Below are 144179 nucleotides of genomic sequence, written 5' to 3' on the forward strand. Positions count from 1 at the left end.
ATGCCATGTGGGGCCACCCAAGATGGGCGGGGCATGGTGGAGAGGTCTGACAAAATGTGGTCTGCTGGAGAAGGGAGTGGCAAACCATCTCAGTATTCTTGCCTTGAGAAACGCATGAACAGTATGAAAAGGCAAAATGATACGATACTGAAAGAGGAACTCCCCAGGTTCATAGGTGCCCAATATGCTACTGGAGATCAGTGCAGAAATAACTCCAGAAAGAATGAAGGGATGGAACCAAAGCAAAAACAATACCCAGTTGCGGATGTGACTGGTGATAGAAGCAAGGTCCGATGCTGTAAAGAGCAATACTGCATAGGAACCTGGAATATTAGATCCATGAATCAAGGCAAATTGGAAGTGGTCAAACTGGAGATAGCAAGAGTGAACATCGACATTCTAGGAATCAGCGAACTAAAATGGACTGGAATGGGTGAATTTAACTCAGATGACCATTACATCTACTACTGTGGGCAGGAATCCCTCAGAAGAAATGGAGTAGCCATCATGGTCAACAAAAGAGTCTGAAATGCAGTACTTGGATACAATCTCAAAAAAAGACAGAATGATCTCTGTTCATTTTCAAGGAAAATCATTCAATATCACAGCAATCCAAGCCTATGTCCCAACCAGTAACATTGAAGAAACTGAAGTTGAACGGTTTTATGAAGTCCTACAAGACCTTTTAGAACTAAACCCTCCAAAAAAATATCCTTTTTATTATAGGGGACTGGAATGCAAAAGTAGGAAGTCAAGAAACACTTGGAGTAACAGGCAAATTTGGCCTTGGAATACAAAATGAAGCAGGGCAAAGGCTATTAGAGTTTTGCCAAGAGAACGCACTGGTCATAGCAAACACCCCTTTCCAACAACACAAGAGAAGACTCTACACACGGACATCACCAGATGGTCAACACCAAAATCAGATTGATTATATTTTTTGCAGCCAAAGATGGAGAAGCTGTATACAGTCAACAAAAACAAGACCAGGAGCTGACTGTGGCTCAGATCATGAACTCCTTATTGCCAAATTCAGACTCAAATTGAAGAAAGTAGGGAAAACCACCAGACCATTCAGGTATGACCTAAATCAAATCCCTTATGATTATACGGTGGAAGTGAGAAATAGATTTAAGGGACTAGATCTGACAGATAGAGTGCCTGATGAACTATGGACGGAGGTTCGTAACATTGTACAGGAGACAGGGATCAAGACCATCCCCATGGAAAAGAAATGCAAAGAAGCAAAATGGCTGTCTGAGGAGGGCTTACAAATAGCTCTGAAAAGAGAAGTGAAAAGCAAAAGAGAAAAGGAAAGATATAAGCATCTGAATGCAGAGTTCCAAAAAATAGCAAGAAGAGATAAGAAAGACTTGCTCAGCGATCAATGCAAAGAAATAGAGGAAAACAACTGAATGGGAAAGACTAGAGATTTCCTCAAGAAAATTAGAGATACCAAGGGAACATATCATGCAAGGATGGGCTCGATAAAGGACAGACATGGTATGGACCTAACAGAAGCAGAAGATATTAAGAAGAGGTGGCAAGAATACGCAGAAGAACTGTGCAAAAGAAATCTTCATGACCAAGACAATCACGATGGTGTGATCACTCACCTAGAGCTAGACACCCTGGAATGTGAAGTCAAGTGAGCCTTAGAAAGCATCGCTACAAACAAAGCTAGTGGAGGTGATGGAATTCCAGTTGAGCTATTCCAAATCCTGAAACATGATGCTGTGAAAGTGCTGCACTCAATATGCCAGCAAATTTGGAAAACTCAGCAGTGGCCACAGGACTGGAAAAGGTCAGTTTTCATTCCAATCCCAAAGAAAAGCAATGCCAAAGGATGCTCAAACTACCGCACGATTGCACTCATCTCACATGCTAGTAAAGTAATGCTCAAAATTCTCCAAGCCAGGCTTCAGCAATACGTGAACCATGAACTTCCTGATGTTCCAGCTGGTTTTAGAAAAGGAAGGGAACCAGAGATCAAATGCCAACATTTGCTGGATCATTGAAAAAGCAAGAGAGTTCCAGGAAAATATCTATTTCTGCTTTATTGACTATGCCAAACCCTTTGCCTCTGTGTATCACCAGAAACTGTTGAAAATTCTGAAAGAGACTGGAATACCAGACCACCTGACCTGCCTCTTGAGAAACCTATATGCAGGTCAGGAAGCAATGGTTAGAACTGGACATGGAACAACAGAATGGTTCCAAATAGGAAAAGGAGTATGTCAAGGCTGTATATTGTCACCCTGCTTATTTAACTTATATGCAGGGTACATCATGAGAAACGCTGGGCTGGAAGAAGCACAAGCTGGAATCAAGATTGCTGGGAGAAATATCAATCACCTCAGATATGCAGATGACACCACCCTTATGGCAGAAAGTGAAGAGGAGCTAAAAAGCCTCTTGATGAAAGTGAAAGAGGAGAGTGAAAATGTTGGCTTAAAGCTCAACATTCAGAAAACAAAGATCATGGCATCTGGTCCCATCACTTCATGGGAAATAGATGGCGAAACAGTGGAAACAGTGTCAGACTTTATATTTTTCAGCTCCAAAATCACTGCAGATTGTTATTGCAGCCATGAAATCAAAAGATGCTTACTCCTTGGAAGGAAAGTTATGATCAACCTAGATAGCATGTCGAAAAGCAGAGACATTACTTGGCCAAGAAAGATCCATCTAGTCAAGGCTATGGTTTTTCCAGTGGTTATGTATGGATGTGAGAGTTGGACTGTGAAGAAGGCTGAATGCCGAAGAATTGATGCTCTTGAACTGTGGTGTTTGAGAAGACTTTTGAGAATCCCTTGGACTGCAAGGAGATCCAACCAGTCCATTCTAAAGGAGATCAGTCCTGCGTGTTCATTGGAAGGACTCATGCTAAAATTGAAACTCCAATGCTTTGGCCACCTCATGAGAAGAGTTGACTCATTGGAAAAGACTCTGATGCTGGGAGGGATTGAGGGCAGGAGGAAAAGGGGACAACAGAGGATGAAATGGCTGGATGGCATCACCGACTCGATGGACATGAATCTGAGTGAACTCCGGGAGATGGTGATGGACAGGGAGGCTTGGCGTGCTGGGATTCACAGGGTCACAAAGAGTCGGACACGACTGAGTGACTGAACTAAACTGAACTGAATACTGACTTTTAAAATAAGCTCTAAAGGTTCCAAGACAATCATTAAGAATAGTATTTTTAGGCCTAGACTATAACAATAACTATGTTTAAGGCTTTGGTTTCAAATGCAAGCACCCCTGAAAGTGGAATAATATTCATCCTGAGGCACATGGTGCCTCATGCGAGGCATTTGGTTGGAAGTAGAAGAAGGCCAGGTACATTTTACAATTTCAACTAATAACGTCTATGTATATTACATACCAAGCTATTTGAATTCAAAACTTAATAGGGAACCATCCCTACTCTCCAAGTTAGATGTCAAAAAAAGACAGAGCTACAAATAAAGTATAGCACTGTATTGTGCAAGCATTATTAACAGACCAACATGGAAACTACAGCGGAAAAACCACAAGTGTAGGACCAAAACTCTAGCACAAATTCACAAAGGAATCAACGTATATGTTGGGATATGAAAAATGAGTAGAAACAAGCCTGGAACATGTGATTTGAAGAAGGTTACTCCTGACAGAGGAAAGAAGAAACCCAAACATTCTACGTGTGCTTTCTTTGTCTTGGAATGAGGTGATGAACAGTCAAACTGGAAATTTCTGCTGGGTTCATAGTTTATGACAAATCTAATGTGAATATAGGATTGCTTAGCATCTAATAGTAGGCAACTTATATTAAAGCAAGGAAAAGAAAGCACAGCAGTTAAAGTATAGGAAAACAATGAATTCTTTGCTGTGAATCTTAGGAATGGTCACTGATATTGAAAATCTGCATTCGACTATAGCATGTATACTATATACATTTAATTGTTATAGCAAAAAATGCTTGAGAGGCATATGATGGGACCTTAGTTCTTAGACAGAACAAGTAATCACAGGCAGGAGGTTATAGCTGTAAGGATTAAAGAAACACAGTTTTTTCTAGTGTTGCTCACCCTCTACCTTCTCCAGCAGAATCACAGTATGTGAAAAGATGAGTCCATAAAGAAGTAATATAGCAAATAAGTATGGATCAAGCTTTAATTTTCATATACTAATAAGTTTAGATTGTTGATCTTTTATCCTGAACAGAAAAAAAGTGAATTTAAAGAGCACTGCTTTTGCTTAAAATAAAAACATGAATAATAGCTTTAAATCATAGGAATTGTTCTCCTACTGAATGTCATCAGTTTAAAAATATGGCCTCTCAAGGACATTGGGGGGGGGGGGAAAGAAACAGTAAAGCAATTAATTCGGCTTTCTTCTCATTAAGTTCTCATAATTACATTTTCGGAATTAAGTGCATTTATGTGAGGGTCATACAGTTTTATTTGGATAGTAAAAGTGACTTTGTTCTGTCTTTAAAAAATGGACTCTTCGTATAGAACATTAAACTCAAATAAAAGTTTCCCTTAAAATGATTAAGGAAAATACAGTTCCTAATACTGCATATTTTAATGATTTGTGAACTCTTAGTATTTTCTAATATACTAAATTTCATTTACATTTACAAGATTATAAATATAAGTAAATCTGGTGATTTTTTTTTCTTCCTGTTGAGCAATCTGGAATTCAGGAGAATGTTTGAAATAAATGAAGCTTTTGTCATATGGTTAATTTAATGAGACTGATATTTTTTGAGTGTGAATGAAGAAAAAGTCAATTATTTGAATACTTAACATTTAACAAGATTTTGCCTTTTATTGGAAAGTATTACGTGGTGAGGGAGGGCATTAAAGACGCCATCTGAGTTTTGAAACAAGTGTAATATAAATGAGCAAGATTAAAAACCTAGATAAATAATGCAAAAGAGAGATGGAAATGCCCTCTCTATTTGTACTGAAACTGATGGTTAATAAATTTGGATTAAATCTGAGAAAAATGTGGTCTTCAGTACAAAAGTGCAGAATATGACCTCCTTATATTCATAGCAGGGAGCAACGTGTGTGGGAGGAAAGGGGCAAGGAGTCATATATGGTGACTCTTCTCACAGATCGGAGGAAATAGCAGGTGTGGAAAAACAGACCTCACACCCCTGCAAATGTGATGCCCTTAAAATGAGGACCTTTGCAAAGAGAACATCCAAAACAGGACTAAAATCCATAGAAAATAAATTGTGTTTACCTTGGTCAATATGTTATAGTTTGCAAAAATGGCAACTCCATTCAAGATTTTTGACACTGCTCTATACTGAGAAATAGTAAAAGTATTTTTAGTAGGTTTCCTGCCTTCCATTGTATATGCTCCACAATCTGCTGTCACACACAAACACATAAGTTATAGTTCTAAAATGCCCCTTGGCCATTTCAGTTAAATAGCTCACTGGTCTCCCCAAGATAAAACCAAAATTCTCCAACAGAAAATATGAAGTGTTCATAATTTGGTAGATTACTGTTTCCATGCACTGCTTCTTAAGTTTTTCTCTATATATTTTAAGTTCTAGTCTTACTGGACTTCTTTCATTTTTGAAAATTGTCATGGCCTTTACAGATTTCGAGCATTCAGGTATGCTATCCCTTGGAAATAGAATGGTGTTCTGTGATTTCGATATTTGGCTACACTCTGTTTATTCTTCTTTCCAAGTTTCAGTTCAGTTCAGTTGCTCAGTCGTGTCCGACTCTTTGTGACCCCATGAGCCGCAGCACATCAGGCCTCCCTGTCCATCACCAACTTCCAGAGTTTACCCAAACCCATGTCCATTGAGTCAGTGATGCCATCCAACCATCTCATCCTCCATCGTCACCTTCTCCTCCTGCCCTCAACCTTTCCCAGCATCAGGGTCTTTTCAAATGAGTCAGTTCTTCCCATCAGGTGGCTAAAGTATTGGAATTTCAGCTTCAACATCAGTCCTTCCAGTGAAGATCCAGGACTGATCTCCTTTAGGATGGACTGGTTGGATTTCCTTGCAGTCCAAGGGACTCTCAAGAGTCTTCTCCAACACCACAGTTCAAAAGCATCAATTCTTCAGCGCTCAAGACATCAATTTTCTTTTGAAACAAGATACTAAGATATCTACATATCTTAATATGTCAATATATATATATAATACATTTCTTTTGAAATAAGTAAGATATATATATCTTATATATATAACTACAAGTAAGGTTCATATATCTTGCATGTTATATAAGATATATATATATATATATATATATATATATATATATATATATATATATAGTCTTTCCTGATAGCTCAATTGATAAAGAATCCACATGCAGTGCAGGAGACCCCGGTTGATTCCTGGGTCAGGAAGATCCACTGGAGAAAGGATAGGCTACCCACCCCAGTATTCTTGGGCTTCCCTTTTGACTCAGCTGATAAAGAATCTGCCTGCAATGCCAGAAACCTGAGTTCAATTGCTGGGTTGGGAAGGTCCCATGGAGAAGGAAAAGGCTACCCACTCCCAGTATTCTGGCTTAGAGAATTCCATAGACTACATAGTCCATGGGGTTGCAAAGAGTTGGACATGACTGAGCAACTTTCACTTATATATATATAAAGAGGGGCAGGGAAAAAAGTATTCTTCCCTCCCCTAGTATATTCTTTTTCTGCCCTCAACTATCCTTCTCTGACACTTAATATCCCCATTACTAGCTTGTGTGTCATCCTGTACAATAATGCTTGTTTACTCACATCTTCTGCTAAATACTTTACAGTCTTCAGCAAAGTGTCTGAAATATATTAAGATCTAACAGTAAGTTTGGAATGAGTGAGAGACTGAGGGAATGTGTACATAAATAAATGAGGGAAGGAAGACTTGCATGTTATTGCAGCAGAAAGTTGATTTCATAATTTAACTAGAATAGCATTTTCCAAAACACTTAGCTTTTATATGTTATGAACAGAGGCATCCATGAATAAAGTAAGTATTTGGAGACCTGATGGATTGGAGAAAGCTAAAAATTTGGCATCAGACCTGTCCAGAGAAATGGGACAATGTTGTATGAGGCATACTCACCACTGGGTTTTCCAAAGAACATTCATATCACCGATGCTGTCTAGAGGATTTCCCCACACACACCTTTATTAGTCCATCAAAACAGTGAATTTCTATCTGGGGGCACAGTTAATAATTTCACAAGATAAAAGGTTTTGTCATATTATGCTATTATCAAAAAGAAAGAGGACAAAGTACAATGGTAATAAAGCAAGGAAATATAGAGTAAAAGCACAAAGAAGTATAATAAAAAGAGGATTAGATTCATCTATATGAATCCAAAATCATCTGCCCTGTGCTGATCTGTGCATTATGCCAGCTGGAATTTCCAGACAAATTGCTCCATCTTTCACAGATTAAACTAATGCTCCTGACTGAATGAATGCAGTTTATTGCCAGGGCATATGATGTAGAAATACTTAGACTATGGAAATAAAACAGATGGCTTGGCAAATTAATCCATAAGCAGCATGCCATAAGGTTAGTCAATGACAGTGACAGAAAAGTGTGGTCGTTGATAACGATAATCATAGGAAATGTGAAGGTGAAAAAGATCATGAAAAGGGGATGGGGAAGCCTCTCTAACTTTTCTTATAAAATTACCTATAATGTCCATTCTCTATGTACTTTTTTAGAGTGACTGAGAGAGAAGAACTTTACTATTCATTAAAAAACATGTGATAACTGGGCTGTATGAAACTTCGTGAAAATAGAGTCTTCTCATTGCCCCATACACCTAACCAGGGTTTAGAACAAAGGGTCATTGGTAGAATCAAAGCTAATGTATTATTTCCATTATAAATATTAGAGTAACTTTATGTAGAATTATGTATAATTTAAAATTGTTACTTGTAATCCATCCATGGCTATTATTCCCCAAATTCCATTATCTGTGTGATTAGAAATCTTCTTTAAAAATTAAAACATAAAAAACACAGAAATAATTAATACATGAACACAATCATAGTTAACTTTTTCTAAAAATGTTATCTTTGCTCATAAACGTGATCATTCAATATACACTATGCAACCTGAGGTTCTCATCTAATGATGTGAGAAAAAGATGAAAAGTACAAAAACATTTTTAAGTAAGTATGCTGAAACAAGTTTGAGTGAGATATTTTCTATTTTATCAGTGAAATGTGAAGTGAATTCACATCCTGGGTATAAGAAGAAAAGTAATAGCTTTGAATATTTAAAAAAATCTTATTTGTAGAGCAAAATAATTCCTTGGTTTTTTTTGCAAAGGAAAGATTTCTCCAATAAGGCAAAACTCCAACATGCATGACTATTGCCTGATGCTATATGCACAGTGCTTAGTACCTGACACAGGCGTTTGCCTAGATAGAGCACTGCACCAGTTTTTGATGCAGACAAGCCCACCCCAAGAACACAAAACAAGCAAACAAACAACAACAACAACAACAAAAAAAACATTTATAACTGCTCACTAGGCCAGAAATTCTTCTCATCTAGGCCAGCTTGTCTGGGCCTGGCTCTTTCACACTAGCTCACACAATGTTGAATGACTGCTCCATGGCAGTTAAATGAAGAGATGACTTGACCACTTATGTCCTATTACCTTTTAGGCTAGTTCTGGCCTGTTTGTGAGGAGTTCTCTATAGCAGCAAGAGAGCAAGACCCAATGCCCAAGTGTTTTTTATCTTCTGCTTGAATCGTGTTTGCTAAAGGCCTATGGTCAATTTTAAATTCATGATTCTAATTCTCTCTAAAGAATTAGATCTAAGTTACTTTAACTATGAAGAGACCACCTTACTACACACCGATATTGCCTTAAATAAATACATTTCTTGGTTGTTTTTTTTTTAAGCAGTCTAAATACAAACTCGAGATCTAAAATACTGACCCAATATACATAAGCACTTCCTTGAAAATTATCTCTGATTGACATTATTTTCAATGTACACCCTTCGTGATTATTTTTAGGGAAATTGATGATTAGAAACTGCCAGATTCCAATTCCAAGTAGTAAATGGGTAAGGGATATTTCAGAGAGATCAGAATTGGTAGATGCTTTATTTTGATTACTTGTATTTCATGGGAGTATCAAATGTTAAATTGATATAAGAAAACGTGACATTTATGACATTTTTGGACTGTATACTTCTTTGCAATAATACACATGAATTTCACTTGATCACGTTAAACAGATCTAAATCACTAAACCAAAAAACAAAAACATTTCTTTGTCTCAGTTAATACTGCTTTTGTGCTAGAGCCACGCAATATTCATGAAACACTTATCACATCTACACACAATAATTTTCAACTTAAAAGTGATTGGGTGGTAGATGAAAAATGTAATGCAGCCCACAATAACAAAATACTACTGATGAATTAAGGGACATAAGCATTTCAAGCTATAACTGGGGAAAACTGGCAGATTTTAAAACATAAAAATTACATTTTCTGAATAAAGGGAAACCATTAATTCAAAATCCAAATATAAATCAGGAGGTTATTTGAAATAAAAAGAAACACATGATGTAAAAACCTGTTAACATAAGTAACAACCTGTTAACATATGTAACAACCTGTTAACATATGTAACATAAAGAAAACTGCTGTACATTGATATATTTTCTGTCTTCTGACAGATTTAATTCAGAATTTAAAAAATGCAAATGTCTTTATCTAGATATGCTTCAAATAAAAATTAATTTCTATCATCCTGAAGAAACTTTGATCACATGTAAATTTTTATACAAGAGAATTATATTCAAGCACTTTTTTCCTTGAAAAGTTGTTTCATACCATTCCTTATGCTAACTTCCATCCACAAATATAAAGTGAAGTAGATACAATGTGTCTAAAATAGGTTTTCTAGAGGAGAATTATTGGCCTTGAATAATTTTTTCAGTTGTGTCTTAATAAATAAAATGGAAGCTGATATTAACACAATCCAGGTGTGAAATAAAATACATCTTTTATGGTAAGGTAAGAAATATAAAAATAAAAATTCTCTGCCCTTTGACCTCCTTCTCCCCTCTTCTGTGCATTGTATCTGCATTATATATCAACCAGACCTCTGCATTGGCAGCAACACCTGTTCAACCATAGAAAGCAACATTCCTCTAGCAACCACAAAACAGCTCCTTCCAAGATAACATTCCTTCTTAATCCTGCAAGGGGTCATGATGACCTACCACTTTGTACTTGCAGATCTGGATTGTGTAAACCCTAATAAACAATTTAATTCATATCCTTCTGTTTCAAAAAAATTATATAACTGTCCTTTGACTTCCAACTGGTGGAACAGTTCTCTGAGCTTTCTAAGATGCTGTTCCTAAGTTATAATCCTCAATTTGGTTCAACTAAAATTTTCCATTTCTTTCTTAGATCTACTAATTAATTTTTCATTGAAATAGGAAAGCAGATCTAGCAAATACTTGATATTTATAGTTCATTTCCTTTAATATGATAGAATTATGAAAAATATGTGTAATTTTTTTAAACTAGATAGATATCATGGGGATATTGTCATCCACAAAAAATCTCTTTTCTTTCAGAATTATTCTGAAACTTAGTTGGGGGCGTTCTGTGGAGATGGTGAAATCAAGGAATGTGAACAGTACAATCTGTGTTCCACTGTTTCATGTTGATCTCAGCCTATCCATAATCAGTGTTATGGCTGGACCAGACCTTGGATTTCTTGAGACTGTAAGATGCCCTTCAGCAGTTACCATCTGGAAATTTTGAAAAGCAAAGATTTATTACTCTCAGGACAGGGCATGTTGCCAAAACTTGGCCTTCATTCACCAATATTGAATAGAAAAGGGGAATAGAAAGTGGAGACAGAGTTTTCGGTGAAATAGAAAAAAGAGTAGTTTTTATTCCTTTGTCAGACAAAGAGAACCACAGTGGGCTAGTGCCCTCAAGACCATGTGACCCACACCAGAGGGGGCGTGTTAGTCGCTCAGTCATGTCCAACTGTTTGTGACCTCATGGACTATAGCCTGCCAGGCTCCTCTGTCCATGTAATTCTGTAGTTAAGAATACCGGAGTGGGTAGCCATTCCCTTCTCCAGGAGATCTTTCCAACTGAGAGATCGAACCTGGGAATCCTGAATTGCAGGCAGATTCTCTACCATCTGAGCCACCAGGAAAGGGTAGTGAGGGGCTTTATTTTGTTCAAGGAGCAGGGTGTGATCAGCTCTTGGACAATTCTTGGATTGGTTGGCATCCAGGTGAAGTTTCAAGCATCATCAATTTTCTGGTTTCAACCAGTTTAGCGTCTATGTTTTCATGGTCAGAGTTTTTATCTGGAAGGAATCTACTTCCTGTGAAAACAACTTAGGGATATGTATTGGGCCTACTATATATATATATAAATAAATCTCTATCTTTAACTATCTATATATGTTGGGCCTTTGATGATTCTGCTATGTGGCAGAATTATAATCTAACTCGTTACCAGTTCTTTAGTCCAACAACTATTCTTTGTTTCTACATCTTCACATTTTCCAATTAACTCTTTAGTCATCATTTTATTTCAAAAGACCAGGACACAAGGACTTGCACATGGCTTTATGGCACCTATGGCAACACAATGAGGTTTCTAGGGTGGGGGAGAGAGAAGGATAAAGAGCACTCAGACCTGGAGATCTTGCTTTCATTGAGGTTCAAGGTAGGGTCGAGGGCTTTGCGGGCTCACTCTTTGTTAGTGAAATTAAATCACCACGAGAGTGGGGAATTTAAAGAGCTGGGAAGAGAATAAACAAGTGGCCCAAATGGACAGCTAGGTAAGTCAGCCAGGATTTCTAAAACAAAGGAGCCTGGCTCTGGATCTAGTCTGTGGTTGGCAAGGTGTTCCCTGGAGTTTGAAGGAATGCCTCTTTGAAATGGATGTTTCAGTAATCAGAGCTGAAGCCAGATATTTGCTTTACAAAAAAGAAAAATAATTGTCAGGGCTGGCACCCACTGGAGTTGAAACTTTGCAGTTAATGGCAGTTTAGCAAATTAATCTTGTAGTCTAATCAGAATAATTACCAATTTTTTTACAGAAAATATACAAAAGCTTTGCGACTGCAGAAATGCCCCACATGACTTATTTTGGATACGCTCTTTTTGTTAGAGCTGCCTAAATACTGCTAAAAAGCTGTACTAAATAAACTATTAAAACAACAGAAACGACTAATGAGGACAATGCTGATAAATCAGACCCTTGGGTTGAAAGGAATTAGACATTGTTTATATCATTGTTGAAAAAAGGAGACACTTATAGATCTATTCTTTTTAGACATTAGCTTCAAAGCAATGTTTACCTCATAAAACAAATGTTTTGTGTCTGCTGATAAGTAATTCACTCATAAACACATATACTTTGCATGCATAATTATCACAGAGTTTTCTGTCCCACTTGTAAAATGACCATGTGAATGAAAATTCAAGACTTGATGAAAGCTACATTTCCTAATGTTAACTAAATTAGCTTTAACCTTGACTTTCCAAAGTCCATGAAACTTTGTGACAAGGCTATACCTTCAGAATAAAAGATGCCATTCCCTATCTGTCTTTCATCATACTTCAGACTACTTAAAACTTAAAGATGGCCTTGAGGGTCTTATATAAATGGAAGAAGAAATACATAGGTACATCTATAATTACTCTCTTATCTCACAAATTGTCTTTCAAAATCTAATATGATAAAGCCCTGAAGGTTTTCGAAAATATGCTGAGTGCATGTTCCAAGATTGAAAAGATTTGGATGTGATTATTGTTTCTCTGACCTTTTCTAATGAAAATGTGTATGTAACTCTAGGAAATAAATCATATAGTATAAAAATGGTAATATGAGGAGAAGATGAAAAGAAAGAAGGCTAAAGATTCAAAATCAAGTCAGAATATTATCTTCAAAGTCTGCAAAAAGCAGTCCATATTGATATTTTAGGAAGAAATGACCGTTAACTCTAAATATAGAAATTTCAAACTCTTAGATATTTTACAAGTAATTGGGCCTGGTATTATTAAGAATTTATATCTAGATGGTCAGCTTCTTTTAGTGGTTGGAGATGAACTGAGATAATGCCACTTCAAACTCTTGGCAATATTAATGCTACCCCAAGGGCCCTAGATTTTCTAATATGGGCTCTTGTGTTCAAAAATGCAATAACTAAGGTGACCCTTAATGAATAAAAAAGGGTGAGTGATGAAAGCAGGGGTGAGTGGTGATGCCATGTAATCAGACAAAGTAGATTAAATAGGCAAGGGGTGGACTGGTGGCAGTTTTATCTCCATTTGGGTATCTAATTGGTGGCATAAGCAACTTAAAGGAAGCTCCTTCAGAATGGCACAGTTCCATATACAAATTATACTCCAGAGTTTTTCATACCCTCTTCAACTATTTCCTACCTTATCTATTGTCTTGACTATTCTGACATACTTGCCTATGTGTCTGCCTACCATCAGGGGAAGATTACTTGCTATTTTTGAGAAATAATTTAGCCATATATCAAAAAGTCAAGTCGTATAAGATTCAGAATAATGGTCAGTAAATCTAAACTTTCTAAATTATAGAAAATTACAATGGTTGCCCACTTCTTAGCATTTATATACTTGATTATTAAACAATCTATGTTTTAGGTAAACAAAAATATATTGATATTTTTTTGAAATCAAGAATATTATTCCAGGTTATAGTAATTTCTCACAGTAGCAATTAATTCTGCCCAGCACTGTCTTTAATCAGAAATTAAATTATTTTGTTAAGAATCACTTTGTAATCATTAATCACAAGGTGCAGAAATAAGGTTAAGCAATAACTCCTGATCTTTAGTGATTTTTGCCACCACAAAAACAATTCATGAATGAACAGTTGGAATGATTCTTGAATTAATGTGGTGTTATGAGTGATACAGTCAGAAACACAAACATTAATGGTTTCAGCTCTTTGGTTTTTCATTGTCTACACCACATCTTACAGGTTGCAGCTGTTGAGAAGAGTTGGAAACCTTGAATTGGAAGCATATGTATCCATCCATCCGATATGATGGAATACTGTTTGAAAACTATTTAATGGTATCCTTCTTTCTTAACTACCAACATTTTACACACTATGCTTACAAACTCACAAACACATGTGTGAATACTTATACATGCAAATGTGTATGTACGCATACACAAACACATACCTGTATAGCCTTTCATATTTGTTGGTACTCTTGAATTTCTTCCCACTGGAGAAGCTTCTAGTTTCTATACATTGATTTATGAAAGAACTATTTTAACAAAAGTACAGCAGAAGAGTTTTGAATTTGGGGTCATGAGTAAAATAAAATTTAGCATAGATGGAGAAGCCTGGTAGGCTGAAGTCCAGGGGGTCACTAAGAGTTGGACATGACTGAGCGACTTCACTTTCACTTTTCACTTTCATACATTGGAGAAGAAAATGGCAACCCACTCCAGAGTTCTTGCCTGGAGAATCCCAGGGACGGGGGAGCCTGACGGGCTGCTATCTATGGGGTCGCAGAGTCGGACACGACTGAAGTGACTTAGCAACAGCAGCAACAGAGAAAAACATAGAAGGGAATCTATAAGTTATTATTCCAACTAATAAAAAGAAACAAACAAACAAGTAATTGAAGTCCTAGACTATAGGTGTGTGCATGCTCAGTCATGTCCGACTCCTTGTGACCCCAAGGTTTCTAGCCCACCAGGCTCCTCTGTCCATGGGATTTCCTAGGCAAGAATAAGGGAGTGGGTTGCCATTTCCTCCTCCAGGGATCTTCCTGATCCAGGGATCAAATGTGGTTTTCTTGGGTCTCCTGTACTGGCAGGTAGATTCTTTACCACTGATCCCACCTGGGAATCCCTTGACTAGGTGGGAGACAAGTAAAAAGAAACATGGAGTGAATAAATGCTAACAAGTTCCTGAAAAGGGACACTGTTTCCCAAACTGCCTCTACTCTCCCATATCGCTCTTCATCCTGACTCAAGCTTGGAGGAAAGCAGTGATAGAAACCACTTGCTTTTGAAACCCAAGGACAGGAGACCTTTGCTTTCTCTCTTGATTAAACCCTGGGAAGGAGTGAAGACCTCATGGTGAGAATAGCTGCATGACTGGTTTGATCTCTCTGAGATTCCGCTACGGCCCCAGCAAGGTGTGGAAAAAGTAGAATTATTTCTGTGTATTCAAAAGCAGCATGAAAATGGTGAAGGACCATCAGAATACTAGGTGACAAGGCAATAAAATAGATCCTAGCTATCTAGGAGAACATGAGAAATACTGAAATAGGCTGCTTCCTCAAATCACTCAACCACATGCTAGGCTTGACATCTTCATGACAGGAATATAACATCAGCAGATATCAGTGGACAATGCATTGCATTATTTAATCATTACAGAAACATTAACAAAATTTACAGATGGCACAGCTAGAATTCAAACTTAGAAATCTCTAATCATCATTATCCAATGATGTCTTAATTATACTATTTGAACTCTAACTCAGTTCTATTTATCAACTGAATACATGAATGAAGGATTGTAATTTAATGAATTTATCTATAAGAGCAAAGATACTAAATTAAAGATTAAAGATAGTAATTGAAGATTATGAAGCAACTTCAACTCACTTTGCAAGTGATTTGATAGAAATTTGATTTTGATTGGCATACAATAGTCTAGTCCTTATTTAAATTTCTGTCAGGTAAATGTTGCTTTTAGACTATATCATGAGGTATGTACTTTATCCAATCTAGTTCAAGGATATGTGTCTGGGAAATTATGGCCATATTCTGGCACCCATGGCTCTATCAAATTTTCATTTTATGTTAAAGTTAGTAATGCATACAGCCAATTAGTTTCCAAATTGAACTATTCTTAAAATCTTTCTATAATATAACCAAGTTTAACTCCATATCTGCAAGTCAATTTCATCAGTGTTATATGCTTATTCCCTTGTAAAAGGAAAAATTACTCATGTTTTGAACTATGAGAGACTGGTAACAGGATTATTTATAATAAAGCCAGAAGCAATTGTCTCCATGGAATGAAGAGAGCACATATTTTTATCTCAGGGAGGCAAGCTATTTTGCTCTGATGAAACATCCATAATCATGTAATAAACAGCATGCCACTGACTGATGATTTAAGTGATTTCTAATACCTTTTTATATTTTTAATATTATTGTTTTTAAGATATTACTGCAAAAAGTTTAGATTTAACTGAAAATACTTACCTTTCCCAATATTCATTATAGGTCTATTTCTAAGATGCTCTTATTTTACCTCACAGGCATCCACTCTTTTTTCAGCAACACTTAATAATCAAACATTATTCCTAGCATACAGAAGTAAACACTGAAGCTCTAGAGTCTTTCTTTTAAAAAATAATGAAGGTTATCATTGATAATTTGTTGTCCCATAAATTTAAAAAGTGTCCTCATTCTATCTCAAATGATGAATAAAAATTTATACTATAGTTTTAAAACCAACTGTATGCTAATTAAGTTAACTTCACATCCATAAGAAAATTCCACTCAACTGAAATGAAAATTTCATCCATATAATGAACTATTATAACCTTAGAGAGTATACTTGATCTTCAAGTACTTACTCTTCTATTCTGCAAAATGTGGAATCATTTGGGACAATCAAAAATTTCTGTCTCACCTTCAGCCACTATGGGCTTCCCTGATAGCTCAGTTGATAAAGAATCTGCCTACAACACAGGATACCCTGGTTCAATTCCTGGGTTGGGAAGGTCTGCTGGAGAAGGGAAAGGCTACCCACTCCAGTATTCTGGCCTGGAGAATTCCATGGACTGTATAGTCCATGGGGTCACAAGAGTCGGACATGACTGAGCAACTTTCACAAGTCTAAGTCAGCCACTATATTTTTAAGCATGTAGGCTCATGGTCAAGAAGAAGATGCAGAAACAAGTTAGTTCCTGTTAAAGAGAAAAGCACAACAGCCATGCAAGAAGCATGAACTGACAAAGTGTGAAACACAACAGTGACAAAGATGAAGAGTTTTGACATAAATGACAGTCCATTTCTCACTAATGTCTGATGTCTCAGGCTCCAAATCATGAAAGTGACTGTAACATGAAGCATCCATAGGAGCTACCACCCAGAATGGCTATTGGCCAACAGAAGGATGGAGCAGAACAAGGTAACTCAAAGATGAAAGGATTAGTACCTATTACCAGCTGATTAATGACAGAGAAATACTATGTGCACTAAGCTTCCCCATTTTACTAAATAACACAAAAGTGACTTGTTATTTAATAGTTATATTTTAATTCTTGTCAAATGCATGTAATGATATTATTTGAATATCTGAGAATATTCATACAACAGAAATAGTTATCAATTCTATATACATGAGGGAGAAGAGGTAGTTTTACTTTGTAATTCATTCTATAAAATTACAAAGATTCATGTGATGAAGAGGACCTTACAATTCTCCTTCAGTTCAGTTCAGTCGCTCAATCATGTCCAACTCTTTGCGACCCCATGAATCATAGCACACCAGGCCTCCCTATTCATCACCAACTCCCGGAGTTCACTCAGACTCACGTCCATCGAGTCAGTGATGCCATCCAGCCATCTCATCCTCTGTCGTCCCCTTCTCCTCCTGCCCCCAATCCCTCCCAGCATCAGAGTCTTTTCCAATGAGTCAACTCTTCGCATGAGCTGGCCAAAGTACTGGAATTTCAGCTTCAGCATCATTCCTTCCAAAGAAATCCCAGGCCTGATCTCCTTTAGAATGGACTGGTTGGATCTCCTTGCAGTCCAAGGGACTCTCAAGAGTCTTCTCCAACACCACAGTTCAAAAGAATCAATTCTTCAGCACTCAGCCTTCTTCACAGTCCAACTCTCACATCCATACATGACCGAAGGAAAAACCATAGCCTTGACTAGACGGACCTTAGTTGGCAAAGTAATGTCTCTGCTATGGAATATACTATCTAGGTTGGTCATAACCTTTCTTCCATGGAGTAAGCGTCTTTTAGTTTCATGACTGTAGTCACCATCTGCAGTGATTTTACAGCCCTCCCCCAAAATAAAGTCTGACACTGTTTCCACTGTTTCCCCATCTATTTCCCATGCTGGACTAAAATATAGATAATCTTCTTCCTGACCACAGGACCCCAGCTTCTCTTTTCTTAGAACATTTACTTTAGAAAACTTACAGTTGTAAATTATTTCTCTCTCTCTCTCTGATATGTTTGTTTTTGTTTCTTTGAGATATATGAAAATCTTTTAAAAATGCTCTTGCCAGTTTTATGACCAGGAATGTCTTTTTCAAGGACCTAGGAGCAATTTCTTTGAAAGGTAATCATCAAGAAAGATTAAGATCTATATCGCCTACTCTCTGTTAAGGAATCTAATTTCAGGGGGTGCAAAGAAAAGAGAGAAAGGGGCAAAGAAAGAAAAGTGGCAAAGGAGCTGCTTGTTTTTTCCATAAACCTTAATCATAAAGATGAGATCTTTAGGCAACATGTAATTTAGCTCCTAATTTCTGTTTTTCTAAGTATACAAAAAACCTTACCTAACTTGATTCTTTGCCTGGATAAGAAGGAATAAGAATGAAGAATTGAGTAGTCAGAGGATGACTGACTCACTACCCCTGTGCGTGTTCAGTCACTTCAGTTGTGTCCGACTCTCTGTGACCCCATGGACTATAGCCTGCCAGGCTTCTCTGTCCATAGGGATTCTCAAGGCAAGAATACTGGGATGGGTTGCCATGCCCTCCTCCAGGGGATCTTCCAGACCCAGGGATCAAATCCAAGTCTCTTATGTCTCCTGCATTGGCAGTCAGCTTCTTTACCACTAGCACCACCTGGGAAGCCCCTTACTACCACTAGCTTCCCCTTAGTAAATTTTCAGGCAGACCACATGAGCAGGAGAACATCCAATTACAGTCAAACTGTGAGAGAAAGACAGCTTCCCATGACGCAATGGAAAAATGATGAAGAATCTGACCTCCTGCCTTAATAATCAACTGAGATTGTTTCCCCGTTAAAAATTGTCATGGTTGAGCAGAATCTTCGGAGTTGGTGTCAAATTAACAACAACAAAAAAAGCACAATGTGCGAATTACAAGTTGTTTTATTTGGGGCAAAACGAGGACTGCAGCCTGGGAGACAGTACCTCAGATAGCTCTGAAAAATTGATCCAGTGAGGCAGGGGGGAAGATCATATATATACATATATATATTTGCAGGAGTTTTCTGCTATTCACAGGGAGCAGTCATCACCAAGGATTTTAGTGCTTTCTAGATTTGAGGGGACACAGGAATCAGGCTTGTAAAAACAGCTCCTGAAAATATCTAACCATCTGGAGACCTGTTCTGCCAGCTTTTCCCAGAACAAGGAGTGTCTCATTTCTACTCTTCCCTCTCAACTTGTTTCAGGGGGTGTTGAAGATTAGCATCTGCAACAGCACCTGATTTAACTCTTGTAGCAGTAGATGGCAAGCGCCCAGGGCAAATGCCAATTTGTAGTTGACACTGGTCTTTGTTCATAAGTCCACCATCTCCCCAGATGGCTTGCTTTTCTGAATAAAGTAACCATCTTCTCTACCAAAGTTTACCCCTTGATTTATGGAGTATTGAGTGGTGAGCTGCCAAACCTGCATTTGGTTACACATGTATGCATCCATATTTTGCATCTTCACAATCAGAAATCTTTTGATTCTATTTGCAATGTACGAGTGAAAAGAAAGGATTTCTTTGGAAGAGAAAGATTTTTATCCACTAAACAGACTCAAGATCTACCCAGGAGTTTTCTGTTCATTTTTTTTTTTTTTCCTTATTTCTCTTGTTTGCTCTTTTGTTTCACTTGGTTGTCTTCTCTAATTTGGAATCCTAAAAGGGACCCAAACCCTCTTAACAAAGCTACAAACAGAAACTTGAGAACAGTTTGTTTGTTTTTAATAACGATTTTGGCACCAGTAGATGAGCTTTTATCATTTGTTTTTTGTAGTTATTTAATCATTTGCTTCATTGATGTTCCTTCCAGTTATTAGCATGCAAACACACAAAGCTGAGTAGGTGCTTTGTCTTTCTGCTCATAATTTCTTAGAGAGGGAGATCTAATTGAAATTTTATGCGTAAATGATCTTGGAGAGAGGGCAGTGGGCTTGAGGCAAGATCTTCATTCCCTGTCCTGGAATTGAACCTAGGTAGCCTGTATGAAGAGGAACTAAAAAGCCTATTGATGAAAGTGAAAGTGGAGAGTGAAAAAGTCGGCTTAAAGCTCAACATTCAGAAAATGAAGATCATGGCATCTGGTCCCATCACTTCATGGGAAATAGATGGGGAAACAGTGGAAACAGTGTCAGACTTCATTTTCTGGGGGCTCCAAAAGCACTGCAGATGGTGACTACAGTCATGAAATTAAAAGACGCTTACTCCATGGAAGAAAGGTTATGACCAACCTAGATAGTATATTCAAAAGCAGAGACACACACACACACACACACACACACACACACACACACACAAAGAGCAGAGACATTACTTTGCCAACAAAGGTTTGTCTAGTTAAGGCTATGGTTTTTCCTGTGGTCATGTATGGATGTGAGAGTTGGACTGTGAAGAAAGCTGAGTGCCGAAGAATTGATGCTTTTGAACTGTGGTGTTGGAGAGACTCTTGAGAGTCCCTTGGACTGCAAGGAGATCCAACCAGTCCATTCTGAAGGAGATCAGCCCTGGGATTCCTTTGGAGGGAATGATGCTAAAGCTGAAACTCCAGTACTTTGGCCACCTCATGCGAAGAGTAACTTATTGGAAAAGACTCTGATGCTGGGAGGGATTGGGGGCAGGAGGAGAAGGGGACGACAGAGGATGAGATGGCTGGATGGCATCACTGACTCAATGGACGCAGGTCTGGGTGAACTCCGGGAGTTGGTGATGGACAGGGAGGCCTGATGTGCTGTGTTTCATGGGGTCGCCAAGAGTTGGACACGACTGGGCGACTGAACTGAACTGAGCCTGTATGAAGTGAAGAAGAAAAGGCAACCCACTCCAGTATTCTTGCTTGGGAAATCCCATGGACAGAGGAGCCTGGTAGGTTGTAGTCCATGGGGTTGCAAGAGTCAAATATAACTTAGCAACTAAACAACCACCATTTTCAACCTATATGAAGACTAGGAATTCTAACCACTAGACCAACAAAAACTAGAGGTCAGAGGCAAATTTTCCCTGGTTCGTGCCTCTGTTTGAAAGCAGGATGTGTCAAGAAGCCAAAACTTGTAAAAGAAATTAAAGTGAAGTCGCTCAGTTGTGTCCGACTCTTTGCGACCCAATGGACTGTAGCCTACCAGGCTTCTCCCTCCATGGATTTCTCCAGGCAAGAGGACTGGAGTGGGTTGCCATTAGTGCAAAATTGATTGTTAGAGACACAACACAACAAATGGGAGAACACAGCGAGAAACAATTTTTTCAAGACAGAAGCCAGGCTGAGATACACATCTAGAAAAAAAGGGTGCGGGCGTCCTGCCTAGTGAGGAGGAGCACAGCAAAGAGGTGGTTAAATCATTTACATAGGATTGTTCTTCTGGCTCTTTATTTTGTTGTTGTTTAGTCACTAAGTTATGTCTGACTCTTTTGTGATCCCATGGACTTAGCCTACTATGGATTTCCCAGGCAAAAATACTGGAGTAGGTTGCCATTTCCTTCTTCAGGGCATCTTCCTGACCCAGAATGGAACCCGTTCTCTGCTTGGCAGGTGGATTCTTTACCACTGAGCCACCTGGGAAGTTGCTCTTTGTTTTGACCAATTATCTTTTCCCACACATAACCTTCCAGAAGACTCTTCCTGACTGGTGTGTGAAAATGTTTTTTTCCAAGATGGATTCCAACTCAGAGGCCTATCGGAGGCCTTGGCATCACTGATTTTGGGGTGGTGCCCCCTCCATTTTGACCCCCAAGGAGTCTTTCTGCATATGTACAGTGGCTCCCTTGCCCCAGCGATGGAAAATATGTGACCTCTTGTTCTTTTACTCAAACAGGGTTTAGTCCCTCTCTGCTCTGTCATAACTATTATCTTAAAGTGTCCAGAGGAAGTAGAGACTAGCTTTGCCCTATTCTTGTTATTATTTCCATCTTGAAGTACAAACAAGTGGCTAGTTGTAAATGCCTAACCTGGAGCCCCCTGGAGAAGGGCATGGCACCCCACTCCAGTATTCTTGCCTGGAAAATTCCATGGACTGGTGGCCTGCATTCTATAAGGTCACAGAGAGATGGATATGACTGAGCAAATAAGCACCACACAGCACAGCCCAACCTAGAGCTCATCTATCTTCTGCCTCACAGCTTGTTAATGGACCAGGACTATGCTGCCCCCAAATGTCAGCTGCCTGACCCTATGGCAATTCATACTGATTTAGGAAGAGGCAAAGTGACTGATATTTTTGATACAACCAGAAAATTAGATTTTAGATATATATATTAGAGTCTAAGCCTTACCTCTAGGGTTTATAGTCTGGACTATCACAATATACCATCAGTTGTCAAAATGGCAGGTAAACTTTCCTAGAAAAGTAATGAGCATTGCTATAGGGGATGTGGCAGGCATCAAAGAGGTGTACAAAATGAGAGTACTCCCCAGGTAGGCTTTGGGTGGAGAGTAAATAAATATTTAATTTGATAAATTATGGCACAATCACCATGACATTAATTCTAGGATAATAAACAAATCCGTTCCAAAACCATTGAAAAATAAAATATTGCCTGCCGTATTAGTAAACAAAAGCTGTCGCAGTATCGGCAATTGCACCCCCATTCCCACAATGGTGATCTCTGAGGTGACTCAGGAGGCAAAGGCTACCTGCCATCGAGCAGTCATCAGATGGCAGCCACTCTTTGAGGTGCAGCTTGAGGAAACTCTGGATGTGAAAACACAGGACCTTGGCCCCAGATAGCTGGCACATCATAATTTCAGTGAGCCCAGATTTTGGCAGCTTCCTATACAAAGAAAAGTGTTAAATCCCTTAACTTGAGATATGTGGTTATCTTTTTATTAACTGTATAGACCATGGGGTCTCAAAGAGTCAGACACAACTGAGCGACTTTCACTTTCACTTTTTATTAACAGTAATTATTTTCTGGTACCAGGTGTTGCTGCAAAAACTCCTTTATATCATGGTGTCCCCATTGCTCTTCAGAGCAGTTTTCTCAGGGTTACTTAAGATGCTGCCTCCTGGACTTGAAGTCCTAGGAATGTACACCAAATAAAACATCATTCTCAACTTTTAAGCTGTGATTTTTTTTTTTAATTCAACACTTAAACTACCGCACAATTGCAATCATCTCATACGCTAGTAAAGTAATGCTCAAAATTCTCCAAACCAGGCTTCAGCAATACGTGAACCATGAACTTGCAGATGTTCAAGCTGGTTTTAGAAAAGGCAAAAGAATCAGAGATCAAATTGCCAACATCTGCTGGATCATCAGTAAAGCAAGAGAGTTCCAGAAAAACATCTATTTCTGCTTTATTGACTATGCCAAAGCCTTTGACGGTGGATCACAGCAAACAGTGGAAGATTCTGAAAGAGATGGGAATACCAGACCACCTGACCTGCCTCTTGAGAAACCTATATGCAGGTCAGGAAGCAACAGTTAGAACTGGACATGGAAAAACAGACTGGTTCCAAATAGGAAAAGGAGTACATCAAGTCTGTATATTGTCACCCTGCTTATTTAACTTATATGCAGAGTACATCATGAGAAACGCTGGGCTGGAAGAAGTACAAGCTGGAATCAAGATTGCTGCGAGCAATATCAATAACCTCAGATATGCAGATGACACTGCCCTTATGGCAGAAAGTGAAAAAGAACTAAAAAGCCTCTTGATGAAAGTGAAAGAGGAGAGTGAAAAAGTTGGCTAAAGCTCAACATTCAGAAAACGAAGATTATGGCATCTGGTCCCATCACTTCATGGGAAATAGATGGAGAAACAGTGGAAACAGTGTCAGACTTTATTTTGGGGGGCTCCAAAATCACTGTAGATATTTATTTCAGCCATGAAATTAAAAGATGCTTACTTATTGGAAGAAAAGTTATGACCAGCCTAGACAGCATATTAAAAAGCAGAGATATTACTCTGCCAACAAAGGTCCATCTAGTCATGGCTATGGTTTTTCCAGTGGTTATGTATGGATATGAGAGTTGGACTGTAAAGAAAGCTGAGAGGGAGATCCAACCAGTCCATTCTAAAGGAGATCAGTCCTGGGTATTCATAGGAAGGACTGATGTTGAAGCTGAAACTCCAATATTTTGGCCACCTGATGAGAAGAGCTGACTCATTGGAAAAGACCGTGATGCTGGGAGGGATTTAGGACATGAGAAGGGGATGGCAGAGGATAAGATGGTTGGATGGCATCAGCGACTCAATGGACATGAATTTGGGTGAACTCCGGGAGTTGGTGATGGACAGGAGGCCTGGTGTGCTGCAGTTCATGGGGTCTCAAAGAGTCGGACATGACTGAGCAACTGAACTGAACTGAACTGAACTGAAAATGAGACAAAGTTCTACAGTCATCCTATTAATGCCAGCTATTTCAAAATGTTAAGAAAGACTCAAAGAATTAAATAATAGATTTTGATAGGAAAATCTATTTTGATAGCCACCTAATGTAAATCAGGTGTCTGAGTGGCAAAGAATCTACCTCCAAGCAAGAGATGTGAGTTCAATCCCTGGGTTGAGGAGATAGCCTGGAGAAGGAAATGGAAACCCACTCCCATATTCTTTCCTGGGAAATCCTAAGGAGAGAGGAGCCTGGCAGGCTGAAGTCCATGGGGTCACAATAGGGTCAGATGAGACGTAGCGACTGTACAACAAAGTAAATCTACCACCTCATGTGCATTCAATGGTGATTCCCTAATTGAAGGGTGAAAAGGGAAATGTCAGTGGGATCTGTGAAACAGATGAACACTTCTGGACTAACCAATCAAGAAGAATCGAAACACAAAGCCCATTCACTCAGAAAAAGAGTCTAATGAGGTTAAGGATTACAGAATCTCCTATGCAGATTCAGGTTATGTGGAACTTCTGCCTCAAAAATGAGAGAACTAAAACACACATTTAAAAAAAATGAAAAATTTTTGAGACCTAGCAATTACATCTTGTGGATTCCTTTTTACTTGTAAAAAAAGAAGCACAATAAAAGTATGAAAAAAATGCTCATTGTAGAATCATTTTTAATAAGTAAAAGCTTTAAATTACCTGAATGTTCAATAATAGAAGAATAATTATGTAAATAAAGGATTTAGTTATAATAAAATGAATACTAAGCAGATATTCAAAATCATGTTTAAAAAAATGACACAAAAATACTCATCATATAATTTTAGGGGACAAAAGCAGTGGGCAAAATGCAATTTATGCTGTTAGCATGAGTGTATGATATCATGTAAATATACATGTAGGCAACATTAAAATTTGTGTTAAAATAAAAATGTTACCCTCTTTGTGTTCACAGATTATATGTTTTTTCCCTCACATGTTTCCTCATGTTTGTAAACTCTTTGTACTAAGAAAATACTGCTTTTATTATTAAAAAGAAGAAATCTAAAAAAAAAATAACTACAAAGTGTCAAAGCTAAGATTTTGCTCTACTTGTAAAATTAAACTGTTAGTCTGTCACAGATTCATAGATGCTATAGGAAGACAGGATTTTGTGTCAGAAGCAAGGACCTTATTATGCCTGACACAGCGGGCAATGAGTTTCTCATTCACATTGAGTTTCTCGCCCCACCGTGTTCCACAGTAGTAAGGCAGAGAATGCTGTGTGTAGACAGGAGCCCACGGATTCAGTTTAGAAATATGGAAGCTTTGGAGCTTCTAGGAAATCATCTCAACCTTTGCCCTTTAGGGAGACAATATCATAACCTTCAGGAACAAATCTGCCCTCTGCCTCAGAGGGAGACACTATCTCTTATCTTCCAAAGCTGTTAGCTATGAAAACATCCTTCAAAAGATAGTTTGGAACATATGTAAAATATACTATATATAACAGCTTAATACTATATAATAGTTTAATACTATATATATAGAAAGAGAGAGAGAAAAGAGAAAGAGTAAATTTAAACTATGTCAGAACTACTGATGACAGATATTTTTAGGAACTAATAATATTGTCTCTGTGTTTAAATGCACAGTTTAGTAGATGTAATTAGATAAATATACCATTGAATATATATATATATATGTGTGTGTGTGTGTATATAATGTATATATATTACTATTATACATTTTATATATATAAATGTATAAATAAATACATACACATATATATTCCTCTAATATGTGCCTGTTAGCCTTTGCCTCCACTCCATAGCATGTAAAGGTAGCAATTTTCAAAATATTGATAATCAGTCTTATGAAATGATTTGATCATTTTACTTTGTTATATTAGGCTTTCAAAGTGATTTATTTGTAGTATCAAGTCAACTGTTACTTGATTGTGATTTGTTTTGTCTTTTAATGCTCTTGTCCATTGCTAAATAAAGCATTTATAAGTTTCCTAAAAAACATTTTCCTATAACAATATTTTAGTTTTCTGGCCCTTTGCAGAACCCATAGTCATCTTCAGAAGGACTCAGAAGTAGTTATATGTATGATTCAGAAACACTTCTAAAGGAGGTAGTTGGATAACCACAGGAGTCAAGTTCACCTTGAAATGGACTCTGGAGGAGTTATAACTCTCCGTCACAAAGAAAATAACACCAGGGCATCATTGCAGCTGCCCCCAAACTGTGTGATACACTTACAAGACACAGTGCCACATGGTGAGAATGGGAGCTTTCAGAACTGTGAGGGTTGCTGATAAAAGAAAGTTGATGGCGCTGGGGAAAGGATGTGTTTTCAAAGTAAGTAGACATGAGCAGTGCAAATTATACCTTAGAGGATCTAGAGTCCAAAAAGAGTCCTAACCTAACTGTAAGTAAGGAGACAGAAAGTAGTTTCAGCAGCTATTTTTAAACATATTTTTAGATTAATGTAAAAATCAGGAAACAACTGTTTGTTATAGTTAGCATTTCTGGAGTCCAGAAAGCAAAACTTCAATATTCTTTTATTTAGAAGACATCTTTCCAGCCCTCAAATTATGGTTGAGAATGTATTAGGAAACAAGTATATGATTCTTCTTCGAAATCATGTTTGCATTTGGTACTGCAAAAGTAAGACTTGTAGAGAGATAGATGAAACCACTGTAGTGCAGTGAATATGCTCTAACTTTAGCATGTGTGTGTGTTAAGTCACTGTAGCCCTGTCCCAACTCTTTGTGACACTATGGACTGTAGCTTGCCAGGCTCCTCTGTCCATGGGATTCTCCAGGCCAGAATAGTTGAGTGGATTGCCATGCCATCTTCCAGAGGATCTTCCCTCCAGACAATCTTTCTGACCCAGGGACCCACATGTCTTATGTTTCCTGCATTGACAGGCAGGTTCTTTACCATTAACGCCACCTAGGAAGCCTAAAGCATCTGCTGCAGTGTGGGAGGCCTGGGTTCGATTCCTGGGTCATGAAGACCCCTGGAGAAGGAAATGGCAACCTACTCCAGTATTCTTGCCTGGAGAATCCCATGGATGGAGGAGCCTGGTGGGCTATAGTCCACAGGGTCGCAAAGAGTCGGACACAACTGAGAGACTTCACTTTCACTTTCAGGAAGCCCAGATAATAGAGTATACATTTTCTATCTCAATATCCCCTCAGCTGTGTCAATCTTCAGACCTCTAAAAATGAGGCATCTGCACATTCCTTAGAATACTCTGTTTATTCTCTACATTATAATTGTTTATAAATATGCGTTCAGATAGTGGAATCAGTATAGACTTTTTTTTCCCCCTGAAATTGACCAGGGCAGTGCTTTGTATGAAATGTTCAATAAACAGTTATTCAGTGGATAAATGCTAAGCAAGCACTTATAGTTGGAAGGGAAAGGAAAAAGATTTAAGGTAAATGTCATAGGATCAATTTGGCTAGAAAATTCCCAATAAATCACAAATCATTTAGTCTTTACTTCCATGCTAATTTAATAGCATGCTTTACTCACACTGGAAACTTCCAAACTTGGCTGAAAATCTTGGGCAACTGAAACCATATATTTGAATAAGAAATCTTGTCACTTATTCAAATTGACCCATCTGTTTTATTTGATCATCTCTCTTTTGAAGTCAAAACAAAATATTATGTAAATATCTAAGCAGCTTTTAAAACAAACATGGGTGATTGCTTTCTAATGACATCTCAGTTACTAAATTTATGTTTATTAACATTTTAATATTATCAGAAATAGCTGTATTCTTTGGGAATATGAAACCATACTGTAAAGAATTTCAAATTACCAAATAAATGCTTACTATTTCCATTGCCATATGTTTATTCATTGACAATCTCATCAGTTCCTTCTTATTTTAAACTCAATGGCAGAAACTCAATTTTTAAAAAATTAAATTAAAAACATCACGAAATTCAAAGATATATAATCTTTTGGGAAGAAAGGCTAATTCCCACATCTTTCTTTCAGGAATTTTGTCATGCAACTTTTTTTCTCCATGGTTTTTTTTTAGTTTTTTCCTAAAAATAATCCTCTTTCTTAGAACAAATTTTCATTATGAAAACTCAACTATATTTACATAAAACTTTGTTTTTGCCAGTCACATGAAAATGGGATCTTTTTCTGCCTAAGTGTGCTTTAGGTACAACTGCTTGTTCTGAAAAGGAGCCACCGAGTGCAGTGAAGAACAGGGCAGGGTCAGTTGGAGGCTATAACTACAGAGAATCAGACAAAGTTCTTCAATCAGGATGAATCATAAAATACCAGACAAGAGTACAGAGTAATATTCAGAAGGCAGAATTTTGAACACAAGCCAATATGTCTCCAGGTAATTTATAAGCCTCTAGAATCTACAAATTCAGCCAAGGTCAAGGGGAAATAGTTGTCTACATTAACTGTGATTCTCTGGATGCAAGTAACTGAACCAATTTAATCAAGGGAAAACAAGAGAAATTGATTTTAAGGATACAGAGGCTGACTCTTGGTATTCAACAATAATATGCAATAAAATCTCAGCAAAGGACTGAAAATTAGAACTGGGAAGTTGCAGGAATCTTCTGGTCTGCCCCTGCCTCTCTCTGAAACATTTTCGAAGTTTCTTTCAGAATATGTATTCTCCTGTTCATCCTTTTATACAGAGTAGGTAAAAGACTACCCACCTTCCCTCAAGAAACTACACAAAACTAAATTAGAATTTCTTCATCCTAATTCCAGTTAGCCAAGAATGGTAATCTCATTACCATTAATGAGCCAGTTTAAGTCAGGTGTCAACACTAAGCTTATTCAACCATGCCTGATAGGAGACCAGTTAACGTAAGAAAATCGGAAGGTGGGGCATGCAAGTGGAAATGAAACTACTCAAGTGTTTACTCTGAAGTCTTAGAGTTCACATAAGTACATAATTCAGTGTGGAAGATATCATCAAACTATGTGGGTAGGAATAAAAGCTTCTGTTTGAAAATTTAGAAATGAACATAAGCATTAAAAAACAACCAATGACTGAGAAATTATTTTTTAGAAATTCTGAAACAAAAGTGCAAGCTTTGTATAAAATGAAGGTACAAGGTTGTTAATCGCATCTTGTTTACAAGAGCAAAAACAAGAAGAGCCAAACTGGGCTTTTAAAAATGGTGATATATTCAGAGAGTGCTGGGATTAAAATGATACTGAAAGCTCAATATAATGTGAGGATTATTAGTCATTTCAGTAAGAAAAATAAAGTAAGTTTAGAAAATATTTATAATGCCTTCCATGACCCCTGATTGAAAAATGTCTCATTTACGTCTCTGACTTAAAATGTCTCATATAAGTCATATCTGACTCTTTGTGACACCATGGGCTGCAGCATGCCAGGCCTCCCTGTCCCTCACCATCCCCTGAAGGTTGTCCAAGTTCATGTCCATTGCTTCTGTGATGCCATCCAGCCATCTCATCCTCTGAAACCTTCTTTTCCTTTTGCCTTCAATCTTTCCCAGCTACCAGGGACTTTTCCAATGAGTCAGCTGTTCACATCAAATTATCAAAATACCAGAGTTTCAGCTTTAGCAACAGTCCTTCCAATGAATATTCAGGGTTGATTTCTCTTAAGATTGGCTAGTTTTATTTCCTTGCTGTCCATGGAACTCTCAGGAGTCTTCTCTAGCACCACTGTTCAAGGGCATTTGGTGTTCCACCTTCTTTACAGTCCAGCTCTCACAACCACACATGATCACTGGGAAGACCATAACCTTGAATATATGGACTTTTGTTAGCAGAGTAATGTCTAAAGAAACTCTAAAAGTTCGATCTCTTGAATAATAAACCTGATTAATTAGTTTTTATTTTTTTATTGCAGGAAGGCCTAATACATACCGGAGCACTTCAAAACCATAAATCATATCCCTCATTTAGTCATTGATAGGCAGTTGTTTTAGGAAAAAGTTATATTTGCTTAAACTATATGTAAATTCCTTTGCTTTTTATGAATTAGCCATTGCGTATAAATCAGTTAGTCTGAAAGGTCCAAACTTTTTTCAGGTCAGTATATCTTTATGGCAAGAGTATGCAAACTAAATTTGATTCTAAAATTTTGAAATGCAAATTGACTTAAAGCATAAGCATTTTAGCAGTTCTGTGATCAAGAAAATGTTTCTTAGGACACAAAAACTAAAGTCAGAGAACTGAAGATTGTATGTTTATTGGGGAGGGTGAGCAGGATACTGAGGCAAAAGCAAGAACCTATGCAAAGTTCCAGAGAAATAAATATATAGAAATAAAATTGATGTTTAAACCCAAAGTATAACAAATCCATTATCTCATACCAATATAAATATTGATAGTGGCCACAGGACTGGAAAAGTTCAATTTTCATTCCAATTCCAGAGAAATGCAATGTCAAAGAATGCTCAAACTACAGCACAATTGCACTCATCTCACGCATTAGTAAAATAATGCTCAAAATTCTCCAAGCCAGGCTTCAGCAATGCGGGAACCGTGAACTTCCTGATGTTCAAGCTGGTTTTAGAAAAGGCAAAAGAATCAGAGATCAAATTGCCAACATCCACTGGATCATGGAAAAAGCAAGACAGCTCCAGAAAAACATTTATTTCTGCTTTATTGACTATGCCAAAGCCTTTGACTGTGTGGATCACAATAAAATGTGGAAAATTCTGAAAGAGATGGGAATACCAGACCACCTGACCTGCCTCTTGAGAAACCTATATGCAGGTCAGGAAGCAATAGTTAGAACTGGACATGGAACAACAGACTGGTTCCAAATAGGAAAAGGAGTACGTCAAGGCTATATACTGTCACCCTGCTTATTTAACTTATATGCAGAGTACTTCATGAGAAACGCTGCGCTGGATGAAGCACAAGCTGGAATCAAGATTGCTGGGAGAAATATCAATAACCTCAGATATGCAGATAACACCACTCTTATAGCAGAAAGTAAAGAAGAACTAAAGAGCCTCTTGATGAAAGTGAAAGAGGAGAGTGAAAAAGTTGGCTTAAAGTTCAACATTCAGGAAAGTAAGATCATGACATCTGGTCCCATCACTTCATGGCAAATAGATGGGGAAACAGTGGCTGACTTTATTTTTGGGGGGCTCCAAAATCACTGCAGATGGTGACTGCAGCCATGAAATTAAAAGACGCTTATTCCTTGGAAGGAAAGGTATGACTAACCTACACAGCATATTAAAAAGCAGAGACATTACTTTGCCAACAAAGGTCCATCTAGTCAAGGCTATGGTTTTTCCTGTTGTCTTGTATGGATGTGAGAGGTCCAACTGTGAAGAAAGTCCAATGTGAAGAAAGCTGAGCGCCAAAGAATTGATGCTTTTGAATTGTGTTGAAGAAGACACTTGAGAATCTCTTGGACTGCAAAGAGATCCATCCAGCACATCCTAAAGGAAATCAGTCCTGGGTGTTCATTGGAAGGACTGATATTGAAGCTGAAATTCCAATACTTTGGCCACCTGAGGTGAAGAGCCGACTCATTTGAAAATATCCTGATTTGGGAATGACGGAGGGCTGGAGGAGATGGGGATGACAGAGGATGAGATGGTTAGATGACATCATGGACTCAATGGACATGAGTTTGGGTAAACTCTGGGAGTTGGTGATGGACAGGGAGGCCTGGTGTGCTGCAGTTCATGGGGTTGCAAAGAGTAGAACACGACTGAGTGACTGAACTGAACTGAATATAAATAAAGGATTGAATGCATGAATAAATGAAAGAATGAGTGAAAAAAAAAGAAGAGACTAATCTATGTATATAAAAGGGAATCCTCCTACATTGTTGGTGGGAATGTGAATTTTTGTAGCCACTATGAAAACTGCAGGGAGGTTTCTCATAAAACTAAAAACAGTTTCCAGACAAAACTGGAATTCAAAAAAATGCATGCACCCGTATGTTCACAGTGGCACTCTCCATAATAGCCAATCATATAAATAACCAAAATGTCCATCAATAGATAAATGGATAAAGAAGATGTGGTACATATATACAATGGAATAGTACTTAGCCATAAAAAGAATGAAATAATGTCATCTGCAGCAACATAGATAGACCTAGTGATTATCACACTAAGTGAAGTAATTCAGAAAGATAAAGACAGACTATCCATCACTTGAGTGTGGGTTACCTCCTTCCAAAGACTACAGCAAGTAAATGAAAGAAAATCAAACTAGAGACTAACTTTCTTTAGTAAATAAACATGGCACACACCATCTCAAGTCAGGTGAACAAGATTAACGTCAGCAAGGATAAGTCATATTGATAGTATGTACACTAGATATGATATGAAGAAAATGGTACTTACCTGATAGTTTTGCTCCAAAACACCCAGAGCCTCAGATTAACAATCAGAAACAAGATAAAACAAACCCAGACTGACATTCCACAAAATATCTTAGTACTCCTCAGAACTTTCAAGGAAAGTCTGACAAACACTCTCAGTCAATAGGATTCTATAGAGAGACATGACTATTGAAGGAATATGAAATCTTGAATGGGATACTGAAAAAAGAAGAGTGGCATCAGAGAATAGCACGGGAAATCTAAAAACACAGATTTTTGTTGATGATAATGTGTCAATATCGGTTCATTAATTGTGACAAATATACCATACTAATGGATGACGTTAAATAATAGAGACTGTGTGTAGAGTATGAGAGAATTATTTCTACTTTTTTCATAAAGATTCTATAAATCTAAAAGAGTTCTAAAAATTTTAAATGTTATGTTAAAAATGGCTTTTAAGAAAAACTAAAAGAAGGAAAGTGTGGGACTGCTGCATATAAGACTGAAAAACTGCAACATAAACAGAAACGTTTATTCCAAAACTAGAAGACTCTTGAGAGTCCCTTGGACTGCAAGAACATCAAACCAGTCAATCTTAAAGGAAGTTAACCCTGAATATTCATTGGAAGTACTGATGCTGAAATTCCAATACTTTGGCCACCTGATGCAAACAGCTGACTCATTGGAAAAGACTCTGATGCTGGGAAAGATTGAGGGCAGGAGGAGAAGTGGACAGGAGAGGATGAATGGTTGAATGGCATCATTGACTTAATGGACATGAATTTGAGCAAACTCAGGGAGATAGTGAAGGACAGAGAAGCCTGGCATCGCAAAGAGTCAGACATGATCGAGCGATTGAACAACTAGCGTTACAGGCAGATTTTCAACTGCTTTGGCTGTTGGCACCCAAATCTCCACATAGTTCAACTGTATTTTGAAACTCTTGATTTATCTATATTTCCCTAGAGCTCTGTCAGTTGATGCTTTATGTTAACGAAATTTTGTAATGTGTGTTTATTTTTTCTATTTTTTAATTAAAGGATAATTGCTTTACAGAATTTTGTTGTTTTCTATCAAATCACAACATGAATCACTATAGGTATATATATATATATATATATCCCCTCTCCCTTGAGCCTCCCTCCCATCTCACTCCCCATCCCGCTCCTCTGTATTGATACAGAGCTCCTGTTTGAGTTTCCTGAGTCATAGAACAAATTCTATGATTTTGGCTCTCTCTTTTACATATGGTAATGTAAGTTTCCATGTTACTCTTTCCATACATCTCATCCTCTTCTCCCCTCTCCCATGTCCATAAGTCTATTCTCTATGTTGGCTTCTCCATTGCTGCCCTGTAAATAAATTCTTCAGTACCATTTTTCTAGATTCCATATATATGCATTAGAATATGATATTTATCTTTCTCTTTCTGATTCACTTCACTCTGTATAATAGGTTCTAGGTTCATCCACCACATTACAACTGACTCAAATGCATTCCTTTTTATGGCTGAGTAATTATCCCACTGTGTACATGTACCACAACTTCCTATCCATTCATCTGTTGATGGACATCTAAGTTGCTTCCATGTTCTAGCTATTGTAAATAGTGCTGCAGTGAACAGTGGGATACATATGTCTTTTTCAATTTTGGTTTCCTCAGGGCATATGCCTAAGAGTGGGATTGCTGTGCCATATGGCAGTTTTATTCCTAGTTTTTTTAAGGAATTTCCATATCGTCTTCCATAGTAGCTGTATCAATTTACATTCCCACCAACAGGACAAGAGTGTTCCCTTTTCTCCACACCCTCTCCAGCATTTGTTGTTTGTAGACGTTTTGATGGTCATCATTCTGACCAGTGTGAGGTGATATCTCATTGTAGTTTTGATTTGCATTTCTCTAATAATGAACAATGTTGAGTATGTGTTTGTTAGCCATCTGTATGTCTTCTTTGGGGAAATGTCTGTTTAGGTTTTTCTTTTTTTTCCCCAATTTTTGATTTTTTTTTCATTGAATTGTATGATGTTTTAAAAAGTTGTTTTATTAGCAACTTTCAAAGGGTTAATCTCCAAAATATACAAGCAGCTCATACAACTCAATGAAAAACAAAAAAAATCAAAAAGTGGGAAGAAGACCTAAAGAGATATTTCTCCAAAGAAGACATACAGATGGCTAAAAAACACATACTCTACCATTCTGAGGGTTGTCTTTTAACCTTGCTTATAGTTTCCTCTGCTGTGCAAAAGCTTTTAAATTTAATCAGGTCCCACTTGTTCACTTTTGTTTTTATTTCCATTACTCTAGGAGGTGGATCATAGAGGATCTTGCTTTGATTTATATCATAGAGTGTTCTGTCTATGTTTTCCTCTAAGAGTGTTGTAATTTCTGGTCTTAATGTCTTTGTGTCTTTAATCCATTTTTAGTTTATCTTTGTGTATGGTGTTAGGAAGTGTTCTCGTTTCATTCTTTTATATGTAGCTGTCCAGTTTTCACAGCACCATTTATAAAAGAGGCTGTCTTTGACCCATTGTATATTCTTGCCTCCTTTGTCAAAAATAAGATACCCATAGGTGCATGGGTTTATTTCTGGGCTTTTTAACTTGTTCCCTTGGTCTATATTTCTGTCTTTGTGCCAGTACCATACTGTCTTGATGACTGTAGCTTTGTAGTATAATCTGAAGTCAGGAAGGTTAATTCCTCCAACTCCATTCTTCTTGTTCAAGACTGCTTTAGGTATTTTGGTCTTTTGTGCTTCCATATGAATTGTGAAATTTTTTGTACTAGTTCTGTGAAAATTGCCATTGGTAATTTGATAGGGATTGCATTGAATCTGTGGATTGCATTTAGTAGTATACTCATTTTCACGATATTGATTCTTCCTACCCAGGAACATGGAATATCTCTCCATCTCTTTAAATCATTTTTGATTTCTTTCATTAGTGTCTTATAATTTTCTATGTACAATTCTTTTGTCTCCTTAGGTAACTTTATTCCTAGATATTTATTTTTTTTGTTTCAGTGGTGAATGGAATTGATTCCTTAATTTCCTTCTGAATTTTCATTGTTAGTATATAGAAATGCAAGTATTTTCTGTGTATTGATTTTGTATTCTGCAAATTTGCTAAAGTCACTGATTAGCTGTAGTGATTATTTGAAACTATCTTTAGAGTTTTCTATATACAATATCATGCCATCTACAAACAGTGAGACGTTTACTTCTTCTTTTCCAATCTGGATTCCTTTTATTTCTTTTTCTTCTATATATATTTCATAGACACAGAGTCCTTAGTTGATCATATGGATTTAATCTGCAGCTTGTTCAGCTGGTGGGAGGGTTTTGGGTCTTCTTCCTTAGCCACACTGCCCCTGGGTTTCAATTGTGGTTTTATTTCCACCTCTGCATGTGTGTCATCCACTGGGGTTTGCTCCTGAGGTTGCCCTAGAGGACTTGGGTTTGCCCCTGTGAGGGCCAGCTGTGGAGGTCATGCAGCTGCTGGATTACATGGGTTGTGGCAGCTCCAGGTACTCAAGGGAGTTGGTAGATAGGGCGGCAGGAAATATAGTGCTCTAGAAGGATATGGCAACCAGTATTGACCAATATGTTCCAGTGTTCTTGCCTTAAGAATCCCCCTTCCCTGACAGAAGCCTGGCAAGCCACAGTCTACAGGGTCGCAAAGAGTCGGACACTACCAAAGCGACCCTTTGCACGTAGACGCAAGACATGTTTTTGCCTGTGGCAGCTCTGCCCCAGTGAGAGTTGAGTGTGAAGGTGGTGCAGCTGCTTGGCTTGCAGGGACCCCGGTGGCACCAAGTGTGCAGGGACATGTACTGCCTCTGCCTCAGGAGTTATGGCCTTATCAGAGTCTTTTTTTGAGCATCTCATAGATGGCAATCAGAAGGCCTCTTTGGCCAGTCTTTCTCTATAGCTCAACCCGCTCAGGCACTTAGAGGGCTCCCTTGCCTGGGGTCCTTCTCTGTTGTTCAGTGCAGCAGGCACAAAGAAGGGCCCCCCTGGCTGGGGTCCTACTCCGTAGAATCAGCACATCAAGCACCTAAAGGGGAACCCTGGGTGGGCTCCTTCTCTGTAGTGCAACGCATCAGGTGTTTGATGGGCCAGGCTATCTCTTGTTCAGCTGCCAATGATGGTGTGTGGGGAGAGAGAGGCTAAGGTGATGGCTCCATCCCCTATGTGGGGCTCAGCAGTATCACCTTGCTTCCATGGCTGCCCAGCTTTCCTCCACAGGCTTTTCCCACCACAATCTCCTCCCTCACATCCTCTCAGTCCACCTCTCCATAGTCAAAAGCAGCCCTTGCCCTGGGATTGCTCCACAATCCCTAAACTCCAGCTCCCAGTGTCTGCACCTTTCAGCGGACCTGCACCCCTATTCGGGATATGTAAGACTGTGGCAAGGACTGTCTGATTCTCATCCCCTTTAGGCTGCCACAGATCAGCTGTTTCACTCTCAGCCTCAAATGCTTCTCCTCTGACTCAGACAATTGCCCTGATGCGGGCATCAGACCCCTTCTTCAGTTCCCCCACCCCAGAGGACAGTCCAGTCTTACTAACACTCCTGTTTTTCCCCCTAGTTCCTTCTTCCTACGGAGTTTTGCGTGGCTCTATATGTTCTTTTTCATTGGGCAGGTACTCCTTTATGCTCTCAGCTGGTGTTCTGAATGCACTTCTGTGTCTGAAGGTGTATTCCTAGTATCCGTGGAGAGAGATACACTCCATGTTCACCTACTCCTTCACCATCTTGTTCTGTCTGTAATGTGCATTTATTTTTATAATGACTTTATATGCCTGTTCAGTTGTTTATTTAGCTTCATTTTCTTTCACTGATTTTCCCTTTTTATCTAAATGTGATAATATTACATGGTACAATTAGAAACACCACTGCATTTTGTTTCATATTTTCCCAAGGCAAGAATACTGGAGTATTTCCTTCTCCAGGGAATCTTCTCCACCCAGGGATAGAACCCAGGTATCTTATGTCTACCTGCATTGGCAGCTAGGTTCTTTACCACTAGCCCACCTGGGAAGCCCTCATATTTTCTACCTTTATCCAATTTCCAAATTTTCAGTTTTTCTCAAATTTTGTTCTGTGAATATATTTTTTCATATTTGGACAACATATTGTTGAATCTTTTAAAATTAATTAGAGAGTGTTTGCTCTTGAATTCATGAACTTGCCTCTTCTAACTTTACCGTAAGTACAGGTATATTGAGACTCTTTTTTTTTTAATTTTTTATTTTTTTTAAATTTTAAAATCTTTAATTCTTACATGCGTTCCTATTTTTGATCATTATTTTTTCTTCCATTTCTTTTCTTGCTTTTTCCCCTTGCCTATTGATTAACTCTAGTTTTTTTTTTCCTGTTTTAAGATCCATATTATTTATTATCTATTATTTTCTGAAATTAATATTTATAGTCATTTTACCCACTTATCTGTTTATACTTGTGAATATCTGCATTGTTACTATTATTTAGCCTCTAAGTTATGTCCAACTTTTGTGACTCCATGCACTGCAGCCTACCAAGCTCTTCTGTCATGTGATTTCCAGGCAAGAACATCAGAGTGAGTTGCCATATTCTCCTCCATGGGATCTTCCTTGATCAGGGATTCAACCTTTGTCTCCTGCATGGGCAGGCAAATTCTTTACCACTGAGCCACCAGGGAAGCCTGTCTGTATTGTGTAACCATATATTTACTAGAATACATTCTAATTTAACTTCTAGCTATCATACTGAAATAGTGTTCATTTTATTTTCTGAATCATTACGGATATATTTCCTGTTTTGAAATAAGAGCCTTTTGGACAATAATAAATTTCATAAGTTATTTGATCACCTTTTAGTCCCTTATGTCTTTTCACACTTTCCAAATTTAATTATTTGCTTTAAAAACTTCATTCCAGAGTATTTGCAAAGTGGATTTCTGTATTTATTACATTCTCACATTTAAACAAAAAATTTGTCAGCTATAAAATTACAGGTTAAAAATCCTTTTTCATCTACCTATTAACAAGAGCAGGCTACAGTAAGTTTTTACAATAAACTAGCCTGAATATCACAGTAAAGTTTATTTGTTGGTCATGTCATAGTCTGAGGCAGATCAGGCTGCACGCCCAAAAATCCCTTCCACACAGTGACTCAAGGAGCCAGGACAGAGAAAAGAGAAATCTTTACTTTCTACTGAAGTATTCCCCAAGTCTAGAAGAGTTCCAAGCACTTAGTGAGCACTCAATGGATACTTGTTACATTAACTAGTGAATAAAAAGTAAAGGAAACTATAGATAGAAAATAGAAAAAAAAAAAAAGTAGTGTTTTGAGTAGTACTGAGGGAGTTAATATTTGTAAAATAATAGGTGGTATGTTTAATGTGTCAGCATATGCTAAGAGAAATCACTGGGGGACTTTCTTCTAATTTAGAACACAATTACTTTGCATCTTCTACTGAGTGTGAAAAGATGCCTAGACATGTCACCATGGTAGTGGTTTTCTTAACAATGTGAGAACACTTCTTAAAATTCTAGTTCATTGTTAGATGTGAAAAGTCGGAGAATATAAAACATATAAGTCTTGCTGCTGCTGCTGCTGCAGCTGCTGAGTTGCATCAGTCATGTCCGACTCTGTGCGACCCCATAGAGGTCAGTCTATTAAGCTCCTCTGTCCCTGGGATTCTCCAGGCAAGAACACTGGAGTGGGTTGCCATTTCCTTCTCCAAGGCATGAAAGTGAAAAGTGAAAGTGAAGTTGCTCAGTTGTGTCCGACTCTTAGCGACCCCATGGACTGTAGCCTACATGGCTCCTCCATCCATGGGATTTGCCAGGCAAGAGTACTGGAGTGGGATGTCATTGCCTTCTCCATAGAAATGTACTGCTGCTGCTGCTGCTGCTAAGTCACTTCAGTCGTGTCTGACTCTGTGCAACCCCATAGACGGCAGCCCACCAGGCTCCTCTGTCCCTGGGATTCTCCAGGCAAGGACACTGGAGTGGGTTGCCATTTCCTTCTCCAATGTATGAAAGTGAAAAGTGAAAGTGAAGTCGTTTAGTCATGTCTGACTCTTCACGACCCCATGGACTGCAGCCTACCAGGCTCCTCCGTCCATGGGATTTGCCAGGCAAGAGTGCTGGAGTGGGATGCCATTGCCTTCTCCGAGAAATATACTACTTAATAAGAAATCAGAATCTTAACTATCATACCTTTTATTTTATTTTCATGGCTACACATTAGAAAGCTCAAAATGTGGGTTTAAGCAAAAAATATATATATAGTTACATTTTCAAAGAACTTTAAGAGAATTATTTCCATTGCACTACCTATTAATAAGTGAATAGTCTATCAATAAATCATTGCCTAAGGAAGCACTGGAACACGCTATAGAGGCAACTTTGCTCTTTTATGCTTCTGACCATAATCCCCAAATTGCTGCTCCTTTAGCAAGGTCTGACATTTCATATATCATTAATTCTTTTTTCTATTTTGCTTAATCTTACCACCCTCAGTAATTTGTCAGATCTTTTGAATTCAGACACACATGGTTGTATGTTAAAGGGACTGAAACATATCAGGAATCTAATTTTTCCTGACAATTACATTATGTCACCTCAAGCATTGGTATATTTTACATTTCCATGTTTCTTCCTGATTTGATTGACATTCAACATACTAAATTGCCTTAGCTCTTGAATATATTTTCTTGATTATAGCCCCAAGAACTCTACCCCCTGATACATGCATATGTTCTGATTTTCAGAAGCAAATATTCTCATAATTAAAGAAAGCCTCTCTGTTATCCTTACTTAGCAGTGCCAAGCAATGGCTTTTAATTTGGGATTGGAGCCTTAAAACTTATTGGCTTATGAATACTATAATTCAATTTGATGCTTGGAGTAACAAAATTTTCCAATTCTTTAGCATTTAGCTTTTAGTTTAGGTAAAATCTCATAGTATTTATTGTCTATTCTACAAGAATTACTGACTTGAAGTCTTATTTTTAAATGGATATCTGAAAAAAAATCTAATTAATATACTAATTTCACCTAGCCACATTCCAAGCCTACACCATAAGTTATTTTCCTGAAGATAGCAAAGCGATAAGGACACTTCATTAAAATTTTCTTTAAATATGCGAAAATAAGACTGTTGCCTTTCACCTTGGTAGGGGAGCAAAACATGCTATTTGCAAATGCTTCTTTGGTATGTGGATTATTTTGAGCCGAAGATAATCAAGGACCAAAAAGACTCTTAGGAAGAAATTTTGACCTTCCCTTTAACTGCCTAAAATAATTTAGATAGAGGATTTATTTCCTTAATAGAGCTATCACCAGAGATATCTGCAAAGAATACTGAATGAGTATGATTAAGAAATTTCAGAGGGCCTAGTAAAGAGTCCCCTTTGTGTCTCATTGTGCCCACAGGGCACTGCCAATATTGGCTTACAACACATTCACTCTTCCATCTCCATGCAAATTGCCTTCCTCCCCTTTTAAGTCCCAAACCACAACCAGAAGCCCTCTTTTGTCTTCAGCTGAAGATGGTATTTAAGGTGAGGGCTTTGGCCTCTTTGGTGACTTACTCAGCCTTCCTGGGTCTCTCTCATGTATATAAGTTATTACCCATTTTTTTGATTTTCTCCTATTAACCTGTCTCATATAAATTCAATTTTTAAACCAGCCATAAGAAGCTAGAAAAGGGTCTAGGAATTTTCTTTTTTCCTCTGGGACACATTGACACAATAAAAAGGATGTTTTAACAAGAACAGGGATTTAAAGAATTTGAATGAAAAAATAAATTGCTCATGGTATCGGTACTAGCTTCCTAGGTCTGCCATATAAAATTACCCTAGACTAAGTGGCTGAGAACAGCAGAAATTTATTCTCTCACAGTTCCAGAAGCCAGAAGTAGAAAAATCAAAGTTTCTTCAAGGCTTTGCCTCCTCTGTATGCTCTAGGGAAGAATCTTGCCTCATCTCTTCTTAACTCCTGGCAGCTTCCAAGAACTGCATCACATCAACCCCTGTCTCTCTCTTCACGAGGTCTTCTGTCTAAGTCTCCATCTCTGATTCTCTGTCTCTTTTTCCTTACAAACATACCATCATGGATTTAGGGCCCACCCTAACATAATAAGGGTTTCTCTGGTGGCTCAGAAGGTAAAAAAAAATCTGTCTGCAATGCAGGAAGTCCAGGTTTGATCCTTGGGTTGAGAAGATCCCCTGGAGTAGGGAATGGCTACCCACTCCAGTATTCTTTCCTGGAGAATTCCACAGACAGAGGAGGCTGGCAGGTTATAGTCCATGAAGTCACAAAGAATCAGACACAACTGAGTGACTAACATTTTCACTTTCACTAAAATACCAACAAAGCAAGAAGGCAAACACCTTTGGTTCAAATATAATCATATGCTGAGGTTCTGGGTAGACATGAATTTTGAAAAGCACTACTCTGATTGATCTCAGGGGGCCTTGGTCTGCAGCGGTTTGAAGCAGGGCTTTGGTTCCTGGTCAGAGATTGAGGTCGGGTCATGGCAGTGAGAGACTGAATCTTAGCCACTAGACCAGTGGTTTGTGACAAGGCCTTGGCCCTTGGGTTTTGCAGAAATGAATTCCCACAAAGATGGAAAGTAGTAAACAAGTAAAGTGTGTATTAGTAGGTGGAAAAGGAGTACAGTATGTGTAAAAGGACACAGGGGTGGACTCAGAGAAAGCTGCACCCTCATGGTAGTTGATATCAGTTATATGGGGTATTTCTCCCTGATTTCCTTTGGGCGATCATTTTGACTTGCCTGGTTCTGAGTCCATATTTGATATATCTTAGGATCCTCTTATGTACACATGTACATCTCTTAACCAAGATGGATTCCACTCAAGAGGCGTATGGATAGACTTTTTACCACCAACGAGCTTTCTAGTTGGGAAGATTTCCTTGACTTCAAGAATGAGAAATATGTGGTCTCTTATCTTTCATCTGGAGCTCCCTTGTAGCTCACTTGGTAAAGAATCTGCCTGCAATGCATCTGGGCAGGGCTCAGCCTCCTCTCTAGATTGTCCTGCTACTGATATTTTGCAGTTTCTATCCACAAGGAAAGAACTCAAATGCTTTCCTTGGTGGGCCTGGGGAGGTCCATCTACCTCCTACCTCAAAAACTTTGTAATCTCCATTTATAAAGTAGAAGGCTCTACAAGAAAACGCTTCAAACAACTGACTCTCAAAGATGAATCATTTTTAAAGCTAAGATTAACTCAATCATCAAATTTTCATTAAATCCTAGTTAATACTACCACACTTGCTACAACCAAACGCATCCACACTACCAACAGCAGCACATAAGGGACACCCCAGTACTGTATATGCTCTGGCTGGGACCACCCCTTCTTTGGTGTTGGCACTGCTAGCTTAATCATTGCAAATCTGTCATTTATAAGGCTAATTATATATAAAAAAAGAATCTATAATTAGAGCTGGTTGCCAGCTCATTTCTAACAGAATATTCAGCACAAATCCCATCTGTTTTTTATGCCTATTTATTAATAACCTCACTCATTTGTAAGTAGGATGATCTTATAATTGAGCTTCCAAATCAGGATACTTCAGAAAGTGCAGGGAAACACTATTAGAAATTACACTGAAATAACAAACATGAAAGAAAATAGGCATTCAATTCACTCTCCCAATAATTGCCCCTTATCAGCCAAGTCTTTCTAGAACTCTAGCCACTAGACTAAATATATGTGCAACTCCACTCTTATCATTTTCTGCTGTAATTGCTCCAGTGTATATGGGCCATCACTAGTGAAGTGGATTATAATCCCAAACTCCCTCTGAGTGTTCCCTTCACCATCATGTTCAATATGAAACCTGGCAGCAAACCCCTCCCATGTGAATTATCCTCATATTTTTCCAACTAAGCAGCCAGAGGTTGAAATAAGTGTCTTCCTTGTCTTTCAAAATGTCATTTGCTCAAAATACCATTTCTTTCAGAAAAGGCATAACTGACATAATATCACTGAGACACTCAATACTTCTGGGGTTATCCAGTGACCTCCAAATCATCCCCCTTTCTTTCTTGGAAATTTTATTATTCAACTCACTATTCTTTCTCTCCAGTACTATTTTCATTGTGATTTTAGTGACTAATGATTCCAACTGTATTACCCACCAAACATCCTAGTTGTTCAGCTCCTTTGGTTCATCACTTCTAACAATATTTACCTCCATCTTTCATCAACCACCCATTCCCATGTAAGACAGCACTCTTCCTCAGAAAAATCTCAGTTTTAAGCACTCACTCTCAAGCATCATCTCCTGTTTCTCTAGGGTGTTGTTTAGTTTTCTCCCTGTTCCTCCCACATCATCAATGCATCCACTTTTACTGGAATATTCTTATTACCATATAAACACTGCTGCAATATTTTTCATCTAAAGGAGAAACATGCTCTTAATTCCCACACCCCTTCTCTAGCTCCTATCTCTTTATCTAGTTCACTTCGTAGCAAAACCCTTGGTAAACGTTGTCTACAATCCCTGAACAACCGCCCTCTATGGTCAATTGCATTATGCTTTCATCCCAATAAAATTCACTAAAGTGGGAGGAGGAGGATCTCTTGACATTCTAGCCAAGTTTTCATCTTGTTAATATTTTTGGACTTCTCATGAGTGCTGACACAATGAATTCTTCCCTTCTTCTAGAAATACCTACTTCACTTGGCATTCTAGACATTACATTCTCCTATCTGTCTTCTTGCTTCACTGTCAGCTTCTCAGTATCTTTTGTGAATTATCAACACTAAGTTGCAACAAGACTACTATTGCCTTCCTTCCTCTTCACTCTCTCTACTCACTCCCTGAGCCATCTCTTTCATTACCCCAGTTTTATGTTTCTCATATATGCTATTGATTATTACGCTTATTTTCCTCCAACCTGGATAACACTGCTGAGGGTTCCAGACTCAGATCATCAACTTTTGGAAGCCCTGATATACATCCTAAGTTGAACACAGCCTGAAAAACTCCTGTAGACATCTTCAAACATTTTTCCATTCTTCATCAATCTTCTATTAATCAATAATATCACCATCATTCACCTAGTTCTTCAGTCCAAATATTTAAGAATCATTGTTGCAGTTTTGCTTTCCTTCTCATGTCACATCCAATTTATTAAAATGAGCTTACTTTAGAGATATTGTGCGTTTGGTTCCAGACCATAACAATAAAGACAATATCACAATAAAGTGGCCACACAAATTTTTTTGTTTCCCAATGCATAGAAGAGTTAAATTTATACTATATTGTAGTTTATGAAGTGTGCCACAGCATCATGTCTGAAAAGTAATGTGCATACTTTAAAAAAGACTAGCTGGAAAAAACTCACCATCATCTGAGCCTTCAGTGAGTCATAATAATAACCTCAAAGATTGCTGATCACAGAACATCATAGCAAATAACATAACAGGGAAAAATACAAAGACTGGGAGAATCACCAAAATATGACACAAAGTGAGCAAATTTGAGGAAATGATACCAGTGTACCTGCTCAAAACAAGCTGCCACCAACCTTCAGTTTGTTAAAAAAAAAAAAGTAATAAAACAAAGCATAATAAAGAGTGTATTTATTTTAGTATATGCAATACAATGTTTGTATTGTTGGATCTTATTTCAAAATATACTATCCATCAGACTACTACTTTCCATCTGTTACTACCCCAAAACTAAGATGTAGTCATTGTATTTGTAAAATACAAAGTCTCCTTAGGGGTCTTTCTTCCTCCACTACTCTTATCTGAAAACTATTTTCAGCACAGCATCCTCAGTAATTGTTTTCAAAAGTAAGCAGTATCTAATCCCTCCCCTGCTTCATCCTCTCTATCACACTTAGAAAATGTCAATTCTTTATTTTGGCACACCATGGCTGACTTGGTCTACCTGCTGCTTACTGCTCCAAACTCACTTCCTACAATGTCTTTTCTTTTCCACTTACTTCTCTTCAAACTGACTGTCTTTCTTGATGCTTCCTCAAATCCACTTAGCTTTTTCTATTTTAAAGTCTTTCCAAATTTTCCCCTCTCCTGGAATGTTCTTTCCCCAGAAATTCACAGAGTCCACACCCATGTCTTTCAAATCCTCTTAGCTCTATCCTCAATTCATGTTTCCTCCCTCCAATAAACTTTTGTAAAAGGTAAATTCAAGACTTTCATAGAGTTAGAACCTCAGCAAGAATAATATGTCAAAAGCTATATATAGTTCATTAACGAAGAGGGAAAATAGTAACATATTACAAGTAGTTCAAAGGAGAATTCAAAGACTCATACATATATTTATACAATAAGGAATTCTGAAGTGAATTTATAAGCAGATGCCAAATCAGTCTAGCCACAGGGCAAGGGTCAGTAACATCCCACCGTATACATTCTACTTGAAATTTTATGAATGCAATTTTTATTATTACCAGTTTTCTCCATTTTAGAGTTATAAATTAGCTCAAAGGCAATGAAAGGAAGAGATTCCTTGGAAGAGGAATTTTTCCACTTTACTGGAAATGTTTACTGACACTTACCATCTTTAATGTTTACTGACACTTACCATCTTCCTATATTCCATTACTTTTATTACTGAACTTATCACTCCCTTAAAATATTGTATACATGGTATACAATATGGTATACATTCACACTTTTATTGTCTATCATTCCTTTAGAAAATGATCTCCATAAGTGCACACATTTTTGAAAGTGCTTGGCAGAGAGGGATTGCTCATAATTTGTTGAAGGTTGAGGGAATGCATATATTTCATAAAGATCTTAAAAACTATCTGTTAATGGATATATATTTTTTAAAAAATTAAATCATGACTCTCATCAATATCAACCAAATACATGTCAAAGATTTTACTTAAATCTTTAGTTAGCCAGTGAGATATTAAAGCTTGTTCAAAGGGGAATTCAGAGTAACCACAAATACTTGGGAAATCAGGAAAGCTGAAATAAATTGGTTATGGATATAAAACTGGCTCCAGGGAACCCATCATACCTTAATTGGACACATTCATTTGCATTTCTATGAAAAACAAACATTGGTATCACTATCAATTTTCTACAAGTCTGGAGGGTTTTAAAATAGCTCAAATATAATAAAATATGCAGATAACCTGAAATACTAGATGAAACACCTAGAAATAATTCATCCCATTTCAAAACCTTTAGCAATCTTTTTCCAATATCATATGGACCATAAAAATATAAGATTACCATTAACATAAAAGTTATTCCCGGTTACAAAATATACCTAATCTCTGAATATACAAAATATTAGTCCTTAACCTTATATTTTGTATTTCCATTATTGCATATCAATTATCAGTCAAATAAAACCATGTGATAAGTGAAAACGTGCTCTTTTACCACTAATTTTGTATTTTTATATATGTTTTGCTAATTACCTTATCTGTTTTAGTTTGAGTGTTCTAGTTTGGATCTCTATGGAGAGTAGTGGGCTTTTTTTCCCTCTTTCTTAGTTATATTAAACTTTTTATTTAGTTTTACCTCTCTTGTATGGTAGAGTCTTGACTGCAAGGGATTGTGGAAAATAGTCCCAGATTTAGCATGAATCCATGCTCCTTCAATAATTCCAACTAAGAGTATAACACGTAGTGAGGAGACAGGATTCTGAAAGTGGTTCCCCTTATCTGTTTACATGAGCACCAGAATCTGAATTCTTATAAGAAAGTGGGAGCCATCTACTCCAAATATTTATGTGTAAGATAATACATAGGATGCTTGGTTAAACTTTCATGAATATGATAAACAATAAATTTATTATGCATTTAATTGTCCCTCCCAAGGAAAGGCAATGCCACCGAATGCTCAAACTATTGCACAATTGAACTCATCTCACACACTAGTAAAGCAATGCTCAAAATTCTCCAAGCCAAGCCTCAGCAATAAGTGAACTGTGAACTTCCAGATGTTCAAGCTGGATTTAGAAAAGGCAGAGGAATCAGAGATCAAATTGCCAACATCTGTTGGATCACTGAAAAAGCAAGAGAGTTCCAGAAAAATATCTACTCCTGCTTTCTTGATTATGCCAAAACCTTTGACTGCGTGGCTCACAACAAATTGGGAAATTCTTAAAGAAATGGGAATACCAGACCACCTGACCTGCCTCCTGAGATATCTGTACGCAGGTCAGGAAACAACAGGTAGAACTGGACATGGAAAAACAGACTGATTCCAAATAGGAAAAGGAGTACATCAAGGCTGTATATTGTCAGCCTGCTTGTTTAAATTATATGCAGAGTACATCATGAGAAATGCTGGACTGGATGAAGCACAGGCTAGCATCAAGATTGCTGGGAGAAATATCCTCAGATATGCAGATGACACAACCTTTATGGCAGAAAGGGAAGAACTAAAGACTCTCTTGATGATAGTGAAAGAGAAGAGTGAAAGTTGGCTTAAAACTCAGCATTCAGAAAACTAAGATCATGGCATCTGGTCCATCACTTCATGGCAAGTAGATGGGGAACAATGGAAACAGTGTCAGACTTTATTTTGGGGGACTCTAAAATCACTGCAGATGGTGACTGCCGCCATGAAATTAAAAGACGCTTGCTCCTTGGAAGAAAAGTTATGACCAATCTAGACAGCTTATTAAAAAGTAGAGACATTACTTTGCCAACAAAGGCCTGTCTTGTCAAAGCTATGGTTTTTCCAGTAGTCATGTATGGATGCGAAAGTTAAACTATAAAGAAAGCTGAGCACTGAAGAATTGATGCTTTTGAACTGTGGTGTTGGAGAAGACTTTTGAGAGTCCTTTGGACTGCAAGGAAATCCAACTAGTCCATCCTAAAGCATATCAGTTCTGAATATTCATTGGAAGGACTGATGCTGAAGCTGAAACTCCAATACTTTGGCCACCTGATGGAAAGAACTGACTCATTTGAAAAGACCCTGATGCTAGGAAAGATTGAAGGCGGAAGGAGAAGGGGAAGACAGAGGGATGGTACGGAGAGGGAGGAGGGAGGGGGGTTCAGGATGGGGAACATGTGTATACCTGTGGCGGATTCATGCTGATGTATGGCAAAACCAATACAATATTTTAAAGTAATTAACCTCCAATTAAAATAAATTTTAAAAAAGATATTTTGATGACATCACCGACTCAATGGATATGAATTTGAGTAAACTCCCGGAGTCGGTGAAGGACAGGGAGGCTTGGCGTGCTGAAGTCCATGGGGTTCCAAAGAATCAGACACAACTGAGCCACTGAACTGAGCTGAACTGAAAATTACCTATAAAAATTTCTTGTCAATTCTGCTCTTTCTCTCCGCTGTATTTTTCAACTGGTGATTACGTGGTCTTCTCTGGATACTAAACTTTTTTTTTTGGTAATATTATCTTAGCCTCATGTGCTCTGGCTGAGATGGAAGCATATTTGTCCTGTCCTTTCTTGCTGTAACTTAGACTTCATTTTTATATTGACACAAGGTAGAGCTTCTGATCACTGAATCTTTAAGATGCTTTGAATGGCTATTTGATGGTATAAGTCTGCCTCTTAATGTGGACACTGTAAAAGGGCTCTCTTCAGTGAATTCTATTCTCCAGTGAGGGCACCTCTGCTCTCTTAGCAAGTATCACAGAGCTAACAGGCTAAAATACTTTGAGAAAAGAATATTACCTGACAGGAGCCCAAAACTGAAATAGAGGTATGTGAGTTGTATCAAATCATATCCTTTATAACCTCATTAAACCTATCCCAACCAACATCAGTAGCTCAGAATACTACAAGTACAATATTTTACAATCTGTATAGTATAAGTTACACTGGGTCAGTTCAGTTCAGTTCAGTCACTCAGTCGTGTCCAACTCTTTGCAATCCCATGAACCGCAGCACACCAGGCCTTCCTGTCCATCACCAACTCTCAGAGTCCACCCAAACCCATGTCCATTGAGTCAGTGATGCCATCCAACCATCTCATCCTCTGTCATCCCCTTCTTCACCTGCTTCAATCTTTTCCAGCATCAGGGTCTTTTCAAATAAGTCATCTCTTTACATCAGGTGGCCAGATTATTGGAGTTTCAGCTTTAGCATCAGTCCTTCCAATGAACTCCCAAGACTGATATCCTTTAGAATGGACTGGTTGGATCTTCTTGCAGTCCAAGGGACTCTCAAGAGTCTTCTCCAACACCACAGTTCAAAAGCAGCAATTCTTTGGCACTAAGTATTGCTCATCAACACAATTTGCATACATAACACAAGATAGAACACACTCAATATATCCTGAAAATCTTTTCCCAGGACCACATGAATTTGTATAATATTTCAGCAATCTTTCTATATTATTTTAGCTTGCTTTTCACTTCTCTTAAATATTAGAAAGAATATCAATCAGAGACTTTCCTTGCCCTTGGATCTTTATAACATTGATTTTAACCAACAATATGACACAAAATTAAATTGTATTGCTAACATGTGCTATGATTAAATTATTATTAGACAGTAACTGATGAAAGCCAAGGGATTTCAGAGTATTTTAGTGTTGGAATATGATCTCTATAAACTAGTAACAAAACTGATGCTGGCCAGGGCTAGAAATACATCAAACCCAAGTACTGCTTTATATGTGTGTGTGTGTGTGTGTGTCTGTGTGTGTGTGTGTGTATTTGCTCATGTGTTCATGCTATTCTTTGTCTCTTCTTCTATCCTTTGATCTTTATTTAAAAAATGCATAACAATGGCAACACATTTACCTAAGTACATGTTGATTTAGTTTTATATTCTTTAATCAATACTACTTGGCATAATTATGTATCTGTACATAAGTTTATATGCATATAAATCTGTATGTAGATATTTAGATAGATATAGATATAATGATTTTATCAGAGTTTCTAAAGGTGGTTTTATAGTAATTTATCTAATACTCCTAGAATTACCTGGAGGATATTTAAACAAAAACATCAAATACTAAATGCACCAAAGAGCACTGATTTATATGCTATAATTCTCAGCATTTTAGCTTTTCTTCATTTTTCTACTGCCTTTCTATTGTCCTCCATGATAAATATAAATGTAACAGTAAGTAGGGGAAAGAATATCCTGTAATAGATACAAGATGTTCTGTAAATAACACTATGGTGATGAAACATCAATCCCTCCAGGAAGTCTTGACTGACATTCTTTCTGAGGTGACATGATAACTGTTTAATATATAATTGCTCACCTGTGGCCTTGTGACCTCAGGAGAGAAAGCTCTTTGGAGTGTAGCAACTGGGCTACTATATATGCTTCTATTTCCTAGCATGCTGCCTACACCAGATCTGGTACTCCATCTATATCCTCTGATAAAGAGGAAAAGACTATATAAACAAAGAGCTGAAAACAACTTTCCTAAAAAATTAGCCCTGCAATCAAAAAGAGAACACTGATTAGAATTGATGTTTATATCTCCATTGAAATATGTTGCCTCACAATCATTTCAACAAAGGTAGATTAAACATCAATTATTAAAATTAATATAAATGGACTAGGTACTATATAGGTGTAAGGGTCAAAGGTATTTTTCCTAAATCAGAATAAAATATGACATGTGTGCACACGTGCATGCTAAGTAGCTTCAGTCATGTCCGATTCTGCGCGACCTATGGATTGCAGCCTGTGAGGCTCTTCTGTCCATGAGATCCTCCAGGCAGGAATACTGGAGTGGGCTGCCATGCCCTCCTCCAGGGAATCTTCCCAACCCATTGGTCAGTGAAGTCTCCTATGTCTTCTGCATCACAGGCAGATTCTTTATCCCTAAGCCACTGGGCAAGCCCCAAAACATGACATATTCCATTAATTTTATAGAATGTGTTCTATGTAAGACCTACAGCTTATGGGAGAGATGAAGAACACTGATTACAACTAAAGGAAAAGGAAATAAGAGAAAGCATCTGAAAGGAGCAGAGCACACAAGTGAGTGTAAAACAATCAGTGCCCCATAGAAGTGGGCTTCCATGATGGCTCAGAGTGTACAAAGCCCGCCTGCTAAGAGGGAGACCTGGATTCTATCCCTAGGTTGGGAAGATCCCCTGGAGAAGGGAATGGCTACCCACTCCAGTATTCTGGCCTGGAGAATTGCATGGACAGAGGAGTATGGCAGGCGACAGCCCATGGGGTCACAAAGAGTTGGACACAACTGAGTGACTTTCACTTTCATTGCATAAGTGGAATTTGAAACAAAGTATTGCTTTTATTGATTGATCAGTATTAATTGACTCTTTCCTTGTCTCACTCTCTACTGAGTTCATTACCAAGGATACTGTTATCCTTGGTTATGATAACACACTGTTATGTGTTCTTACCTCAGAGAAGTTAATAATAAGAAGGTGGCAACAAATTGCAGTTCCAGGACTTGATGCAATAAATGTTTGAGGTAGGAAACAAAAGTATTTAATTTCTTGATTTGAGGTAGAAAAATTTATTTTCTAAGAAATAAAGTAGAAAGCTGGTGCTGCCAAGTCTCTGAATTATAGTATTCTGATCTCTGTTGTGACAATTTTTTACAAGGTACAGTTGAGCAAGTATCATGTACCTAAAATTATTCATCCATGTTTCTTTTGTCCTTTTACATCTAAGGGCTTCCCTGGTGCTCAGTGGTAAAGAATCTGCCTGCTAATCCAAGAGATACAAGAGATGTGGGTTTGATCCCTGGGTTGAAAAGATCCTTTGGAGAAGGGAATGGCAACCCACTCCAGTATTCTTATCTGGGAAATCCCATGGACAGAGGAGCCTGGTGGGCTACAGCCCATGGGATCGCAAAAGAGTCAGACAGGACTTAATGACTAAACAACAATGACACATACCTTTTGTATCTTAATATCTCTGTCTCAGTGTCTTCTTTTTGTGTGCATCTGTAAGTATGTCTGTGTGTTTACATACATGTAAAAGGTCATATACTATACTTAAATGAATGCGTGTGATGCCCAGGCACTCGGTTGTGTTCAGCTCTTTGCAATCCAGTGAGTGGGGATCTTCTGACTCAGGGATTGAACCTGTGTCTCTGGAGTCTCCTGGATTGGCAGATGATTTCTTTACCACTGTACCACCTGAGAAACTCATACAATATTTGAATATACATAAGTATTTATTGAATGGATAGTATATATTAGTCATTATATGAAATGAAATATAGTCTGGTTTCATAGCGCTTGGTCTCAGTATGGGGAGCTGAACACATTCAAAAGAATGAGAATGCGCCGTAAACAAGATTGATAGAGATTTATGTAACAATCTACAGAAGTCAGGGGAAGAAGTGCGGCAGGATATTTATTGAAGGGAAGCAAAGAAGACTTCACAGATATTAAAATACATGAATGCAGTCTCCAGGATAAAGAACACACAGGGCCCAAACAAAAAGAGGTAACATCAGGTAAGAGAGGAGCAGCTGCATGGAGAGGCCTGAGAATGAGACACTGTTTGGAAAACCACCTGCAGGCTGATATGACTAGCTATTCACAGACATATACAGATATTACTAAGATTTAAATAAATGCATGCATGTTTTTTCTCCCCATGTTTGGTATATATTCATCTCTACTTTTCCTCCAATAATTGTAAAGAAAAAAATGCTAAATTTTCAAGGACGTACATAAGAAACCTGGCTTCTACTTCCTCAAAGCAATAAAGCAACAGAGCAATGTAATTCAATCCAACAGTTTCAGGAGACTCTACTCCCTTTCATTACTCCATAAAACATTTTGCCTATTTGTGAGAAAGACATTTCACTTTCAATTGAGATTCCAAACTGCTCTCATAAAATATAGGTGCTTCATGCTTGAATTTTGTTTATTTATTTATCAATGATAGTCACAGTTGTCACTTTTTACTTGTCCTAGGAGTGGGCTATTTCCTCCGTCCTCCCTAAATTTAAAAAAAAAAAATCACAACCTAGAAATGAAAAAATCATGATTTACCAGTTTCAGCTTTAGTCCCTGAAGCATTTCATCATTTCTTTCTAAGCACCTTAAAAATATTTACATCTTCAATGATACCCAAGGTCATGTGAATCTCTGCAGTCTATCTTTGACGTTTTTTTTTTTTTTTTTTTTTTTGCTGGGTCTGACAGCAGAGAACATAGCACTGAAGCTCACACCTCACAAATGTAATTTGGAGTGTTAATTGGAAAGAACTGAGCTGACCCTGTGATTTCTGCTCTCTAAGAACAGGTGACAAAATGTCTCATCCTTCCTTCTGAAGTTGGTGGCCAGAAATGATGAGAATCAAAGGGGATCCGACTGGGGAGGAGAGAGATACAGAACATGGGAAATAGGAGAAGAGAAATGTAAAAGGAAATTTTTGTGTGGTAAAGAGAAGTGAAAACAAATTATATCACCACAGAAGTGATCTGAGAATGGTTTGGATTAATCCAATTTTCATTCAACATTTCTTTAAGACAGTTAAGAAAGAAACCCAGAAATTTTGTGACAGAAAAGTAAGGCAAAAAAAAAAAAAAAAAAAAGGACTTGTAACTTCTCAGTGGGAATAAAGTAGGGAATAAAGGAGGCATCTAATTTCTGATTTCAAAATATTTGGTCTGAAAATAATAGTTAACACTTATTAGTGAATACAATATCAGTTACTGGTCTAAGCACCTTGGAAATATTAACAACTTAAATCAAAACCCTATGAAGTAGATTACAAATATCCCACCCCCCCTTTACCCCCACCATTTTCTAGAAAAAAGAAACAAAAGCACAGATGGAGCAAGTACATTTAATTTCCTGTGGCCCCACAGGAATAAGTGGTAAAACCTGAAATCAATTGCAGTCAACTTGGCTTCAGTGGCTGCCTGAGATTGATTTCTCTGAAGAATCACTCCTACTTATATTCTTAGACAAGAACAGAAAGACTAGTTATGAAAAAAATATATTTTAAGGACTTTTCCTCTAGTAAAACTGGCAAGGAATTGGAATTGAGTAGTATGACAATATCAGCAATTTGAATACTGACTAAGCTTTTAACACTCTTAGACATAGTGGGGGTACAGAGGTTTTTCAAATAGACAAGTTGAGGATTTGAGTTCAGAAGACTGAAAATTACCTTTGATGCCTCCATGGTAAAATTTAGAATCGTAGCATAAATGCAAAGCATCTTCATATACCAGCTAATTGGATGATTACTCAAGCTGTTAATATTGTCATAAACTTCTAGGGTCCATAAACTCCATGAATCCTCATGACAAAAGTCCCTTGCAAGTAGATATCTAGTCTAGCCAGGATATCTTTGGTGATTGAGATTTATTATATCCCAAAGCAATACTTTCCAATTTTGGAAAAATTTGTCTCAAATTCTTTATTAATTTGAACTGAAATCAGTTAACCTGAAGCATTTCAATTGGCCTCATTTCTAAATCCCATGAACGATTCTTCCAGGAGAATCAACACATTCACCTTATCATTGTAATAGAAATACTGGATATTTTTGCTTTGTAAAATTATAATTAATTAGTGGTTGATATTGTTGAGAAAAACCACCATTTGTAGAGCAGAAAATGGTGACTCATTTAACGCATTGACTGGAATTTTTCAATTAAAGTAGCCACATTCTCTTCTCTTCTCTTGGTTGCAGCTTTTGAAGTGTACTTATTTTACATTTCAGCTTATAAATGAGGGACAGAGTATTTTTAAGGAAACAGGATAGAAAATATTTCTCAACAGGATTTTTTATCTCACAAAGTTAGATATGCTGTGTCATCTAGACCAGGCAAGCATGAAGAGCTTAATTCAAAATTATAGAAAATATGCTCCAGGGACTTCCCTGGTGGTCTAGCGGTTAAGAATTCACCCTGCAATGCAGAGGATATGGAAGTGATCCCTGGTGGGAGAACTAAGATCCCACGTGCTACAGCGCAACTAAATCCATGTGCCCCAACTACTGAGCCTGTGTTCTACTGCTGAGCCTGCACAGCACAGCTAAAGAGCTCACACAGCAACGCTGCAAAGGAAGATCCGGCATGATGCAACGAAGACCCTGTGCGCTGCACCGAAGACCCAAAACAGACAAATAAATAGATAAATAAACATTTAAAAATATATAAATGATCCAAGGCAGAGGTAAACCAAAATTTCCAGGGCCCAGAGAACGTCCTGCTAAGCACATTAAAAGTGTATGAGAGCACTGGGTGCTGAGCGTGGTGGTGTGGACAGAGCGGAAAATGTTATGAATAAAGAGAAGAAAAGTAACCCAAGGACAGAGACAGGCTTGCCAGTTTTCTCCCAAGTGAAGAATTTTCTTACTCATGAATGTAACCTGCTGAACGAAAAGAAAGTCTACTCTGAGCATAAGTCATGGCATATGCAAGGGGAAGTATACTTGTTTAGATCATACACTCTTTGAAATGAAGTAAGAAATTGACAAAATGTATCTTGTAAGACAGGCTTCCCAGGTGGCACTGGTGGTAAAGGACATGCCTGCCAATACAGGAAACATAAGAGATATAGGTCGATCCCCAGGTCGGGGAGATCCCCTGGAGGAGGGCCCAGCAACCCACTCCAGTATTCCTGCCTGGAGAATCCCATGGATAAAGGAGCCTGGTGGGTTATAGTCCATAGGGTTGCAAAGAGACGGACACTGCTGAAGCAAGAGCACGCACACATGCATATATCCTGTAAAAGTTCTATCAGTACAGACTACTAAATAGATTGAGAAAATAATTTCTGCTACTGGTCTTACATTTTTATAGATGTTCCTAAAATGTTCATTTAACTCACCTCTGCTAACAGATTGAGCAGAATGATTTATGAACAGCGCTGATTTCCATACCACTGATGGATGCTTTATTTACTTAATGATCACTGGCAAGCAGCAGCTACTATAAAACTTCACGTGTCACTAATAGGACTTTTTAGCTCTTATACTGTAAAACACAATTTGGTTTTTTTAAGCATTTTTTTTAAGATATAAAGCCTTAAAGAAAAAGAATTTTGCTTCTTCCGTGTACTAAGCATTTTAACCTCAGATCATGTGTCCAAACACTTGACTGCTGTATTTTCTTTTTTTTTTTTAATTTTTATTTTTACTTTATTTTACTTTACAATACTGTATTGGTTTTGCCATACATTGACATGAATCTACCACGGGTGTACATGTATTCCCAAATATGAACCCCCCTCCCACCTCCCTCCCCATAACATCCCTCTGTGTCATCCCCGTGCACCAGCCCCAAGCATGCTGTATCCTGCGTCAGACATAGACTGGCGATTCAATTCTTACATGATAGTATACATGTTACAATGCCATTCTCCCAAATCATCCCACCCTCTCCCTCTCCCTTTGAGTCCAAAAGTCTGTTATACACATCTGTGTCTCTTTTGCTGTCTTGCATACAGGGTCGTCATTGCCATCTTTCTAAATTCCATATATATGTGTTAGTATGCTGTATTGGTGTTTTTCTTTCTGGCTTACTTCACTCTGTATAATCGGCTCCAGTTTCATCCATCTCATCAGAACTGATTCAAATGTATTCTTTTTAATGGCTGAGTAATACTCCATTGTGTATATGTACCACAGCTTTCTTATCCATCCATCTGCTGATGGACATCTAGGTTGTTTCCATGTCCTGGCTATTATAAACAGCGCTGCGATGAACATTGGGGTACATGTGTCTCTTTCAATTCTGGTTTCCTCGGTGTGTATGCCCAGCAGTGGGATTGCTGGGTCATAAGGTAATTCTATTTATAGTATGAATACATGCCAGGATAGACAATGCATTAAGTATGGATAATATACTAAGCTACCTGTAATTAAGAAAGAAAACCTGTAATGAAAACAAATATCTTCCTCATTCAAAATTATACACAAAAATGTTATACCTGAGTAGCTGATGTTCAATAATAATAATAATAAATACAAATTTAATGCACTGTATACCACATACTATATGTTTTTTTTTCAGGTATTTCATTTATTATTAATATATAATTTTAGGATTTGGGTTTAGAAATATTTTTAATATAGTCTCAATATATTTGTCTGTTTTTATAAAGAGAATTTAAATTTGCATGACTAAAAATTAAAGGAGCTTTCTACATACTCTAACTCAGTAATTCAGAGGTCTTTGCCACATTTGCTCCTAAATCAGTGATTTATGGTATGTATGGTGAGGAGGGATGGCATTTAACGTTGTTTTCCTTCTAACATGTATACTATCATGTAAGAATTGAATCGCCAGTCTATGTCTGACGCAGGATACAGCATGCTTGGGGCTGGTGCATGGGGATGACCCACAGAGATGTTATGGGGAGGGAGGTGGGAGGGGGGTTCATGTTTGGGAAAGCATGTAAGAATTAAAGATTTTAAAATAAAAAAAATTAAAAAATTTAAAAAAAAAATGTTGTTTTCCATCTGATAGAGGGCATCATGACACCACACTTGGTTATCTTGGTTATGTGGCTGTGATGTCTAAATATTCTAATTTAGGTATGGAGGAGTGTGGACTAGCTCATTTCAAAGGACTCTGATGTCTCATATATTATACAAACTTATAAACTCAGAACATACAATGAAACATTCCACAAATCTAAAACAGAAATATGTTTGTGATAACTGACATTCCCTCAAAAAATTTATTAAACCCATTTTGAAACCACATTTGTAAGTCAGATGAGGAGAGAGGTTTTTGAAGGGGTTGGCAAAATAAAGGCTAGATAGGTGATGCTGAACACACATTGCAAGGGTCCTAATACGAACTCTATTGGCTGAATGGAACACTGGAGGATTTCAAGTAGAGAGAGATTCCACAGAAAAGTTTCTTAGAAAAGCTGTCTATTATGTACATTTGATGTTGTTTTAGCTTTTACTATTTAACGAACAACTAAGAAGACTTACCAACATAAAATAATAAACATTAGTATAGAACAGTCTTTTGGACTCTGTAGGAGAGGGAGAGGGCGGGATGATTTGGGAGAATGGCATTGAAACATGTATAATATCATGTAAGAAACGAATCGCCAGTCTAGGTTCAACGCAGGATACAGGATGCTTGGGACTGGTGCACTGGGATGACCCAGAGAGATGGTATGGGGAGGAAGGTGGGAGGAGGCTTTGAGATTGGAAACGCGTGTACACCCGTGGCAGATTCATGATGATGTATGGCACTATGCCAAAGCCTTTGACTGTGTGGATCACAATAAACTGTGGAAAATTCTGAAAGAGATGGGAATAACAGACAACCTAACCTGCCTCTTGAGAAATCTGTATGCAGGTCAGGAAGCAACAGTTAGAACTGGACATGGAACAACAGACTGGTTCCAAATAGGAAAAGGAGTACATCAAGGCTGTATATTGTCACCCCGCTTATTTAACTTATATGCAGAGTACATCATGAGAAACGCTGGACTGGAAGAAACACAAGCTGGAATCAAGATTGCCGGGAGAAATATCAATAACCTCAGATATGCAGATGACACCACCCTTATGGCAGAAAGTGAAGAGGAGCTAAAAAGCCTCTTGATGAAAGTAAAAGAGGAGAGTGAAAAAGTTGGCTTAAAGCTCAACATTCAGAAAACGAAGATCATGGCATCTGGTCCCATCACTTCATGGGAAATAGATGGGGAAACAGTAGAAAGAGTGTCAGACTTTATTTTTGGGGGCTCCAAAATCACTGCAGATGGTGACTTCAGCCATGAAATTAAAAGACGCTTACTCCTTGGAAGAAAAGTTATGACCAACCTAGATAGCATATTCAAAAGCAGAGACATTACTTTGCCGACTAAGGTCCGGCTAGTTAAGGCTATGGTTTTTTCTGTGGTCATGTATGGATGTGAGAGTTAGACTGTGAAGAAGGCTAAGCACTGAAGAATTGATGCGTTTGAACTGTGGTGTTGGAGAAGACTCTTGAGGGTCCCTTGGACTGCAAGGAGATCCAACCTGTCCATTCTGAATGAGATCAACCCAGGAATTTCTTTGGAAGGAATGATGCTAAAGCTGAAGCTCCAATACTTTGGCCACCTCAAAAGACTCTGATGCTGGGAGGGATTGAGGGCAGGAGGAGAAGGGGACGACCCAGGATGAGATGGCTGGATGGTATCATGGACTCGATGGACATGAGTCTGAGTGAGCTCTGGGAGATGGTGATGGACAGGGAGGCCTGGCGTGCTGCGATTCCTGGGGTCGCAAAGAATCAGACACGACTGAGCGACTGAACTGAACTGAACTGAACTGATTGTAAAGTGAAATTAAGTAAAATTTTAAAAAATGCTGAATAATATCCCCCCAAAAAATAAATAAATAAAAATAAAAATTTAAAAACAAACAAACATACACTCACTCTTTAGGGAGTATTTAGGGATTTGGAATGAAACGTATGTGTATTGGGCTTTGTAGGAGGGCACCAAATTAGAATTTGTCTGGTGTTTTCCCTGGTGGCTCAGTTGGTAAAGAATCTGCCTGCAATGCAGGAAACCTGGATTTGATCCCTGTTGGAAAAATCCTCTGGAGAAGGAAATGGCAACCCACTTTAGTTTCTTGCTTGGAAAATCCCATGGACAGAGGGACCTGGCGGGCTACTGTCCATGGGGTCACAAAGAGTCGGACATGATTGAGTGATTAACACTTTTACTTTCCCTTTATGAGTATTAGGCCCTAAACTACAAGGCCTGTGGGATGGTCACTTCCTGTTTTCAGTGTACATCTATATAGCTAAGGCAGAGCATGGTTATACATCAAAGCACAGCTGCCATTTAATTTTTCCTAATATTAAAAAGATCAATTTCTTTATGGAGTGCCCATTTCCAAGGTGATGGGGAAAGGATTGGGAGATGCTGATTTTGCACACAGTGAAAGCTGACATACCCCTCAAGAAATGTGAAGGTTAAAGTTCCCACTCATGCATGGTGCCATTCATCTTAAAATCATTTTAAACTTCCAGGTATCAGAGGATGTGTTTTGGGGGAGGAATAACTTTGAGCTGAATAATTTGCTGTTAAAACTTCACCTATAACCTAGCTTTTTATGTTTTAGCTGAATGAAAGTGTTCTTTGACATCCAAATTGAAATATTATGATTTAAAAAAACAAAACAAAACAAAACCACAATATGACATCAACTGGAAACAGAAGGATTAGAAATCTCTCACCTATATATTTCTTCACTTTTCTCTCCACTTCACCAAGTTGCAAGAGTTATATATCAGGACTGTGTTTGTTTAGAGAGAGGAGCTAAGACAGAAGTTCATCTCAGGAGCTTAAAGGACATAGACAAAATCATGTATCACATAGGTTCAAAGGTAGGTAGAATCTTATTGAAACAAAATATCACCAAAAATGCTTGATGAGACAGTGGAAACTGAAATTGGGGAACTGAAAGAGGTTAAGGTCATGAAAGGATTGTATTATGGATACATTTAATCATATCCCACTCCATGGACACTGAAACTTCTGCATTGCCATGTAATAGTCTCCCAGTAGGAACCACTGTTCTCAAGCAAGTTATACCAAGTCACTACTTGTTCTGTGTTTCCCAAAGGCATGACTATGGACCAAGCTCCACATCTCTGTGTCCTTTCCAGCTCTAAACAAAGCATACTGTCTCTGAGATCCATTATCAAAGGACCATACAGTAGCAAGTGGGAATTACCAGGGTATTAATTGAATGTTTTCTAGCATTCATTTCTCAGCATTTGCCTAGCATTTCCTTGTTAAGGAATACACGGCGAAGCTAATCCTTTTGACTAAATGTGGAAATATAGGGCTCTAAAATGTTTTATTCATCTTTCTAAAGAGAATACAGTGACACTTTTATTAAGGGTATCATTCTTTGGAAGATACAGTCCTTGGATTCTTGGAAAAGTGAAAAATAGTCCATTATTCTAGACTAGAAGGATAAAGGAGTATATTACAAACTGTGAAAAGAAACTTGCAAGATTGCTATACCAGTTAATGTCAAAGTTAGCTGCAAGTAACAGAAAATCTTACCAAAAAAGTGGCTCTAATAAGAATTGAATTCACTTACATGACAAGAACCCTGGAGACAGTCTGTAGTTGGGGAAGCTGACTAATGACTTCATCAGAAATGCAGTCTCTCTAAACCCTTCTTCAGTGCGAGATTACTTTGCAGTGTATGACAAGATGATAGCTCTTGTTTTAGGCAAGAAGTATGTGTATGAGGGCTTCCCTGGTGGCTCAGCAGTAAAGAATCCTCCTGAAATGCAGGAGATGAGAGTTCGATCCCTGAGTCAGGGAGATACCCTGGAGAAGGGCATGGCAACTTACTCCAGTATTTTTGGCTGGAGAAATCCCATGGACAGAGGAGCCTGGTGAGCTAAGGTCCATAGGGTTGCAAAGAATTGGACATGACTGAAGGGACTTTGCACATGCTGTATTATCCAGGTGGGCCCAATTTAGACAAATAAATCCCTAGACATGAAGAACGCATCAGGCCCAGAGAACCAGAGAGATGGCAATCAGAAAAGAAATCACCTTGCCTTTCCTTCCTATTGTTGACTTGGAAGATAGAGGAAGGACCCACGTGAGAATGAGTGTCAGTTATCTATGTGTGTGTGTGCACGCTTAGTCACTCAGTAGTGTCTGACTCTTTGTGACAGCATGGACTTTAGCCCACCAGGCCCCTCTGTTCATGGAATTCTCCAGCCAAGAATTGTGGAGTGAGTTGCCATGTCCTTCTCCAGAGGATCTTCCTGACCCAGGAATCAAACCCAGATCTCCTACATTGCAGGTGGACTCTTTACCATCTGAGCCACCAGGTAAGCCCTGTCGGTTATTTATACAAGCAAGGAAAATAAGGAATGGATTCCTCCCTAGAGCCTCCAGAAAGAAATGCAGACCACATAATACCTTGATTTTAGTCAAGCGAGGTGTGTTAAACTTTTGATAAACAGAAGTATAGGGTGACACATTTATGCATTTATGTTGTTTAAATTCACTAATTCTGTAGCAATCTGTTATACAGATAATTAAAAAAAATACTAATACATTAGCTATAGGGAAAAACTGCACATTTCAAATTGCTAATTAAGGTCATGAAAGGAATGGTCCTTAAATGTGAATGCACATTAAAATCACCTGGAGAGCTTTTAATATTTGCAATGCTCAGAAATCAAAGACCAGCCCAATTAAATCAGAATCACTGGGGCTGGAACCTAGGCAATAGTACTTTTAGAGCTCCCCTGATGATTCCAGTGTGGAGCCAGGTTTGGAGAACCACTCACAGATAGTATTTTGAAGAAGAGTATTTCAGATGTTGATGCTATAACTGAAATATTAATAGATTGTTCCACCAACCTCTAAGCATTGGCTACTTCTAGATGAGATGGTATATTATAAAACAAGTGAATCTCTCTTTCTGCAACTCAAGGTCTTATTTGAACGTTATAGGCACTTTTAAAAATGGTGGTTTGTTTGCACAGCATTTGATAATATAGTATTTGAAAGCTAAGGTTCCTGAGTACAGGTTCTGTGTTTTACATTTTTGACACAGGATTAAAATAATTTGATACAGGGATCATTTTAACAAAAGAAGAAAAGGACAACCATTTGTAAAGTGAATGGGCCCAAAATGGTAAAGCATTTGGTGTACTGCAAAGGGTAGACTTTAGCCATCAAAATGGGGCTACTCTTTTTATCAAGTGTAGTAGAAAACCTTTTGTATACATATATAAATACCATTTATAAAATATATATATTAGAAAACATGAATTTTTAGTCTAACTACAAAAAATTATGATATTTTGATTCCACTTGTTTGACTTAGTACGAATAGAACGCTAGACTTCTAATTTAAAAAACAGATATGCAACCTGCAATGAAGGTTTATTGTATAGCACAGGAACCTATAATCAATATCTAATAATAACCTATAATGGAAAAACTCTGAAAAATAATGTACATATATTATATATATATATGTACACATATATATATACACACACATAACTGAATCACCTTGCTGTGCACCTGAAACCCTGTAAGTCAACTACTTCAATAAAATATATATATTAAGAAAAAAATGGGGCTACTCTTTGCAAAGAAAATACACTAGGTATATTTATTCTTGATGGAAATAAACTTATATACATGAAAAGAAATGTATTTTTAAATATATGGGTTTTTTCAAAGAATAAATTTATATTGTACTCCATGCCTTTCAATTAACATAGCAAAGAATCTAAATAGAGAAAATTGTGCCTGTTCTATTTGTATAGTTATTTAATGTGAATTGAAAGTACAGTTGCTATAAATGTGATTGTATTTATAGCAAGATATCAGAGTTAACACTACAGGAAAAAGTTAAATAATAGTTTAATAACCTGGCAGCATAGTGAGAATTACTATGAATATTGGACTGGAAATCAAGTGACCTGGGACTTTATCCTGGTTCTATACTTGACTTACTCACTCATGAGTCTGGGAAAAGAGTGACTCTGAGATAGAGTATCTGCCAAGAAAATGAGGTGCATTAAAGCATATTCATAGGCTAAGTTAAAGATTCTATTATTTGAAGATGTGACTGCTGCTGCTACTGCTACTAAGTGGCTTCAGTCGTGTCCAACTCTGTGCGACCCCACAGGCAGCAGTCCACCAGGCTCCACTGTCCCTGGGATTCTCCAGGCAAGAACACTGGAGTGGGTTGCCATTTCCTTCTCCAATGCATGAAAGTGAAAAGTGATAGTGAAATCGCTCAGTCATGTCCAACTCCTAGCGACCCCATGAACTGCAGCCCACCAGGCTCCTCTGTCCATGGGATTTTCCAGGCAAGAGTGCTGGAGTGGGGTGCCATTGCCTTAATGCTATATAAGATATAGTGTTGAAAAGAAAAGCCACTGACCTACAACTCCATATCCATTGACATTATCCTTCAAAAGTGAAAGAGAAATGGAGACTTTCTCAGACAAAGGAAAGACTAAGGGAATTTATTACTAGTAGACCTGCTCTGAGGAAATGTTAAAAGTTCTTCAGGGAGCAGAAAATTATATGGTTCAGAAATTCAGACCTACATAAAGTAAGGACATCTGAGAAAAACTGAATGGAGATAGATTAAAGTCATTTTTTCATTAACTGATCCAATTGATAACAAATTTATCAATCTAATTCATCAAAGAAATAACAGTAACAGTGTATTGGGTGATTATAACATATGTGTAAGTAAAATGAATAACAGCAATATTATAAGTAATGGGAGAGAAGAACTGGGGCTACTCTATTATACGGGACTTGCACAAACAGTACAACACAATAATATTATTGATAGTGGATATAGATTAGTAGTGAATGCATATAATAAAGTTTAGAGCAACTAACCATGTTGGGTCCATGAATCGAGGCAAATTGGAAGTGGTGTTCACTCTTTCCACCAGGAGATGGAAAAAGTGAACATCAACATTTTAGGAATGAGTGAACTAAAACACACTGGAATGGGTGAATTTAATTCAGATGACCATTCTATTTACTACTGTGGGCAAGAGTCCCTTAGAAGAAATGGAGTAGCCATCAAAGCCAACAAGAGTCTGAAATGCAGTACTTGCATGCAATCTCAAAAACAACAGAATGAAACCTGTTTGTTTCTAAGCAAACCATTCAGTATCACAGTAATCCAAGTCTATGCCCCAAACAGTAATACTGAAGAAGCTGAAGTTGAACAGTGCTATGAAGATGTACAAGACCGTCTAGAACTAATACCCCCAAGATGTCCTTTTCTTTATGGGGGAATGGAATGCAAAGTAGGAAGTCAAGAGATACCTGGAGTAACAGGCAAATTTGGCCATGGAGTGCAAAATGAAGCACGTCAAAAGCTAACAGATTTTGCCAAGAGAATGCACTGGTCATAGCAAACATCCTCTTCCAGAAACAAAGAGAAGACTCTACACATGGACATCACCAGATGGTCAACACCGAAATCAGACTGATTATATTCTTTGCAGCCAAAGACAGAGAAGCTTTATACAGTCAGCAAAAACAAGACAGGGAGCTAACTGTGGCTCAGATCATGAACTCCTTATTGTCAAATTCAGACTTAATTTGAAGAAAGTAAGGAAAACCACAAGAATATTCAGTATGAAATAAATCAAATCCTTTATGATTACACAGTAGAAGTGACAAATAGATTCAAGGAATTAGATTTGATAGTGTTTGAAGAACTATGGATGGAGGTTTATAACATCATACAGGAGGCTGTAATCAAAACCATGACCAGGAAAAAGAAACGGAAAAAAAGCAAAATGATTGTCTGAGGAGGCCTTACAAATAGCTGAAGAAAGAAGAGAAGCTAAAGGCAAAGGAAAAAAAGGAAAGATATCCCCATCTGAATGCAGAGTTCCAAAGAACAGCAAGAAGAGATAAGAAAGCCTTCCTTAGTGATCAGTGCAAGAAATAGAAGAAACCAATGGAATGGGAAAGACTAGAGATCTCTTCAAGAATATTAGAGATACCAGGGAACATATCATGCAAAGATGGGCACAATAAAGAACAGAAATGGTATGGACCTAACAGAAGCAGAAGATATTAAGAAGAGGTGGCAAGCATACACAGAACTGTACAAAAAAGATCTTCATGACTCAGATAATCACAATGGTGTGATCACTCACCTAGAGCCAGACATCCTGGAATGATAAGTCAAGTGGGCCTTAGAAAGCATCTCTATGAACAAAGCTAATAGAGGTGATGGAATTCCAGTTGAGCTATTTCAAATCCTAAAAGATGCTGTGAAAGTTGCACTCAATATGCTGCCAAATTTGGAAAACTCAGCAGTGGCCACAGAACTGGAAAAGGTCAGTTTTCATTCCAATCTCAAAGAAAGGCAATGCAAAAGAAGGTTCAAGCTACCACATAATTGTGCTCATCTAACACACTAGCAAAGTAATGCTCAAAATTCTGCAAGCCATGTGTCAATAGTATGTGAACTGAGAACTTCCAGGTGTTCAAGCTGGATTTAGAAAAGGCAGAGGAACCAGAGATCAAATTGCCAACCTCTGTTGGATCATCAGAAAAGCAAAAGAGTTCCAGAAAAACATCAATTTCTGCTTTATGGTCTATGCCAAAGGCTTTGACTGTGTGGATCACAACAAATTGTGATCCCATTCTTAAAGAAATGGGAATACGAGACCACCTGATCTGCCTCCTGAGAAATCTGTATGCAGGTCAAGAGGCAACAGTTAGAACTGGACATGGAACAACAGACTGCTTGCAAATCAGGAAATCAGTACATCAAGGAGATCCAGCCAGTCCATCCTAAAGGAAATCAATCCTGAATATTCATTGGAAGGACTGATGCTAAAGTTGAAATTCCAATACTTTGGCTGCCTGATGCGAAGAACTGACTCATTTGAAAAGACCCTGATGTTGGGAAAGATTGAAGGCGGGAGAAGAGGATGACAGAGGATAAGACGGTTGGATGGCATCACCAACGCAATGAACACGAGTTTGAGGAAGCTCCGGGAGTTGGTGATGGACATGGAAGCCTGGTGTGCTGCAGCCCATGGGGTTGCAAAGAGTCGGACATAATTGTGTGACTGAACTGAACTGGAGAGCTACTATCAATTTTTTAAATAAGAATAATTAATATACTGAAAGAGAAGAGAAAATAGAGTAATGCAAACAGGAAGTGGAACCAGAGAAGGTAGAGAATGAGAGAAGAATAAAAAAAGAAGTGCAACTAAGAGAAAACAGATGCTAACCTGATGCTTATTAAATCAAATATGTCAGTTATCACTTTAGTGTGAATGGTCTAAACATATCAACATAAAGACAGAGATTACCCAAGTGAATCAAAAATTTTAAAATTCACAAGGTAGCGCTTGTCTCCTAGGAACCCACTTTAAATATATAAGGGTGGATAGGTTAAAAGTAAAGAAATGGAGAAGATATAATATGATAGCAGTAGTAAAAAGACAGTTGAGTAATGACATTAATTTAAGATAAAGCAGACTTAAAAGCAAGGTAAATTATCATGGATAAGGAGAAACATTTCATAGTGATAAAGGAATTAGTTTTCTAAGACATAACATCTTTAACATTTATCCACCTAAAGACAGGGTGCCAAAATCTGTAGACAAAACCTGATAGAACTTCAGAGAGAAGACACAAATCTATAATATAGTTGGAGACGTCAATATCCTTATTAGTAACTGATAAATCAAGCAGGCAGAAAATCAGTAAGAATATAGTTGAGCTGCATAAAGCTATCAATGCATTTTACCTAATTGATATGACAGAATATTTCATACAGCAACTTGCAAAATACACATTTTTCTCAAACTTACCTGGAACATTCACCAAGAAAAACCACATTCTGTGCCAAAAGACACAACTGAACAATTTTTAAAAGATTATAAATCATAAAAATTATTTCTTCAGATCACAATGGAATTAGAATAAAATCAATTGTCAGAAAGATAACTGAAAAATCCCCCAATATTTGGAAAGTAACCAATATATTTATTTCCTGTAACATACTGACCAAAGTGATTCATGATAATTTTAAAAATATTTTGAACTAAATGAAAAAAATGCAATTTATCAAAACCTGTGAAATACAGTGAAAGCAGTGCTAAAAGGAAAATTTACAACATTAAATACATAAGCTAGCAACATAGAAAAATCTAAACTCAAAATTTAAACTTCTACTTTACAAAAAAAAGGGAAAACAAAAGTAATTTAAGCCAAAGGAGTAGAAGATAAGAAAAAGTAAAAATTACACAGGATAATAAAGAAATTGAAAACAGTAAAACAATAAAAACAATAGAAAAAATAGATTATGTAAAAATTTTTAATAAATAAAATGGATAATTTATAGTTAGGATAACAAAGACAAAAAGATAAAATATTCATTATTTATTAGTATGTATAAGAAAAAAAGAAAAAGGGAATCTTCACTTCTGATCCCATGGGCATCTAAAGGATTATATAGGGATATTAAGAGAAGCTCTATGATTACAATTTGATAACAACTAAAATGGAACTATTCTTTGAAAGATACAAACTTTCAATACTCACACAAGGAGATACATACAATCTGAATAGGTCCATATTAAAAAATTCAAATTGTTAATTTGCATAAACATTTTAGAAAAAAAAAAAATCAGGCCCAGATGGTTTCAAGAGTGAATTGCAGCAAAAATTTCAAGAAGAAACAATGCAATTGCTATCCAGTCTCTGTGAGAAGATAGAAGCAGAAGAAATGCTTCCTAATTCATTTTGTGAAGCCAGCATTACCCTAATATTAGAATCAAAAAGAGACATGACAACAAATCAATATCTATCACAGACATGGAGAAATGTATACAATTCTATTGAAAGTATTAAAAAAATGGAAAGATAACCTAGTCCTATTCTTTCCTGAAGAATCCCACAGTCAGAGGACCTGGCAGGTTGCAATCCACAGGGTCCCAAATAGTTGGACATGACTGATGCAACTTCATACACATACATACACATTCTGTTTATGAATTGGAAAATTCAATATTCATTAAAACCTCAACTATTTCCAATATCATCTATGTATCCAACTTAATCCTAATCTGATTTCTAGAGAGCTATATTTCAGATGTCAACAAACTGGTAACATCAAAGGAGACAAGACCCAGAATAGCCAAAACAATACTGAAGAAGAAAACTTAAGTATAGACATTACCTGCCATCAGGACTCACTATTACTTTACATTAATGAAGATATCATGTTATTGGTAAAAGAACAGACACACATATCAATGGAATAAATAAATAGCCCAGAAATATATACATACAAATATACTAAGCTGATTTTTGACAAAGGAGCAAAGGGAATTCAATAGTGACAGGAGTCTTTTTCATAAATCATACCACAACAATTGGATTGTTATAAAAAATATATATATGGACACAGACCAACTAGTTTGCACAAAATTTTAATGAAATGTATCTTAGATTTACAAATGAAATACCAAACTATGAAATCTTTAGGAAAAAAATAAGACAAAGTCTAGTAACCTTGGGTTTGGCAATAAAATTTTAGATAAAACCTTAAGAGCACAATCCGTGAAAAAAAAACTGATAAACTGTAAATTTCTTAAAATTAAGAAAACATTTGCTCTGTAAAATACAATGTAAATAGAATAAGAACAGGAGAAATATTTGCAAAACACAGATGTGATGATGTACTTATATTCAAACATACAAAGAACTTAAAACAATAAGAAACACCTCTTTAAAAAAAAAATGAGCAAAAGATCTGAACAGAACTCTCACCAAAAAAGATATACTACAGATGGCAAATATGTTATGAAACTGTTATCAGCTGTTGTCAGGAAGCTTCAGATGAAAATAACCACCTGAGACTACTAAATAGTAGATAATACTACACCTATTGAGGTGACCAAAATCCAAAAAACGGCGGTACCAAATGCTGCCAATGATAAAGAGCCACAGGAACTCTCATTAATTTCTGAGAAAATATAAAGTGAGACAGCTACTCTAAAAGAGAGTTTGGCAGTATCTTAAAATGCTAAATACATTCTTTTCATATGATACAGCAATCATGCTCCTACTTATTTACCCAGTTTATCTGAAAAAGTATATTCACACAAAATACGCCCGTGAGCATTTAGAGTGGCTTTATTCATAACCACCAAAAACTGGAAACAGAAAAGATGTTCTCCAATAGATGAATAGATAAACAGCTGTGTTCTGGTCCATGGAGTGGAATATCATTCATCAAATTAAAAAATGACTCATCAAGACAAAATAATATATAGAAGCCCATTAAATATTTGTCAATAAGTTTAAAAAACCAGTTTCAAAAAACTCCATATTGTAAGATTCAAATTATATGATATTCTAGAAAAAACAAAACTATAGAGATAATGATCAGTGCTTGCTGTGGTGTTAAAGAAACAGGCAAAAGGATGAAGAGGTGAATCATAGGAGAGTTTTAGAGAAGTCAGATTATTCTGTTCAGTGTAAGACTTTATGATTTTTGTCTATATCCTTAGAAATTCACAGCAGAAAAAGTGGGTTTTAATGTTTGTAAAGCATCATTTAGGATGGTGGAGTAGCCCAGAAGGGATGTTGACAGTGGCAAAAGACATATGGAACAACCTCACTGATGCAAATGCAGAAAAGGTACTGATCTCAGTAGAGCCAGACGCTATAAAACAAAAAGGAAAAGGAAGTACAGATACACATTGCTTTTTAATTGATAAAGCTGCATTCACAAGAGTACAGGTTAACAACTCTGATACTTTTATTCATGTGCGTAGGGCCAAGAAATTAAGTAAATGCATGACAGATTGTGAGAGGCAGGTTCCCCACTGTTTAGGTGGGCATTTACAAATAAACAAAGAAAGGTGGCTAAAATTGATCCATATGGTAAGAGTGAGAAACATCAATATTAGCTCATTTTTAGTTTAATACAGACATAAATAATTAAAAATGGAAACATGCATACATATCTGTATGTCATTGTTGTTTAGTTGCTAAGTCATGTCTGTTTGTGACCTCATGGTCTGTAGCCCACCAGACTCCTCTGTCCATGAGATTTTTCAGGCAAGAATACTGGAGTGCATTGCCATTTTCTGCTCAGAGGATCTTCCCGACCCAGGAACTGAACCCACATCTCTTGCACTGACAGATGGATTCTTTACCACTGAGCCACCTGGCTAATACAAATCCATAAAGGGAGGGCCAAAAAAAAATGATATCCCAGTAGCAAGAAACACATTTTGAAACTGGAACTTGGTTTATAGTACCATCCTCCAAAAAGGAACCCAAGCTGTTTAGAAAAATGGCTGATTCTAGGGCTAGAGCAAGAAATATACAAGATATATTTTTTGTAGAGTAAGGGAATAAGGAAGTACTCAACAACAATAACAATATATTAGAGCCAACTGAAAAACTTTTTAAGGAACAAAGCTGGATTAATCTGAGCAAAAAAAAAAAATAGTACTGGATTATAACTCAAACTATGAACTAAGTATTTAATAATTCCACATTGATATAAATAAATGATTTATTAATTTCTAAGTTGGGGGAAGAAAATAACCCAATAATTCTCCATGCAGAAGGTTTCTAAATAATTTAGGTGACTCTTCTCCCTTAGGAGGGGTAACATCAACCCCCACTCTTTTGGTGTGAGCTGTGCATAGTGACTCCTCCCCAGAGTATCCAATATGAAAAGGGAGGAGAGAGCGGAACTTTACAGGAGAAAAACTTAAAAACACTACTTTAGGTGATCAAGGATAGTATCAGTAGTCATAAACCATGTTGACAATATGCACTGTTGATATAATGTCATGAAAATGGCACTTTATACGTGTGGTCTTCTTCTCAATGACTGATACCAGGTCATATCATGAGAAAATGAAAGTGAAAGTCATCCAGTCATGATGGACTTTGTGACCCTATGGGCTATACAGTCCATGGAATTCTCCAGGCCACAATACTGGAGTGGGTAGTCGTCCCCTTCTCCAGGGGATCCTCCCAACCCAGGGATCAAACCCAGGTCTCCTGCATTGCAGGCAGATTCTTTACCAACTGAGCCACCAGGGAAAATACCAGACAATTTCCAATTTGATGCCCTCCTACAAAATGTCTGTCCCATACATCTCAAAACCATCAAGGTTACCAAAGTATGAGAGACTGCCAGTCAGTAAAGAGATATAATAACCAAATGTAATATGCTATATTCATACACACAAAAAGAAAATTTGGGAGAAACACAAGAATTCTAAATAAACTATTGGTTCTGTTCAGTTGCTAAGTCATGTCTGACTCTTTGGGACCCCATGTACTGCAGCATATGAGGCTTCCCTGTCTTTTACTAAAAAACTATGGGCCTTCGTCAACAAAAATGTAAACAAGCAAGAAAAAAACTAAATAGACAATATCTATCCCTCACTGTGAGACAACATTGCACATCTGAATAGCTGGGAAGTCAAATATTTTAAAAGTTTGTATATATGAAAAGATATACACATAACAAATTCAGTTCAGTTCAGATTAGTCAGTCAGTCACGTCCAACTCTTTGCGACCCCATGGACTGCAGCACGCCAGGCTTCCCTGTCCATCACCAACTTCTAGCTCTTGCTCAAATTCATGTCCATCGACTCAGAGATGCCATCCAGCCATCTCATTCTCTGTCCTCCCCTTTTCCTCCTGTCTTCAATCTCTCCCAGAATCAGGGTCTTTTCAAATGAGTCAGCTCTTCACATCAGGTGGCCAAAGTATTGGAGTTTCAGCTTCAGTATCAGTCCTTCCAAAGATTTTTCAGGTTGATTTCCTTTAAGATGGACTGGTTGGATCTCCTTGCACTCCAAGGGACTTTCAAGAGTCTTCTCCAACATCACAGTTCAAAAGCATCAATTTTTCAGTGCTCCACTTTCTTTATGATCCAACTCTCACATGCATACAGGGCTACTGGAAAAGCCATTGTTTTGACTAGATGGAAGTTTGTTGGCACAGTAATGTCTCTGCTTTTTAATACACTGTCTAGGTTGGTCATAGTTTTTCTTTCAAGGAGCAACTGTCTTTTCTTTTTATTTTTTTTTTCTGTCTTTTAATTTCATGGCTGCAGTCACCATCTTCAGTGATTTGAGAGCCCCCCCAAATAAAGTCTCTCACTGTTTCTATTGTTTCCCTATCTATTTTCCATGAAGTAATGGGACCAGATGCCATAACAAATAAAAACACTAAATGAATGAGTACAATACCACTAACACAATATTTGCAATGTATTAAAGGCACATGATGCTGCAAAAGTGCTGCACTCAATATGCCAGCATAGTTGGAAAACTCAGCAGTGGCCACAGGACTGGAAAAGATCAGTTTTCATTCCAATCCCAAAGAAAGGCAATGCAAAAGAATGCTCAAACTACTGCACAGTTGAACTCATCTCACACGCTAGTAACGTAATGCTCAAAATTCTCCAAGCCAGGCTTCAGCAATATGTGAATCGTGAACTTCCAGATGTTCAAGCTGGTTTTAGAAAAGGCAGAGGAACCAGATATCATATTGACAACATCCACTGATCATGGAAAAACCAAAAGAGTTTCAGAAGAACATCTATTTCTGCTTTATTGACTATGACAAGCCTTTGACTGTGTGGATCACAATAAACTGTGGGAAATTCTGAAAGAGTGGAATACCAGCCCACCTGACCTGCCTCTTGAGGAACCTATATGCAGGTCAGGAAACAACAGTTAGACCTGGACATGGAACAACAGACTGTTTCCAAATAGGAAAAGGAGTATGTCAAGGCTGTATATTGTCACCCTGCTTATTTAACTTATATGCAGATTACATCATGAGAAATGCTAGGCTGGAAGACGTACAAGCTGGAATCAAGATTGCCGGGAGAAATATCAATAACCTCAGATATGCAGATGACACCACCCTTATGGCAGAAAGTGAAGAGGAACTAAAAAGCCTCTTAATGAAAGTGAAAGAGGAGAGTGAAAACATTGGCTTAAAGCTGAACATTCAGAAAAAGATCATGGCCTCTGATCCCATCACTTCATGGGAAATAGATGGGGAAACAATGGAAACAGTGTCAGACTTTATTTTGGGGGGCTCCAAAATCAATGCAGATGGTGATTGTAGCCATGAAATTAAAAGACGCTTACTCCTTGGAAGGAAAGTTATGACCAACATAGATAGCATATTGAAAAGCAGAGACATTACTCTGCCAACAAAGGTCCATTTAGTCAAGGCTATGGTTTTTCCTGTGGTCATGTATGGATGTGAGAGTTGGACTGTGAAGAAAGCTGAGTGCTGAAGAATATAATGTTTTTGAACTGTGGTATTGGAGAAGACTCTTGAGAGTCCCTTGGACTGCAAGGAGATCCAACCAGTCCATTCTGAAGGAGATCAGCCCTGGGTGTTCACTGGAAGAACTGCTGCTAAAGCTGAAACTCCAATACCATGGCCATCTCATGCGAAGAGTGGACTCATTGGAAAAGACCCTGATGCTGGGAGGGATTGGGGGCAGGAAGAGAAGGGGACAACAGAGGATTAGATGGCTGGATGGCATCACTGACTCGATGGACATGAGTTTGAGTAAACTCCAGGAGTTGGTGATGGACAGGGAGGCCTGGCGTGCTGCAATTCATGGGGTCATGAAGAGTCGGACACGACTGAGCAATTGAACTGAACTGCAAGGCACATATTTAAACATGTCAACTTGTTTCAAAAAGATGGAAAACACACAGGTTCATTCCTTATATTAAAAGGCATATGTTACCAGCAATAACAAAAAGCAATAACAAATCCTAAGTGCAAAAGAAACATTAATTATTTACCTGAAGGCAAAAGTGAACTTTGGCAAAGATATGAGTGCCATAAAGAATATCAACACTAATAAGGAAAATGTTGTTCAGTTACTCACTCATGTCCAGCTCTTTGCAATCCCATGATCTGCAGCACACCTGACTTCCCTGTCCTTCACCATCTCCAGGAGTTTGCTCAAACTCATGTCCAGAGTCAGCGATGCCATCCAACCATCTCATCCTCTGCCTCCCCTTTTTCTTCATGCTCTCAACCTTTCCCAGCATCAGTCTTTTCCAGTGAGTCAGCTCTTTGCATCAGGTGGCCAAAATATTGGAGCTTCAGTTTCAACATCAGTCCTTCCAATGACAATTTAGGGTTGATTTCTTTTAGGATTGACGGGTTTGATCTTGAAGTCCAAGGGACTTTCTGTAGTCTTCTGGAGCATCACAATTTGAAAACGTTAATTCTTCAGCACTTAGCCTTCTTCAACATTCTTCTACATTCAGATAATTAAGATCATGGCATCCGATCCGATCACTTCATGGTAAATAGATGGGGACACAATGGAAACAGTGATAGACTTTATTTTCTCAGGCTCCAAAATCACTGCAGATGGCGACTTCAGCCATGAAATTAAAAGATGCTTGCTCCTTGGAAGAAAAGCTATGGCCGACCTAAACATCATATTAAAAAGCAAAGACATTACTTTGCTGACAAAGGTCCATTTAGTCAAAGCTATAGTTTTTTCCAGTAGTCATGTATGGATGTGAGAGTTAGACTATAAAGAAAGCTGAGCACCAAAGAATTGATGCTTTTGAACTGCGGTGTTGGAGAAGACTCTTGAGAGTCCCTTGGACTGCAAGGAGATCCAACCAGGCCATCTTAAAGGAGATCAGTCCTGAATATTCATTGGAAGGATTGATACTGAAGCTGAAACTCCAATTCTTTGGCCACCTGATGTAAAGAACTGACTCTTTGGAATATACCCTGATGCTGGGAAAGATTGAAGGCAGGAGGAGAAGGGGATGACAGAGGATGAGATGGTTGGATGGCATCACTGATTCAATGGACATGAGTTTGAGTAAACTCCAGGAGTTGGTGATGGACAGGGAGGCCTGGTGTGCTGCAGTCCATGGGGTCGCAAAGAGTTGGACACAACTGAGCAACTGAATTGACTGACAGCATTCTTTATGGTCTAACTCACACATCCATACATGATCTCTGGAAAAACCATAGATTTGACTATATGGACCTTGGTCGGCAGTTATGTCTCCACTTTGTAATACACTGTTCAGGTTTGTCATAGCTTTTCTTGCAAGGAGCAAGTGTCCTTTTATTTTGTGACTGCAGTCACCATCTGCCATGATTTTAGAGCCCAAGAAAGTAAAATCTGCCACTGTTTCCACTTTTGCATGTTTATTTCATTTGCCCATATCATGGCCCTTTCCAATTCATTTTTCCCTTTAAAACAGGTAGTTATAATCCTGTCCAAAATGACTGTAAATTTTAAATATGTGGTCTGCTTGACTGAGATGCATTTTTCTCTAAACAGTAAAATGGTTATAGAAAGTATATATTGCAATATTTGAAACATATATCAAATATATTCATTCTAATACATGGGCAAGGAAGAGAGTTCCTGCATATAAATATAATACTAAATTCAATTTGAAGACATTTCCACTGAAGAGAACAATAAAACTCTCCTTACCACCTATCCATATGGTACATATTTAGTTTCCCATATATTCTCATCAAAGAACTGCCTAGGCAGTTGAATGCAACATTCTTTACAGATAATGAACTGAATTTTGCAACATGAATGATAAACAGAAGTTAGTAGAGTAACTAACATCAGATAAAATACTCTGGAAAGAGACGAGATATTCTATTTTAAGGGGGTTCCCAGGTGACACAGTGGTAAAGAATCCACCTGCCAATGAAGGAGACAAAAAGAGACATCGTTTCGGTTCTTGGGTCGGGAAGATCCCCTGGAGAAGGAAATGGCAACCCACTCCAATATCCTTGTTTGGAGAATCCCATGAACAGAGGACGTTGGCAGGCCCTTCTCTACAGGGTCACAAAGAGTTGGACACGACTGAGTGACTAAACACACACATATACAGACACACTTTAGACACTACTCCTAATACCAAGACATTTAAGTTATTAAATTCTATGTAAAGGAAAGTGAACCAATTATCAATTTTTTATGCTTGGAGAAGAACCTTTTTTAAAGTGTTATTTTCTCTGCAAAATTTGTATTGAATATTCTGATAGTTTAGTTAAAAGAACAAACTGTTATAAAAGGAGTGAAATTATTTTACGTAGGAAATTTATGTTAAAGATAAATGAATAATTATAGATGATGTTTTGCTATCATTCTTGGTTTTTCATCATTCTTAAGTTTTTCACATGTTAGTATTCTAGCAGCTCTGATTACAGGTGTTCCCCTCCTTGGCTTTGGGTCTGGAACCTCCAGAACAGTCAGGGTGTTTAGAAAATTCTTTCTCAGTTTCCCTAGACATTCAAAGATGATAGAACTCTTTGATGGACTTGGTCTTGAGCTCAATATTTTATTTCTTATCCAACTCTGAGTACTTTAAAGTTGAAGTTTTTAAAACAAATTAAATTGACTTCACATATTAAAAAAAAATGTTTTCCAACAAGTGTTACCATTTATTTCAGAAATAAATAAATCCATTTAGCAGAAATGAAATTGCGCAGTAGCTTTGTGTCTCTTCTATCTGTAGTGGATATTTACGTGTATGTGTATGCATGGCTTTCTTATTCTTTGTATTTTTGAAAAGCTCAGAACTGCCAGCTTCTGGGAACTATTCCACCTACTTTTTCTGCCCTGCAGTCTAGCAGCATCTTCTACAGGGTAAGTGCTTTAATTTTTCATAGCCCTAACATCCACTTGTTGGTCTTAAATATTCTCTTGATATCAAATGTTACTTGATAACTTATTTCCAAAGAATGTTTTGCTTTCTTTGCACTGCCCTCTATCCTTAATAATGTAGAGTCTGTTCAACTAATGTATTGTCTCTTTCAGAAAATCTTTGACTCTTCAATCAGATTTGCATCTCTTGTGTATGTAAACGACCCCTCACCCTACATCCCAGTACTCATTATATTGCATTACAATTATTTCTCGGATTCTTTAACTACCTAGGTCTTCCTGGTTTCTCTTTTTATATCTAGCATTTGCCTTGATGTCTGGTACATAACTCTTACTGACTGGTGAGCAGTTAAATTAAGCAGAAGTAAATGCTTGACAAGAAAATAGCTTCCTGATTTACATTTATCTGCATAATATTCAGAATGACCAAATAATTTTTTCATTTTCATTTACCTTTCACAACATATTTTATAAATATAAATAGACATACTGCTGCTGCTGCTAAGTCACTTCAGTCGTGTCCGACTTTGTGCGACCCCATAGACGGCAGCCCACCAGGCTCCCCCGTCCCTGGGATTCTCCAGGCAAGAACACTGGAGTGGGTTGCCATTTCCCTCTCTAATGCATAAAAGTGAAAAGTGAAAGTTGCTCAGTCGTGTCCGACTCTTAGCGACCTCATGGACTGCAGCCCACCAGGCTCCTCCGTCCATGGGATTTTCTAGGCAAGAGTACTGGAGTGCGGTGCCATTAATTGGGGAAGGTAATGGCAACTCACTCCAGTACTCTTGCCTGGAAAATCCCATGGATGGAGGAGCCTGGTAGGCTATGGTCCATGAGGTCGCTAAGCGTCGGACACGACTGAGCAACTTCACTTTCACTTTTCACTTTCATGCATTGGAGAAGGAAATGGCAACCCACTCCCGTGTTCTTGCCTGGAGAATCCCAGGGACGGGGGAGCCTGGTGGGCTACCGTCTATGGGGTCGCACAGAGTCGGATATGACTGAAGCGACTTAACAGCAGCAGCAGCAGTGACTTAATTGGTGTTTGCCTGTTATTGATATTTTTAAAAAATATGACTGGATGCTTATTAGTATACTCACAAATGCTTCTCCCTTTCTCTCATTTTTTTCTCTCCCTGTCATATTGCACTTAGAGTGAACTTACTGGTATTGTTAAATGAGTCACCTGATCCAGATACACTAGTTTGAGTTAGGATACATTCACTTTAGGAAACTTGATTTACTGTAGTATAGGAATGTCTGTCAATCTCTCTCTGCAAATGAGGTGGTTTTCAGTACTAGAGAATTATCATCGTATACAAATACATGATCACTGAGTATATTATTTAGTGAGTATCAAAATTTATTTAAGATTCATATTTTTATAAATGACAGGATAACTTAATTACTAAAATAATAATACTTATTATGATATGTACCTTTTATGTACCTATAAATATCTTAGATAAATGCATTATTCAATAAATGAAATAATGGCGGCAATTTGCCACTATTATACCTCAGTACAGCTTGTAAAATAAATGTCTTGCTTTTAGCACAATTAATAATTTATATCAGAAGTTTATGTGAGACATTTTGGCTTTAGGTAGTAATGCCAACAGGAAATAAACATGAAGTCTGCTTCGGAAAGCTTTGTAATTGCTAAAGATCAGATTTTGCTATTGATGTAATTAAATTCACTGGAATCTCATTTTACAGTGGTGCAAGGACAAGGAAAGAAAATAAAATAATGGGCTATGCAAATAGCAGGTTTGGGTAAAGCAACAAAATATACAAAATGTATTTAATGTGTTATTCACTGGAAGCAAGACTAATAGATACTATTTTCCGGAAATTATAAATCTATACTAGAAGAGGGAAACTAGGCTTTATTTGAGGCCAAACTAATCCAAGCCTTTGGGGTTAGGGAGATCTTAAAGGTATGTAAATTGTGTGTGTGTGTGTGTTTTCTCACAAGAGCTGAGATTCCACTGATCCTCCTATTGTGAGTAGGAAGAGGACACCTGGAGAAATTCCTTCAAGAGGCTTCCTCCTCCTCCATGCTTAGTCTCCCCACATACAGTATTTGCTGATTTAAATGGAAATTTATACTCATTGACACAAATAGATAGTTATGACATACAAGGGGAGTTTTAATAGTGGGCTTACATCAGATATCAGTAATGGAACCACATGTAATATGTGAGCTTATGTTTATGCACAGATAGTCCAGCAGACTATACAAAATATTTCATAATAATTGCCTTTGAAGAGGACCTAGGGTCTGAGAAGGAAAAAGCGAGAGAAAGCCTTTTTTTTTTCTACTTTTATTTATTTTTATTTTTTCATTTTGTGGGGGCTTCGCTGGTGGTCCGGGCTTCCCTGGTGGCTCACATGGTAAAGAATCTGCTTGCAATGCAGGAGACCTGGGTTCAATACCTGGGTCAAGAAGATCCCCTGGAGAAGGGAATGGTTACCCACTCCACTGTTCTTGCCTGGAGAATTCCATGGACAGAGGAGCCTGGTGGGCTACAGTCAATGGGGTCACAGATAATCAGATAGGACTGAGCAACTAACACTTCCCTGGTGGTGTACTGGTTGAAAATCCACCTTCCACTTCAGGGGATACAGATTCGATCCCTGGTCAACAAACTAAGATCTCACATGCCACTGGGCAACTAGGCCTACATGCTACAACTGGAAAGTCTGTCTGCCCCAACTGCATGCCCTGGAGCCCACGGGACACAAGTAGACAGAAGCTGGAACACAAGTAGAGAGAAGCCTGCACACCACAATGAAGACCCAGTGCAGCCAAAATTTTTTTAAAAGTTATAACATTTAAAGGTATTACCTATTCACAGTTCATGTACTTAAATTGTGTGCATTGTGTGTGTGTGTGTGAAAGAGAAGATTTAGCCTAATGCTTTATTGGTAAAAAGAAACTATTCATTGAAACTGTTTACTAACTAGCACACATCTAAAGTTTGCCTCTTCATATTAAATGTCCATATGTTACATAATAATCTTGGCCTTTAAAAATATCCATTTAGCATTTTCCAGGCAAGAGTACTGGAGTGGGGTGCCATTGCCTTCTCTGATTTAAGTATATCAATACTATAATTTCACAACTTCTTCTCATTTACCTCTTGGCAATTCTCTTCCAGTTCTCTCTTGAATACGAATACCAGGAGAATAACTTGGTTTTGTTATGCAGAAGAGATGTGAAGAAATCAGCTTCTTTTGAGATGCTCATTTCTCTCTGGTAAATTAATAAATTGTCTGCACACTTGGTCAGTAACTCTAATTTTTTTTTTTTCCTCCCAAGGAAAATATTGGAATTACCCAATCTCCACAATCATTTTCATTTGGACACTACTTGGAGAAGGAAATGGCAACCCACTCCAGTACACTTACCTGGAAAATCCCATGGACAGAAAAGCCTGGAAGGCCATAGTCCATGGGATCTCAAAGAGTTGGACATGACTAAGCGACTTCACTTTCACTGGAAAACTTTGAAAAGATATATAAATATTGTTCAGAACTGAATATAGAGAGAAAAACATAATTTTATTTGAATATTGAGTATTTTCTAGGGAAAATTCAAGGGTTATTTTAAAATTAGGCAATACAAAAAAAGAAGACAAAAGGAATTCAGGCAAACATCAGAAGAAATATTTTTTTAACTCAAATAGTGGAATAACTTTAACACTGTGCTGGGAATATATTAGGAAATACTTTCTATAATAACTTTGTATTCCTTTCCAGGCACAGGAACCAAGAGATCTTTACAAAATTGGTAGGAGTCTTCACTGATTGATCAACTGAAAGCTATATTGCCCTGAATCAGGAGATTCTGACAAAACTCTTTCTGAATGGGATTGTGGCATCCTGCACAAAAATGACAAAACATTAAATGGTTATCCAGCCAGTGGGCAGAGAAGGAGAAGCAAAATGATTGCAAACAAGCCTGTATCTCCCCCAAAAGAGAAGCTCACCTAGAGTTATGAGATTGTTTACAGAAAACAGTGCAGTGATTGTCGTAGTAAAATGACACCTTCTGATCTTAGGACCACTTAGGATCATTCTCAGAAATAACAAACTGTAGCCTTTATAGCTAGGTAGGTTTTACTTTTGTTAGACTTTAGAGCAATAGCAACAATAGCAAGAGCTAATGTTCACTGAACATGCCCATATGCTAATTACCTGCATCACATGATCCCATTTAACCCTCATAAGAAGTGCTTTTTAAAAATATATAAATTATTTATTTTAATTGGAGGTTAATTACTTTACAATATAATATTGGTTTTGCCTTACATCAAAATGAATCCACCACAGGTATACACGTGTTCCCCATCCTGAAGGCCCCTCCCTCCTACCTCCCCATGCCATCCCTCTGGGTCATCCCAGTGCACCAGCCCCAAGCATCCTGTATCCTGCATCAAACCTAGACTGGCGATTCGTGTCTTACATGATATTATACATGGTTCAATGACATTCTCCAAAATCATCCCACCCTCGCCCTCTCCCACAGAGTCCAAAAGACTATTCTATATATCTGTGTCTCTTTTGCTGTCTCACTTACAGGGTTATTGTTACCATCTTTCTAAATTCCATATATATGTGTTAGTATACTTTATTGGTGTTTTTCTTTCTGTCTTTCTTCACTCTGTATAATCGGCTCCAGTTTCATCCACCTCATTAGAACTGATTCAAATATATTCTTTTTAATGGCTGAGTAATACTCCATTGTGTAAATGTACCACTCTTTCTTATCCATTCATCTGCTGATGGACATCTAGGTTGTTTCCATGTCCTGGCTATTATAAACAATGCTGTGATGAACATTTGGGTACAGGCGTCTCTTTCAATTCTGGTTTCCTCGGTGTGTATGCCCAGCAGTGGGATTGCTGGGTCATAAGGAAGTTCTATTTCCAGTTTTTTTAAGGACTCTCCACACTGTTCTTCATAGTGGCTGTACTAGTTTGCATTCCCACCAACAGTGTAAGAGGGTTCGCTTTTCTCCACAGTCTCTCCAGCATTTATTGCTTGTAGACTTTTGGATCACAGCCATTCTGACTGGCGTGAAATGGTACCTCATTGTGGTTTTGATTTGTATTTCTCTTATAATGAGTGATGTTAAGCATCTTTTCATGTGTTTGTTAGCCATTTGTATGTCTTCTTTGGAGAAATGTTTATTTAGTTCTTTGGCCCATTTTTTGATTGGGTCATTTATGTTTTCTGGAATTGAGCTGCAGGAGTTGCTTGTATATATATTTTTTTCTTTTTTCTTTTTTTTTTTTTTTTGCTTGTATATTTTTGAGATTAGTTGTTTGTCAGTTGCTTCATTTACTATTATTTCCTCCCATTCTTAAGGCTGTCTTTTCACCTTGCTTATAGTTTCCTTTGTTGTGCAGAAGCTTTTAATTTTAATTAAATCCCATTTGTTTATTTTTGCCTTTATTTCCAACATTCTGGGGGGGTGGGTCATAAAGGATCCTGCTGTGATTTATTTCAGAGAGTGTTTTGCCTATGTTCTCTTCTAGGAGTTTTATAGTTTCTGGTCTTACGTTTAGATCTTTAATCCATTTTGAGTTTATTTTTGTATATGGTGTTAGAAAGTGTTCTAGTTTCATTCTTTTACAAGTGGTTGACCAGTTTTCCCAGCACCACTTGTTAAAGAGATTGTCTTTTCTCCATTGTATTCTTGCCTCCTTTGTTGAAGATAAGGTGTCCATAGGTGTGTGGATTTATCTCTGGGCTTTCTGTTTTGTTCCATTGATCTATATTTCTGTTTTTGTGGTAGTACCATACTGTCTTGATGACTATAGCTTTGTAGTAGAGCCTGAAGTCAGGCAGGTTGATTCTTCCTGTTCCATTCTTCTTTCTCAAGATTGCTTTGGCTATTTGAATTTTTTTTTTTTTTGTATTTCCATACAAATTGTGAAATTATTTGTTCTAGCTCTGTGAAAAATATCGTTGGTAGCTTGATAGGATTGCATTGAATTTACAGATTGCTTTGGGTAGTATACTCATTTTCACTATATTGATTCTTCCGATCCATGAACATGATATATTTCTCCATCTATTAGTGTCCTCTTTGATTTCTTTCACCAGTGTTTTATAGTTTTCTATATATAGGTCTTTAGTTTATTTAGGTAAATATATTCCTAAATATTTTATTCTTTTCATTGCAATGGTGAATGGAATTGCTTCCTTAATTTCTCTTTCTATCATCTCATTATTAGTATAGGAATGCAAGGATTTCTGTGTGTTGATTTTATATCCTGCAACTTTACTATATTCATTGATTAGCTCTAGTAATTTTCTGGTAGAGTTTTTAGGGTTTTCTATGTAGAGGATCATGTCATCTGCAAACAGTGAGAATTTTACTTCTTTTCCAATTTGGATTCCTTTTATTTATTTTTCTTCTCTGATTGCTGTGGCCAAAACTTCCAAAACTATGTTGAATAGTAGTGGTGAGGGTGGGCACCCTTGTCTTGTTCCTGACTTTAGGGGAAATGTTTCAATTTTTCACCATTGAGGATAATGTTTGCTGTGGGTTTGTCATATATAGCTTTTATTATGTTGAGGTATGTTCCTTCTATCACTGCTTTCTGGAGAGTTTTCATCATAAATGGATGTTGAATTTTGTCAAAAGCTTTCTCTGCATCTATTGAGATAATCATATGGTTTTTATTTTTCAATTTGTTAATGTAGTGTATTACATTGATTGATTTGTGGATATTGAAGAATCCTTGCATCCCTGGGATAAAGCCCACTTGGTAATGGTGTATGATCTTTTCAATGTGCTGTTAGATTCTGATTGCTATAATTGTGTTAAGGATTTTTGCATCTATGTTCCTTGGTGATATTGGCCTGTAGTTTTCTTTTGTGTGTGTGGCATAATGCTAAAGGATATTCTCTAGACAGAAAACACAAAAAGGGTGTATAAACTCGAACCCAAAACAATAAAGTAAATGGCAATGGGATCATACTTATCAATACTTACCTTAAATATAAATGGGTTGAACGCCCCAACCAAAAGACAAAGACTGGCTGAATGGATACAAAAACAAGATCCTTATATATGCTGTCTACAAAAGACCCACCTCAAAACAGGGGACACATACAGACTGAAAGTGAAGGGCTGGAAAAATATATTCCATGCAAACAGAGACCAAAAGAAAGCAGGAGTAGCAATACTCATATCAGATAAAATAGACTTTAAAACAAAGGCTGTGAAAAGAGACAAAGAAGGACACTATATAATGATCAAAAGATCAATCCAAGAAGAAGATATAACAATTATAAATATATATGCACCCAACATATGAGCACCACAATATATGACAAATGCTAAAAGTATGAAAGGGGAAATTAACAATAACACAATAATATTGGGAGACTTTAATAACCCACTCACACCTATGGAGAGATCAACTAAACAGAAAATTAACAAAGAAACACAAACTTTAAATGAGACAATAGACCTGTTAGACCTAATTGATATCTATAGGACATTTCACCCCAAAACAATGAATTTCACCTTTTTCTCAAGTGCACACGGAACCTTCTCCAGGATAGATCATATACTGGGCCATAAATCTAGCCTTGGTAAATTCCAAAAATTGAAGTCACTCCAAGCATCTTCTCTGACCACAATGCAGTAAGATTAGATCTCAATTATAGGAGAAAAACTATTAAAAATTCCAACATATGGATGCTGAACAACACGCTACTGAATAATCAACAAATCACAGAAGAAATCAAAAAAGAAATCAAAATATACATAGAAACGAATGAAAATGTAAACACAACAACCCAAAACCTGTGGAACACTGTAAAAGCAGTGCTAAGGGGAAAGTTCATAGCATTACAGGCATACCTCAAGAAACAAGAAAAAAGTCAAATAAATAACCTAACTCTACACCTAAAGCAACTAGAAAAGGAAGAAATGAAGAATCCCACATTTAGTAGAAGGAAAGAAATTTTAAAAATTAGGGAAGAAATAAATGCAAAAGAGACAAAAGAGACCATAGCAAAAATCAACAAAGCCAAAAGCTGGTTCTTTGAAAGGATAAATAAAATTGACAAACCATTAGCCAGACTCATCAAGAAACAAATGGAAAAAAATCAAATCAATAAAATTAGAAAAGAAAATGGAGAGATCACAACAGACAACACAGAAATACAAAGGATCATAAGAGACTACTGTCAGCAATTATATGCCAATAAAATGGACAACGTGGAAGAAATGGACAAACTCTTAGAAAAGTACAACTTTCCGAAACTGAAGCAGGAAGAAATAGAAAATCTTAACAGACCCATCACAAGCAAGGAAATTGAAACTGTAATCAGAAATCTTCCAGCAAACAAAAGCCCAGGTCCAGATGGCTTCACAGCTGAATTCTACCAAAAATTTAGAGAAGAGCTAACACCTATCCTACTCAAACTCTTCCATAAAATTGCAGAGGAAGGTAAATTTCCAAACTCATTCTATGAAGCCACCATCACCCTAATACCAAAGAAGTGCTTTTTTAAGGGAGTGCTGGTATTACCACCACAGTACAGATGAAGAAATTAACATATAGAGAAGTTAATCAGTTTTCACAAACTTCACATGATGAAGAGGTGATGCAACTAGTAGTCTTTCTCCAAAATCAATACCTCACATCACTATACTAAGCTGGTTCTTTATATTAAGAAAAGGTGGCAAGAATATACAGAAGAATTTATACAAAAAAGATCTTCATGACCCAGATAACCACAATGGCAGGATCATTCACCTAGAACCAGATATCCTGAAATGCAAAGTCAAGTGGGGCTTAGGAAGCATCACTATGAACAAAGCTAGTGGAGATGATGAAATTCCAGTTGAGCTATTTCAAATCCTAAAAGATGATGCTGTGAAAGCGCTGCACTCAATATGCCAGCAAATTAGGAAAACTCAGCAGTGGTCACAGGACTGGAAAAGGTCAGTTTTCATTCCAATTCCAAAGAAAGGCAATGCCAAAGAATGCACAAACTACCACACAATCGCACTCATCTCACACACTAGCAATGTAATGCTCAAAATTCTACAAGCCAAGCTTCAAGAGTACATGAACCATGAACTTCCAGATGTTCAAGCTAGATACAGAAAATGAAGAGGAACCAGAGATCAAATTGCCAACATCTGTTGGATCATCGAAAAAGCAAGAGAATTCCAGAAAAACATCTACTTCTCCTTTATTGACTATGCTAAAGCTTTTGACTGTGTGGATTTCGCAAACCCTCTTGAGAAATCTGTATGCAGGTCAAAAAGCAGCAGTTAGGACTGCACATGGAAAAGCAGACTGGCTCCAAATTGGGAAAGGAATACATCAAGGTTGTATATTGTCATGTGCTTATTTAACTTATATGCTGAGGACATCATGAGAAACACTGGGCTGGATGAAGCACAAGCTGGAATCAAGATTGCCAGGAGAAATATCAATAACCTCACATATGCAGATGACACCACCCTTATGCCAGAAAGTGAAGAAAAGCTAAAGAGCCTCTTGATGAAACTGAAAGAAGAGAGTGAAAAAGGTTGGCTTAAAGCTCAACATTCAGAGAACAAAGATCATGGCATCTGGTCCCATCGCTTCATGCAAATAGATAGGGAAACAATGGAAACAGTGACAGACTTTATTTATTGGGGGTCCAAAATCACTGCAATAACTGTAGCCATGAAATTAAAAGATGCTTGCTCCCTGGAGGAAAAGTTGTGACCAACATAGACAGCATATAAAAAAGCAGAGACATTACTTTGCCAACAAACATCCATCTAGTCAAATTATGGTTTTTCCAGTAGTCATGCATGGATGTGAGAGTTGGACTATAAAGAAAGCTAAGTGCCAAAAAATGGAAACTTTTGAACTGTGGTGTTGGAGAAGACTCTTGAGAGTCCCTTGGACTGCAAGGAGATCCAACCAGTCCATCCTAAAGGAAATCAGTCCTGAATATTCATTGGAAGGACTGATGCTGAAGCTGAGACTCCAATACTTTGGCCACCTGATGCAAAGAACTGACTCATTTGAAATGACCCTGATGCAGGGAAAGACTGAAAGGGAGAGGATAAAGGGATGGCAGAGGATGAGATGGCTGGATGGCATCACTGACTCAATGGACATTAGTTTGCCTAAGCTTTGGGAGTTCGTGATGGATAGGGAGGCCTGGCGTGTTGCAGTCCATGGAGTTGGATGTGATTGATCAACTGAACTGAAGTGAACTGAATTCCTAAGCTGAGAAGTCTGAGTACCTAATATGAACACTAGATGTAATCTGATCTGAGAGCAATAGGTTTTCGCATTTGACCTGGTAATTCTTAAATTGGATAGACTCATTGGACCAAGGTTGCTGTTTGTAGACATACTGACATACCGTTTGAACTCCAGCCTCATGTATTTTCAGATTGACTAGAATTGAACCTAACCCTTTGTATCTCCACCTGAGCCCAACTGGTACTGTGGCTATGACCAGATCTTAGCTGATCCATCTGGATACCACTGCACATTACAAATGAAAGCAAAAAGGAGAAATATGTGCCCTCAAATCTCACATGTAGAATTTGGCCAAAATTTATGGAATTCAAACATGTTATAATCTTGTGCCTGGCAAATTCTGCATAATATTATCTTAGAAAAATTAAAGATGGTAGAAGTTCTTGACTATTTTTTAAAATTATGATTCTCCTCTCATGAGGGAAGAGATGATTTGAACATATGTCACTAGGAGCTCATGATATTGCATGGTTTAGACTACATACTCTAAACATCAGTTATTTGTTGAAACAAGAGTAGGAGACTGAAGCACAGGCTATCTTAAACATTTAAAAACTATATGTCATAATAATGTGCATGTTTGTCAATTGGAAATAAGTCAGTTGGTCTCCTAGACATAAAAAGGGGAGACTTTCTCACCTAATTGAGTAGGGGAAAAATGACCAAAGTATATTCACAAAGTTCTACTGCAGTTGAATCTTTCTCATCCTTATTCCTAAGAAAGAAGAAGAAGTATATAGTTTTGAAAAAAATTAAAGAAGGAAATCATATAAGAAGACTGCTAAGAAGTCAGAGAAAGTAAAATTGCTAATTAATATTATCATAATTAGAACGTTATAAATCCATGTTGACTGATTTCCTGGCAGTTTGACCATTTCACACATGAAATTATAAAAAGAACAAATTAATTAATTAAGATTTTGGCAAGAAGAGGGTAGTTTTTTCTTGTTGTTGTTGTTTTTTTTCCAAAAAGTTAACTGGAAAAATTTAATTAATAAGCATCAAGCGTACTTTATATGGATATTTGATACTGAAATTGTGATATTTTTAATATATTTTTCAAAACAAGGTTAGTGATCTTTTCCTGGGAAATGTGGAGATACAATTAAAAGCAATAATGAGGTCATTCTAGATTACTCCACTTTAGTTAATGTTAATAGCTAAGCAAGTGTTCATATTTCATCAACATAAGGTCGACTGTGTCCTCCTTGTATTATGGAATTTCAGCAAAAATTCCATAACATAATTTAAAGGATTGTTGAATTTTTTAAAGGACAAACTCTTCAATCTCTACATGGGGATCTCTCTCTCTCTCTCTCTCTTTTTTTTTTTTTTTTTAGCTTAAAGTGTAGTTGACCTGAATACACAGACAATTCTTCTCTAAATTACTTGGAAAAAATATTTCTTCAGTAAGTCATGTGTCTTCTTTCCTATGTCTGCTGTTTGTAAGAAATAGCAATCACATGATTATTTTCCAACAGTTGGTAAATGTCTATCAGAAAGATTACCTGCAGTTTGCAGGGAAAAAGGTTATTTTTCAAAGGTTGCTGAAACCAGAAAGAATTCCCTTAAAAAACTATCCATCAGTATTTATGACATTTCTAAAGGAATAGGAAATAAAAACTTGCAATTTAATTTTTAATATAAATATTACTCAGTCTACACTGAAGTCATCATGGAAGTTTTATTGATATTTTTAAACAAAAACAGAAACAACAAATACAATATAGAAGGCATTGAAATCTAAAAATTCCATTAGGCTCCATCGTAAACAGCATATTAAAAAGCAGAGACTACTTTGCCAACAAAGGTCCATCTAGTCAAAGCTATGGTTTTTCCAATAGTCGTATGGATGTGAGAGTTGGACTATAAACAAAGCTGAGCGCTGAAGAATTGATGCTTTTGAATTGTGATATTGGAGAAGATTCTTTAGAGTCCCTTGGACTGCAAGGAGATCCAACCCGTCAATCCTAAAGGATATCAGTCCTGGGTGTTCATTGGAAGGACTGATGCTGAAGCTGAAACTCCAATACTTTAGCCACCTGATATGAAGAACTGACTCTGGAAAATACCCTGATGCTGGGAAAGATTAAAGGCAGGAGGAAAAGGGGATGATAGAGGATGAGATGGTTGGATGGCATCACCAATCGATGGCCGTGAGTTTGAGTAAGCCCCAGGAGTTGGTGATGGTCAGGGAAGTCTTGCAGGCTGCAGTCCATGGGGTCTCAAAGAGTCGGACATGACTGAGCAACTGAATTGAAGTGAACCAAATAGAATTCTGGCCATAAAAAAGAACTGATTCACATACTAGCATTTAATAGATGTCCATGAAAATATATGGGTAAGTGAATAATGAGGCTTAAAAAGTTTAAGCAGTTGTTCTTGATTTCAGAATGGCTGCGATCCAAAAATCTGCAAGCAATAAATGCTGGAGAGGGTGTGGAGAAAAGGGAACCCTCCTACACTGTTGGTGGGAATGCAAACTAGTACAGCCACTATGGAGAACAGTCTGGAGATTCCTTAAAAAATTGCAACTAGAACTACCTTATGACCCAGCAATCCCACTGCTGGGCATACACACCGAGGAAACCAGAATTGAAAGAGACACATGTACCCCAATGTTCATCGCAGCACTGTTTATAATAGCCAGGATATGGAAACAACCTAGATGTGCATCAGCAGATGAATGGATAAGAAAGCTGTGGTACATATACACAATGGAGTATTACTCAGCCGTTAAAAAGAATTCATTTGAATCAGTTCTGATGAGATGGATGAAACTGGAGCCAATTATACAGAGTGAAGTAAGCCAGAAAGAAAAACACCAATACAGTATACTAACACATATATATGGAATTTAGAAAGATGGCAATGATGACCCTGTATGCAAGACAGAAAAAAAGACACAGATGTGTATAACAGACTTTTGGACTCAGAGGGAGAGGGAGAGGGTGGGATGATTTGGGAGAATGGCATTCTAACATGTATACTATCATGTAAGAATTGAATCGCCAGTCTATGTCTGACGCAGGGTGCAGCATGCTTGGGGCTGGTGCATGGGGATGACCCAGAGAGATGTTGTGGGAAGAGAGGTGGGAGGGGGGTTCATGCTTGGGAACGCATGTAAGAATTAAAGATTTTAAAATTAAAAAAAAAATAAAAAATAAAAAATAAAATAAAATAAAAATAAGAAAACTTAGAAGCTGTAGACCTAAATTAGATTAGAATCCAATGTTTTCCAGCCAATTTCCTCTAGGCTCCCCTCTGTTTAGAGTCAGTGAATTTTATTATATCTATTGAAAATGCCTGTCTATAGAAAAGACTACCATCTATAGAAAAAGACTATCTACACTTAAATTAACCATAAATTTAGAAAAAAAAAAAAAAACCTTTTTGCCATATAGGGAGGTAACTACCATGTCAATATTTTATTCTGAAATTAATAATTAAAAGAGAAGAGTTGACCATTTTTCCATCTTTTTAACAAATGTTTCTAATTCATTGCTGTTTGTTGAGAGAAGACTTTTTACACAAATTAATGAAGTATAAATAATATTAAAGAAATGATGCAAGTTAAAAAGTCATCTTTTCACAGAATCCAATGATATAATTGATTGCACCTTAGACAATCAGTGAACAATAAAATTATTGGGGAAAAGGTATTGGATGAATTCAAATTTGGAAGGTAATTTTAATATGTCAAAGTATGACTCCACACCCAACTGTTTGCTAAAATCAAAGAGGAAACTAATCTTTATAACAAAGATATCTATTGGTCAAATCTTAACCAAGTAGCCAAATCTGGCATCATTGTTAAGACCGATTGATATGTGCTTTCGTTTATGCTGAAATGCGAAGTACACTATCTCACCTGTTAAATGCACCTGCCAAAATATTTTACCTGCATCTAATTCAGGCATTGTTTCCAAATCCTAGTTTATAAACAAACATGGGAATAGAGGAACAATTAAATGACACTCCAAGAAAACAATAAGATAATGCAAATATTAGGAATATTCTATAAAATAACTGACCCAGAGGCTTAAAACATTAAAACATCAATTATACCTTTGTCATGAAAAATAAACAAATAAAAGAAAGTGGAACTGCTATAGATGAAAATAGGCTAAAGAGAGATGAGAATTGAAAGCAATGGCAAAACCAATACAGTATTGTAAAGTAAAATTAAGTAAAAATAAAAATTTTTAAAAAATTAACAAATAAATAAAAAATAAATAAATAAATATAGTTAAAAAAATCTAACTCCTAAAAAAGCAATAGTAACATACTTATTGAAGGCAACTCAGCAAATTGAAACATAAACAGGATATTAGATGAAGTTGGGGTGTTATGGTTAGTTTTCATAGGTCAGATAAGTTATATAAGAGGATGTTATATAAGAGGATCCAGTTATATAAGAGGATCCTTTTGTTTTTAGGAGACAATGCTGGAGTATTTAGGAGTGAAGTACCATGAGGCATATATGGAAACTGCTAATAAGTGCTAAATTTATGTTGAATCTTAGTGGTTCATTCTTTTAACTTTTATGTAATTTAATAATGAAGAACTAGAAAAAATATTTGGTAGTAAGTGTATGCCAATGATATATTGCCTAAGTTCTTATCAGTTAAGGGCCCTTAAAATTTGTCAAAATTTAAGTAGAATTGCTTTTAAAAGGAGAAGAAAACAGCTCAAATAAAATTTAGGTGGATGAACTTAGAGCCTATTATATAGAGTAAGATAAGTCAGAAAGAGAAAAACAAATATATAGTAACGCATATATATGGAATCTAGGAAGATGGTACTGATGAACCTATCTGCAGGGCAACAAAGGAGATGCAAACATAAAGAACAAACTTGTGGACACAGTAGGGGGAGGAGAGTGTGGGATGAATTGAGAGTAGCACAGAAACAAATGCTTCCCTGGTGGCTCAGACAGTAAAGAATCTGCCTGCAATGTGGGAGACCTGGGTTTGATTCCTGGGTTGGGAAGATCCCTTGGAAGAGGGCATAGCAACCCACTCCTGTATTCTTGCCTGGAGAATCCCCATAGATATAGGTGCCTACAGTTCGTGGAGTGGCAAAGAGTCAGACATGACTGAGCAACTAAGCAGAGCAGAGCATGTGGAAACAAATACATTACCATGTGTAAAATAGACAACCCACGGGAATTTGCTATATGATGCAGAGAATTCAAATCTGGTGTTCTGTGACAACCTAGAGAGATGGGATGTAGGAGGGAGTTTCAAGAGAGGGGAGACGTATGTATACCAATAGCTGATTCATCTTGATGTAAGGCAGAAACTAATACAATATTGTAATGTGAAGAAAGTGAAAGTGAAAGATGCTCAGTCATGTCAGACTCTTTGTGACCCCATGGATTATACAATCCACGGAATTCTCCAGGCCAGAATACTGAAGTTAGTAGCCTTTGCCTTCTCCAGGTGATCTTCCCAACCCAGGGCTTGAATCCAGGTCTCCCACATTGCAGACAGCTTCTTTACCAGCTGAGCCACAGGGAAGCCCCAAAATACTGGAGTGGCCTATCCCTTCTCCAGTGGATCTCCCCAACCCAGGAATTGAATTGGGTCTCCTGCATTGCAGGTAGGTTCTTTACCAACTGAGCTATCAGGGAAGCCCATTTTAAGGTAACTATCCTCCAATTAAAAATAAATAAATTGGCTGCTGTGAACTGTGGGCTGTGACAAGGGTCAGTGAAAGATCTCAAAATAGTTGGATGGAAACTTGCTCTAAAAGCCGTGGACTGGGTAGATTTGGAGAGATCACTTCCGGAAACCAGAAGGCCTTGGCTAACTCCTTAAAATCCTAGAATGAGACCGTCACCCCAGGTTGGCTATTCTTCCTCAGAAGCCACTTGCCACCGACTGGATTTACTACAAGGCCAACATGGCTAAGGCTGACTTGGTGGATGACTTTGAAAAGAAGTTTATTGCCCTGAAGTTTCCTATGCCAGAGTATAAATATAGTGCCTAGGTGGATACCGAAGAAACAGAAGATGTGAAAAGTTGTGCTGAGTTTTTGTCTCTCGGGAAGACCAGGATTCAGGAATATGAGAAAGAGTTGGAGATGAGGGACATAATCCCATTCGATCCAGATGACCACTGAAGACTTCAATGAAGTCTTTCCTGAGAACAAATCAGACAAGAAGTACCCCTACTGGTCTCACAAGCCAATTGAAAATTTATGAACTTGAGTCTGGGAGAAAGTTCTGGCTCTCAAATCATAAACTCTAGACATTAAAAATAATTACACAGTGAAAAATAATTTAAAAATTTTCAAAGGCAGAAAGTCAGATAGATGGCAAATGGCCCTATCAAAGTCACTTGTGATTAAACCTGCTTTTTTTTTTTTTTTTAAAGATAAAAAAGAAAAACTTTAAAGGACTTTGTGGAAAAAATTACAGTAGACAAACTTATTCTCTAATCTGTAAAGTGTTCAGAACCAATCTCATATTTTTGGAAACAGCAGCAACAACAAAATGATGAAAGTTGATAAAAATAGATATTACCACTCATTTCTTTGAGAAAATAACTTACAATTTAATTTATTAAAAATTCATTTAAAGGGTCATCTCACTTCCCAAACCCCTTCCCCTGAATTTCTCCTGAGAACATGCTCTGTGTCAACAGACCATCATGAATCACAGAATTCACCTCTCTCTCCTGTTGGTGCTTTTGTAGTTTTGATATTTCTCCCCATCACTGATTTTGTTCAACATGAGATAAAGTGACATTCCAATGGAGAAAAGCATGTAATTTATTCAGAAAGTAAATATGTTTTACCTATTGATCTGGGTTTGGGATAAGATCTTTAACATTTCTTCAACTATAAATTGCAGAGAGTTACATGACTAGCTACCTCTTAGGGTTGTTTAATAATTTATTTTTATGAAAATATATTCATGCATATACTGGCCAAACAATGGTCTGGTTGACTGAAAGAATTGTATGATCTAGAGTGGTAATTAGATGGTAGCATCCTACAGTAGATAAAAGAGGTATTTCCTGTGTGGATACAATAATGGATCACCAGTCCTATGCATTAGAATGGGTGTCTTAAAGCCTGGAAAGCTAAGCTGATACGTGAAGACCTAGTGGGATCTAACAAAATGAAGAGAATCAGGAAAGTCACTCTGGCAAGATGGAATTATATGTAAAAGCAATGAAATTTAATAGCTTGGTCCATCTACTGAAGTCAAGTTAAGCACGGGATGCAGAGATTTCAGTAGAACCGAGAGTATAAGAATAGGTAAAGACAAAGATGGGATAAGAAAAGTAAGCAGTAGCCATATCATGAAGGGCCTTCTATGTCTGCACTTCTATTTTCAGCAATGAGAGTTGATGAAAAAAAGTTCAGTGCAGGTGATTCATGTTTTAGGAAACCAAGGGCTCAGCCAGCAATGCTGGAGACTGATAGAGAGGGGACAGAGGATCAGACTTTATCTTTCACATTTGTATCCTCATTATTAAATACAGTTCATAACTTATAAGTAGATGTTAAACTCTAGAACTGAGGGCAATAATAATCTGAGATATCAAGATCAGTGAAGCAGTCTGGAGATGTTAAATGTGATTCTTCATATTTAATGTAAGTGGGACAGATTAGTTTACAGCTCTCCTTGAATTCTCATTTGCCTCCTGTTCATTCCCTTCCTCCCCACTGGGTTGGATGTGGCATTGCCTCACTGCTCTCTTCACCTTTAGTAAAATTCTAAATTCAGAGCAGGCTTTGAGGAAAATAAAATCTCCCTATTATATTCATAACCTCTTGCTCTGCTAGATACTTTGAGATTGGGAATGTTAACTTCAAAAATCAATTGCATTCTCAGAAATAGAGTCTGTGAGTAAGAACTAGCTGGGGGCTTAACAAAGCACTGAACAGTCTGCTGCTGTGAAAAGGCAGGGATGAGTAAGTTATGGAAGTATTGCATTTGAGCACTAGCTACTATTCCCCTGCAAATGTTTATTGATACAGATCAAACTATCTCAGGAAACTGAATAGACATCTTAATTGTTCTTAATATTTTGCTTATTTTTTCATGGTTGCAGACTGTGTAAAACAAGTTTCCTTTTTTCTGATTAGTATCATAAGCAAGAGGATTTAAATTAGATATATCAGCAACTTTATGAAAATGATGCTGATATGATGTCAATGTCATGGAATGATGGAGGTGGAGGTTCCAGAGACTGTCTACATCAACACTGTCATTTCTAAGAAGAGACATCTGAGTCTAGGGACACTGATGACTTGCTTAGGGTCATATGTCCAACAATTGCAAGGGTTGGCATTAGGACCCGTGTTCCTTAACTACTTATATTTGAAAGATCATTCAATATAACAAGAAACACACACACAGATGCTTGAGGAATTATTGTACATTAAAACATAGAAGGAATATTGCACAGAGAACTATACACAGCATCTTTTTACAAACCATAATGGAAACAATATAAAAAGTACATGTATATAGATACGTATAATTGAATTGGGATTCCCGGAGACTCGGTGGTAAAGAATCTGCCTGCCAGTGCAGGAGACACAGGTTCAATCTCTGAGTTAGGAAGATTCCCTGGAGAAGGAAATGGCTACTCACTCCAGTATTTTTGCCTGGAAAATACCATGGACAGAAGAGCTTGGTGGGGCTAGGGTCCATGGGGTTGCAAGAGTCGGGCACAACTTAGCAACTAAACAACAGTGGGCTCTGAGTTTCTGCAGTTATAACAAACACTCAGCTGATACCATGGATGATGATATGCAGAGCACAATTTGAATAGCAAGATTATTGCTCAAGAAATGACTTTGTATGTATTTCAAGGAGACACAAAAATGGACATTTTACTCTCATGTTCTTTTTCAAACTATTTAAAATATATTTCTGAACTTTGGAGAAACCTTCCAACCATTTATTTTTATGAGAAAAGAAGAGGAGAGTAATAAGAATTAAAAAAACAATTTTAAAACTTTGATTTTTTTCCTGAAAGAGAATAAATTTTATTTCATATTATAGTTTACCAGTTATGCTTCATTTAAATAAGTTAGTCAGTGAAATATCAAATGATATTTTAGATTGCATTTAGAAAGAAAACTATATATATTTATCAGAAAACTTCCGATGTACCTAGATCTATGCTAGTTGTTGTAGCAGATAGAAAAAGATAAAAGGAAATTCTCTGCTCTTAAGAAATTTATAATTAGATTAAGGATACATAGTCATGCAGATATACACATGTACATAGTCATAGATTCACTCAGCTCAGTTCAGTTCAGTCACTCAGTCATGTCCAACTCTTTGTGACCCCATGAATCGCAGCATGCCAGGCCTCCCTGTCCATCACCAACTCCCGGAGTTCACTCAGATTCACATCCATCGAGTCAGTGATGCCATCCAGCCATCTCATCCTCGGTCGCCCCCTTCTCCTCCTGCCCCCAATCTCTCCCAGCATCTCTTCACATGAGGTGGCCAAAGTACTGGAGTTTCAGCTTTAGCATCATTCTTTCCAAAGAAATCCCAGGGCTGATCTCCTTCAGAATGGACTGGCTGGATCTCCTTGCAGTCCAAGGGACTCTCAAGAGTCTTCTCCAACACCACAGTTCAAAAGCATCAATTCTTTGGCGCTCAGCCTTCTTCACATCCCAACTCTCACATCCATACATGACCACAGGAAAAACCATAGCCTTGACTAGACGGACCACTCAGTACATACTTATTCAATGGCTTCTGTTTCCAGGCGTGGCACGAAGATCATGGCCACACTTCCTTAAGGTGCTTAAAGACGCCCTATCTGTTACCTATATATTTCGTTTACTAGGTAATATGTGAAGATACATATATAATGCATACAATTAAAATCAGATTAACCTTCATCTTTTACAATTAAGGCAATTTAAACATCTATATCAATTAAAACTTTATACCTTATCAAAATCTTCTTTTTATCCTTCTAATATATAGCTTCTCAAATTGACTATATCTAAACTTAATGTCAATAATTAACAAAAGAAATCAAACTAATTCAATTAAACACAGAGTCTTCTTCCTTTTCCTTATGAGCACATCAAATAAGCTAATGCATAATTTGTAAGAGCTTTCATATATTGCAATGACTGTACAAATAAAGGAATTTAAGGATTAATACTATTGTGGCCCACAATAAGAAATCAATAGTATAGTCATAGGAAAGTTTTCTTATTTTTCTAGGAAAGTTTCTTTTCAGCATAAAAACCTTGAGGAGAGACAAATGATCTGTTGAGTCCCCTTCCATCACTAAGGAATTTATTAGTGATATGTTTCACGCTGGTTTATATTGAATATATTATAATTTCTATCATAGAAATCAAGGATGTGTTAAAACATGCATATTCTGAAAGTCTCAATAGAACTATCAGATCTTGAGTTTCTCTAAAAGAATAGCTTTTATTACATTAGACTTCTAGAGTGATTAAATTGCTAAAGCTTCAGCCCCACCCTCAGAGATCTAACTTAATTGGTTTGGTGAGGTGCCTATTATTACTCTTTTTAGTGATTTTAATGGGCTGTCTGGATTGATAACCACTATTTAAATCTATTCAAAGGAGAATAGACTTTTATATTTATGTGACATGATGTAACCTTGTAACTCACAAGCTGTATAACTTTGCAAACCTGATTTGAATTATCTGAGTCTTAGTTCTCTCATCTGTAAAATGTAGTAATGGATAACTTGCAGGAATTTTTGCAAATTATTGTTAATTTATGTAAAGCACCTTGTGCATAGTTGATTCCAGTAAATATTTGCAGATATTAATCATACCTCTGGTCCTGGTGGTGGTGAATGGTGTATTTCTGGAAGTACTGATGAAAGCTATGGTAGGAGTCTTTACAGATGGTTGGCTAACACCACCACCAGAAAGCTTTGCAGATGTCATGGTACAAAGCCCCAAACCACTGCACTCAGACAGGAATCAGTGTAAGAATCCATTAAAATGATTTTACTGCTTCTGTAAATGAACCATAGGTACCAGTGGACCAATGAAACTGATTTCTTAAAAAAAAAAAAAAAAAAAAAAAAAACTTTTTAATCGGTGGAAAATTGCTTTTTTTTATGTTGGTTTCTGCCATACAACAAAGTGAATCAGTCATAATTATATATACCCTCCCTCTAAAATCTCCCTTCTGTCCCCCCATCTCACCCCTCTAGGTCATCACAGAGCCTAGCGGGGCTCCCTGTGTTATTTACCAACTTCCCACTAACTCTTTTATACATGATAGTGTATATATGTCAATGCTACTTTCTCAGTTTGTCCCACCCTTTCCCTCACCAGCTGTGTCCACAAGTCTGCTCTTCACTCGGTTCATCAGTACCATTTTTCTAGATTCCATATATATTTCTTAATATACAATACTTGTTTTTCTCTTTCTGACTTATTTCACTCTGTATAAGAGGCTCTAAGTTCATCCACCTCACTACAACTGACTAATATTTGTTCCTTTTTATGGCTAACATTCCATTGTATATATGTACCACAACTTCATTCATTCATTCATCTGTCCATGGATATCTAAGTTGTATCCATGTCTTGGCTATTGTAAATAGTGCTGCAAAAAACATTGGGGGAACTTATGTCTTTTAGAATTGTGGTTTTCTTAGGGTATATGCCCAGTAGTGGGCTTGCTGGGTCATAGAGTAGATTTATTCCTAGCTTTGTCAGGAATCTCCATACTGATTTTTATAATGGCTGTATCAGTTTACCTTCTCACCAACAGTGCAGGAGGGTTCCCTTTTCTTCATATCCTCTCCAGCATTTGCTGTTTGTAAAAAAAAAAAATATATATATATATATATATATATATATAGAGAGAGAGAGAGAGAGATGTATGTGGATATATCTATCTATCTATCTATCTATCTATCTATCTATATATATATATATATATATGTATAATTTGATGATGGTCATTCTGACCTGTGTGAGGTCATACCTCATTGTAGTTTTGATTTTTATTTCTCTAATAATGAATGGTGTTGAGCATCTTTTCATGTGTTTATTAGACACCTGTATATTAAGGAAATAGGATTTTAAATCTCAGTGAAGGATCACAACCAAAGGAAAACCAGTTTGGGGATTACTACTAAAGCCCACACAAAGATGAAGACACTGAATCAAGATATTTAGAAATGTATTTGACATTATACAGCTAATAGGTGTTTCCCAAGTGACTCAGTGGTAAAGAACCTGTCTGTTAATGCAGGAGATGCAGGTTCAATCCCTGGGTCGAGAAGATCCCTTAGAGAAGGAAATGGCAACCCACTCCAGTATTCTTGTCAGGGAAATCCTATGGACAGAGGAGCCTGGTGGGCTACAGTCCATGGAGTCTCAAGACTCATACATGACTGAGTGACTAAGCACACCCACACATACACAATGGCATCAAGTCTGATTCCACACACTTCTTTGACTGTAAAGGTCCCCCCTCCTCCAGAACATTACACTTAATTTTATGTGTGGCACTATTTTAGGCACTTTGTGAAATGTAAAAAAAAAAAAAAAAGTGAGACGATACTACTTAATAAATAAGTAGTAAGATGAATAATGATTAAACACTGAGTAAAGAAAAACCGACAAAAGCATTGTTAGTTTACAAGTATTTATACAAATTATCAAGACAGTTGTAATTTGAGTTGAGTTGCAAAAGAGTTGATTTTGTTGCTAATTGTATAATATAAAATCTATTTCTATGGAAAAAACTCAGCCGAAGGATATTGACTTAAGCATTTTAAGAGAGAAAAAATAGAAAAAAATCTTAAGTTCTATTAGTAAGAAATAGAAAACAAACATATTATATATTCATGACATGCAATACCATGTGCAAATGTACAATGAAATATATCTGTATGTAGGGACAAGGATGATTTTTAAGACAGACTCTTAGGCCAAAATAATCATGCCAAAGAAACAAACATATTTGAAAGTATCTAAGTTAGAAAACAAAAGAAAAATAGAGATAAAATAATACAAATAGGTGGGGGAAGGAGAGAGAGAAATAGAGAGACACACAGAGATAGAGAAGACAAAATCTATAAAAATACATCACAAACATATGCAGAGAACATTCTGTGGAGGGGGAATAAGATTTTTATTCTTTAAATTACATATTTATATATTGTATTACTTCAGCATCAATAAATATCTGAATTTTTTTTAAAGGTTAAGAGTAGGTCTGTCAGTGTCAAATTGGATTACTGATCACATACCCTCTGCGTATATGCATCAGCTGTACTATCTTAGGTATTTGGAGTCACAAGAACATTTCTATATATAATATAATAAGCAATATACCATATTCCCTAGTGTCTCAGCTGGTAAAGAGTCTCCGTGCAATGCAGGAGACAGGGGTGCATCCCTGGGTCGAGAAGATGCCCTAGAGAAGGAAATAGCAATCCACTCCTGTATTCTTGCCTGGGAAATCCCATGGATGGTGGAGCCTGGCGACTACAGTCCATGGGGTCTCAAAGAGTCGGACGTGACTGAGCAACTTTACTTTCACTTTTATATTTCTTTACATCTACCTTTAAACAGCTCAAAGACAATATTTATCCTTAAGTCCACGAAGCATTGTCATATATTTTTTGTTACTCTTTGTTCAGTATTTGGCTTTCTGAGCAGACCCCAAGATGAAATCATGTTCCTACCTTTAGTGTGGCCATTGCAACAACTATTTGTGGAAGTTGATTTCTTAGGAAAGAGAAAGCATGATTTAACAATGATTGTGATATATATGGACTCTAAACAGATACTTTTTACCTATACCCATTTGTCTGTAAATTTACTTGTGCTTGGTAGCTAAGAAAATTAAGCAAAATCATTTGAGGAAGATGACATAATAAAAATGTGATATTATTTATTTTCAAGTTTAATAACTCAAATAGCTTTAAGATCCTCTGGTGGTAAAAATCTAGGCAGAGGTTTTGAGTCCAAAAGCTGAATAGATTAATTTAATTTATATATAATGGTTTTCTGGATCTGCAGGGATAAACACAAAAAATCTTTAATAGATTTACGGAAATCTATGTCCCACATAATTGGCTTTTATTATTATCAAATGGATCATTTTACCATTTGCAGAAAGAAGGACAGAAGCTTCAGATGACAATTCAGTTGTATTATATGTTTCTTTAGAATAATCATTTTATACTGAAGGAAAAAATGATTTTGTATGAATAGCTTGTTTGTTTTTTTTAATCCATAGATATAATGCATCTTGGAGGGTGGAGGAAAATGTAAGGATAGTTTTCAAAGTTTGCTTCAAGTAATTTCATTACATAGTTTTCTGCTGATGGATTAAATACTGTTCAAAGGCATAATATCCCATAATGGACTGTAAGTAATTTATTAGAAACACATACAACATTGCATCTGTTTCTCAAAGATGTTCTCTAGTAATTATTTTTGGCTTTCTATTACAGGCATAATATTAATATTATAAGAATCTATGTGATTTTATTTACAAATTCATCCAATGTTAATGCATTCATCAGAAGCTTTTGATATACTCAAAAACTCACTCTAAACTGTAACACTGAAAAAATTAATCATATTTTTGCTTAAATCTCAGTGCTTAATCTTAGTCTGATAAAATAATATGTTGATGACTTAATAACAAAATTAGATGAGGTGAACTGCTTCCAAAGCCAAAAGAAAAAATTGTTTAAAATTATTGTGTTTGTGCACTATTTTAACCTTTCCTCTGTATTCTAAGGTTCCTGGGCCTTCAACTCATTTTACTTTTACTGATAATTATATCCCATATTATTATCCTTGATGATGAGCAGATGAATAACTGTTAATAATAATGTTCTCTTATTTTGCACATGGGATTGACTCCTGATGAGATGGGGCCTCAGTGCAAACAACACATCTCTCTTGCCTCAGTGATATGATTTGGGGGACTGATATTCCCATCCCCAGGACACTTCTCAAGGGCAGGAGTGCTGTGAGCCAGTGTGAGGAACTCCGCCAATGGCAAATGTCATGAGGAAGGAGGTTTGGCATATGCAAAGGCGTGATCAAGCCTCAGGAAACCCCCTGTTCCCGAGCATTTACCCCAAAACCAGAGTCTGTTTTATGCTCTCCACCATAACCGTTTTTCTTGGAGAAGGAGTAAATGTGCAGCTCCAAGGCAATAAAAATTCTTGGGCGTGACAAGAGTGTTCCAGCTTACGGACTGCTCTGAAGGTTATCTAGCCCACCTGTATAGGTCTGTCCAGCCACATGTGATTGTTTACAGCCTCCCAGTCTGAGAGGCATGAGATGTTTTAGAGTTATTAAAGGCAAATTTTTGGGGGGAGTTAGAAATTATTAGTATAGTGGGTTGATTAGGAATTATATTGGTGAAGGGTTTTTCATTTGTTGTGCCAATAATTGCTGCTAATCCCTGCCCTGGGTGTGACAAGGGTGTCTTAGGTCAAACCTTTCTGCTGACAGACTAACTTGTGTGACAGGATTATCCATATTCCTGCCACTATGCACATGCTTGTTTGCTACCTCTCAACCATAAACAGTAGAGAGTTTTGGAGTATTTTTAAAGTCTTAATTAGCATAGGGCTTTTCTCATTGTTGAGTCAATGATTGCCGCCAGGCCTCCATATCCTTAGGCACCTGGGAATATATTAATCAATGTATTTGGAATATAGAAAAGGAAATATAGTAATTTTAAGGTTAGCAATACTAGACTTTTTGAGTTAATGGATTTTCTCTTTTGTAATAGATACTGTACTTTGTTATAAATCACTGTGTCCTTGCTATGTAAAAATGTAACTTTATCACTCTCTTAAGACTAAATAGATCTTAAGGGGAGCATTGGTGAAAGGATTTTCATTTGTTGAGCTGATGTTTGCTGCTAAATCTCCATATTCCCTGCCCTTATAATGAATATAACTAATATATAGGAGAAATAAGTATTAACCTTTAAGATTAATCATGTTAACCTTGGGTTAAATAAATTCCTTTCTTGATTGTAACTCACTACACCCTCATCCTATAGGAATGTAACTTTATTTGGAGGGTGGTGCCTGGTTTAAGAAAAAACACCCTTGGAAGAAATAAGTTTTTTGGTTATCAGAAAGAAAGGATCATAAAATGTCAGCAGGTCTTATGGCCAGAAGATGATGCAAAATCCCTAAGACCTTTTTATGTGAAGCACCTAATTTTGATTAAGGTCAGGACTACTGACCCCCGCGTGACTCTGTATTCATCCCTATATGTAACAAAAAGTATATAAGCAAACCCCAAAATAAAGAAATCGGATCAGTTTCCGGAAAGACTGATTCCCTTGTGTCGTTCTTTTCTGCTCCCCGTTTTTCTGGCTGAATTCCCATCTGGAGTGTGGGTGCCCTCCAAGTCTACTTATTTGCCCCGGTTTTCAAGCCCATGCAAGAAGGAGCCCAAGGAGGGGCACCTTCCGATATTCAAGTGGCACCAAACATAGATGGTGCAAATTCCTTGTCTTGAAATTTTTTTGGTATGCCACGTAAACCAAGTTATTCAGCCCCTTTTTCTCTCCTACTATTTTCTGGCTGAATTCCCATCTGGTGCATGGGTACCCACCAAGCCTATTAATTTTGCCTGGGCTTCTAAGATCAGACCAGGGGGGCCTCAGTGCCTCCTCTCCTTCGGGAAAACGGGAAGACGCCTGCAGCCTATGTAGGTGGTGATTGGTAATCCATGTGAACCAAGTTATTCAGGCTCTTTTTCTCTGCTAATTTTCTAATCCCTCTCTACCTGTAATTAGATAAGTTATTTCCAAGGACACCGACGCCGTCCCCACCTTTGAATTTCCTGGATCCACCTAGACTGGACCCCAGCACAGGAGCAACTTCTAAAGTATAAACAACAGTATCTCCAATTTCCCATCCATACACTGTGCACTCCACCAGCACAGGCGTCATACGGTAAGGCCTCTACATATGAAACTTCAAGTTGTGAAGTTTCAAAGATGCAAACTTGCATGCCAACCCCTGGAACATGCATGCCAGCTCTCAAAATTTTCCAAGCCAGGCTTCAATTGTATGTGAACTATGAACTTCCAGATGTTTGAGGTGGTTTTAGAAAAGGCAGAGGAACAAAAACTCAAATTGCCAACACCTGCGGGATTACCAAAAAAGCAAGAGAATTTCAGAAAAACATCTACTTTTGCTTTATTGGCTATGCCAAAGTCTTTGACTTTGTGGACCACAAGAAACTGTGGACAATTCTTAAAGAGATGGGAATACCAGACCACCTGATCTGCCTCATGAGAAATCTATATGCAAGACAAGAAGCAACAGTTAGACACGTTCCAACTGGACATGGAACAACAGACTGGTTTCAAATTAGCAAAGGAGTATGTCAAGGCTGTATGTTGTCACCATGCTTATTTTACTTATATGCAGAGTACGTCAAGTGAAATACCAGGCTGGATGAAGTACCATCTGGAATCAAGATTGCTGGGAGAAATATAAATAACTTCAGATAGGCAGATGACACCACCTTTATGGCAGAAAGTGAAGAAGAACTAAAGAGCCTCTTGATGAAAGTAAAAGAGGAGAGTGAAAAAGCTGGCTTAAAACTCAACATTCAGAAAACTGAGATCATGGCATCAGGTCCCATCACTTCATGGCAAATAGATGGGGAAACAATGGAAACAGTGAGAGACTATTTTCTTGGGCTCCAAAATTACTGCAGAAGTGACTGCAGCCATGAAATTAAAAGATACTTGCTCCTTGTAAGAAAAGCTATGACCAAGCTAGACAGCATATAAAAAAGCAGAGACATTACTTTACCAAAAATGGTCCATCTAGTCAAAGCTATGGTTTTTCCAGTAATCATGTATGGATGTGAGAGTTGGACTATAAAGAAAGCTGAGCACTGAAGAATTGATACTTTTGAACTGTGGTATTGGAGAAGACTCTTGAGAGTCCCTTGGACTCCAAGGAGATCCAATCAGTCAATCCTAAGGAAATCAGTCATGAATTTTCATTGGAAGGACTGATGCTGAAGCTGAAACTCCAATACTTTGGCCACCTGATGAGAAGAACTGACTGATTGGAAAAGATTCTGATGCTGGGAAACAGTGAAGGCAGGAGGAGAAGGGGACAGAGGATGAGATTGTTGGATGGCATCACTGATGTGATGGACTCATTTGAGTAGGCTCCCGGAATTGATGATGGATAGGGAAGCCTGGCGTGCTGCAGTCCATGGGGTCACAAAGAGTGGGACACAACCGAGTGACTGAACTGAACTCAGTATATTTTTCAAGGTACTTTACTGCAAGATTAAAAATGTTTTATTTTTTGTGTTTGTTTTTATGTATGTATACACATATCACTCATGCAAGAAGTATTGCAAACCTATTGCAGTACAGTATAATATAGCTAGTTGTGTTATTTGGGTACCTAGGCTAACTTTGTTGGACTTACAAACAAATTGGAGCTATGAATGCAGTCTTGGAACAGGACTTGATCACGTGTACAAAACTTACTGTCCTTATCTTTGTATTCCCTTCACTTAAAGTTTGTTCTGTCTCAGAGAAGATATTTGAGAGACAAAAATTTTGAAACAAATACCATGTCCAAGTAATTTCTGAGAACCATGTGTATGCTTTCACTCCAATTAGAGAAAAACACTTGAAATACGTGCTTTGTTCACAGTTCTTTATCTTAATACACTGTGTCAGCTGAGAAGCACATAGCAAAACAGAGTTAGAAGAGCAGGAGGTTTATTGGGGTTAGTGGCTATGACAGATAAAATGGAGCAGGAATAGGAAGGGAAAGTCTTGAAACTGCAGTTCATGAAAGAAGAGAAGGAAGGATTAAGGAGGAATGCCCCAGGCTTTTGTACAACTCAGAGAAAGAGAGAAGGTCTCAGCTAGTTAAAAAACGGCCTGTAGAGACCTACCTTGAGTGAAACTGACTAGCTCCTAGTTCCTTGCCCACGAGCAATCATTGGCTTGTGCTCTCTTGAAAGAGTACGTCCTCAGCTCAAATACTACAGCAGAGACCATGTGGTAGCTGCATGTGGAAGCTCTGCTAACAACTCTACTTGTTACAAACTCTCTAGTCAAGAGAATTCTGAGTGGCACACCTCTATGGCCACAATGCGTAACAACTTCAGTCTTTAAATGCAATATCAGAAGTGCTCCTTGCTAACTTCTCTGCCTGGCAAACCCCTACTCTACCTACAAACTTATTTGCAATGTTAGCTGTGTCTATGGGCTTCCCAAGTGGCTCAGTGGTAAAGAATTGGCTTGCCAATGCAGGAAATGTTTGATCCCTGAGTCAGGAGATCCCCTGGAGGAGAAAATGGCAACCCACTCCAGTATTCTTTTTGTTATTATTATTATTTTCTACTTTACAATATTGTATTGGTTTTGCCATACATCAACATGAATCCGCCACGGGTGTATACATGTTCCCAATCCTAAACCCCCCTCCCACCTCCCTCCCCATACCATCCCTCTGGGTCATCCCAGTGCACCAGCCCCAAGCATCCTGTATCCTGCATCAATCCTAGACTCGCGATTCGTTTGAAACCAGAATTGAAAGAGACATGTGTACCCCAATGTTCATCGCAGCACTGTTTATAATAGCCAGGACATGGAAGCAACCTAGATGTCCATGTAGATGTAGCTGAATGGATAAGAAAGCTGTGGTATGTATACACGATGGACTATTACTCAACCATTAAAAATAATATATTTGAATCAGTTCTAATGAGGTGGATGAAATTGGAGCTAATTATACAGAGTAAAGTAAGCCAGAAAGAAAAACACCAATACAGTATACTAACGCATATATATAGAATTTAGAAAGATGGTAATGATAATCCTGTATGCGAGATAGCAAAAGACACAGATGTATTGAACACTCCAGTATTCTTACCTGAAAAATCCCATGGACAGAGGAGCCTGGCGGGCTACAGTCCATGGGGTGGCAAAGAGTTGGATACGACTGAGTCTTCTGCTCTCTCCTGCATCTATATTCCTTTTCCTAAATTCACTAACATAATACGTCTTCTCTGCTTATCTTTTTCCATATCAATTTGTACTCATCATCAATAAGCCCTTGTTTATACTTACTGCATGGCATTTGTAATGTAGAACATGATGCCAGTGCCAAACAATGTCATACTGCAGAGTTTAAGACAAGGAAATTATTTAGAAATTTATTTTAGCTATCCGAGTAAGGATAGTTTATTCAGCATTGAATGAACTGAATGACAAGAACAGTAATCACAGAAACACTAGAGAAAAGTATTAAAATGTCAAGTCAGTAGACTGCAAATCCCCCTAAGACCAAAGAATGTTTCCTCTTAATCACTATATTCCTAGGAGCAATTGCACAGTGTTTTTCACAAATGTATATTCATTAGGTATTAGATAGATGGAAATTATTATTTAAATAATGTATTATGTTTCTACTCATTTGATCTCAAAGAAACATGTTTTGTGGAATGACTGCATATAGCACATTGAGTTTCTCATGGTCAGGGGTTATGCTGTCCCATTTTTCATTTTCCTTATGACTAAGAACACTTCAAACAATGGTATTTTGTTTGTTTTTTGTTTTCTGCTCACATTATGTATGAAAGCAAACAACTTTATGAAGAAAAATATAACTAAATGTGGTGAAACACAATATTGTATGGAATGTTGTTGTTGTTCCATCACTCAGTTATTTCAGACTCTTTCCGACCCCATGGACTGCAGCACACCAAAGTTCCCGTCCTTCACTGTCTCGTGGAGCTTGCTCAAACTCGTGTCCATTGAGTTGGTGATGCCATCCAACAATTCGTCCTCTGTCACCTCCTTCTCCTCCTTCCTTCAATCTTTCCCAGCATAAGGGTCTTTTCCAATGAGTCAGTTCTTTGCATCAGGTGGCCAAAATATTGGAGCTTCAACTTCAGCATCAGCCCTTCCAATGAATATTCAGGTTGATTTTCTTTAGGATTGACTGGTTTGATCTCCCTACAGTTCAAAGGACTCTCAAGAGTCTTCTTTGACATCAATGTTCAAAAGCATCAATTTTTCAGTGCTCAGCCTTCTTTATCATCCAATTCTCCATTCTATACATGACTACAGGAAAAGCCATTGTTTTGACTATATATGGACCATTGTCAGCAAAATAGTCTCTGCTTATTAATACGCTGCCTAAGTTTGTCATAACTTTTCTTCCAAGGAGCAAGCATCTTTTAATTTCATGGCTGCAGTCACCATCTGCAGTTGATTTTGGAGCCCCCAAAAATAAAGTCTGTCACTGTTTTAACTGTTTCCCCATCTATTTGCCATGAAGTGATGGGACTAGATGCCATGATCTTAGTTTTTTAAATGTTGAGGTTTAAGCCAGCTTTCTAACTCTTCTCTTCACCTTCATCATTGTCTAGAATGTATATAGGAAATTAAAGCTTCCCTGTTTGCTCAGATGGTAAAGAATCTACCTGCAATACAGGAGGCCCGGGTACATTCTGGGTTGGGAAAATCCCCTGGAGAAGGGAATGGACCCACTCCACAAGTCTTGCCTGGAGAATTCCATGGACAGAGGAGCCTGGTGGGCTATAATCCATGAGTCAGACATGAATGAGAAATTAACATTTTCATGTTCAGTTTTCTTGATGTAGGAAATTATATGGAAGTTCATAGACAATCATTTGGTTTGTATCCTGTGTGAAACATATGGGCCTGAAACTATTTCACTACTCTGAATATTACCTTCCTTATCTTTTAATCAAAAAAACTATAATACCAGCATTCAACTTCTAAACGAGTTAGTATGGATCTAAACGGCATTAAGGGGAAAGGAGGCTGCAGTAGCTGCTGGTTTGATTAGAGAACAGCATTCTTTGTTTACTGGTCTAGCAAACAACATTTCTTTTTTTTTCTGTCTTCATGGTAAAGAAACAAATGAAAAAAAATGAAATTAAGATATTCAGTCATATAGTCATATGTCAAATACAGTATCTTTTAAAATTAGTATTTGGTGGATCTTACCATTCTATTGACTATGCCAAAGCCTTTGAATGTGTGGATCACAATACACTGTGGAAAATTCTGAAAGAGATGGAAATACCAGACCACTGAACCTGCCTCTTGAGAAACCTATATGCAGGTCAGGAAGCAACAGTCAGAACTGGACATGGAACAACAGGCTGATTCCAAATAGGAAAAGGAGTACGTCAAGGCTGTATATTGTCACTCTGCTTATTTAACTTACATGCAGAGTATATCATGAGAAATGCTGGGCTGGAAGAAGCAAAAGCTGGAATCAAGATGGCCGGGAGAAATATCAATAACCTCAGATATGCAGATGACACCACCCTTATGGCAGAAAGTGAAGAGGAGCTAAAAAGCCTCTTGATGAAAGCGAAAGAGGAGAGTGAAAAAGTTGGCTTAAAGCTCAACATTCAGAAAACGAAGACCATGGCATCCAGTCCCATCACTTCATGGGAAATAGATGGGGAAACAGTGGAAAAGTGTCAGACTTTATTTTTGGGGGTTCCAAAATCACTGCAGATAGTGATTGCAGCTATGAAATTAAAAGATGCTTACTCCTTGGAAGAAAAGTTATGACCAACCTAGATAGCATATTAAAAAGCAGAGACATTACTTTGTCAACAAAGGTCCGTCTAGTCAAGGCTATGGTTTTTCCAGTGGTCATGTATGGATGTGAGAGTTGGACTGTGAAGAAAGCTGAGCACCAAAGAATTGATGCTTTTGAACTGTGGTGTTGGAGAAGACTCTTGAGAGTCCCTTGCACTGTAAGGAGATCCAACCAGTCCATTCTAAAGATCAGCCCTGGGATTTCTTTAGAAGGAATGATGCTAAAGCTGAAACTCCAATACTTTGGCCTCATGTGAAGAGTTGACTCATTGGAAAAGACTCTGATGATGGGAGGAATTGGGGCAGGAGGAGAAGGGGACGACAGAGGATGAGATGGCTGGATGGCATCGCCAACTGAATGGACATGAGTTTGAGTGAACTCTGGGAGTTGGTGATAGACAGGGAGGCCTGGCGTGCTGCAATTCATGTCGCAAAGATTCAGACACGACTGAGTGACTTAACTGAAATGTTCTATTTTTGTAAAAGTAGTGGTAGACTAACAATAATAACTTATTAATATATGACACACTGCAAGGAGATCCAACCAGTCAATAAGGAAATCAACCCTGAATATTCATTGGAAGGACTGATGTTGAAGCTAAAGCTCCAATATTTTGGCCATGTGATGAGAGAAGGTGACTCACTGGAAAATACCCTGATGCTGGGAAAGACAGAAGGCAGGAGGAGAAGAGGCAACAGAGGATGAGACGGTTGGATGGCATTACCGTCAAATTCATGGACATGAATTTGAGCAAATTCCAGGAGATAGTGACGGAAAGGGAAGCCTAATGTGCTGCAGTTCATGGTGTCTCAGAGTCAGATACGACTCAGCAACTGAACAACAACAATATGACACCTCATAGTTTCCATGTGTTTTCTTCCCCATAGTCTCACTAAATCATGTATATAATTTCTGTGATTTATATTATCTTCATTTTACAGAGGCAGTAACTGAGGACATGAGAGTTTAACTGAATCACTCCAGTTCACAGAGCAGCAAGTAAGCCTCAAATTAGCCAGGCCATTTGGCTTCAGTACCTTCGCTTTTCCCATTATTCCATGCTTCCCCCTCTCTATTCAGTAAAATTAATGATAACCATTCCTCGGGGTTGGGGGGGGGGGAGGAAATGTCAGCACATGTGAACAATTACATTTAACAGCTACTCCACCATAGTTATAGCAATACTAATGTCAGAAAATAAATTCTAAAAGACATATCTAAAATGAATCACCTGTTTCTTTCTCAGAAGATCACTTTTATGCATGCGTGACACATTTATAATGCTTTATTTTTTTAATGACTCAGCATCTAGTTTAAATATCAGTATGATTTAAAGTGAAGATTTATTACACTCTAACATTGTTAACATATGATCCCTAGTTGCAGAAACCTCTATGTAAATCTTATTACCACTTGATCTAACTCATGGGTTTTCCTAACAGGATATCATTAGAATTTGATTTGCCTGATTGGGAAATGCTTACATATTAGTGGGTAGAATTATATGGTTGAATAGCAAGTGATGCTAGAGAAAATCTATGGCTCCACTGGCTCTGGAACAGGGCTTACAAGTTATAAACAACTCCAGATAATAGTCTTACAAGCTGTGAGTGCTCTAAATCTTTGTTTTCTATCACAACATCAATATTATCTCTAAGAAAAGCATGGCTTTACTTACCATTTGTGAGCTTCATAGCCAGAGGGATAAACAACATAGACAAAAAAGTGTGAGAGAGAAGCTTGGCTGGATTTTAAAGTAAATGCAGTATAATAAGTAAATTACAGAAATAACCAGAAGTCATAAAAATGAATGCCAAAATATCCCAAATCTGAAGATTACTGCCCTGAAAATGGATATGTTCCTTGATGAGTAATCAGAAGCCTTCTAAAACACTTATCTAACAGGCAAGATTACACTTTCTTCTACCTTACACCTGTAGTGACATGGAAAAACTGCCCAAATCAAGTTTCTATTTGTAGACCTTAAACTGTTTTCAGAACTTCACCTTACAGGAAATGCTTTCGGGTTTTCACCATTGAGAATGATGTTCGCTGTGGGTGTGTCATATATTGCCATTATTGTGTTGAGGTTGATTCCCTCTATGCCCTCTTTCTGGAGAGGTTTTATTGCAAATGGGTGCTGAATTTCATCAGCAGGTTTTTTCTGCATTAATTGAGATGATCATATGGCTTTTATTCTTCAGTTTGGTAACATGGTATATCATATTGATTTGCCTATATTGAAGAAAATCTACTTTTGCTTTATTGACTATGCCAAAGCCTTTGATTGTGTGGATCACAACAAACTGTGGAAAATTCTTAAAGATATAAGAATACCAGACCACCTGTCAAGAAACAACAGTTAGAACTGGACATGGAACAACAGACTGGTTCCAAATCGACAAAGGAGCATGTCAAGGTTGTATATTATCACCCTGCTTATTTTACTTACATTCAGAGTACATCATGTGAAATGCCAGGCTGGATGAAGCACAAGCTGGACTCAAGATTGCCATGAGAAATATAAATAACCTCAGATAGACAGGTGACACCAGCTTTATGGCAGAAAGTGAAGAACTAAAGAGCATCCTGATGAAACTGAAAGAGGAGAGTGAAAAAGTTGGGTGAAAACTCAATATTCAGGAAAGTAAGATCATGGCATCTGGTCCCATCACTTCATGGCAAATAGTTGGGGAAACAATGGAAACAGTGACAGACTTTATTTGGAGGGGGCTCCAAAATCACTGCAGATGATGGCTGCAGCGATGAAATTAAAAGATGCTTGTTCCTTGGAAGACCAACCTAGACAGCATATTAAAAAGCAGAGACATTACTTTGCCAACAAAGGTCCATCTACTCAATACTATGGTTTGTCCAGTAGTCACGTATGGATGTGAGAGTTGGACTGTAAAGAAGGCTGAGTGCCAAAGAATTGATGCTTTTGAACTGTGGTGTTGGAGAAGACCCTTGAGAGTCCCTTGAACTGCAAGGAGATCCAACCAGTCAATCCTAAATGAAATCAGTCTTGAATATTCATTGGAGGGACTGATGCTGAAGCTGAAACTCCAAAACTTTTGTCACCTGATGCAAAGAACCGACTCACTGAAAAAGACCCTGATGCTGGGAAAGCCTGAAGGCAGGAGGAGAAGGGGACAACAGAGGATGAGATGCTTGGATGGCATCACTGACATGATGGACATGAGTTTGAGTAAGCTCCTGGAGTTGGTGATGGACAGGGAAGCCTGGCATGCTGCAGTGCATGGAGTTGCAAAGAGTCGGACATGACTGAGCTCAGAACTGAACTGATACTGAAGAATCCTGCATCTCTGGAATACATCCCATTTGTTCATGGTGTACATGATCTTTTTTTAGTCACCTAAGCTATGACAATGGAGGCAAGAATATGCAATGCAGAAAAGACAGTCTCTCCAATAAGTGGTGTCAGGAAAACTGGACAGCTACATGTGATAAAATGAAATAGGAACACTCCCTAACACCATACATAAAAATGAACTCAAAATGGATTAAAGACTGGAATGTAAAGATGGAGACTCAGAGAAAAACAGAGGTAGAACACTCCTTGATAAAAATCGAAGCAAGATCTTTTCTGACTGACCTCCTAAGGTAATGAAAATAAAAATAAATAAATGTAACCTACTTAAACTTAAAAGCTTTGCATAGCAAATGAAAATAAAAACAAAAGTAACAGTCAGTCCTTAGAATGGGGGAAAAAATTGTAAATAAAGCAACTGATAAGGGAGTAATTGCCAAAATATTCAAACAGCTAATGCAGCTCAATTTAAAATAAACAACCCAATTGACAAATGAGCAGAAGACCTAAACAGACATTTCTCCAAAGAAGATATACAGATAGCCACAAACACATGAAAATATGCTCAATATCACTAATTATTAGAGAAATGCAAATCAAAACTACACTGAGGTATCACCTCACAACAGTCTGGATGGCAATCATCAAAAAATCTACAAACAATAAATGCTGGAGGATGTAGAGAAAAGGGAAAGCTTGGACCTGTTGGTAGGAATGTTGTACAGACACTATTGAGAATAATATGGAGATTCTGTAAAAAACTAAAAATAGAGCTAGCATTTGTTGTTCAGTCACTCAATCATGTCTGACTCTTTGTGACCCCATGGGCCTCAGCACGCCAAGCTTCCCTGTCTTTTACCATCTCCTGGAGCTTGGTCAAACTCATGTCCATTGAGTTGGTGTTGCCATCAAACAATCTCATCTTCTGTCATCACCTTTTCTTCCTGCCTTCAATCTTTCCCAGCATAAGGGTCTCTTCCAATGAGCCAGCTCTTCACATCAGGTGGACAAAGTATTGGAGTTTCAGCCTCAGCACCACTCCTCCAATGAATATTCAGGATCAAGCTTTTTTTTTTTTTTTTAGGATTGACTGCTTTGACCCCCTTGCAGTCCAAGGGACTCTTAAGAGTCTTCTCCAACACCACAGTTCAAAAGTATCAATTCTTCAACTCCCAGCCTTCTTTATGGTCCAACTCTCCCATCCATACACGATTACTGTAAAAACCATTGCTTTGACTGGATAGACTTTTGTTGGCAAAGTAATGTCTCTGCTTTTTAATAAGCTGCCTAGTTTTGAAATAGCTTTTCTTCCTAGAAGCAAGAGTCTTAATTTCTTGGCTGCAGTCACAGTCTGCAGTAATTTTGGAGCCCAAGAAAATAAAGTCTTTCACTGTTTCCATTGTTTCCCTGTCTATTTGCCATGAACTGATGGGACCAGAAGCTGTGATCTTAGTTTTCTGAATGTTGAGTTTTAAGCCAACTTTTTCTCTCTCCTCTTTCACCTTCATCAAGAGGCTCTTTAGTTCCTCTTTACTTCCACCATAGGGTGGTGTCATCTGCATATCTGAGGTTATTAATATTTCTCCTGGCAATCTTGATTCCAGCTTGTGCTTCATCCAGTCTGGCATTTTGCATGATGTACTCTGCATATAAGTTAAGTAATCAAGGTGACAATATACAATCTTGATGTACTCCTTTCCCTATTTAGAACCATCCATTGTTTCATGTCTGGTCCTAGCTGTTGTTTCTTGACCTGCATACAAGTTTCTCAGGAGGCAGGTAAAATGGTCTAGTATTCCCATCTCTTTAAGAATTTTCCACAGTTTGTTGTGATCCACATAGTCAAAGGCTTTAGTGTAGTCAATGAAGCAGATTTTTTCTTTTTCTGGAATTCTTTGCTTTTTATATGATCCAACCTATGTTGGCAATTTGATCTCTGGTTCCTCTGCCTTTTCTAAATCCAGTTTGAACATCTGGAAGCTCTAAGTTCAAGTACTGTTGAAGCCTCGCTTGGAGAATTTTGAGCATTACTTTGCCAGCATGTGAAAGTAGTGCAATTGTATGGTAGTTTGAACATTCTTTGGCATGTTTCAAAACTGCCATAGTTGGTAGTTCCTAAACTACCATATGACACAGTAATCTCACTCCTGGGCATGTATCTGCTGCTGCTGCTAAGTTGTTTTAGTCGTGTCCAACTCTGTGTGACCCCATAGATGGCAGCCCACCAGGCTCCTCTGTTCCTGGGATTCTCCAGGCAAGAATACTGGAGTGGGTTGCCATTTCTTTCTCCCATGCATGTGTGCATGCTAAGTCACTTCAGTTGTGTCCAACTCTGTGTAACCCCATGGACAGAAGCCCACCAGGCTCCTCTGTCCACGGGATTCTCCATGCAAGAATACTGGAGTGGGTTGCCATTTCCTTCTCCAGCATATACCCTGAGAAAACCATAATTCAAAAAGATACATGCACTCAAGTATTTTTTGCAGCACTGTTTACAAAAGCCAGGACATCAAATAAATCTAAATGTCCATCAACATAAGAATGTATAAAGAAGATGTGGTACATATATTCAGCGGAGCATTATTCAGCTATGAAAAGGAACAAAATAGTGCCCTATGCAGAGATGTGGTGGGCCTAGAGATTGTCATACAAACTAAGTCAGTCAGAAAGAGAAAAAAACAGATATCATAAAATATTGCTTATATATGGAATCTAGAAAAATAGTACAGGTGAACTTATTCACAAAGCAAAAATAAAGACATAGATGTAGAAAACAAACTTATGGATACCCAGGGGGGAAGAGGAGTTGGGACGAATTTGAAAATTAGGATTGACATATATATATAAATACTACAATGCATAAAATGAATAACTAATGAGATCCTACTGTACAACTCAGAGAACCCTACACAGTGCTCTGTAGTGACCTATATGAAACGGAAATCTAAGAAAGAGGGAATGTACATATGTATGTTTTATATATATATATGTTATATACATGTTATATACATGTATACATAATATATACATATAACTGAATCACTTTGCTGTACAGCAGAAGCTACCACAACATTGTAAAGCAACTATACTCCAATAAAAGTTAATTTTAAAAAAGCACTGATAAAGAAACAAAGCACTTCACTTTACAGACACCAAGGGCTTTTTCTTGAAGTTACTATAATTTAGATACTTTCTCGTGGATCTGTTTAATAGTTTATTTGCTTTTTTTTTCTCCCAAAGCAACTGTCTATCAAATATCAAACTCATAATAAGTAATAGTCTGAGTTTTCTTGTACACACAACATAAATTTTAGTCACTTTCCCTATGAAGAGTAAATTCATAGAAATTATTTTCTGCCTAATTAAATGTGGATTTCACTAATAATTCTTTCAAAAAGAAATCTTGTGAGATAAATAAAGGGAATGACTTTTGATGGTTCACTTATGTCTCTGAGGACAGAAACAAAGTTATAGCTCTGAAACAAACAAACAAAAAAAACTCCATGGTGGCCTTTTTCTTTAAAACTCAAATTCAACTTCCAGAAAGCTCTATTTAAAGTAAATTAAAATGGATAGTACATTATTTTGCAGAGATTCATAGTAGACCAACTACCTTTGTTCTGTGTGTCTTGAAGCACTTTATCCTCCTGTTTGTAAATCTTACAGTCAATAAACCTGGAAGTGGAGAAATCGATTGTCCTTGCCTTTAAACTGTTTCCAGAATTATACCTCTCTGTGCAAGCTCCATTGTTTAGCAGTCCTTTTTCATTTGATTTTGTGAATTAAAAAATTATTAATTAGAAACTTGCAGTCCTTGGGTACAATTAGAAGCGGTGTTACATCTACAGCCTAATTCTCACTGCCGGTAAATAAGTTTTTGCCTAAATATGTGAATATAATGCCACACTGGGCGCTTGTGGTGGGGGAAAAAGCATCTGTCCATACTTTGACCTTTATATAATATCATTATTTCCTGGGAAGAAATGAAATCAATATATTTTGAAACTCCAAGATAAATAATAATGCGTGTGTGCGTAATCAGTTGTGACCCCATGGATTGTAGCCCACAGGCTCCTCTGTCCATGGGATTGTCCAGGCAAGAATACTGGAGTGGGTTGCCATTTCCTCCTCCAGGGGATTTTTCCAACCCAGGGATCAAACCCAAGTCTTCTGCATCTCCTGCATTGACAGAAGTTTCAGGCATATTTTGCATGCTTGTGTTAAATAATACTGGGAACAGTTAGCAGAAATAGTTGACCTAGTACTCAAGAAAATACTTACTTCTGGAAAACTAAAGTATGACTCAACTAAAAGTCTTACTAATGAGGTCTAACATTCTGTGAATATTTAGCATTAAATCTAGCTTTGCCTTAAATAAGGCTTTGCCTTATTGTACCAACGTCCATCCCCACATTTTTTTCCTTTCCACGATTGCAGTAACTCATGGTTATCTGCAGTCTGAAAATATTAAACAGAAAATTCCAGAAATAAACAATTCATAAATTTTATATTACTCCCTTCTGATGAGATCCCTTTGTGTCCTGTTCCATTCTGCCCAGCATGTGAATCAACTCTTTCTCCAGGGTTCCTCCTGTTAGTCACTAATCAGCTGTCTCAGTTATCAGATTGGCTGTCTCAGTATTGTCATGCTTGTGTTCATGTCACACTTTTTTACTTAAAAATGACCCCAAAGCACAAAGGTAGTGATATTTGCAATACTGATGTCAAAGAGAAGCCATAAAGTGCTACCTGAAAGCAAAAGCTAAAAATTCTCAATTTAATAAGGAAAGGGAAAAAACAAAGCAAAACACTGTATGTTGAGGCTGCTAAGCTTTATGGTAAGAACAAATCTTTCATAAAATTGTGAAGAAAGAAAAATAAATTTGTGATAGTTTCGCTGTCATCCCTCAAACTGCAAAAGTATGGCCACTGAGCATGATAAGCATTTAACTAAAATGGAAGAAACATTACATTTGTGCAGTAAGATATTTTGAGAGTGAGACCCATTCACATAACTTTTGTTACAGAAATTGTAATAATTGCTCTATTTTGTTTTAATTATTGTTAAACTCTCACTGTGCCTACTTTATAAATTAAACTTTACCATTAGTATGTATTTATAGGGAAAAATATATGTCAGTTCAGTTCAGTCACTCAGTTGTGTCTGACTCTTTGCGACCCCATGAACCGCAGCATGCCAGGCCTCCCTGTCCATCACCAACTCCCGGAGTACACCCAAACCCATGTCCATTGACTCTGTGATGCCATCCAACCATCTCATCTTCTCTCATCCTATTCTCCTCCTGCCCTCAATCTTTCCCAGTATCAGGGTCTTTTCAAATGACTCAGCTTTTCACATCAAGTGACCAAAGTATTGGAGTTTCAGCTTCAAAATCAGTCCCTCCAATGAACACCCAAGACTGATCTCCTTTAGGATGGACTGGTTGGATCTCCTTGCAGTCCCAGGGACTCTCAAGTCTTCTCCAACACCGCAGTTCAAAAGCATCAATTCTTTGGCACTCAGCCTTCTTCACAGTCCAACTCTCACATCCATACATGACAACTGGAAAAACCATAGCCATGACTAGACGGACCTTTGTTGACAAAGTAATGTCTCTGCTTTTTAACATGCTGTCTAGATTGTCATAACTTTCTTTCTAAGGAGCAAGCGTCTTCCAATTTCATGACTGCAGTCACCATCTGCAGTGATTTTGGAGCCCAGAAAAATAAAGTCAGCCACTGTTTCCACAGTTTCCCCTTCTATTTCCCATGAAGTGATGGGACCAGATGCCATGATCTCAGGTTTCTGAATGCTGAGCTTTAAGCCAAATTTTTCACTCTCCACTTTCACTTTCATCAAGAGGCTCTTTAGTTCTTCTTCACTTTCTGCCATAAGGGTGGTGTCATCTGCATATCTGAGGTTATTGATATTTCTCCCGGCAATCTTGATTCCAGCTTGTGTTTCTTCCAGCCCAGCATTTCTCATGATGTACTCTGCATGTAAGTTAAATAAGCAGGGTGACAATATACAGCCTTGTTGTACTCCTTTTCCTATTTGGAACCAGTCTGTTGTTCCATGCCCAGTTCTAGCTGTTGCTTTCTGACTGGCATATAGGTTTCTCAAGAGGCAGGTCAGCTTGTCTGGTATTCCCATCTCTTTGAGAATTTTCCACAGGAAAAAAAATATATATATAGGGCTCAGTAACATGCACAATTTCAGGCATCATCTGGAAGTCTTGGAATTTATTCCCTGTGGAATTGGGGGAGGGTGATACTATAATCAACAACACTTTTTCCTCAAAAAAATTTTTTTTTCATGTTAGTGAAAAGCCTGCCCCAGGATAGGTGATGGTGCCAGAATACTGTAATTTTTTCTCTGTAGTTTTTCTCCCCAGGGATTGAACTCAGGTCTACTACTCTTGGCCTTTAAGCACGGGGTCACATGGAGTAGCCTTTCTGGAGGGTCTTATCAACATTTGTAGAGAGAAGTTGTATATTTTGTCACTTGGCTTCTCTTTACCAATTTCTGGCTTTTATTTTCAATATATTTTTGCTAAATGAATGATGCACTAGAAGCCAAGAACACAGTGCTGTCCGATATGGAACATATCTATGATTGCTACCACAGAGAATGTATATTCTAGGTGAAAAATCAGGTAAATAAGCATCATCTGTACAGGGACACTCACGGCATGGCAGAGGAAGTAGATTCAAATGTGAAAGTAGAGGACAAAAATCTGTGAATCACCTTGAAAACAAGAGTCCTTATCTTTGTGTCATTACTAAAAATATGCATGATCCCTATGCTCATGTAGGGGCTTCCCTCGTGGCTCTGTTTGTAAACAATCTGTCTTCAATGCAGGAGACCTCAGTTCAATTGCTGGGTAGGGAAGATCCGCTGGAGAAGGGATAGGCTTCCCACTCCAGTATTGTTTGGCTTCCATGGTGGCTCAGTTGGTAAAAAATCCACCTGTAATGCCAGAGACCTGGGTTTGATTCCCAGTTTGGGATGATCCCTTGGAGGAGGGCATGGCAACTCACTCCTACTCTTGCCTGGAGAATCCCCATGGACAGAGGAGCCTGGCAGGCTACAGACCATGGGGTTACAAAGAGTCAGACACAACTAAGGCACTGCGTAGCACATGCTCATTTAGCTCAGCCCAGAGAAAAGGTTTAGGTGGGCAGCAGGTGACAGTTCTGTCTGAAGGAAACATTACCCTATCCAAAAGTGGTCTTTAGAAACAATAAGCTGCATTGCAACTGATCACAAAAAGAATGCAAATAAGAGGAGAGCCACCATCTACCCCACAAACAGGCCCCTATACATCATGGTGACAAGCAAATGTGATTATGCGTTATCTGTGGATCTTGCATGAAGGTCAAATTTATATTTTAAAAAAATGGAAAAGAAATGGTATAGAATCCTTTTTTTCCACAAAAATCAGTAAAAAATGAACTACTTGGAGAAAAATTTTTGACATTTGTAATATTAGCTAATGCTTACTATTTTTTTTTTCCTTCAAGGATTGTTCAGCATCATTGTCATTCATACCGCCTTTCTTTCTGAGCTATTGTTTCAGAAACACTGCTTTTTTTTTTTTTTTTTTTTTGGTCATTTTTTGACAGGAAAGCAGTACTAACTGTGAACTGAAGGGCTAACTAATACCAGTTTCTTATCTCTTACCTCTGGCTGTATTATTTATGAATTGCTAAAACTCTGTCCATGTAGGAGTTGTGCCTCTGTATTTTGTTAATAGCATGGCCTCCAGCAAAATAAAACAGAATTATTAGAATAAAATAGAATTTCTTATTCTAGCAATAAGAAATCAAATAAGATAATAAAAATTGTCCTGGGTTATTGTCTTATTTTATATAGTAAAACTGATGCTGAATCTAAAACTTTTCTATTTTGTCAATTCCAGACAAAGAGTTTACAAACCTGCTATATCATTTTACATGTTTTATTAAAAAATAAAATTTGCTAAGTATATTTATCAATTTCAACACTAGTTTGCTGAAATTAATCACTTTGAATTTGCAAATTTTTAAGAATCTGAACTTCATTGACAAAAATCTTTCAGATAGATGAGCCAGAGAGATGATAGATGCACAAATGTATTTACTCTTTCTTGATATGTTTGAAAAATAACAGTATTATAATATTATTGTACTATCTGATCATGTGGTACTTTTCCTGTCTCCTCTCATGCCATTAATAGGTATTATTATGAGGTGACAGGCTTCCCTTGTGGCTCAGATGTTAAAGAATCTACCTGCAATGTGGGAGACCTGGATTCAACCCCTGGGTTGGGAAGATCCCCTGGAGAAGTGAAAGGCTACCCACTCCAGTATTCTGGCCTGGAGAATTCCATGGACTGTACATTCCATGGGGTTGCAAAGAGTCTGACATGCCTGAGCGACTTTCACTTTTCATGATGTGACAGCAGATTTTTGTCACTAGTCTTCCTTATTTTTTCCCAATTTAGTATCTTCTTTAAAAACTAAGCTGATGCAGCACTCTATGGATCATGAATTCTAGGAGCAGACCACTTGTTTTTGACACTATTAAGTAACTGGGTGAATTGGGGAAAACCACTTATTTTTCTTGTAACACTTTAAAGTTTGTTTCACTGCTTTTTAGCATACAGTTGAAATGTGCTATGCCAGTATGTGATTTTTTAAAATATATACATGTAACTCATTTTTCCTTTTTTAGTTTTAAAATTATTTGTTGACAATTTTATTTTGTAATATGATTATATAGCAATTAATTTTTTCTTATGTGAAATTTGCTTTTATATGTTTAATAGTCTCACTAATGTGTGTAAAAATATCATTTGCAGTTTATATTAAAGCATTTTATGCTTTCTTTACAGGTATTACCTGTTTCCTCAAGGTATGTTATTTCTCTTTTTGAAAGTATTTCTCTCATAGTCCTTTTTTCCTAAAATATATTTTCATTCTTGCTTCTGATTCATTAGTATTTGTGATGGTTAATTTTATCTGTCAGCTTGTTGGCCACAGGGTACCCAGATTAAGCATTATTTCTTGATGTGTCTGTGAGGGTGTCTCTGGGTGGGATTAGTTTGAATCACTGGACTCAGTAAAATAAATTTCCCTCTCTAATGTGGGTGGGCATCATCCAATCTGTTGAGGGCCTGAATAGAGGAAAAGGCAGTGAAAGGAAGAACTGGCTCCTTTGTCTACCTCACCGTTTGAACAGTGATATATAATTTCTTTGTCTGCTGTTCCTGGACTGCTGTGTATCTCATTAGCAGCCCCTGCCACGCTCCACCACACCCCCTGCCCTGCCTGCCACTGGTTCTCAGGCCTTTTACACCCCTGGCTTTTCCGGGTCTCCAGCTTGTAGATGGCAGATCATGGGATTTCTGTGTCCACAGTTGAATGAGCCAGCTTCTCATGATTAATAAATACACACACACACACACACACACACACACACACACGTATCAGTTGACCCTTTAACAATGGGAGGATTAGGAGCCCTGAGCCTCTGCATGGTGGAAAATTCTCATATAATTTATAGTTGGTCCTCTATATACACATTTCCTCTATATCTAGTGTTCCTCCATATCTGTGGTTCTGCATCCTAACCAACTGTGAATCATGCCGTACTGCAGAATTTACTATTAAAACAAATCCTCATGTAAGTGTACCTGCAGAGCTCAAACCTGTGTTGTTTAAGGCTCAACCGCGCACACACACACATATTCCACTGGGGATTCTGCTCCTCAGTAGACCCCTAATACAGTATTGATAGCTGGATTATATTTTTGTTAGTCCAAGAATTGACTATTAACGTTCTTATAGCTTCCCTGGAGGCTCAGAGAGTAAAGAAGCTGCCTGCAATGTGGAAGACTTGGGTTTGATGCCTGGGTGGGGAAAATCTCCTGGGGAAGGGCATGGCTACCCACTCCAATATTATTGCCTGAAGAATCCTATGGACAGAGGAGCCTAGTGAGCCACAGTTCATAGGGTCCCAAAGAGTTGGACATGACTAAGTGACTAACACTTTCACTTTCTTATAGCCATCTCAAGTTCTGATTCGAAAAGTCTGGCACTAGAGGTGGTGGCAAGGATTTGATGTGAAAAAGAAAAATATGGAAATGGGCTTTTACTCAAATGTAGTTGCCTATACTTTAATATGGTTTTTTCTTGTTTTTTGGGGGGTGTGGTCTGGGGGTGGGGTGGGGTGGGGTGGGTCTTTGGACTACTTTGGGCAACTTAATTCCAGGCATACAGTCTATGAATCTCCCACATCAACACATCAATACTCCAAATTTTATTTGGGCAATCACTTCACTTGGTTGCCTGTGCTAATCTGGCAGGCCATTGCTAACTTCTGTGCTTTAAAACAATATTTCATATAACTTCCATTCCTATGTGCTTCCCAGTCAGAATTTGCCAATGAGAGGAACTTGCTCAAGACTGAAAAGGCAGCTGGAAGGACACAGACTTAATTATTCTCTAGAGGTGGTGGCAGTCAGACACCTGGAAGACAGGCCCAGCAGCATCACAATAAGCCTTCGAGAAATAATCACACAGCAGAGTAAGACCTGGGAGCTTCTCAGAGATTCTTGAGATTTGCTATACGTCCATGGCAAGATTTTTAAGAATCATTCACTGTGATGATGCAAGCTGAGATCTTCAGTATCAAATATTGACATTTGGAAGCACCTTTCAGGACCCTCATGTCCCTAGCTCTTCCAAAATCTTGTAAGTTCCCTCCTCTATTTTAAAGCATTTATGCCGGGGTCCAGCCCCCGCAGGATCCAGGGGAACCTGAAGGAAAAACAGCGTCAGCGATTGATTTAGAGAGAGATAAGGAAATAATATTATAGATGAGAAAATAGAGGAGAGAAAGAGGCTGATATTTCTTGGTTTACATAGAAAGCCAATAAAACTTCGAGACAAGAAGTTTGCCCTGTTCACAGAGACCACAGGTGCCTTCCCAGTCTCCTGAGGGAGTGAAGACGCAGAACATCTTTCCATTCAGGTCTTAGAAACCTGGGCAGATAAGTGAACGCAGGGAGCCTCTATGCTCCAAGAGATCAGCCTGAAACAGAAAGTAAGAGAGAAAAAAAGAGAAAAAAACAAAACAAAACAAAACAAAACACGGGGTGACCAAGCTTCTTCAAGCGAGGCCCCCTGTTAATGTCAGAGGAGTTGGTGAAAGTCATGAAATAATAAAACAGACAGATTCTGGTTTGGGGGTAGATGTTAGAGAAAGCCTAGGGAGCCCGCTGAGTTCTGAAGCCTTGCTTAACAGTTCTCTTCCACATGACTTTTGTCATGGGTGGGATCTCCCGTGGTGGCTCCTGGCACATTTACATGCATAGCGGTGGTTACAAACATAGAGTGGTTTCTGTTTTCCTGACTATACCTTGATAAATTCAGTCACAGTACTAGCTTGAAGGCAAACTCTTTATTTTTCAAACTGCTTCTTTAGAAACAAGAGACTTTTAATTAATTCTTAATTGACTACCTTAATGTCCACACCATACCATGTACTCATACACCTGATCTTTCAACTATTTTAACTACCTACTGGGAAGGTAAAAAAGTATACATATACAATGTTTGTTTTTCTTTTTTTTTTTCCTTAAAAAGTTTCTTTATTTGACTACATAAAATATCTCTTTCTATTTCCTTTGGATTTTTTTTAATGGGACCTTAACATATATTATCTAGGAAATCCCTATCATTCTCTTCTGTTCATGATGTTCTCCCCAAAAATTTGAAGCACAGTAGCTGATAAATATTACTTTTATTAGATCATTTCAAATTAGAACATTTCAATAAGAGGGAGGAGCAATAAGGATGTGTTTAGTAAACCATTTTGAATGAGAAGGCAATCTTTTGGGGATAATCTTGCTTACTCCGCAACTATTCAGAATATAAAAATATACAAAGGCGATTTAGTCAAATACAGTTGGTAAATTTTCCGTCCTATTTCCTTTGCTCTGAGAACTCAAGATGTACATTGGTATATTATAGACGATGAGAAGACTTATAATTTTAAAAATCTATACAAATTTATTTAATCCTCATTTGACTGCCTTATTTATCACAGATGGGGCATCCTACAAAATAACACAGTTCACAAAATGTATTTTTAAGGTAGTATAGCATAATCAGCGTTACAGCCCTCGGACTGACCAGTGTTACAGCTCTTGGATGGGCCAGGGTTACACCTCCATGTTACAGCTCAGTTTCATTTAGAATATAAAGGAAAATACATCCTTGAGGCATGAGGGAATGCTGACCCAAAAGACACAAAGAGAAGAGAGTCCCCCAGCTCAATTTTGGCTCCTCTTTTTATATATATATATATATTTTTTTTCTCCCCCTGGGCCTGCCCTATGTAAATTGGTCTACCCAGGAGTGCTGTTTATTGCACCTGAGGTCCTCACTCACTAATTCCTTTGTTCTATTTTCTCGGGCTGTTCCCTTCCTTATCTTTTAACCACTGCCATTCTGAACTCTTTTTCCTATTCTAACTACCTAACAAAGATTACTTATGAATTGCTTCTTTTGTGTGAAGTCTGTATATAATGGAATTAACAGATTTTTTGCTTTAGTAATTTAGAAAGAACATTGGTACAACAAGATAATATAGCTGATGTATATCCATGTATACATGACAAGTTTTCACATAATGTATATTTTTATCCCCTGATTCTTAAAGAAACTTGACATACTAATTACTAATAGAGAGAGAAGTTGATGTAGAAAAGCACCAAAGAATCCTATTAAAAAAAAAAAAGAATGTTATTAGAGCACATCATCACATTCTTTGATTCTAGTAATTATTTTTTTTATTGTTCTGATTGTTTTTAACTGCATTTTTAGCTTTAATGATCCCAGGACATCAGTGTAGTTAATTATTAACTAAATTATGTAGAACAAACAGCTGTACCGATTAAAAAACATCATAAGAAAACAACATGGAAATAGCAATAACTTCTCAATATTTTTAAGTTCCTACAATACCTTAACAGAGCGAAAATTTATCAGTGTGACTAACTATGCCAAGTTCTGATATCCATGGGCTTCTCCCTCGTGGATCAGATGGTAAAGAATCCACTTGCAATGCAGGAGACCCTAGTTCGATCCCCGGGTGGGAAGATCCCCTGGAGAAGGCAATGACTACCCATTCCAGTATTCTGGCCTGGAGAAATCCATGAACAGAGGAGCCTGATGGGCTACAGTCCATGGGGTCACAAAGAGTCGGACACGACTGAGAAATTTTCACTTTTATTTTTCTGACATCCATGCTTGTAAAATAAGCTACCAACATATACATTGATGAGCTTCCTATCAACTGTACTGCTCCGTTTGACACTAAAACTACACATTTGCTTATAACTGAGTCACTAAGTAATATATGTATTCTATTTCTGTCCAACATTGCACCTTCTTAAGGTGTTGAAATTGGAGAATTATTTCATTTGTCCTTTCACGTAAAGAAAGTGTAATTTGTATATTCCTAGTCCATGACACTCTTTTACAAGCAAAGTTTATTGACTAAAGATTCTCTTATGTTTTCCCTTTTTCCATATTAAACGAATTATCATCTTGTTTAAATTCCATCAAATATGTCCTGTTTTCTCATTTGCTGTTGCCTAGTTTCTGGGTCCCTTTTCTTTCAACTGCATAAATATAACATCCTCTCAGTGGTTCTCTTGGAGGTTATCTCTCATCATTAATGAGTATTCCATACTGTTAACAGGATTTTTTTTAAAGAAACTTTGTAAAACTGTCATTTTTCTGCCAAAATTTTGACTCTCTGTGAACTGATGTCAAACAGAAATATGGAGACAGATTTATGGAGGATAAAGAAAGAGTGGCTGTGTTTCTTTGCCAGCCAAAGGGGGAAGACAGTAGGCTCGCACCTCAAGAACTGTGCCCACCTCCCACCCTCTGCCAGGGAATAAGGTGGCCCAGTGTTAAGGAATCCGCCTGCCAATGCAGAAGACACAAGAGACACAGGTTTGATCCCTGGGTCAGGAAGATCTCCTGGAGTAGGAAATGACAACTCACTCCAGTATTTTGGCTTGGAAAATCCCATGGACAGTGGAGCCTGATGAGCAACTAAGGACACACACACACACATCTAGTCAGGTAGGGGCGCGTGACAAGTATCAAGGCAGTAACAGTCTTGCATTCCTCTTTCTTCTTTGTCATTTAGTCACTGTCATGTCCAACACTTTTTTATACAACGTTTGAAAAGGTTTCAAAAGGGTGGGGTTGCTGACAAGACTAAGGTATGCGTAGGGTCTTAGGTTCTCAGGTCTCCTAATCTTCACGAGCTTCTCTGGTCCCTTTAGTTTTGTCTCAGGTGGTTTCTAGGCTGCTCCTCTATTGATTAACAACTGTTCGAATCTGTCCCGTGGAACTCAGGGAAGGTCATGGGTTCTGGACTCTTGTCTACAAGAAATGAGGGACAAAAATGTCTCCATGCCCAGGAGCCCCACAGCCCCAGGGTCACACCCAATTTCAATCTGACCTAAAAATACTTTCTGATTTGCATTTGTTTTTAGGCTATATTTCAAAGACCTCTGAAAGGCTTATAGGATGCCATATAGCATGACAGTTAAGTACTTATCTATTTGTTTAACAAATATTTTTGAGTTTCTGCTGTTGATTAAAAAAGATGCAAAATCTGAGAGTTGTGAGTTAAGTTTTATTTGGGGCAAAATGAAGACTGCAGCTCTGGGAGACATCACCTAAGAGAGCACTGAGGAATTAGCGCTCCGAAGAAGTAGTGGGGGAAAGTCAATATATATTATTTTGGCGAAGGAGGAGAAGCAATAGCTGCTCAGTCATGTCCACTCTTTGTGATCCCATGGACTGTAGCTGGCCAGGCTCCTCTGTCCATGGAATTCTCCAGGCAAGAATACGGGGGTGTGCTGCCATTCCCTTCTCCAGGGAATTTTCCTAAGCCAGAGATTGAATCCAGGTCTCCTGCACTGTGGGCAGGTTCTTTACCTTTTGGGCCACCAGGGAAGCCCCAGTGAAGGGGGAATTTGTGCAATCAAGCATATATCTTACAAAAGGTTTTCTGCTAGTCACAAGACACTGATATCTCATTGAAGGGATGACATCAAGTGCCTAGAATAATGTCTAGAGATGAATAAATAGTCAGTTAGTAGAAGCAGCATAATAATTAAATTTTGGAACTCTCTCCATTACCCAGTTATGCGAAGTGCTTGACAAAATAAAAATAAAGATTCCAGATTTATTTTGACCACTGCACATCTCCTAGGACTTGAGATTCTATGATGCTTATCATATTCTTCCTTCTTTTCCCTAAGGTTAAGCTGTTTTCCTCTGTATCTTCTAGACTAATGGCTATGGATTTTGATGGAGTTTCCTTCAATGTAAGTCTCTTTATGTCTCACAAAATATTAAACATCTACTATCCCAAAGGCTGTGACCAAGGGCCAGGGAGTTTTCAATTTTTTGACTGTTAACAATGTGGGAGCATATTTATTTTCCAACCATGGCCATACAAATATATATTGTGATCCTGATGCTCTTTTTATACAGTGACACTGACATTCTTCAATGGAGAGATGGGAGTCCATGTTTAGCCCCCTTGGATCTCAGTGGAACTTTATAAATTTTTTTGACTGTTAGAATGTAACAGAAGTGACACTACATTACTTTGTGATTTTGGGGGCTAGGCTATTGAAAGCAATGCTGCTCGACTTCCTTGGTTGCCCTTGGAACTCACCCACCAGCTTGGGAGGAAACCTCTGTCACATGGAGAGGTCACATCCAGGTGTTCTTACTGATAGCCCAAACTAGACTGTCAAGACATCCAAGCATCAAGGGCAAGACACGAGAGCAAATGAGTCTTTAGGTGAGAGCCAATTTTAGTCTTCATGTCTTCCAGCTGAGGTCACAGACCCTGTAGGGCAGAGATCATTTATATTCTATCTGAATTTCTGACCATAGTAATTCTGAGAGATAATGAAAGATTACTGTTGCTCTAAGCCACTTAGTCTGGGTAGTGTATTAAAAGAATTATAAAATATATTTTGCATCATGACCTAACACACACACACATATACACAAAAAAGCAAAACTAGTCACAACACTTACAATCACTGTATGTAATGGATACTTTAATAGTGTCTTATTATATTATATACATTGTTATATTTTAATTTATTATTGCTATTTTGGATATTATTCCACTGAAAATATTGATTTCATGATACAATTCTGAGCTTCAACCTGCACCTTGAAAAATAGTTTTAATTTTAAAAAAATGTTAACTTTTCTTTAAAGGAAAATTATAAATCAAGTAGTTTCAGGAAGGTGGAAAAATGGAGACACTTGCTATATTTCTATACCTTTCTCAAGAAAAAAAAATTGTCTAAACTAGAACCATAATCAAAATATTCCTTCAGAAATATAAAAATAAACAGCTTGAGGTTTATGAACTCCAGGAGTTTAAATACAAGCTTGGGTAGATTGGCTTTGACCTATGGATCATCTATTCTAGCTCTGAGTAAATTTACTTGAAATAAGCGTGAAAAAAAAAAATTGCCTTGTCTAATTCATTTTTAAGTGCAAACCCCGGTGCAAAATAAGGGATGACTTATAAGGAGGTTTATAAGACTAAGACCTTTTGCTCTCTAAGATTGACTCCTGTTATTGGTCAGGCACATCACAGCAAAAACATCACTAAATAGAATCAGGTCTCCAAGAAGATTTTCAGCTTAGGGCCATTTATGGCTGTCTCTACCAAGCAGAAAAGGAAAAGCAATTGAATTTTTAATATAAGGTCTTATTACACTATTGAATAAAATGCTTTGAAAGAATGGAAGAAGGATTAAAAAAAGGAAAAAGAAAAAAGAAAAAAATCCTCTTCTTAAAGCTGCTGGAGACTCTTGAAAAGTTAGAAAACTTCTACTTAAAACATAAAGTCATGCAAGATCTTCTTATCTTGCCTTAAGAGGAAGCTATTTTGGCTTTCTTCTTTTCCTTAAATTATTAGTGCTTAGTAAAAGTGAAAGGCAGAGACAATCAGTGGTAAATGTGCTATCTGTCTGCTGGGTGTTACACAAATAGGAGAGCTATTTGCATTGCAAATGAATGACTAATAATTTCATTCCTGACCAGGACCCTGTTTTCATTTCAACATTTTCCTTTACTTCTTAAGTTCTAGATATTTTTAATAAAGTCCTATCATCAAGATGATAATCATATACTTTTCAAGATATTTTTAGATGTGCTAATGAGGAAGCTTGGGATCAGTAAAACAGCAAGAATCATTAAAATTAGATTTATTTGGCAATATCCACGGTGTTTATTTAGATTTTTCATTTCATCAGTTTAAAAAATATTTTTTAAATGTTAATCAGTTTGCTTTGAGGATATCTGCACTTTCTTCCTCCATACATATTTTGTTGATCAGTCACTCAGTTGTGTCCAACTCTGTGTGATCCCATGGATTGCAGCACGCCAGGCTTCCTTGTCCTTCACTGTTTTCCGGAGTTTGTTCAAACTCATGTCCATTGAGTCAATGATGCCATCCAGTCATCGCATCTTCTGTCACCTCTTTCTCCTCCTTCAATCTTTTCCAGCATACATAAACATGTACCCTTACACTTCTCTCTAATGCCAGAATAGCTGAGATCCTGGAATTTGGGGTAAATATGAAAACAAGTTAAACTTGATCACAGAAACACCAGGTTGAATTAACTGCCTCAAAAAAAGTAATGACTTCTTATCCCCATAAAGATGTAATTGGGGGTGTGGGAGTGATGGAAGGTAACACTTTTGGGTAATTTTTAGGGAAGTAAATAAAGATAATAATTCATGAAGTGAGAGATTATCTAAATGCATAAAATAGATACCATAGAAGCTAGCTCAAGAAAAAAGGGTAAACTGAGGATCATAACGAATGGAACTGATGAACGGGATGACAAGCAGTGACAGAGTGAACCAGGAAAGCCTCAGTCATCGGGCATTGAGGCAGGTAGACCATTGTTATCTTCTGTTTCTATATCCCAGGGTCATTTTTGTTGGTTCTTTGTTTTTGTTTTGGAGGGGTTCAAGGGTTAGTTTTCCCCGTTTCTCTTTCTTTGTTTCCCCTGTGAATACCAGATTCAGGGTAAACTGTTTTTACTTTGAGTTTTGACTCAACTATAACTTAGCTTTACATGTAGCTTGGATTTATTTCAATTTTAAAACAAACAGGAAACTCCAAATAAACAAAAGATCAACTGCATCTCTGTTGGAAATACAGAGCTGAGGTGGGGGTGGGGGTGGGCAGAGAGAAACTGAGTTATCCATCAGTCTCTTGCCCAACTCATTCCACCCATTAATGCTGGAGGGTGCTTCTGGGATTAAGGAATCACATAGTACCAATATGGCTACCCAGGCCACCTCTACAGCAAAAGCTCCCAGATATATTAATATCTAGTACAATAACAACAATACTTATGTCTCTATTATCACCAAGTACAGTGCTTAGGATATTTTGCATTCTCTGACCTCGTAAGACTCCTAGCAAGACAAGAAGGGGAATGTCACCCTCATTTTGTTAGGTGAGGGAATTGAGGTTAAATAAGGTTAAGGAATTTATCAATGATATTATGGCTAACAAATATAGGGCTAACATTTCCTTTCATTTCTACACGGTAGCAAGTTTGCTTTTATATTAGGCCATAGCCAAGAAAGAATTTACTGAGTTTGGTAAGAAAGTATACTAAATTAGTTCTAAGGTACTCTACCTCTCAGGTTCTACAGATTCCCTGGATTCCTCTTGCATTAAAGATTTTAAATTTCTTTTCCCAAGCCAGATGTCTATAAGAAGTTTTAAGACCTGTTTTCCATAGGATAAGTGAGAATTGGATAATCTGTATTTCTGTGTTTGATGCCTTCTGTATTTTTAATATGAGGTCTATATACTGACATTTATTTTATACCAGTATTATGGTTTATTCCTTCAGAAAGTTCACAGACCTCTTTGAATCCATATAATGACTCTGAAAGAAAGTGAAGTCGCTCAGTTGGGTCCGACTCTTTGCGACCCCATGGACTGTAGCCTACCAGGCTCCTCCCTCCATGGGATTCTCCAGGCAAGAGTACTGGAGTGGGTTGCCATTTCCTTCGCCAGGGGGGTCTTCCCAACCCAGGGATCGAACCCTGGTCTCCTGCATTCCAGGCAGACACTTTAACCTCTGAGCCACCAGGAACTCTAGGATCTTGTTATTTAGTTCAAAAACCTATCTACAAAACGCTTTTGGATCTGTTTTGTTTGTTTTTTTTCACAGTCATTTCCATGAAAGAACCTTCACTTCTTCCCTGGTCTATTGACTGATGTCTCATAACTCCTGGATCCTGCTGATCTTTCTAAACCATCCTTGCCACCAGACCCTGACACAAACAAATGCTTAATAAATAGGCATTTGATGATGAGACATTCAAATTAAGGTTTAATTTCAAAATATTTTTGTTAAAAAAAGGCTCACAAATTTCACAAGTAGGTTCAAAACAACTGTGAAGTAGAATTTTTTGTAGTTGTTCTTTAATCACTTAAGGGTGAAATGTAGGTTGAGCAGGCCCCATGGTCCTAGAAAAAATAGTGTGAATAAAGTTTGTGCTTAGTACATCTTCATGAAGTTATTTAAGGACTTCTTTCAAAATGTTTCTTAAAGAGGAAATCTGGAGTAGGATTCTACCGTTTTGAATTTGGCACAAATTAATTCTTATGTGGAAATAATAAAATAAGATTGTAAGTTTAGAATATACAGGAGGAAGATTCAAAGAACTCTCAGCACATCTGGGAGTAGGATTATCCGCCAACAAATAAACACTGTAGCCTGAAGGAATCTGGATGTGCCATCATATCAGTGGATATGCAAAGAAATTACATAGGATATAATTAAATAGTGACCTAAGGTGCACCTGGGCTTCTTAGGTGGCACTAGTGGTAAAGAACATGGCTGTCAATGCAGGAGACGTAAAAGATCCCTGGGTTGATCCCTGGGTCGGGAAGATTCCCTAGGGAAGGAACTGGCAACCCACAGTATTCTTGGCTGGAGAATTCCATGAACAGAGGAGCCTGGGAGGGTACAGTCCATGGGGTCGCAAAGAGTCAGACATGACTGAGCGACTAACACTAACGTGCTTCTGGCATTCGAAGAGGGGAGATGACTGCTTTAGACTGAATTAGTAGGTGCGAGGATAATTCTAGAGATGTCTATAGATGGCAGAAGATGATAGTCTTTTTGTTATTATGAACATAAGCAAAAATTTTAGAAAACTGAAAGATTGTTTCCTTTCGAGATTTGCACTTCAACTTCTCATATTACTTGTTTAAATGTTTTAAAAGTCCAATATTTTATTTCTATCAGCAATACCTATTGATCCTTTAGTACTACAATGATTAATTATTTTATATTTCTTATCCTTCTACCCAATATAAAATAACATAAAACAATTTTAATTTTACATAATTTTTTAAACTTTTATATATAAAAATGCCTCAATTATTTTTGCTAGCTTTATATTGTCTCCTTTGATATCAACATAGAAAAGTTAAAAAAACAGCAATATTTTTCTGTATTCTACCTTTTAACTCTCTTTTAGTTACATAATTTCTAGAATGTCACATAAAAATATTCACATTCTTTTCTGTCATAATTAATTACATTTATTTAAAAATTTTTACATTTTAACATTAACATTTAATGCTTTTATCCAAGATGAATGGATTCATTACTGACAGGCAAAACCTTTGCTTTTACTTATATATTACATCTGGGTTTGAAAAATTTAGTAAGTTCCTAAGATAGCACAATGTGAATAATTTTCCCTGAGTTCTTAAATACCAACTTTATTGTTCTTTCATTTATCCTATTTGTCTCACTGAAAAAATTGTGTAAATAATGCACTACTGTCTTATACATTGTATAACATTGCAAACAAGTCTGAGACCAGCCTAATTTTTTATTCCACTTTAATGGTTTTGAAACTGGGGATATATCTCAGTGTCATCCATTTTGAATCAATATTTCTCAAACTACTTGCACCTTTTCAATTTATGTACTAAAGCCCTCTTTTAGTTTGTGTTTTATTATTTTTTTCCCCTTGTGATGTTTGCTAAAACATTTGTTCTACTTTTTTCTCGCTTTTGTTGTTGCTCTATTGCTAAGTCATGTCTGACTCTTTGCAACCCTATGGACTGCAGCACGCCAGACTTCCCTGTCCTTCACTGTCTCCTCGAGTCCAAGGGACTCTCAAGAGTCTTCTCCATTCAGTTCAGTTCAGTTCAGTTGCTCAGTTCTGTCTGACTCTTTGCAACCCCATGAACCGTAGCACACCAGGCCTTCCTGTCCATCACCAACTCCTGGAGTCCAACCAAACCCGTGTCTATTGTGTCAGTGATGTCATCCAATCATCTCATCCTCTGCCATCCCCTCTCTTCCTACCCTCAATCTTTCCCAGCATCAGGGTCTTTTCAAATGAGTCAACTTTTTGCATCAGGTGGCCAAAGTACTGGAGTTTCAGCTTCAATATCAGTCCTTCCGATGAACACCAAGGACTGATCTTCTTTAAGATGGACTGGTTTGATCTCCTTGCAGTCCAAGGGACTCTCAAGAGCCTTCTCCAACACCAGAGTTCAAAAGCATCAATTCCTCGGCACTCAGCTTTCTTTACAGTGCAACTCTCATATCCATACATGACCACTGGGAAAACCATAGCCTTGACTAGACGGACCTTAGTCGGCAAAGTAATGTCTCTGCTGTTTATTATGTTGTCTAGGTTGGTCATAGCTTTCCTTCAAAGGAGTAAGCCTATTTTAATTTCATGGCTGAAATTACCATCTGCAGTGATTTTTGGAGCCCAGAAAAATAAATTCAGCCACTGTTTCCACTGTTTCCCCATCTATTTCCCATGAAGTGATGGGACCGGATGCCATGATCTTAGTTTTCTGAATGTTGAGCTTGAAGCCAACTTTTTCACTCTCCTCTTTCAGTTTTACCAAGAGGCTCTTTAGTTCCTCTTCACTTTCTGCTATAAGGGTGGTGTCATCTGCATATCTGATGTTACTGATATTTCTCCCGGCAATCTTGATTCCAGCTTGTGCTTCCTCCAGCCCAGCGTTTCTCATGATGTACTCTGCATAGAAGTTAAATAAGCAGGGTGACAATATACAGCCTTGACGTACTCCTTTTCCTATTTGGAACCAGTCTGTTGTTCCATGTCCAGTTCTAACTGTTGCTTCCTGACCTGCATACAGGTTTCTCAAGAGGCAGGTCAGGTGGTCTGGTATTCCCATCTCTTTCAGAATTTTCAAATGCATCAGTTCTTCAGTGTTAAGCCTTTATGGTCCAGCCCTCACATCCATACACGTTTTTCCCTCAGAAGTCTCATTTACATAAGATACTACCTTCACTTGTCTTATATTTCTGCTTTGTGCTTGTTCCAATTTCAACCTATTTTTCCATAAGTTTTATTTTTTCTCCCAAGTATTTCTTGTGCTTTGACAGTTCATGTTTCATCTCTTTATATTGACTTCATCTTTTTTTTTTAATTCCCTATCTCCTCTTTGAGCTTGTCCATTTTTCCAGCTCATTTATTATATGTTTCTTTATTTGTTCATTAATTACACGGCCAAATATTCAGTCAAAATTCCCTCTGTTCCATTATAATATCTTTTCTACTCATATTCTATATCTACCATCCTGTATTTTTTCCATTTTGCTTGTACCATACATATTAAATACCTTTAATTGCTCATATTACTCATATTTTTCCTTAATTATACACTTATTTAAAAATCATTACTGGCATATGATTACTAAAGTCCATCACTTACATCAAGGTTCACTCTTAGAGTGGTACAATTCTACTGCTTTTGATAATTGTACAATATCATATATCCACCATTACAGTATTAAACGAAATAATTTCACTGCCCTAAGCATCCTTTATACTTCATCCATCCTCTGTCCCCTAACTACTGGAAATCAGTGATGTTATCACTGTATCCTAAATTTTGCCTTTTACAGAATGTCATGTAGTTGGAATCATTCAGTACACAGATTTCTAAGACTGTCTTCTTTCATTTAGTAATGTGAATTTAAGCTTCCTGCATGCTTTTTTTCACTGCTTGATAGCTCATTTCTTTTCAATGTTGAATACTATTCCATTATGTAAATTTGCATGAGTTCGTGAGTCTGAAATCTAATTTTCCCTCCTATTGAACTGTTTTTGAAAAATTTCAAACTCGTTTTTATCCATTCACACATTAAAATACATCTTGGTTGTTTTCAATCCACTTTTTGGGCAATTTTAAATAAAGCTGATATATATGATTTCATATCAATTAGCTTTTTGAACAAAGAATAGTCTTCTACCATGAAATGTCTAGATACCTAGATAATCCATGTAAAGTGGAATTGCAAGGATGAAACAAATATGTATTTTAATATTGCTCAATAAACTCTTCACATATTTGAATTCATTTTTATTCCCATGGACAATACGTGAATTATTTGCACAATATTTGAAATGTGGAAAAATTATATTTTCATGTGTACATGAATGACCAATTTGCTCAGTAAAAATATATCTTATTCCTAATTTAATTTGTGTTTACCAAACTACTAATCAGATCAGAAATCTTTAATGTGCTGATTATTCAAGTGTAATTTAAAAAACAAGCCCAGGTATAGAGGATTGAGGTAACAATTCTCCCAATCCATGCTATGTTATAATTTTTGATCTATCTAAGGCCTTTCTGGACATGGAACAACAGACTGGTTCCAAAAAGAAAAGGAGTATGTCAAGGCTGTATAAATCCAAAAATCACTGCAGATGGTGATTTCAGCCATGAAATTAAAAGAGGCTTACTCCTTGGAAGGAAAGTTATGACCAACCTAGACAGAATATTAAAAAGCAGAGACATTACTTTGCCAACAAGGTCCATTTAGTCAAGGCTATGGTTTTTCCAGTGGTCATGTATGAATGTGAGAGTTGGACTATAAAGAAAGCTAAGCATGAAAGAATTGATGCTTTTGAACTGTGGTGTTTGAGAAGACTCTTGAGAGTCCCTTGGACTCAAGGAGATCCAACCAGTCCATCTTAAAGAAAATCAGTCCTGGGTGTTCATTGGAAGGACTGATGTTGAAGCTGAAACTCCAAAACTTTGGCCACCTTATGCAAAGAGCTGACTCATTTGTAAAGACTCTGATGCTGGGAAAGATTGAGGGCAGGAGGAGAAGCGGATGACAGAGGATGAGATGGTTGGATGGCATCACTGACACAATGGACATGGTTGGGTGGACTCCAGAAGTTGGTGATGGACAAGGAGGCCTAGCGTGCTGCAGTTCATGGGGTCGCAAAGAGTGGGACACAACTGAACGACTGAACTGATTGCCTTTCTATTAGTTTATCTCCTAATTTACTCTTTCCTTTAATTCGGATTGCTACTGCCATTACTTTTTCTGAACACAGGCAGTCATTCAATGTGTTTAGTGTATCTTTTTATTTGTATTGCAAAATCTATATAGCTGCATTAGAAGTAATTTGATTTTAATTTTATGTAAAGGCTATTATGTTATATACCTAATCCTATTTCTTAATTGTCTCATTTAGCACTTTGTTTTTTATAACAGACATACATATTATGATCTACAAATCTTATTCTGTACTGCATCTAGTTGAGAAGATTTTGATAATGATTTATTTAATACATCACCATTATTTAATTTTCATCTATTTCTCACATTAATATTAGAATTTTATGTTTTTCTATAAATTCACCAATTTGTGAATTCTTGATTTTGTATTTATTAAAAATATCTTCCTTAATCCAGGATTTAAAAGATAGATCTTTATATTTTATAACACTTTTAACACCCTCCATCCCAATTCATAGCAGATTGGCACAGGTGTGGATGGACCTCAAGATGCTTCCTTTTCCATCTAGAAATGCCAGGTATCTGATAGGGTAGAGGTGGGGGAGATGGCTACAGTACCTCACTAATTGTCTGACACTCCAGAATAGGAAAAGCTGCAGATTTTCCCCATCAGACACATAGTGCGGTTTGTGCCTGACTCCATCTTCCCTAACTATGCCCAGGTCTCCACAATGCACAGCAGATGACAGCAGAATGGGGGCTTTCTTTCACCAATACTACTAGGTCACTAGCCCAGCAGAGGTTAACATCAGTTCTCTGTTGGTGGCAGCAGAAGGGGAGGCTGGGTGAGCCCTGGAGTGCCAGGGGCCAGAGAGCTGAAAACCCATCTGCAGGAGCTGGGGAGGAGACAAGAGGTGGGATTCCGAGGTAATTGAAGCTCTAAGCACTCCATCCTGAGAGCATCCTCCATGGTCCTATAGGATGTTCCTTGCATGCACATGTGCTCAGCCATGTCCTTCTCTTTGTGACCATATGGACTGTAGCTCAACAGGTTCTTACATCCATGGGATTTTCCAGGCAAGAATACTGAAGTGGGTTGCCATTTCCTCCTCCAGGGGATCTTCCCAACCCAGGGATCAAACCTGTGTCTCCTGCAATGCAAGCATATTCTTTAGTGCTGAGCCATTGGGGAAACCCACCTAGAGAACACAAATTCAAAAATAAAATAATTATAAGTGCAAAAGAATGACTATATTAAACCTAACTGCAGAACCCTTCTGAATGTGGGGCATTGCAGGACTATACTGGTCACACACTCATGAAACTATCCCTACTTAAAATCTTAAGATATTACTCAGAGTAAAAGCAGCATCTTCACAAGACAAAACAGGGTATTGCACCTCCAGCACTTATTGATACACTTCTCTCACTCTATTCCAGCCACAGAGTCCCATGGGACTTCTGGAACACATCTGGCACACTCATTGCTTAGGGCTCACACACTGGTCATCCTCTTCCCGAAATTCTCTTCCATTTTTCCCTGGGCTCACTTTCTCACCTCCACCATGTCTGTTAAATCTCACTTTCTCAATGAGGTGTTTAGAAAGTTTAAGCTTTTTAAAGTGCCAAGATGTTTAAGAAGTTTAACACATAACCCTCTCTTTCTTGCTTTTTTTTTTTTCTCTTTGGTTTTCACAGTCCTAATTATCTCTTTATTACACTAAATAATCGACTTCTTTATTTTTAAAAAAGTGTTTATTGCCTATCTTCTGCTTCTAAAAAACAAGCTCTATAAGAGCAGAGCTTCTGATTTTCTTTTGTGGGTGTTACTGCCAGGTGTTTGCCTTCTGTTTCACTGTTGAAGTCCAGTCATCTACATATGTGCCTGGTACATAATAGTTACTGAAAAAATACTTGTTGAAATAATTAGTTGACATTATTATTTTCAAATATGTTTTTTAAAAACAGTCACAGTATGCTAAGTGAAAGATATAATAAAAACTAGATACTGAATGATCTATATGGTACAAATGATATTTGTATGTGTGCAGAAATAAATCTATAGTTATACATATGTGTTTGATGAGATGCATGTACATATGTGTGTATGTATATAAAAAACTGAAAAAAACAATTAAAATGTTTTTCTTCCTTTAGATGGTGAATTGATGGGTGATTTGTACAAAAAAGATCTTCACGACCCAGATAATCATGATGACATGATCACTCATTTAGAGCCAGACATCTTGGAATGTGAAGTCAAGTGGGCCTTAGAAAGCATCACTACGAACAAAGCTAGTGAAGGTGATGGAATTCCAGTTGAGCTGTTTTAAATCCTGAAAGATGATGCTGTGAAAGTGATGCACTCAATATGCCAGCAAATTTGGAAAACTCAGCAGTGGTCACAGGACTGGAAAAGGTCAGTTTTCATTCCAATTCCAAAGAAAGACAATACCAAAGAATGCTCAAACTCCCACACAATTGTACTCATCTCACATGCTAGTAAAGTAATGCTCAAAATTCTCCAAGCCAGGCTTTAGCAATACGTGAACCGTGAACTTCCTGATGTTCAAGCTGGTTTTAGAAAAGGCAGAGAAACCAGAGATCAAATCACCAGCATCCGCTGGATCATCGAAAAAGCAAGAGAGTTCCAGAAAAACATCTATTTCTGCTTTATTGACTATGCCAAAGCCTTTGACTGTGTGGATCACAATCAACTGTGGAAAATTCTGAAAGAGATGGGAATACCAGACCACCTAACCTGCCTCTTGAGAAATCAGTATGCAGGTCAGGAAGCAACAGTTAGAACTGGACATGGAACAACAGACTGATTCCAAGTAGGAAAAGGAGTATGTCAAGGCTGTATATTGTCACCCTGCTTATTTAACTTATATGCAGAGTATATCATGAGAAATGCGGGACTGGAAGAAACACAAGCTGGAATCAAGATTGCCAGGAGAAATATCAATAACCTCAGATATGCAGATGGTACCACCCTTATGGCAGAAAGTGAAGAGGAGCTAAAAAGCTTCTTGATGAAAGTGAAAGAGGAGAGCGAAAAAGTTGTCTTCAAGCTCAACATTCAGAAAACGAAGATCATGGCATCTGTTCCCATCACTTCATGGGAAATAGATGGGGAAACAGTAGAAACAGTGTCAGACTTTATTTTTGGGGGCTCCAAAATCACTGCAGATGGTGACTTCAGCCATGAAAGTAAAAGACGCTTACTCCTTGGAAGAAAAGTTATGAGCAACCTAGATAGTATATTCAAAAGCTGAGACATTACTTTGCCGACTAAGGTCCGTCTAGTCAAGGCTATGGTTTTTCCTGTGGTCATGTATGGATGTGAGAGTTGGACTGTGAACAAGGCTAAGCACCAAAGAATTGATGCTTTTGAACTGTAGTGTTGGAGAAGACGCTTGAGAGTCCCTTGGACTGCAAGGAGATCCAACCAGTCCATTCTGAAGGAGATCAGCCCTGGGATTTCTTTGGAAGGAATGATGCTAAAGCTGAAGCTCCAGTACTTTGGCCAGCTCATGCGAAGAGTTGACTTATTGGAAAAGACTCTGATGCTGGGAGGGATTGGGGGCAGGAGGAGAAGGGGACGACAGAGGATGAGATGGCTGGATGGCATCATGGACTCGATGGACATGAGTCTGAATGAACTCCGGGAGATGGTGATGGACAGGGAGGCCTGGTGTGCTGCAATTCATGGGGTCTCAAAGAGTCGGACACTACTGAGCAACTGAAATGAACTGAACTGAACTGAACTTTAATGTCCTTTACAATTTTTTTTGCATTTTAATTATTCACAATAATATTAATTTAATGACTAAAGTAATCCTTATTTTAAGTAATAAAATAGCAACACTTTCCAGAGACACAGATAATCTCTCTAATATTCGTAGACTATTTCTTAACTTGTACATATAACTTTCTGAAATTGCTGAAAGTCAATACATGGAATGTAAATCACTTTCTTACGATAGCTATGACATGCGTGCACACTCAGTCGCTCAGTGATGTCTGACTCTTCACAACCCCATTTATTGTAGCCCATCAATTTCCTCTGTCCATGGAATTCTCCAGGCAAGAGTACTAGAGTGGGTTCCCATCTCGTCCTCCAGGGGATCTTCCCGACCCAGAGATCTAACCCGTTTCTCCTGTGGCTCCTGCATTGCAAGCAAGCAGATTCTTTATCATTGAGCCACCTGGGAAGCCCAGCTAAGATGTGGGCCTCCTTCTCTTCCCCCAGTCAGCATAAAACATGTCATACATTTTATCATAACACAAGATATTGATGCATTATCTTTGCTCTCTGTGGAGCTACTGATTCTCTTTTCTCATTTATTAATAACAAATCTCTTTTTGAATGATTGTTCGTTTTTCCAGTAACTATATATGGCACAACCAACAATTGACAATAAAGGAAAAAGTCAGCTGAACTTACGGTGATAAAGTTTCTACAGTGATAAAGTTTCCTTACTGAAGATACAAGGAAATTCAGTATAAGAGAGTAATGTAGACAACATGTGCATAAAGAATAAGAATGAACATAGATAGTATTTCCCATAACATTTAAGGCTAGGTGCTGGGTGTTTGTTTTGGTCACCACCACCATTTTTACCTGGAAAAAGTCAGGTTACATTGAATATTACAGGAAGGCTTGACAAGTGAACCAAGGCATGGAATTAATAAACACGTGTAAAGGGGAATCTGATAGCTTGATTATATAGAGCTGCATTAAATCAAGTTTTTGTCTTTGCTTTAGTTTTAGCTCTCAGTTGGCAAATCCTTTTACTCACTCTTTTTCTATCAGCATATATTATGCCATATTAATTTTAAAACACATTTTAATAAACCCTCCCTTACTTTATATGAAGAAAAATGGCATCAATTTGATTTTTCCTTTATTCCCCCCTAATTTTTTTGAGTAAATAATCCAGTCTTTGTAATGTCAGAGGAAAACATAGTCCACAGTGCAGTATATTGAATTTAACTTAAATCACATGGGATGATATTCAGTACAATTCTCATTTCATCTCAATTGCACTTATTCCTATTGGGTTTAAATTTTATTTACTTAGTAGCCCTTTCTCTTTTGTCTGAAATTAGCACTCTATTAAGAATATAGTAGCTCACTTTTGAATAAAACTGAAAGGAATATATTTATTAAGGTCAAAGAAAATTGGACAGAAATTGCCTGTAAATCCACCTCCTCTCACATTTTTAGCACATGTGCATTTAATATTTATTTAGTTCAAATTAAAGCTTCTCAGATTTTTTATAATTTAATTAACCTATCACCACTCTGTGTTTTTATGTTTCTATGCAACTACTTGTTAAGATGATCTATTTCTTCCTCTATGAGAACAGAGAAGTCATGTTGATTAAGTTTCTATGTGCCAGTCACCATGCTCCTTTCTTTTCAGAGGTGGTCTGCATTTTCCCTTTGAACTAAAGCAGGAAAAATGTAGGGTTGATGCTAGTCGTTTCCGGGT

At 37.6% G+C, this 144179-nt stretch overlaps 1 pseudogene; it reads left to right on the forward strand.

Moving 5' to 3' along the window:
• LOC102185199 lies at positions 17152–94511 on the forward strand (annotated as a pseudogene).

This window comes from Capra hircus, chromosome 15, assembly GCF_001704415.2.
Source record: "Capra hircus breed San Clemente chromosome 15, ASM170441v1, whole genome shotgun sequence".
Lineage (NCBI taxonomy): Eukaryota > Metazoa > Chordata > Mammalia > Artiodactyla > Bovidae > Capra > Capra hircus.